Raw genomic sequence first — 144,179 nt, forward strand, 5'->3', positions numbered from 1 at the left:
ATATGCCATCATGTGCCAACAATGCCCAGATGCTTTGTATATTGGACAGACTTCAAACTCTCTTAGGCAAAGAGTTAATGGGCAAAAAACAGACATAAAAACACTCCTGATCCACAAACCAGTCAGCCGATATTTTAATGGAGTGGGCCATTCTTTTAGTGACTTAAGAGTCTGTGTCTTACTGAAGAAGAATTTTCACACTACTTTGGAAAGAGAGGCTTCTGAACTTTCTTTTATATTCAAATTTGACACATTAACATGTGGTTTGAACCCAGATGCGAATTTTCTGGGTCATTATAGGGGCTTTTTTGCATGCTTGGCTTAATCTAAGCCTTGACTTCCCCCCCGCAACCCCCTACTCTCTGATTTGCTCACCTTGATAATTTTTTTTCTGATTTGTCAATCTTGATTACTATTTTTGGTTCTCTATGCCTTAAATATTGAGTGTGTTCTGGTATGGCTATGGTCTGAAGAAGTGGGTCTGTCTCATGAAAGCTCACCTCATAAATTATTTTGTTAGTCTTTAAAGTGCTACTTGACTGCTTTTTTGTTTTTAACATTGAAAAAGGTTGATCAAATTTGGAATGATAAGAGCTGAATGTGAATAATCCAAAAGCCTTGTGTACAACAGTCTTTGAGTTCCAAAGCTCCCAGAAATGGTCCTCAGAAAATTTGCTACAGAGTTTAATGTATTTAAGTGAAATGTATGTATGTTTGGTGTGTTTAAGGAATGTCTGCAATAATAATGCTGCTCCTAGAACCAGATGCACTTGGCCTAGGGTGTGGAGAAGTAAATTGCATTTCCTTTGCATAAACTATATGTCCAATACTCAAAAAAAGTCATCTTAAAGAAGGGCAGAAGGCAGTACATATTAGATGACGCTTCTGAGATGCCGATTATTAACAGAAAGACCTTTGGTTTATTAGATACTCTTCAGACACATCCTCTATTTATGAATGACATTTTGGATTTCTAAGCCTGTTGTTACCATCTTAAGTTTCTTACAACTATCTTGTATGAAAACAATAATGAAATAACAGGAGAAAAAAAGAATGATACATTGAATTATGTTTTCAGTAGAAAGGGAATATTATATACATTGAGTTTTAAATTAAGTGCAATATGCATGTGTTGTGATGATAGGGTTGCCACTGCAAATAGATGGTCATTCTTTTCTGGATACATAATATAAATTGCTGTTTGAACAGAGCATGTCATCGTTCCATTTGACTCTGACCTTCTTTTTGCTTGTGCAACTCTTGAGTATAATATTAATAGGTTATTGCTTAAGTGTAGGGGGAAATAAAAACAGAGTTAATGGAGTCAAACTCTTTACGAGGAAAAATACAGAACATACCTTAAAACTCTTCTGATGATGCATATGAATGAGGTCAAATGAATTGATGTAGGGTTAGATAACAATTACTGTTATTCATTGGATGCACAGAAGTACTATAAAAAGTTCAATGCTAATAGCTTTTCATCTTTACAAGCAGTAGAGCACAAGAACCTATTTATCATTATGCATTATCTACAAGGACAAATTATGGCTGGCATTTTTATTTCTGTTAAACTGGGGGAAGAAATAAAATACAGAAAGAATTAATTTTCAAGTAGATAAAGAACGAGGACGTTTAGTAAGATAAGATAAAACAAAGCGGGAGAGCTCTTCAGTGATTAATTAGGCTTTATAAGTTTGGTTTAATTTTCAAATGCTGGAATAATTCTATACCAAAACTTATAAACAATGAGGATCTGCAATTTAAAATATTTTTTTAAAATTTACAAATAGTATAATAATGTGTAAAACATACATTTTGGACCTCATTTAACATACAGTGCTGTGCCTGCATGTATTACCACAAGGAAAAAAAGGTAACTGTAAATTGAAAAAATAAACATGTTCATATCTTTTAATAAAAATGTTTTAAGCTCTTTCTATAGACTTGACTCATCCATATATTAACTATTTCTAAAGTTTAGATGCCTTAATGCTTATAAAATTTCATATTTTTTGGAAGTACACAACCTTACCTTACATAAGTATATATTAATTTGGGAAACTAATAAAGGATAATTGTCACAACAGATGGTTTCTGTTGGGGTATCAGTAGGGAAGAATGTGTGGGGTAAAAGGGACCCACTGAAAGAGATTATCTTGAAGAACAGCTAGTTTTCCAAAATGTAAATAATCATATCTTTACATACAAACCAGGCAGGGGTGAAAGTAACATAGTGTTTTTACAGGTACTCTTATATTATCCCCCCATGGAGGTGGCTAAAAGTGGGGTGCAGGGGTGAATGAAAGGGGCTAAGAACATGACAAGTATGGGATTGTGTAGCATCCTGGGTTGTGATGTGAGAAGGAGCTCAGGCAGGGAGCTAGGGCTGTGTGGGGCCTCGGAACAGGGGCTAAATATGCAGGGGGTGCACACATCAGGGCAGGAGGCTGAGAATGGGAGGGGGTTGGATTCACGAGTCACAGCCTGGGGCTGTGCAGATAGGTTAAGGGCAGAGAGTTGGGGTGTGTGTGGAGGGGTGCAGGACTTATGGCAGGGTGCTGAGGTGTACGTGTGGAGTGAGGGAGGTGAAAGTGCCCTTAAAGCTAATCCCTGCCCCCACCACCACCTTGATTCATACTGATGCTGCTTGTTGTTGGTTGTTTCCCTTTCCATCACTGTCATGGAACAAGAGGAAAATGTAGGAGTAGGTCACTCATGCCTCTGTCCTCTGTGCACAGCCAGGAGGAAGAGGACGGCAGGTGAGCTGTGTACTTTTTTCTTGCTCCCTGACAATGATGGAAGGGAAAATGCAAGCAACAAACATCATGAGTAGGAATGGGGGAGCCTTTAACTCCCTCATCTTCCCTAATGGCACCCTGGGGTGGGAAAGCAGGCAGTCTCAGACCAGCGTGGGGCACACCCAAGGCCAGTCTTTTTCACCTGCCTGGTGGTTAGTGCAGGGCAGCCCCAGGAGACCATCTGGGAGCAGGTCCCAACTCCTTCTGCAGCAGATGAAAAAGTTTTGGTAAAATTGACTAAGGGCCTGATCATTAGTTTTGTTGTATCATTTCCTAAATACTCAACAAATTGGCTAAGGGTCAATAAGCAGAAATGAGAAATGCAAAATGCCACCAATGAGTGAGTTGCATCCTGACGATTCTCTTCTTGGTCCTGGAAAGTAAGGAAAATGCATTGGTCACCACAGACATGGACTTTTTCCAAGTCCCAGGAAGCTCAACCCCCAACTCTGCCCTTTGCCTTGCCTCTCCAAGACACACCCCAACCCACCTCTTCCTGCCCTGCTCTGCCCCAACCCCTGCTCTCAACTCTTCCTCCAAGCCCCACTCCACACCTACCTCTTCCAAAACACCACACTGTGAGAGATCTTGAAAAGAAAAGATGGAGTCATTGAAGAACAACTTGATCACCCCACCAGATAATCTCAGCATGTGTCAGGAACACTTGCTTGTCAGCCATATCAAAGGCAGATAATAGATCTAATCAAATCAATAGAAGCACCTGTTATTTGACCAAACATACTAAAGTTGTTTCTATAGCATACCCAGACAAGAGACCAGATTAATATAGATGCAGGATGCCAGTAGAATCTAGCATGTTTTTTTACAGTTACCAAAGCAAAGGCCTAACTTCTAATTGCTTAAAATTGCTGTGCATCCCTCTCTCCTTTACAGAAACATCAACATCCCTTTCAATAATGAATATAAAATGCCATCACTAGCTTTCACCTGCTATCAAGGGCCTGGGTCCATTTCATAGAACTGTAGCCCATCTCTTCCTCATCACATATGTGGCTTCTATACACAAACATATTCAGTGTAGTAACATGACTAACACATTACATTTGAGGGAAGGAGAGCTCTGTGCTTTAATAGTCCTGACTGCTGAGCGAGCACAGAGATATCTTGTTTAGGAGTTTACTTTGCTCTTGCCTGTTTGGAACTTTAGCTGTTTTGGTTGGTTTTTGACACCTAATAAAGAATTGATAATGGCACTGAAGATATTACTGAATGTTTACTTAAATTCAGTCAGCAATATGCATCTTGTGCCAAGATGATTTGAAATAACTGCAGACACCTTTGTTTGACTTCTGCCTCCATCTGCCTTCTTATGTTTCACTCTTGGAAATTTGATCTTAACTCTCAGGAGTTTATTTTTTCTGCAAATAACTAACATTAATGTGCTTCCCCTTATAACTGTATTGTCTGTGACAGCTCTAGCTGATGGTTTCTATTTAAAAAATTATGCATTACTGTGACAAAGAGCCCATTTGTACTTGACAGGAATTTTACACTCAGAACACAATGCCTGATATTGTCATTAGGGCAACGATAAATTGCCCTGCTTGAGGTGCAGTTTCCTTTACTGCCAGGCTTTTTGTCCTTCTTATGTTTGCACCCTAAAAGACTCCTGATGTCCTCTACCGTCTTTTTTTAACTTTTTATTCCTTTTCCATATTTCTTTTGTTTGTTTTAGGCATCTACCATCCATCTTGTTGCTGGGAGCTATCACTGTCCCTAGATTCAAACTGCTGGACTGCCTGTTCTTCCATTGTCTATAATATGTTGTTGCTGTCACTAGAGTTAGATGACTCATACCTTAAATCAGCAGGATATATTCTGGGCTCCATTTTTCTGTACCTTTCTGTACTTGACAGGAATGACTCGGAGCTGTCACTACGCAAGTATGAATGTGAATATTTTCCCATATGGGTGATATGTAAGTTACTGTCATTGATTTGTAAGTTCTCCTCTGTAATTTTTGCTTTCTGATTCATCTCCAGGTAGTTTGGGGCTACACTCCTTTTAATCCTGGCAGAGATTCTTTACTACTTTAATGCACTTTATGTGGAGGGGGCATTAAATCGTCATTCGGCTTCCATGAAGGATAGGTTGAGGCATTGAACACTAGTACTGTGCTTCTCTGTCTTATTAATTTCTTGTAGGGAACTATTTTTATCTTTACTTCTGCGTCATGACAATATTGTGCTTGCTTGCTATTTCAGCTAGATTGCTTCAAGCATCTATTATTCTCCTTCTCCTAATACTATGATGTTTAACCCCTTTATTGTCAGGGAGTAAGAGACACAAATTTTGCCACTAGTCACACACCCTAGGCGGAGTGCAATGTAAATAAAGTCTGCCATTGTGACCTTTTGCTCCCATATGAGACTGAAGGGTCTCTTAACTCCTATTATAGTGCCCCACCCTCCACCCAAAGTCTAGTTACCGACCTGCTCAGACTCTAATTTATGGCATTTTTGCTTTTAGTTAGAAATTTAAATCTCTCATTTCCCACCTGTTAGAATGGAGAGCTGTTCTTAGCCATCACATCATCTCAGTACCAGCACAGATACAAACACGGTCATTCTAAATCTGACTTTTGTTATATTTGTACTCAGGACATTTCCTTAAAGAAGCAAAGACATCCCAGCCCTAGGGAGGGGGATTAGATTTTATGGCCTTGTGTAAAATTTAAATCCAATAATCACTCTGTGTAGATGAAACAGAGCTGCATTTTTTTAATGTGTTCAGTGCAGCAGCCACACAAAGTGATCCTGTTATGTTGTTATTAAATCCAATACTGTAAAAATGCCGGGAAGGTTAATTTAGTTAAAGAAAAAAAATCCTTTATCAGAAGGTTGAACAAAAGATTTGAGAGCACATTTTTGGGGAAAGTGGGGCAAAATCATATTCCTCATGATGATAATGATGGTAATGGTGATTACTATTTTCTAAAACAAGAATAAGAAACAATAACTGAAAAAAGCTCTTATACCCTTGAGACAATTTAGTGCCGAAAGCTCTTAAACTTCCATTATAATTGGACAACAATTTACATTACAATAACTAAACAGGAATACAGTCTCTGAATTGTAATAGTAGGATGATTTATCCACATTAAAAACCTTGTGCAGTCCAAAATAAAAAAGTGGGATATTTCCATATGCTATGCCTACTTAGAAGCATCAAGATAAGAACCAGAAAATGGACCAAAAAGAATTAAAATCTAAGGCTGTTGCTACATGTGCTGCTTCTTCTGGAAGTGGCGTGGTAATGAGCTTTCCAGAAAATGCTAATGAAGCGTGGATGCAAATTTCCCACACCTCATTAGCATATTGGCATGTGGCTCTGCCAACACTGAACAATCGTGGGGGTGTGGTAATGAGCTTTGTGAGTGCGCAAATAGCATGCCTTTCGCAATCCTAAGAAGCTAATTTTGCATAGCTCTGCTGGCAGTGGTGCTGGATGGAGCACCGTGTAGACATAGCCATTAGCCATGGAGAAATGGTGTGAGGTAAACAGGATGAAGCTTAATAAGGACAAAGTCAAAGTACTCCACTTAGGAAGGAATAATCAGCTTCATACATACCAAATGGGAAGTGACTGTCTAGGAAGGAGTACTGAGGAAAGGGACTTAGGGGTCATAGTCAACCACAAGCTAAATATGGGTCAACAACGTGATGCTATTTCCAAAAAAGCAAACATGATTCTGTGATGCACTAACAGAAGTTTTGAGAGCAAGACTCAGAGTAAGTCATTCTTCTGCTCTACTCAGCATTCATTAGGCTTCAGTTGTAGTATTGTGTCCATTTCTGAGCACCACATTTCAAAAAAGACGGGGAGAAATTGTAGAAGGTCCACAGAAGAGCTACAAGAATGATTAAAGTTCTAGAGAACATGAGCTGTGAGGGAAGACTTAAAGATCTGGGCTTGTTTAGTTTAGAAAAGAGAAGATTTAGAGGAGAAATGATAGCAGTTTTCAGTTACCTAAAAGAGGGTTACAAGGAGGAAGGAGAAAAATTGTTCCCCTTGGCCTCTGAGGATATGACAGGGGTTGATGGACTAAAAGTACAAGAAGGGATCATAGAATCATAGGAGAGTAGGACTGGAAGGGACCTCAAGAAGCCATCTAGTCCAGCCCCCTGCCCTCATGGCAGGACCTTGCACTTTCTAAACCATCCCTGAAAGCCATCTATCTAACCTCTTCTTAAATATCTCCAGTGGTGGAGATTCTACCATCTCCCTTGGCAATTCGTTCCAATGTTTGATCACCCTGACAGTTAGGAACTTTTTCCTAATGTCCAACCTGAACCTCCCCTGCTGCAATTTCAGTCCATTGCCTCTTGTTCTATTCTCAGAGGCAAGGAAGAACAAGTTCCCTCCCTCTGCCTTATGACACCCTTTTAAATACCTGAAAACTGCTATCATGTCCCCCTCAATCTTCTCTTTTCCAAACTAAACAAGCCCAATTCTTTCAGCCTTTCTTCATAGGTCATGTTCTCTAGACCTTTGATCATTCTCGTTGCTCTCCTCTGGACCCTCTCCAATTTCTCCACATCCTTCCTGAACTGCGGTGCCCAGAACTGGACACAATACTCCAGCTGAGGCCTAACCAGCACAGAGTAGAGTGGGAGAATGACTCCTCATGTCTTGTTCACAACACACCTGTTAATGCATCCTAGAATCAAGTTTGCTTTTTTTGCAACAGCATCACACTGTTGACTCATACTTACCTTGTGGTCCACTATAACCCCTAGATCCCTTTCTGCTGTACTCATTCCTAGGCGGTTCTTTCCCATTCTGTATGTGTGACACTGATTGTTCCTTCCTAAGTGGAGCACTTCGCATTTGTCCTTATTAAACTTCATCCTGTTTACCTCAGCCCATTTCTCCAGTTTATCCAGATCCTTTTGAATTATGACCCTGTCCTCCAAAGAACTTGCAACCCCTCCCAGCTTGGTATCATCTGCAAACTTAATAAGTGTACTTTCTATGTCAATATCTAAATCGTGAATGAAGATATTGAACAGAACCAGTCCTAAAACAGACCCCTGCGGAACCCCACTAGTTATACTTTTCCAGCAGGATTGAAGACCATTAATAACTACTCTCTGGGTACGGTTATCCAGCCAGTTGTTCACCCACCTCATAGTAGCCCCATCTAAGTTGTATTTGCGTAGTTTATTGGTAAGGATATTATGTGAGACCGTGTCAAATGCTTTACCGAAGTCTAGGTATACCACATCCACCGCTTCTCCCTTATCCACAAGGCTCGTTATTCTATCAAAGAAAGCTATTAGATTGGTTTGACATGATCTGTTTTTAACAAAGCCATGCTGGCTGTTCCCTATCTCCTTACCACCTTCCAAATGCTTGCAGATGATTTCTTTAATTACCTGCTCCATTATCTTTCCTGGCACTGAAGTTAAGCTGACTGGCCTGTAGTTTCCCGGGTTATTCTTGTTCCCCTTTTTATGAATGGGTACTATATTTGCCCTTTTCCAGTATTCTGGAATCTCTCCCGTCTCCCACGGTTTTCCAAAAATGATTGCTAAAGGCTCAGATACCTCTTCTATCAGCTCCTTGAGGATTCTAGGATGCATTTCATCAGGGCCCCGGTGATTTGCAGACATCTAATTTTTCTAAGTAAATTTTAATTTGTTCTTTTCTTATTTCAACTTCTAAACCTACCCCTTTTTCACTAGCATTCTCTATGTCAGGCATTCCTTCAGATTTCTCAGTGAAGACCAAAACAAAGAAATCATTAAACATCTCTGCCATTTCCAAATTCCCTGTTACTGTTTCTCCCTCCTCACTGACCAATGGCCCTACCCTCTCCTTGGTCTTCCTCTTGTTACCAATGTATTTGTAAAAAGCCTTCTTGTTTCCCTTTATGCTTGTAGCTTGTTTGAGCTCATTTTGTGCCTTAGCCTTTCTAATCTTGCTCCTGCATGCTCGTGTTGTTTGCCTATATTCGTCCTTTGTAATTTGTCCTAGTTTCCATTTCTTATATGATTCCTTTTTTATTTTGAGATCATGCAAGATCTCCTGGTTAAGCCAAGGCAGTCTTTTGCCATGTTTTCTATCTTTCCTACGCAGCGGGATAGCTTGCTTTTCAGACCTTAATAATGTCCCTTTGAAAAACTGCCAACTCTCCTCAGCCGTTTTTCCCTTCAGTTTAGATTCCCATTGGACCTTACCTTCCAGCTGTCTGAGTTTACCAGAATCTGCCTTCCTGAAATCCACTATCTCTATTGTACTGTTTTCCCTTCTACCCTTCCTTAGAATAGTGAACTCTATGATTTCATGATCACTTTCAGCTAAGCATCCTTCCACTTTCAAATTCTGAATAATTTCCTCCGTATTTGTTAAAATTAAATCTAGAACAGCTTCCCCTCGTTAGCTTTTTCAACCTTTTGGAATAAAAAATTGCAATGCAATCCAAGAATTTATTGGACAGTCTGTCCCCTGCTGTATTAGTTTCCCAGCAAATACCTGGATAGTTGAAGTCCCCCATCACCACCAAATTTTGGGCCGTGGATGATTTTGTTAGCTGTTTAAAGAAAGCCTCATCCACCTCTTCCACCTGGCTAGGGGGCCTGTAGTAGACTCCTAGTAGTACCTCATCCTTGTTTCTTACTCCTCTGAGTCTAACCCAGAGACTTTCAACCCGTCCATCTCCTACGTCCATCTCCACCTCTGTCCAAGTGTGTACGTTTTTAATATACAAGGCAACACCTCCTCCCTTCTTTCCCTGTCTGTCCTTCCTAAGCAGGCTGTACCCTTCAATACCAACTTTCCAATCATGAGTATTATCCCACCAGGTTTCTGTGATGTCAACAATATCATAGTTGTATTGATTTATTAGTATTTATTAGTGTTTAGGTTTCATCAGAACCTTATTCTAATACTGCTTTCTGTATGATCTCTGTCTGGGTTTTCTGCTTTCTTGGTAATTGTAAATAAATAGAGAATAAAAGTATTACTGCATAAGGCTTTTTCAGTAGCACTGATCCTTCATACCTGCAGGGAATTACACTCTGAGCCCTAGGAATTGGGTAAGGGTGGGAGTTTAAATTAACAAAGTCATGCCTTGAGCCCTTGGGGTTGGGTAAAGGTGTGTATGTCTCTGAGGTGTGGCAAGGACAAAGAAATTTGTGCAGGTAACATGTAGCGAAAGAGAAAACAAAAGGCCATTCCACTACCCTGAGGATCAATCTTGGCACCAGGGAGGGCATATCATAGCTCCCTCAGAACGAAGTTCTAGAGCTATTGAGATTGCTCAGGAGAGCAATAACAGCCAAAAACTCACACTTGGAGATCCACCATCTATTCTGAAGATCCTGTAAATTCCCTGCAGGATTATTGCCTTGGGTTGAACATCTTGTGCATGGATGGCAGTGACAATAGCTGGCTAAGCCAGGCCACACCATTAAATATGAGTCACTCGAAAGATGAAGGAAGCCTTCAAGGTGTAGGAACATTTCCTGAGTCACTTTAAAGGGGTATTATTGTGGAGGGAGCAGTGGCTATTATAAGAAGATTTTAAAATCCATTCACACATTGCAGGGTATATACGTTCTGAGTTGTTGCATTAAGGGATGTGGTGGGCCAAAATGGCCTGTCACATGGACACAAAACAGGGTTGTGTATCACATGACTTTCTTGGCATTTTTTTCCCATTTTAATTGTGGTGGATATTTGGAAACTGGAGCTGCAAAATGAAAGGGTGTGTCTTTATTGTGACGTAGCAGAGGAACAGGTTATCAGTCGCCAAACCTCCAGATCACACAGGGTTATGAATTTGGTGAGGGTATTCTTTCTCCAATGTTTTAACTCCCAACATGTATTTTTCTTCCAAGCATCTGCTGGGCCTGGGTAATGGCGCAACAGATGCCTTCCAGATTAACAGATTTTTTGAGTAACAGAAGCTAATAACAAACCCAAGCAGATGCCACTGGCTCTATGGAACCTTGGCATATCAAATGCCCATTGAAAGTGGTGGGTGTTCGGCACCTTTGCAACCTCAAGTGTAGCCGTGTATCACAGATGCAGCTCCACACTGATGTGAGCGCAGGTCAGTGATTTAATGGCACAGTCTGTCCCTATATCGTCCTAAATACTACCATCCTAAAATCTATTTGTTCTTATCCCCAAGCCACTCCTGACTGCTGGCACACAAGAAGTTGTTTCTTTGTTTTAATGATTTTTTTCAAGGATCCAGAATGCTTGAAACCATTAATGATCGTCCTTGAGTGTGTTTTGTTGGTACCTGGTCAAGAACAACCCAGCTGCTGGTGCCCCTGGATGATATTGGCACTGTGAGATACTGTCATGCAAGGGACAATAGGTTCATTTGAGATAAAGGGAGGGTCACTTATCAGCCTAGCAAGTTTCTGGTACTGCTTTGTGAAGGACATCCAGGGCAGAGTCTCCATAGGGAACACATCCAGTGACCAGATAAATAGCCTGGCAAAGGACTGAAAAAGAGGTGCTGGATAAAGGAGCAGAATAGGGGAAGTTAGTGGGGACTCCTATAATGGATGTGGCAATGAACCACCCCCTCTTCCCCGTTCTCATGAACCATCTTAACTGTCTTACAAGGGAGGCAGATAGTAAGTTCCAAACTACAGTTTGGCTGCGGGGACTTGGATGGGAAATGATGGTGGCTGGTGGAAGTCTCAGATATTTATTTGGATAAACATGGTTCTGCCTGCCCTGTACATTTTATTTGCTGGGGAGTCCCAGACATCTATATCATAAAGTTGATTAAAATCCATATATAGTGTATCTTGTTCTTCTTTCAGTATAGCCAGACAAAACACATAATGCACTTACCTTTAAGAATTCGACGGTTCCTGCCACTTTAGGGAGGAAGATTTCCAGTGTTGGGAGGATAGGTTTCTAGTTGGCTCTATCAGGGGTTAGTATTTGTTCTCAAAGGATCATAGAATCATAGTACACAAGAAAAGAAGGGACCTTTAGAGGTCATCAAATCCAGTCCCCTGCCCTCATGGCAGGACCAAGCACCATCTAGAACATCCCTGATAGGTGTCCATCTAACCTGCTCTTAAATATCTCCAGTGATGGAAATTCCACAACTTCCCTAGGTAATTTATTCCAGTGTTTAACCACCCTGATAGTTAGGAAGTTTTTCTTAATATTCAACCTAAACATCCCCTGTTGTAGTTTTAGTCCATCAACCCCTGTTGTATCCTCAGAGGACAAGGAGAACAAATTTTTCTCCTTCCTCCTTGTAACCCTCTTTTAGGTAACTGAAAACTGCTATCATTTCTCCTCTAAATCTTCTCTTTTCTAAACTAAACAAGCCCAGATCTTTAAGTCTTCCCTCACAGCTCATGTTCTCTAGAACTTTAATCATTCTTGTAGCTCTTCTGTGGACCTTCTACAATTTCTCCCCGTCTTTTTTGAAATGTGGTGCTCAGAAATGGACACAATACTACAACTGAAGCCTAATGAATGCTGAGTAGAGCAGAAGAATGACTTACTCTGAGTCTTGCTCTCAAAACTTCTGTTAGTGCATCACAGAATCATGTTTGCTTTTTTGGAAATAGCATCACGTTGTTGACCCATATTTAGCTTGTGGTTGACTATGACCCCTAAGTCCCTTTCCTCAGTAGTCCTTCCTAGACAGTCACTTCCCATTTGGTATGTATGAAGCTGATTATTCCTTCCTAAGTGGAGTACTTTGACTTTGTCCTTATTAAGCTTCATCCAGTTTACCTCACACCATTTCTCCATGGCTAATGGCTATGTCTACACGGTGCTCCATCCAGCACCACTGCCAGCAGAGCTATGCAAAATTAGCTTCTTAGGATTGCAAACGGCATGCTATCTGCTCACTCACAAAGCTCATTACCACAGCCCCACGATTGTTCAGTGTTGGCAGAGCCACGTGCCAATATGTTAATAAGGTGTGGAAAATTTGCATCCATGCTTCATTAGCATTTTCTGGAAAGCTCATTACCATGCCACTTCCAGAAGAAGCAGCACATGTAGCAACAGCCTTAGATTTTAATTCTTTTTGGTCCATTTTCTGGTTCTTATCTTGATGCTTCTAAGTAGGCATAGCATATGGAAATATCCCACTTTTTATTTTGGACTGCACAAGGTTTTTAATGTGGATAAATCATCCTACTATTACAATTCAGAGACTGCATTCCTGTTTAGTTGTTGTAATGTAAATTGTTGTCCAATTATAATGGAAGTTTAAGAGCTTTCGGCACTAAATTGTCTCAAGGGTATAAGAGCTTTTTTCAGTTATTGTTTCTTATTCTTGTTTTAGAAAATAGTAATCACCATTTCCTTCTACCCAAAATTGGTCTCATGCTGGGACTACCCTGCCTTTCCATCCAGACCCCTCTTCTCTACATGCCTGAAGTTGCTGCAACAACTGCACCTTAACTTGCAGGTGCTATGTATTGCCACCAATGTCTCCACATGGAGGCAACCTCCATCCAGGTCTTCCCTGGCTTCTGGGAATCCTGCTTCTAGGCCTGTAGTATTTTCCCCACTCCTAGGTCAGGCCCAATCCTTCCTCCACAAGTAAACTCAGAAAGGGACCGGCTGAGCACAGACCCCATAACCTCTACCCATTGCCACCACGGCAAGTCATTACATTACATATGCCAAACTTCTCCCCTCTCCAACCTCTGCTGAATACCACACTCTCCCCTGGAATCAGCATAACCCCCATCCCCTGTGTTCATTAGATAAGGACATCTGGTTCTGTGTGACCTTGCGCACTTTGGAGGTCCTGCAGTGCTGTGGAAATAACCTTTGAAACAACCTCACTGACTGCTGGCGGCAGAGCACTGCTGACTCTCCCATTAACTCACAATGCCAGCCCACCCTTGTTCCTGGCTGCTTCACCTCAAGCAACCACCTTCCTCCATGAAGCTGCCAGTCCATGAAACTGCCTTGGATTATCCAACACACCAACCTGGGCATTCTCAACCCCTGTCCTGGTAACAACCTGATGCCCTTGATGTACAGCTCCTGCCTTTGGATCCTCTTCTAGTACTTGAACTCTGTTCAGTCTGTCCTATGATTCAACTGCTTGCCCACTTTCCAGTGAAGGTATAGTCTTGCCAGCAGTAACCTGCTCATGGTAGGAAAAAATTGCAGCACAATCACCCACAGTTCTGCTTGCAGCTCAGCCCTCCCTCCCTTTCTCTGCCCTCTCTGTAACAATGCCCAGTGACTGTATCAGATCCTGAACAATTTGCCTTGCCAACTGACTCTCCCTGACTGCTGCTTAAATGTGCCTCTGCCTGTTCCTTACAGGAAAGCTGATCTGTCCATAGGATGGTTTGTGGTGGCTGCCTCAGGCCACACATTTCAGGGGCCCCATGGAGGCAGCCCCAACTGTCCTATGTGTGGGATAGTCACCCATATTGAGGTTAGCTCCAGTATCACCTACCGGGCAGAGGGTGGCCTGGGAGATTATCTGTGGGGCCTGTGGTTGGCAGCATGGTTTGAGCACCCCCCCACCCATAGCTAACACAACACCTTATCTTTAGTACACGTGGTTTCCTTAACAAGTTACTGAAACAAAGCAGACATTTAATGATGCTATGTGTCTAACTGGAGTAATGATGCATCTATGGGAGTCATGATGGAGCCTTCACATGGGCATATCCATGGGTGCACTATCTAGAAGATTAAAGTAAAAGATGGTAAGAGCACATAGCACTTGCAGATTTGTTTTTAAGTACCATCCTGAGATAGGGGGTGAGAGAAAGCCATATCTCTGTTTTCACATACAGGACTTCTTCCTGGAAGGTGGTTGCCAGAGCAACTATCCCTCCCTCCAAACTCCAAGGCCCTATCCAAGTTAGGATGACCTTCCATGGGTCTCGTGGATGAGATGGAGGGGGCCCAAGTAGGGGTAACCTTCCACTCATGCTAACTAGGTGTTGTCAGAGTTGCCACCAACATGGTGCTCTGCTCTCTCCAATGTATCACTCAGCTGCGTGCGTGTGTTCCCGCTGTGTGCTAACCCAGCTCTGCAGATAGCTGACACAGCAGACCCAAGGAGAACCCCCAATGACCACAGAGTCTAGTAAGGTGCAAAGGCACGACGGCCAGGTTTATTGCCGTATTGGACACAATAGTAGTTCCCTGTAAACTCCTCAGTCTAAGTCACGGCATACTACAAATATGCACCCACGGTCAATGGACTCGGCTCAGTCAGTGGCGGGACTTTCCACTGCCCCCTCGGCCGGACCCAGACCTCATCCCAGGATTACATTCTTATATACAGGTACAAACAACTTACACATCACTCCTGACGTATTGAGGTACCACCCTTCTACGTAGTTAGGTGCCACCTCCCCTTTTGTACATGTTGGTTTCAACAAAACAACTCTATCCATCATATTACCCTTTTGCCCCTGTCATTGGGATGTATTGGCCTATTTTTTCTTATCTGTGGGATGTTCCAGGGTAGGGAGTTCTGGTACCATGTACCTGCCATACTACCCTTTTGCCCCTGTCATTGGGATGGATTGGCCTATTCTTTCTTATCTGTGCAATGTTTCAGGGTAGGGAGTTCTGGTACCATGTACCTACTTCAATATGCTAGGTAGATATGTTTATGCACCAGCAACCCTCTTCTTGCCAACTTCTGTGAGTAATGCATTCCTTTAGCTCACAGCTGCACTTTGCTTTCTGCTAGCAAAGTCTTGACCATTACTTTGGTTCAGGCCTAAGGCCTCATACTGGGCCTGTACTTACTACACTAGGTTTCTGAATTATAGGATTATAGGGCTAATCCAGATTTTAGAATGAATAGGGAGTCTTTAGCAGAATACCATGACCTGCTTCAGTGAATATGGAATTTCTATCCACAAAGATAAAATGTAAAGTTTGATTCATTTAGGTTTATTTTTTTAACTTTGATGCTTTCATTCACATACAATGCAACACCCCACAAACATGACTGACTGTCATTCCTATATATTTATATATTTGGTACCCTGGTATTACCATGTCCTAGTGATTAGCATTGTTACACTGAGTTTTGATGATACCTATTATAGCAATGTCCTCAGATAATTCCAGTAATTGAAATTCACAAATCTTAGTATTTAGTCTTTAGTTTTTACGTATAAGCATTCATAAAAAGGTGTCAATATGTAGTTGTCATCTTTCATCTGATGTTACTAAATGGAACTCTTTCCATCTGAGAGTTTTTCTTCAGCTTTTACCTGGATTGTATCAACTTGTAGTCTTTTCCCTTTGCTAATATATAAAAACTCTCCACTAAAGGATCGTTCCCCAAGGAATGTCTCCATCTGAACTGTGTGCTATTCCACCACTGTTGATTTTCCACCAGACCTTAATTTTAAATCCCCCCTATGTTCTTTATAATATTACTTGCAGGGACCTGGTTCACTTTTGACTTAGGTGGAGCCCATATTTCTTATACAGGCTCCTTCTTCCTCAAAAGTTTCTCCAGATCCCAATAAATTTAAATCCCTGCCCACTACATCATTGTATATACACACATTGAGACCCTGCAGTTCTGACTGTCCAATTGTCCTTGGATATGGAACTGGAAGTGTTTCAGAGAATTGTACCATGGGGCAATCCTGGATTTTAATCTTTTACTTAGCAACCTAAATGTAGCCTTCAGGACCTCTCTCCTACCTTTTTTATGTCACGGGTACCTACATGTAACACGAATACCAGTTCCTTCACAGCACTGCACAGAAATTAGTCTAAATGTCTCAAAAGATGCAAAACCTTTGAACTAAGTCTTCAGTAATTACAAATTCCACTATCTATATTTTTAGTAATCGTATCCATTGCTCCTATCCTATTATTAGGGTTGCCTCCTCAACAGGGGTATCTTCAGTATGAGAAGATACCTGCATCAATCACAGGATCATTGTTTTTTCCACTCCAGGTTGATATTCTCCTTTCCTGAGACTATCATTTTCCTCAACAGAACAGAGGATATGAAACTAGGGATAGGGCTACTCTACTCCATCCCGGAAAGCGTCGACCCTACTTCTTTTTGGTCTCCATTATCTCCTTCAGTTCAGCCTCTCAGGCCTCAGTCTATGCTCATGAGCTGCTTGCATCAAGTGTACACATATACCATCTGATCACAAATCTGGTAATTATACATGCTGCTTTCAGTCCCATAAACTCAATAGCCCCCATTTTGCTGCTTGATTTCTACCTTGAAGCATTGGATTAGGGCTTTTGGGTTTAGTTTTGTTTGTGTTCATCTGTAACAAAGTATATTTTTGGAAGTATAAGGCAGTTGTTATTCCAAACACCTTCCTGGAAGGTAAGTGAAGCACCCTACATAAACAGCCATTTATTTATTCCAAGTAAAATACATTCCATTTCTGTGTATCATATAGCATGCTGCTAATGTCAGGAAAAAAGTCAAATAAGCACATCTCCTCTTTTCAAAATTTGAAGGGTTCTGAATTACTAAATTCAAATTTCGAAAAAAAATCAACCAGCTCTTATTTGAACCTATCTCTTACAAAATTAGTGCCTTATAGTGAAAATCTGAAACAAGTCAAAACAAAGTTTTATCCCTAAGTGAGGTATGGAAATATTTCCCTATACTTCATATGTGATATTTGGTGCTATACCTCTGGGATGAACTAAGCAGAAATTACCATCAATAGGGATATGGGCTACAGTGGCTATGTCCACACTAGAGCAATCTGTTGCCAGAAGTTACTTTTGGAAGATATCTTCAGACAAAACTTCTCTTGACAGATTGTGGCCAGGCTACAAAGTGGATCAAAAGAGCGATCCACTTTGTTGACAAAGAGTGGCTGGACTGACTGGCCAGTGTATCAGCAAAATGACAAACCAAAAGCACAGCAGACAGGGCTGCCCAGTATCCCAGAAGCCCTATCTGTTGACAGAAGGCCTCCTGGAATGTCCAGACCTGCTTTCTTTCTACAGATCTCTGTTGATAGAGGTGTTCTGCCTCATAGGGGAGCAGCAGAACATGGTTGACCAAAGTGCTGCATTCTGTCAAGCTGCTGTCGACAGAATGCCTTGGGGATGTTTTTGTCACCACTTTTGTCAACAAAACTTTTTCTTGGACTGAACCATTGATCGATGGAGCTCATCTTCTGTCAAACCATTGGTGAGCAACTAAACCCGTTCTTGACTGGCAGAGCCAATTACAGATGTCACATGAAAAATGCCAACTTCAGGCATTGTATGTTCTTTTCAGATCTTATGCTTTTCCTGTAGTGCCTGAATAGATTGACTCTCAAAGCAGTTAAGAGCCTGCACAGTGATTTGCCACCAGAAAAATCTGTCCCGAAGTAGTTTTTCCAAATCACTGAGAGATATGCCACATGACTTCATGTTGAACTTTAAAATGTCTTCTATTGAGCTTATACTTACCACTAATTAGGGTGACCATCATGTTTTCACCAGAACAGTCCCACATTCTAGACAGGCTTTTTTAAACAAATCAAAAAAATAATTGTCCTGTATATTCACTCTGCCTGCTGAGCTGCCCTTCCTCCAAGTCAGTGTAGTTTCAGCTGCAGGTAAAATCCATCAGGAGTTGGCCAGACAGCACATGCATGACTGTCCAGTACAGGCAGCAGCAGGAGAGGGAGCCAGGGACCCTGCCATAGAGGTAAGACAAGGTATGTTGAGGTGGTTGGGTAGTGTGTTTTGTCCCCCTTTCTAAGATTTTAAGGGGGAGCTGGAGCTCCAGCAGTGATTGACAGCCCCTCCGTTGGGCAACTACCCCTGCAGATGGGGATACCACTGTGGGGAGGCAGCCCAATCTCTGCCACAGAACAGCCGCATGGGGCAGCTGCTTCCACAGTTAGGGAGCCTTAGCAGCCAGGGAGCTCTCCTGCTGGTTGGCAGTAACCTTGCCAGTGTCCTGAGATGTGTGGCAACCACCCACTGCAGCAGGGAAGACCCCCCTCCCAGCAGGGCGGCAGCCCCATTGCCAGTTCCCCAAGGCCTGGGGCAGCTGGGGAGATTCCCTGTGGATCAGCAGCCCCATTCCAGTGCCCCATGTCATGGAACAACCAGGGAGTTACACTTGCTTGGCAGCCACAGCTGGGAAGCCTTCACACACACCCCTGTGGATGTCCTGTATTTAATATAGGGAAATAGTGTCACCCTACCACCAACAGAGCACTTTTCACGAGCAAGCTGGCCACAGAAGACCATCTTTGTTATCATGCATCATCCATCCTCATAACATGACCAATCCAGCAAAACTGTTTCTTACTAAGCATTACTTCTGTGACCATGATACCACACAGCTTAAGAACCTTCATGTTAGGAGCTTTGTCACAATAATTCACATGGGCAATCTTCCTCAGACAGAGCATATGGAACTGATGAAGTTTCAATACATGGTGGCAATATGTTGTCCATGACTCTGAGCCATACAGCAGGATATTCAGGACAACTGCCTGATAAACTGGTATGGAGTTTAATACCATGGCCATTCCATAGGCATTTGGTCATTTATCCGAGGGCAGTGCTGGCTTTAGCTAATCGAGCTGATAATGAGCCAACAATGCACAGTCATCAGCAAACAGAAGGTCACTGACAGTTATTGTAACCACTTCAGTGTGAGCCTGAAGTCTCTGGCGATTGAAAATACTGCCATCTGTTTGGAACTGAAGAGGTATGCCAATGGGCAGCCCTTAAAAGCAACTAACAGCATAATTGAAAAGTAGATGTTGAACAGGAGAGGAGAAAGGACACATCCGTGCTTTGTACTGCTTGATTTTTCAAAAGGTGCTGATGTCTGTCCATTGTAAAGGACGTGATTGAGCATGCCAACATGAAAAGATCGAACAATGTTCATAAATTTTTCAGGACAGCCAATTCACCCAAGTCTTTTCCAGAGCCCATTTCTGTTGATTGTGTCAAATGTGTTGGTCAAGTCGATGAAAATCTCATACAGGTACTGATGTTGCTCTCTACATTTCTCTTGTATCAGTCTGCCTGTAAATATCATATCCACAGTTCCTTGACTGGCATGAAATCTGCACTGGCTTTCAGGAATAATGTCATTTCTGAACCCATGTAGTAAAAGCCCATTGTAAAGGATGCAGGCTAGGATTGTACCAGCTACTGAAAGCAGAGAGACACCCCCAGTGTTCATCACAACATACGGTCATCTTTTCTCTTGTATATGTATACAGTCAGGGCATATTTGAAGTCCTTGGTGACTACCTTCTTCTCCCAAACTAAGCTAAATAAATGGATAAGATGGTACATCAGCTGCCCATGAGCAGCTTTATAAATTTCTGATGCAATTGCGTCACTGCCAGGTGCATTGCCAGATTTCATCTGTTAAACAGCTTTTTGTACCTCATCAAGAGTTGGTGGTATGACTGGATGAAAATATTTAGCCCACTGAGTAATCTCTTCAGGAACACTGATGTCAAAAGTAGAGGTCTTGTTCAATATTTTGTGAAAAAGTTCAGCCCAGCAATGAAGGATTTTAGCACCATCAGTGATCAAAGTGAGGCCATCAGCAGTGCACACTGGTGTACAGCCAGCAATGTGTGGTCCATAGACTTCATTCAACACATCATAGAATGCTTTAAAATAGTGTTTATCAGCCACATTTTGATGTTTAACTTCTTGATATTTCCCACGGTCATATTGTTCAACTTCTTAATATTCCCCTCTTTCTTTTGCAGCAATTTGACTTGTGACTCCTGCTTAGCTTGAATACATGCCGATTTCCTGGAGACATTCTCTTTATCGTTGATCTAAGCCAGGTATTTCGAACACATCTTATCAAGAAAAGCTTGAGCATCTCTGTAGACAAAGGCTGAAGGAGGCAACACTGTATACCATGTAGTGGTCAGACCAGCAGCCAGTGCCACATATTGCATGAGTCACCACAACAAAAATATTTTTTTTTGTTTTGTGATGAAGTAGTCAATCATATGGCAGTGCTTAGATTGAGGGTGCATCCAAGTTGCTCTGTATTTATTCATCTGTTGGAAGAATGTGCTTGCAAGAGCAAGCTCATGCTGCACACAAGTTTGAAGAAGAGGAGTGCCATTTGAGTTCTCCCTTCCAATACCATGGTATCCAAGCACCTTTGGCCATGTCGTGCAGTCCTGACCAAATCGAGCATTAAAATCGGTGCGTATATATAGCCTGAATTTAAAAGGAACTGAAGAGATCACTGAATTCAGGGAAGCATAGAAACAAACTGGGGGAGTAGCGGTGTCCTGATAGCAAAGACAACTCCTGCTTGCCTTGGATGACCCTCAGGGTACCCCACACAGTAATATGAATGCCCTGCTCTAACCTCTGTGAACTGGCTGGTACCAGAAATACATTTTCACTTAAAACCGCAACAACAGTTTTATAACATACAAATTCTCTACCAATGATTGCTGTCCTGCATTCATGGTGATCACTGTGATCATGAAGTGTGTGCACGTTCTGGGATGCAAAGTGTAGTTTCCGTTTAGTTGTTAATTTTCCCTTGTGACCACAAAAATTGGATATCCACTCTGTCGCGGTTAACCAATGGGGAGCAATTGGAACAAGTTGTGTTTAGGAATTATTTTCTCTACTCCTCTTCTTTCGAAGAAAGCTGCACTGTCACTAAATAGGGCTGCGTTGACACCTAAGCAGGATATGGGAGCTGCTGTTGTTCCAGTTTAGCTGGCAGACAACTATCACACCTGGGCTGCATATGCGCAGATCTATTACTAAATACTTCTAGTGGTATCCTCCACCTGCATCTGATGTCAAACTTGCCCATCGCCATAGGACTTTCATCAACTGGTAAACTTTAGCATCAAGAGAGATACCTTCACGTATGATGGATTTAAATGAGGCTAGCTTGTGAGTTCCCACCCCCTCGCCCTTGTCGCACTGAGCACCTTGCACAGGCAGACGAATTGTGGCATGTACACTGGAGGGAGAGAGCGCAAGTGTGAGATCAGAGTTTACCTTCTCCTAGACTGATGTGCCTGAAAAGGCTTAATGAGCTCAGTCTGCCCTGGCTGGAATCATAGCTTCTCTTCCCTTAGTTACGGTTGGTCCATGGCACCTTATTCTATATTATTCAGTGCAACCCCTCAAGATCAGTCCATGGAGGGCTTCCAAAATCCACCACTATGAGGATGAGCCTCAATGCTGTAATATCGCAGTGCGAGGAAGTGTAGACATAGCCAGTGGTTGTCAACCTGTTTATTATTGTTGTCTGCATATGTAGCCCACAGTTTTTAAGTGGGCTGCAGCTTAAGAGGCATAGTGCCCTCCTTAAAACCACTCATAGGCCCATATGACCAGCATCATCCCACCCCACCCTCACCAGCAGACCACGGAACAGAGTTCAGGGAACAGGGGTGGGTTTTGTGGGTGGGGCCAAGCAGTAGCCACCTGGATGGACACTAGCTTCTGCTGCACCAGGCCAGTCAGCATCTGGCCTGGCAGACTCCTGACCCCACTGACTATACTCAGACCCCTCCTTGTAGAGCCAGGTAGCAGTTGGCAGCCCAACCTGGACTCTTCCATATGTACGGTGACAATTGCACAGGTGTTTAAATTAACATCAAGTTGACTGAGACTTTGTTAAAAAGATATACTGTATCATTGGATTCTTTTGTTTACTTTCTTATCTCTAAGGCTTTCAGGTTCACATGAAAGTTTCAGCTGTATTCCCCTGTAAATATGAGGAGAAGTAACACACATTCATTCCCATTCACCTCTCTCACAAAGGGTGGTATGACATGACCAATCAATCCAATCCCCTCTGCCTCTTGCTCTCCACCCTGCATACATAGATTGGCCACAGAATAGACCGAACTGTCCTGGTGCCTGGCAAATGCATCTTCCCAAAGTGACATGGGGAGCATGAAGAGTCACACCCGTATATTTCTGACAGTGTTCACACCAGAATGGGGGCAACAGCAGGAGGGTTCCTGGCTGGCAAGAAGGGATGTGGCTGGCTGTAGGAAGTGCCAGTAGTGGTGGGGAGGAGGCAGAAATTATGGGACATTTTTTTAAGAAAGAAAGACAGGATATTGTCAAGAGAACTTAATTATGGGACTGTCCCTTTTAAAATGGGATACCTTGTCACCATAGCCATGTGGGGTCTGGCAGCAGCCAGCAGCTTGACAAAGACTCTGCTATGTGGAGCCAAGCAGAAGCCAGCAACCCACAACATCTCCCAGACTATGCTGCATGGGACTATTCAGCTGGGGATTCACGTGTTGACGAATGTGATGGGCAGTGAAACTCCTGGCAGGGGATGGGAGCCAGGATGTGAGAAGGAGGTCCAGGAGAGGACTCCAACCTAAACCTCAGGGTGCTGCAGCACCTCAGGAAACCCCTAGTTCCCAGCATCCACCAGAACCCAAAGGCTCCTCCAAATGTACCCATCGACCCTCTCACCAGCCCCCAGATGGCAGGCTGTCTTAGCCAGCCCTGTCCGTCAGCCATTCCAGTACCTTGCCAGGTCAGAGCAGCAGTTTTACTTTTAATCACACAGCTGGGCTGCAGCAGTGTGCTAATTAGGCTTCATGCTGCCCATGCTGGGAACAACAGGGCTAATGTGACCTTAAGCAACCTTCCTTCCCTTTTGATGCTAAACTGTTCAGATAGCCCTCTCTTGTCTGCAGTCATAGTTCTCCTCTAGAATATGGCAGGACACTGTAGGGATCCTGTGATAGTGGGATGGGATTTTCCTCAAGCTAAAACCAGTGCTTTTATGGCCCCTTTTTCCTGCTCTGATCACCTTATCTGGGATAAAAGGGTCAGGAGCATATAAAAGTTGCACCCAGAATGGTCTGGTTTTATGTAGTTTAAAAAAAGAAAATAGACTTGTTTGTCAATGAAAAACATCTTAGAAAAGTGTAGAAAAAAGAACATTACACATTTATTATTTTGTCTTTGCTGTATCAGAACACACAGAAAAAAAGTAACTGCAAAAAGTTCATCAGACAAGCACTGTGTAAGGTACAAGCATTTATCGCAGCTTATTAAGAATCTTTACTTTTAAAGATAGTTGAAATGTGTCGAGCTATTGTTATTGTTGATGTTGAAAATTACTTTAAAAAGAAGAAAAAAAAGTTGGAAAAAATGATTTTTGAAAATTTCCTCTTCTGTATGAAATCATAAATTGAAAAATAGAAATAAAATGTGTTCCACTCTTCCCATCCCCAAATAGTTTAAATGAAACGTATGCTACAACATACCCTACTTTCATTGTTAGGACACATATCTGATAAAGAGGAAAAGATTTGGAGTCAGAAAAACCTAATGTCATATTAGAAATGTCACCACATGCAATAAATTTTAGGAGCAACACCATTGTGTGAATTTATCATCAAAATATCACCCTGTTTACGAGAAGCTTCAAACAAGATTTCTGGATAGATTTATCTTGCAATGATAAGGAGACATTGGCAAGTTGGTCCAGAAGGGTTTAAACACTTAAACTATGTAAACCCAAAAAAAGAAGTTAAAGGTTTTTCAGAATGTATATGGATGTGCAAGAAGTTCACAAGGTATTTTCAGGATCTTGATATTTTCAAGCTTATTTGACAAAAAAAAGAAAAAAACTGGGCATGTATGTTAGTAAACAAAGCTCTAGTTATCCCTTAGATGCCAGAAATTGCTTTAGTCCTTTGCAATAAAGATTCTACTGCTGTTTCAAACTTTGTCAGAACACTTACATCAGACCACAGCTTCAGGGTGATGAGATGGTAACTATCCTTAACAAAGATTGATCACCTGTGTCAGTTATACTATAGTTCTACAGTACTTGAAAGATGACAGTGAAAAAGGATATGTGAGATAATCTAGGGGGTTTGCAAATTTCATGGAGCAAATCCAGATGTCAGTGAGGTGACCAAGCATAGAACAGAAGATTAACTCCAGATGGATGCCTGTAAACCTTACAGAATAATCACAAAGTCACACCTCAAAGAATCTCATATCCTGAGCGTTAGCCAATAGATGTTGGGAAAGAAAAGGTTTTGTCTGTATGAAAATAAGTGCCATATACGGTAGTAGTTTTCCCTTTTTTCTTGTGGAAATCCCACCTCCCAATTATTTGCAAGAGAAAAGTTAAGAGAAAAATTAAGACACCTATTTTTGGTTTTGGTAGTCTTCAAAAATGCCCCCCAATGTTAATGACAACAGCTGTAGTTCCTGGCTCTCAATTCCAAGATTTGGATATACTATTTAATTCAAACATGTTTTCACCAGTTCCCCAAACTACAAGGGAATAGACTGGCAGGCTGTGTCTAGACTTGTGGGGAACTCTTCGCAAAAGATAGGTAAATTGTGCACCTCAGTTTGCATGTCTTTTGCCGATGGCTCTGTCGGGAGAGGCTTTTCCAACATTTGGCTAGTTCACATGAACCCAAAAGTCAGAAACACCCCCCAATGTCAAGACATCCCTTCTTCCTCATGGAACGAGGTGTAGAGGCATGTTAACAGAATGCTCTCGACTGGCAGATCTCTTCTGAGAAGTTTTGTCGACAGAATCCTTCAGTCTAGACATAGTTGCAGAGACAGCAGTATGTATTAGTCACAGAATTCTATCACAGGTTTGCCCCTCCCATGTTAGCTCTTTTGAGGTCCAATGCATTCCTACTTCAGGCAGCGTAATCCCAGCTCAACAGATCACAAGGACACCGCCAACATTAGAGATAAAATAATTTTAAGAAGTATTGTTTAGAGGATGTGAGCCTGAGAGAAGCTAAGTGTTCATCCTTAACCATCAGAATTCAGCTCAGATCATATCCATGTCTAAACCAGGGAATCCAGTCTTATTAAAATGAGATTTGGAAAAAATGTATTTATCCATCTAAAATTGGGCATAACTGAATGTAGTAATCCTACATGTTTAAAAATTCAGGATGATGAGGGTGAAACCAGATGAATGGACCTTACTAGCAGTAGTACTTCTATCTTGTCCTTAGTGACGGAAAAGGAACCATGGAGAACTGATTAGTGAGTATAGAACACAAATCCTTTCTCTCTTGAGATTTAATCATCAAAATGAATCGGCTGCACAAAACCTTTCTCAAGACCCTTAGTTTATCAAATCAGCAGGTGTGTTGATGACAATGCCTTATCTAGAACTACAATTTGTTATTTGTGATTAAAGTTTAAATTCACAAAAAAGATAATTTAGGGTCTGCAATATGGATATATGTGTACTCATAATCGGTAGCAGTAAGACCAACAAAAATGTCCTGGGGAAGATTTGAGGTTGTTACTCCACAGTGAAGCGGAGAGAGAAATAAAAGCATAATGCTCTTTTTTCCATGTCTGGAGAAAATGACTTTCTGTAATTCTTGTACCATGATCACATAGCAAACAACTTTACTTATCAGTTATATTCTGTACTATTATTTACGTAGTTGTCTTTCACATCCAAATGGAGGAGCAATTGTAGTTCTTGAGCCCAAGAAATACTCACCTACGTAGGCATGCTGTTTATAGGCATTGGAAATTTTATTCAAAGGGGAACATAACAAAAAGTTTGGAGTATGTTGAAATACAGTCCTGACACTGACACTGACACTGACACTGTTCTGTAACCTTAACCACAGGACACTCTCCCAAGGACCAGTTGTAACAAACCTACACACATCTCTTAAGAATACACTGTACACAGTGAACCTTTGTAATCTGCAACTCTCTCATCTGGCAACATCCATAATCCAGTATGAATATAGTTAACAGGAAGACCACTTACCATGGGAGTGGACAAATTTCCTGTGGTCCCACAAAGCTTTTTTTACAGCCATCAGTCATGGCTCTCAGTGTTCTGTGCTGTAATTTACCCTTAAATGTCTTCTAAGAGCCCATTAAACAGTGAAAGTGGTGGTAATATGCAAGACAATATTGACCTACTGTGATCTGGCAAATTCTCTCATTCACCACTGGTCATGTAACAAAAGTGCCAGATGAGAGAGATTTAAGATGTAGTATATATTATAACTACAAAAGCAGCCCTGATCCAAAGATTCCCTTCCATTCAGACTGAAGGATGATATAGTGTGTACATAATACCATTCCAAACAAGAAACTACAAATCATTGTCTCACTAATCCTTAAAAAAAGACAAAAACCCTACAAAACAGTTAGTTGGCTAGTACTGTGGCTTGTCATTTTCACACATGGTGAAGGAAAAGGACAACAAAACAACTATGGTATTTGATCAAACAATAATTCAAAGACAGGTAGAATAAGAGTGTAATTTTTAGAAGCCACCAAAAAGCATAGCACTATAATATCCTTTTACTTAATCTCTGTCCATCATAATACTGGAAAGATGTAGGAAATAAAAATGAATAATTAGTTCATTAACTTTAATAAAGTTCCATAAACATAATAAAAACTGACAAAAGTGAATAAAACCAAAAGAGTAAAAATAACTTTGTGTTGTAGGCCTTGGAAGCATTAGATACTTCAGGAGTTTCTAGAGAAAAAAATGTCTCATGTCTTCACATAAATCATTTTATATGTCTTTTGAAAGCTTCCTTCCTTGGCAGCAGTACAACGTCTCTATGTAATCACCTTCTGTTTAGAACTTCTACTTCCACCATCTCTTAAGGGCTTGATCTTACATATAACTTTGGAGTAAAGAAGAATATAAAAAGAGTTAGATTTAAAGAAGTTGGATGGAGTCTAATTTTTAGTATCCACAAGTTAACCTTCAGTATTGCTTATTCTTTTCTGACATTTTTCCCTTCTTCTCCCCCAAGAAATTGACAAAAGAGGTCTCTTTATATTTGATGAATCTTATTGGCCGCATCTACACGTGCCGGCTACTTTGAAGTAGTAGCGCCAACTTCGAAATAGCGCCCGTCATGGCTACACGTGTTGGGCACTATTTCGAAGTTAACATCGATATTAGGCAGCGAGACATCGAAGTCACTAACCCCATGAGGGGATGGGAATAGCGCCCTACTTCGACATTCAACGTCGAAGTAGGGAACGTGTAGTCGTTGCGCGTCCCGCAACATCAAAATAGCGGGGTCCTCCATGGCGGCCATCAGCTGAGGGGTTGAGAGACGCTCTGCCCAGCCCCTGAGCTCGATGGTGGCTGCATGCAGCGGCCCCTTAAAGCTTCCCGCCCCCTGCCTTCCTGTGCAGGAAGCTGAGAGAGCGTGCAGGCAACAGCATTGCCACGCAGCTAGCCTGCATGCTCCTCCGTGCCCACACACCCCCACCAGCCACAATGGCCACCCCCAGGCGCCCCCAGGGGACCCCCCCAAGGGGAGCCAGGGCTCCCAGCCCAGCAGCCAGGTGGGGAAGCGGCAGCGGGGCCCATCCTGGATGGAGGCCGAGCTTTGGGACCTGCTGGGGCTCTGGAGCAAGGAGGAGGTGCTCCAGGTAATGGGGAGCAAGAGGCAGAACACGGATGCGTTCACTCGGCTGGCCGAGGGCCTGGCTGCCCGGGGTCACCCTGCCCGCACGCCGGATCATGTGCAGAGTAAAGTAAAGGAGCTGTGGCAGGGTTATGCCTGGGCCCGGGATGTGGCCGGCCTATCTGGGGCCGCCCCCGTCACTTGCCCCTTTTACAGGGAGCTCAGGGCCATCCTGGGCCCCCGGCACACCTCCTCCCCTCTGGCCATGCTTGATACCTTGGCCGATGAGCCCCAGCAGGCCCCGGAGGCAGAGTCCGCCGCGGAGGCAAGCGCCGCACCCCGGGGGCCCCGCCAGGAGCCCACCCCCGGGGCACCGGAGGAGGAGGAGGAGGAGGGGGAGTCCTCCTCTAGTTATGCTGGCCTGCGGATCGCCATCCCATCACGGAGCTCCAGCTGGGCATCCACCCACCGAGTGTTCCCCGACCGTGGGAGTGGACCATCAGGTATGTACCCCCCCATTGCACACCCCCGGGGTTGAGGGGCGGGGTAATAGATATGACCAGGGCCCTCCACATGCCCAGATAACCATGGCCCCAAGGACAGCAGTGGCATGTCCCTCAGAAGACTGCATCAGCCCCTGCCCCCAGGCACAACAGTGCCATGCCCCATCCCTGGGAGTGGGGAGAGCGGAACCTCTAGGGTCCCCTGGGCTGAGGGGGTGGGACACCCATCATCATCATCAACAGCATCTCCCGGGGATGGGGATGGGGAACCAGCAGCAGAGGGGTGGGGGGACAAGGGCCACGGCTTGGGGCCCACACTAACGGCTGTCTCCACTCTTCTTCCCCCCACTCTGTGTTCCACAGCTGCACTATCGGAAGGACCGGAGAGCGCCGGCGAGGTGTCAGTGGTCCCGGACAGCCCACCGGAGCCATCACTCCAGGCTAGCCCCTCGGCAGAGGACCGACCAGCCCCACAGCGGGGAAGACGGCGGACCCAGCACCACCACCCGATGGCGATGGACCCCCAGCTGCTGGCCATCCATCATCGGCAGCTGGAAGTCGCCGAGCAGCAGCTGCGGGTGGAGGAGCGCTGCCTCCAGCTGCAGAAGCGGGCGCTTTCCTGGCGCCAGGAGGCATGGGGGGTCTTCATGCGGACCTTCGACCGTATCGCTGACTACCTGGCCCCCCATTCCACGCTGTCCGCCGCTGCGCCCGCCCTGCCTGCTCCATCTGCTGCTCCACCTGCTGCGCCTCCCGCTGCGCTGTCCTCCGTCGCACCGCCACCTGCCACCGAGGGCCCTTCCGCCGAGGGAGACCTGGGGCCAGCTGACACCCGCTGGCCATATCTACCTGTCCGCCCAGCCCCCAGCCAGCCCCGGCCAAGGCTGAGGCCAAGGCGTGGGTCGCGGCCGCCCACCCCCAGTGCTGGACGTTAGGGGGTGTGGGGCCCAGGACGTGCCCCCCCTCCCCCTTTGTATATATTCCCCCCAGTTTAATGTAATTTTGTAAATAGTTTTTGTATGAGACCCCTGTTGTTATGCTGATCCTTGCCCCCCCCATGTACCTTGTTCTCCCCTTCCTTGTCTTCCCCTTTCATCTTATTCTTATTTATAATACATATATATATAAGTTTGATTTTGCCTGTAAATAGTTAGAGTTCTACAGATATTTGATTTGACGAACAAATGTCTGCTTTTATTTACAAGAAAAGTGGGGGTGTGTGATCTTGGGTGCTCTGTGGTGTGGGCGTAGGGGCAGGGAGTGTTGTGGAAAATGGGGGGCGCAGTGGGGGCCCTCATCGAACTGGGCCCGCAGGGCCTCCCGGATCCGGGTCCCTTCGGGGTCCACCTGGCGACTGGGGGCAGTGTGTGGCTGCACATCGGCCCTGCCGGCCTCCACAGCCCAGCCCTGAAAGAAAGCTTCCCCCTTGCTCTCGATGAGGTTGTGGAGGGCGCTGCATGCACCCACAATCTGGGGGATGTTGGTGGGGTCCGCATCAAGGCAGGTGAGGAGACACCTCCAGAGCACTTTGAGGCGCCCAAATGTGCACTCTACCACCTGGCGCATGTGGTTCAGGCACAGGTTGAAGCACTCCTGGCTGGCTGACAGATGGCCTGTGTAAGGGTGCATGAGCCAGGGCCGGAGGGGATAAGCCGCATCTGCGATGAAGCAGAGGGGCATGGTGGTGTCCCCCACAGGGATCTCCCGCTGGGGGATGTAGGTCCCTGCCTCCAGCCGACGGCACAGGCCCGAGTTCTGGAATACCCGGGCGTCGTGGGTGCTGCCAGGCCAGCCCACATAAATGTCCTGGAAACGGCCCTGGCTGTCCACCAAGGCGTGGAGGACCACTGAGTGGTAGCCCTTCCTGTTTAAGTAGCGTCCTCCACTGTGCTCTGGGGCACGGATGGGGATGTGGGTTCCATCCAGAGCCCCGAAGCAACTGGGGAAGCCCAGGGTGGCAAAGCCTGTGATGGCGGCATCCAGGTCCCGAAGCCTCACGAGCCTGTGGGGGAGCAGGGCGTTGATGGCGTGGATGACCTGCAGGGGAAGCACATGGGAGAGCACCCATGAGGGGTGTGCAGGGTGTGTGTGATCCTCCCCTGCCAGGGCCCCCCTCCCCTGCCAGGGCTGCCTCCCCCTCCCCCTGTGGGTCCTCTTACCTCCATGAGGACAGCCCCAAAGGTGGCCTTGCCAACGCCAAACTGCTGCCCCATGGATCGGTAGCTGTCTGGGGTGGCCAGCTTCCAGACAGCGATGCCGACCCGTTTCTCCACAGGGAGGGCACGCCGCATGGCGGTGTCCTGGTGCCTCAGTGTGGGGGTGAGTCACTGGCATAGCTCCAGGAATGTCTGCCGGCTCATGCGAAAGTTCTGGAGCCAGCGGTTGTCGTCCCACTCTCCGAGCACCAGCCGCTCCCACCAGTCGGTGCTGGTGGGGTAGCTCCACATCCGGCAGCGTATGAGGCGGGGGGGGTGCTGCAGGATTGGGGGTTGCGTCCTTCTCCCCTGAGGGCAGCTCCTCCTCTGTGGCAAGGAGGTGCTCAGCTGCCTCCTGCATGGCGTGGAGCAGGGCGAGCACTGCTCCTACAGGGGTGGCTGGGTGGACCTCTGGCTGCTGCTGCTGCTGGGGGTCCATGCCTGAGTCGCTGCAGGCATGCGTGCCTATGGCTCTGCAGACTGCGTGCTGTGCAGGCAGCACGTGTCTGGGAGGGGCCCTTTAAGGGAGCGGCTAGCTGTTGCCCTGGAAGCGCTAGTCCTCCCTGTGACCCTGTCTGCAGCTGTTCCTGGCACCCTTATTTCGATGTGTGCTACTTTGGCGTGTAGACGTTCCCTCGCAGAGCCTACTTCGATGTGGTGCTGCCCAACGTCAATGTTGAATGTCGACTTTGCCAGCCCTGGAGGACGTGTAGACGTTATTCATCGAAATAACCTATTTTGATTTCGCTACATCAAAATAAGCTACTTTGATGTTGCGTGCACGTGTAGACGTAGCCATTTAGTTGTCAGAAATACACAAGACTTTCAGAGTATAGGGGCTGAGGAAGGCATTGAGAGAAAAAAAGAGGAAAAATAGCGTTTGTTTACTACTTCAAATGCTAAGTTAGTGCTTTAGTATTTTGTCATCTGAATTATTTATTTGAGTCTAACAGACTCATAAATTGTATGGCTACGGTTACACTGACCTGAACTGCCATCAGCAGTATGCAAATGAGAGGTCTTGAAAATGAAAATGGCTGCTCATTTGCATATTCACTTGCTGGCAGAGGCTGCTGCTGGCAGAAAAAAAGCAGTGTAAACGTGGTTTTGCTGGCGAAACTTCCCCTTTGTCGGAAGCCTCTTGTGCCTGGAAAAAATCACATTTAAACTTATTTTTTTGCCAGCAGCAGCCTCTGCCAGAGAGAAAATATGCAAATGAGTAGCTATTTGCATTTTTGAGACCACCTATTTGCATACTGCTGCCAGCAGTTCAGGTCAGTGTAACTGTCGTCTAGAAGTAACTTGGTTTAGTTTCCATATTTAGAACTTTAAAAAAATGAGAACATATTCTTGAAATTGTAGTTGATTTATATAGCCTAAAGTTGGTGTCCTACAAGTTGAACTTTTCTAATCTGGAACCCTCAGGTCCTGAACAGTGCCAGGCAAGAGAATTTGCTGGAACACAGGAGGTCAATATTGTCTAACAGCATTACCAACACTTTCACTGATTACTGGACTCTTAGGAGACATTGGGGGTAAATTACTTCTAAATAACAGCACAGAACACTGAGGGGTTGTGACTGTGAACAAAGTTTAGGAAACCACAGGAAACTTGGCCACATCCATGATAAATGGTCATCTGGTCAACTAAAATCATGCCAGATTTTGGATGTTGCTGTAAAAGAGAGCTCTGGAATAGAGAGATTCAACCTGTAGAAGCATATTTTGAATACATTTTTAATTTATTATTTTCTTCTGAAGAAAAATTTAATATGGGAGGTATATTTTGATACTAAATTTTCAGGGTAGTTGTTTGCTCTCATTCTCCTTAACAACACAGTGCCAGTCAAATGTATGAGTTTGGGTGAAGGCAGGGAATGCTAACCTAAGAAGGAGGAAAAGAGAAAACAAGATTCAGAGAACTAATAAGGGTACAAGGAGCTGTGTAGGTCACATAGACATTTACTTGTTGGTAACATGTGAACAGTTAGAACAATGCAACCTACAGGGGATTCAGAAAAAAAATGAAGGCTTAGAATTGGAAATATTATTGGAAGAAAATGTCAGTCTGGCTGCTGATCCTGTCTGGAGCTCTAGGATGGTGGATTTTTATTAATATTTATTGTTGCAGAAATAAGATTCCATATGGGGTTTCTCTAGAAGTAAAATAACATTTAGCAAGAAAGGAAATGTTTCTTTTACATGCCCCTTGATTGCAGTGTAAAAATTAGTCACCTCTTCTCAGTCACATGTTGTTCTTCTTACCAGAGGAAGATAAGAGGTGCTGGATAGCAGAGTGCATGGGGTCACTATGGCTATATCTAAATTTCAGGGCTCTGTCGACAGAAGTTTTGTCAGAAGATATCATCTGAGAAAATTGCTGTCAACAGATTGCAGCCAAACTGTCAAGCAGATTGCAAAAACGATCTGCTGTGTCATCAGAGAGCAGCTGGACTGCCTGGTCACTCCACAGGCAAAATGGCCAATCAGAAGCACAACAGACAGGTCTCCCCAGAGCCTGGAATCCCTGTCTCTTGACAGAGGGCCCCTTGAAATGTCCAGACCAGCTAGTAGGGAGTGGGGTACAGGTGTCAACAAATGAGCTGTATTCTTTCAACTTACTGTCAACAGAACATCTTGGGAATCTGGATGCTTCACAGGTTTGGTGGGTAAAACCCTCTAGTGTAGACATAGCTTATGTGCCATTGTCATTTACTAGATTCCATGCACACCTTTGTTCAACTAGGTGTCATCATGACACATTCAAGTCTCTATCATAGGTAATATCATCCCCAGTGCTAAAGGCCAGTTGGCACTTCCTTTAGCTTACCAAATTAATGAGCTCTTTTTGGACTGAAGAATGTAGCATAGATGTGAAAGGTAATTAGTGCACATTTAATTTAGGCCATTCACAAACAGTGTCAAGTTCCATATTTACTATGGTTATTCAATCCGGTAGAGACCTGGAAATACAAAGAGAAAAATAAACAGTTTTTGCTTAATAATAGAAAAATTAATGGATGTGTTATTGATTTGGTGTTTGTCAGTCCTGTCATCATACTACGTCTGCATGTGTGTGTGTGTATGCACGTGCAGAAAAGAGAAATTAATGAAAGACATGGAAATAAAAGCCTTGAAAGAATACTGAAGATTTTTTTTGAAAGTTGGAGTAGATTCATATTGTTGAGAAATTTCTATGAACAAAACTAAAAGCTTGTGAAGACAATCAATAACAGGGTATAATATCACAATAAATATTCACAATGGCTACGTCTGCACTACAGCAATCTGTTGACCTAAGTTACTGTCAGAAGAGATCTTCTTAAAAAGTGTCTGTTGATGGATCATGTCCACACACAAAAGCTGATAGAAAAAGCCATCTGCGCTGTTCACAGAGAGTGGCTAAGCTCCCCAGCCACTCTTTTGATAGAATGGCCAACTGAAAACTCAGCAAACGGGTCTGCCCAGTGAACTGGAAGCCCAGTCTGTCAACAGAGGGCCCCTGGAGTGTCCACATGGCTTTTTGTTAACAGAATATGTCCATTAAGGTGTTATACGTCGTGAGAGAGAGGCAGAAGGCTGTCGATCAATGTGCCAAGTTTGTCAACAGTATGTTGACAGAACACATTTAATGTGTGGATGCTTCATGAGTTTTGTTTGTGTAGATGTAGCCAGTAAGTAGAACTTAGTGGGAAACTATTTTCCAATCCTAGGAAAATTTAAGTTCTCAAACATATTTCAAATTCCAAGTTGGATTGAAAAGTCAAAATTCCCAAAATGTTGATGAAATAATGGGAAGAAGAAGAAGAGGGAGAAAAAGAAGAAGTCTGCAGTCATTTTTTTTAATTTTTGATACTAGCCTATTCCTTTTCTAATTTGAACTAAATGCATTTGCATGTCTTACATAAATGTAATTTTGAGTAATACAGAATTGAACTTCTTTCAAAAATGTCAAAACAGAGCTTTTAAACAATTTTTTAAAAAAAAACTCATTTAAGAAAAAGCAAGATTTTTTTTTCAAATCCAAGCTTTCACCAGAGTGTTTGTTTCAACAGATCATCATTTTTCCTCAGAAAAAACATGAAAATGTCCCCAGATATCTCTATTAAAAATAGCTTACCCAACTCTAACCACATTCTGCTTTGTTCACCTGCTGGAAACCAAGAAAGATTTGTTAAACATAATCTGTGTACATCACATGCAGAGGTACTTGAATCATGGTGCTACTTTTTTCCATGTACAAAAGAAAGACTTTAGATGGGTGTGCTGTCCAAAAAAAAAAAAGAAGAAGAAAGTAAAAAGTGTTTCAGAGAGCAAAAATAAGAGGCAAGTCATATGCTACTAAAGTTACCCAAGAAGTCAAGAACTGTCAAATCAGTATCAGCACTTGAAGTGACATATATTGAGGCAGTGTTAGTTCCTCCAAGCATTAAGTGATGCCACAAGGCATGTCAGAGGAGAAAACCACATTAATACTATGGCAGTTGCATATTCCACTGACCTTGACTAAATACACTAAGCTTGCACAACTGTCGGTCATACAATTGTCAACTTAAGGAAAATACAACAAATCATTTGAAAATTCAGTTTTAAAAAAGAAAGGGAATTCCCACTTGAAGGAACACTATAAAAATGCCTTGTCTCATCATATTAAGGTTTACAAACTGAAAATCATCAAATAGCAATTTGGTGGTATCTCATCAAAGCCAAACTATCTCTTTGTAATAGAGAATGGAAAGCAAATTCTAAATCATATGTTGCAACAGTGTCTTTGCCTACTGGACAGACAATAAATTCTGTACAAAATATTGAAAGTCAAAATCATTTTTTAAAATCTCCCATGTGGATCAGATAATTTCATGGATAAAATAGAAGCTCAACCATCAATATTTGTTTTGTTCCTTGGTTCACTTTTCACAAAGTCATTGCCAGGACATTCTTGTCTCACTCTGTACTATGTCAGATACTTTTTTTTTTAATTCAGATAAGAAATTCTCCCTTACTCAATGCATGAGTGAACAGGCCCATTTTAAATGTTAGGGAGAAAATATTATTAAAATATAGTATATCTAAATATGTTAGAAAGTACATTAGTGCACTGAATTAATTAGCTGTATAAACAAATCTCAGTCCAAACAAATCATAAAAAGGCAAACAAAAAGCAGGCAATAAATGGCATTTATTCATGCCCAAATCCTGTACCTCTTAGGCAAAATATAGGACCCGCATAGATTCATGTTGAAGTCAATAGGTGTCTGCCAACAAATATCTGGTTGCAGGATTGAATCTTCAGACACTTGGAAACTTTTGGCTCAATTCATTGAATTTTAAGGGATAACAGTAACAAAAGTGGTGCCCAGAGACTAAGTTTGTGGTACAGCAACGAAGGGTCCTGTGGCACCTTATAGACTAATGGAAAGGTTTTGAGCATGAGCTTTCATGAGCACAGACTCACTTCATCAGATGCTGGATGGTGGTACAGTAACTCCAGTAGTAATGGGGAAAATAGACGAAAGTTTTAAAGATATTTTTATTCACACTTCAAGGACGAAAGTAGTGTTACATTTCAAACTGATGTAAAACGAGTAACTCAAGTGGGTCACTAGAGATGAGAGTTTCCAGAATCATCATGGCTACTTTTTCAGTTACCTCTCCCATCCAAGTCCACAAACAGTCAGTAGAATTCTTATTAAAAGTTTGATATATTTGCTTGAAAACAGGGTCAGTACATACTTAGAATAAATAAATTTCCAGGTCAACCTTATTCTGGATTTGAGCCATTAATCTGAAATTTCCAAGTGTTACTATAAGGAAGATCATTTTATATGAAATGGTAGATTTTGTTTGTTTTAACTTAATCCACTGCAGCTTTGAAAAACCAAAATGTTAAAGGTGTGTAAAGGGAAGCTGTGAAAACATCAATGGTTTTTAATGACATGACATCCTACAGGCTTACTACATTTTTTTATGATTGCTGTTTTAAATTATAGAGATACACTTATGCAGATGTTTTATTATACACACGCACACTGGACTCTGTTTTCTAGATTTAGTTTTCTATCGATAATGAGAAAATGCTCAAGTTTTCAAAATGCTCTGTAGCACTCGAAAGCAACTGGGCTGTATTTACCCTGTTGAATCCTGCTATGGGAAAAGACTTTAGGAAATAATGTGGCTTTTGTAATTCATGATTCTTTTTTCAGGGACAATGCTTCTATAATGTACATCCAGATTAGCAAACAGGAAGGGAGACAAAAAGGAGGATAAAATTATGTGCTTGTCACCATTTATTGTTTGCGAATATTATTCTAGATGTTTGAATCTGGATGAGTTAGAATATATTAAAATTGCTTTGAATCCTGCCAGCATCATTTTGTAGCACAGGGAAGGTTACAGGGTGCAGATCTGATTAAGAAATTGACAATTACTTTAAAGTAGTAGGAGAGAGAATTGTGTTCATTGAAACCATGCATAGAGTAAGATTTTGAAATTTTTGATTCCATACAATCCCAGGATGCATGACTTTGTTGTGCAGGCAGTCTAGTCATTAATGCTAACATGGTAAGCATACATATAGGGGGTGTTCATGAACATGCTGTGAATCCTAGCTCTAAAGGGACATTCAGAGGCAGCAGGTGGTGTGTGAATCCCTGGAAGCATCATTCAGTATTAGTTCATCTACAAAATATATGTCTTTGGCAATCACTTCGCGATGCTGAACTATTACAGTGTTATTCTCAGAGGCCATTTCTACACATGCCACTTTCTCTGAGAGTGGCATGCTAATAAATGGTCCAAAATATGCTAATGAGGTGGAGATGTAAATTCCCCATGCATCATTAACATAAAGTCACATGATCTGGAATCCAGAAGATGCTCTGCCGGTCTCCAAAACAGCATGTAGAAGCGTGGCCCACTGGTGGGGGGGGGTGTCTTCTGGAAGGAAGTCCTCCTTCTGGAGGCCCCTTCTTCCCCAACATTTTCAGGAAGAAGGGGCCTCCAGAAGGATTTCCTTCCAGAAGACTCCCCATCCTGGGGCCATGCTTGTACATGCTGTTTTGGAGTCCAGAACAGCATCTTCTGGACTCCAAATCATGTGACCTTATGCTAATGAGGTGTGGGGAATTTACAGACACACCTCATTAGCATATTTCGGGGTGTTTATGTGTAGAAACAGCAAGAGAGTTTGGGAGGTTTCATTCTGATTATTTTACTGAAAAAAACACCTGAGTTTCTGTAAATAATGCCAGCTTCTTATTAGTAAGTCATCATGGAGACCTTGTTAGTGACTGTGTGGAAATTTATAGAACAATCTTCCAATGCTTTCTAAGCTATTCTAATTTTATGTTACAGGCAAATGATTGTGGCTATATTTTAGTCTTCAAACAAATTGCAAATGTTTAGTGAAGAAACATTTTCTATTCTGTTACCAAATGAGAAGAAAAATCTGAATAAAATAGAACTAGTGAGTGCTATCAGTGTATGTTTAGTAATGCAACAAGAAGGGAGAAGTTTGTTTTCAGATTTGTCTCAAACTAATTATTATTATACATCATTCCCCTTGAAAGAAATCACAGTGAACTTGCAATAAAATGAATCTGTTGTGGATCATACATATGACATTATAGGTTGAACCTTCCTAATCCAGACTTCCCTACTCTGACAACACATCTAGTCCAACATTTTTGGAGACCTACTAGGTGCTCTGGGCCTAGAGCACTCACTGGAAAAAAAAAATTGAGTTGGGGCCAACAGTGTTGTGGGACCAGGGAAGAGCAGAGCCTGGTGGGATGGTGGAGTGCAGGCCTGGTATCCTCGGGACTGACATCTAGCTGCCTGGCAGAAGGAATTGTTGGCTGGCCAGCAAAGCAGAGGAGAGCCCTGGTCTGCAGAGCAGAGGAGCACCCCAGGTGGCATATTCAAGTGGGCTACGTCTACATGTGCAGCCAACATCGAAATAGCTTATTTCGATGTTGCGACATCGAAATAGTCTATTTCGATGAATAACGTCTACACGTCCTCCAGGGCCGGCAACGTCGATGTTCAACTTCGACGTTGCTCAGCCCAACATCGAAATAGGCACAGCGAGGGAACGTCTACATGTCAAAGTAGCACACATCGAAATAGGGATGCCAGGCACAGCTGCAGACAGGGTCACAGGGCGGACTCAACAGCCAGCCGCTCCCTTAAAGGGCCCCTCCCAGACACAGTTGCACTAAACAACACAAGATACACAGAGCTGACAACTGGTTGCAGACCCTGTGCCTGCAGCATAGATCCCCAGCTGCCGCAGAAGCAGCCAGAAGCCCTGGGCTAAGGGCTGCTGCCCATGGTGACCATAGAGCCCCGCAGGGGCTGGAAAGAGAGCATCTCTCAACCCCCCAGCTGATGGCCGCCATGGAGGACCCAGCAATTTCGACGTTGCGGGACGCGGATCGTCTACACGGTCCCTACTTCGACGTTCAACGTCAAAGTAGGGCGCTATTCCTATCTCCTCATGAGGTTAGCGACTTCAAAGTCTCGCCGCCTAACGTCGAAGTTGGTGCCGCTACTTCGAAGTAGCGTGCACGTGTAGACGCAGCTGTGGAGTCCCAGCAGTTTGGTGAAGTGAAGGGGAGTCCTGGGTTTCAGTCAAAGGGGAACAACAGAACCTCTGGAGAGGGGAGGGGCTGGTATCAAGGGGCAGCAGTGGCCGGGAGTGGAGGGGATGGCATTGACCTTGTCTTTTTCGGCAAATTTTCTAGTTCAGGACCACTCAGGTCCTGAGGGTACTGGGCCAGGCTGGTTTAACTGGTATTATGCTATTTGGAGATGCTGAACCAGGGAGGTTCAACCTATATTACTCTGTCTGGAGATGCTGGTTTCATTTCTGTGCCATTAAAATGTCCCTCATTGTGAAGGTTAAAACATTTAGACTTAAAATTACTTATCTCCCCTGCCCCGCCTTACTACTACTGCTGAAAATGTCTGACTTTAGAAATAAAGACACTAAGGGCCATGTAGAATTGCCCATTTCGCAAAGGCCATGTCTACACTAGCCAAAAACTTCGAAATGGCCATGCAAATGGCCTACTTCGAAGTCCCCTTGTTCCCATCTGGTCATCTGCTCATGGCTATGTCTACATGGGCCCCAAACTTCGAAATGGCCACGCAAATGGCCATTTCGAAGTTTACTAATGAAGAGCTGAAATGAATATTCAGCACTTCATTAGCATGCGGGCGGCCACGGCACTTCGAAATTGACGTGGCTCGTCGTCGCACAGCTCCTTTTCAAAAGGACCCGCCTACTTCAAAGTCCCTTTATTCCCATGAGCAGATGGTAATAAGGGGACTTTGAAGTAGGCAGGGTCCTTTCAAAAAGAAGCCCTGTCAATTTCGAAGCGCCTTGGCTGCCCGCATGCTAATGAAGCGCTGAATATGCATTTCAGCACTTCATTAGTAAACTTCTAAATGGCCATTTGCGTGGCCATTTTGAAGTTTGGAGCTAGTGTAGATATGGCTCATGGGAATAAGGGGACTTCAAAGTAGGCGAAGTCCTTTCGAAAAGGAGCCCCTTCTGGTTGAGCTACACAGCGGTGAGCCGCATCAATTTCAAAGTTCCGTGGCCACCCGCATGCTAATGAGGTGCTGAATATGTATTTCAGCGCTTCATTAGTAAACTTCAAAATGGTCATTTGCATGGCCATTTCGAAGTTTTTGGCTAGTGTAGACATAGCCAATATGTAGCAACTTTCTCCATAAATAGTGTTGATTTACTTGTTTAAGGCCCTAATCAGTGTACGGGTATCAAAGGCTAGACTTGAGGTGATCAGAGTTAATTACACAAAAGGAATACCACAACATTAGGGAGTTTGCTCCACTAATATTTTATACAATATCTTAATTTTAGTGTTTGTCACACACTCCAGCTGCATTTGGCAGACAAGCTTCAGAGCAAGTGTAAACATTACAATTCAGCATGGGCTCACGCATGAATAATATCAAATCTGAGAGAGAGAGAGAGGGGGAGAGAGAGTGGGAGGCCACTGGACATAAATGAAAAGCTGAGGTAATAATCAGAATTCTCATAATTCACATAAAATAGAACAGTTTGCAAATTGATCTATAAACAAAACCAGCTGTCAGCACTTTATCTACTACATTTGCCAAAAGAAAAAAAATGTAATATTATGGTGTTTGGTTTCAAACTTTATTAAAAACACTTCCCTTCAACTGAGTTTCACCCAATTACAGTTTTGTGTATATTTTGCAATGTAAATATTTATCATTTTCAAGATGAATATATTGAAAAATATCCATGTAGTCTATAATAGATAATTTGGGATAACTCAGGAAATTGAGGCAACAAACAGAAAAAAACCTTCTAAATTCCTTGCTGCTAGCTCGAAATATAACTGCCATCCATTATACTAAAATGGTGAAGATTTCAAATATTAAATGGAAAAATTTGACTTTTGAAAGTATATGTATGAAAGGTAGGAAACTGGGCTCCTGGGTTCCCATAGGTAAGTTACTTTTGTTGTACTTGACTAACCAAAAGACTGCATGATTTCTCCTCAGATATTGAACTTCCCACTGTAATATGTCTTTCCCACATCTATTACAGACATTGTCATGCACTCTACGAGTACCTGTCACTGAAGATCATATGCATGCTTCAGCTAGTTCAGAATAAGAGTTGCTTTTCTTTGTACACAGGTATATTAACAAGAGCACTTTATCACCATTACTTTAAACAATTTACATTATATTAATGCTATTGTATACCTAAAGTGGTGGCTGTAGTGAAAAACAATTTTTTAGGTTCGTGGAGACCTATTTTTCCTATATTGTAGTGAAGATCTAAAAATATAAAGATATATATGAAAACTGAAATCATCAGATGATTGCATGGATCCAGAAGCTGGGAATTTTAAGGAAAGTATTAAATATCAAGAGATTTTTGAGAAAAAAATCAAAAGAAATGGCAATAATGATGATGTAACTTATGTAATGAAATGTTATCTAATTCTGCATCACCTAATGTTCATGTTTCATAATCAGCTATTAGCTCTCCTATTAATTGGTGAACTTCAGTGTTTTCAAAAGTAGCCACAAATGTTGGTGTCTCAGATGACTGGGTGTTCAGCTTGAGATATTAGTTGTCAAAGGCCTGGGAACTAGGAGTACATAGAAGGGCACTGCAGCACCCCCAGGATTGGAGCATTCGAGCCCCAGTCCCTCCTGCCCAGGGTCCAAGCCACTAGCTCCACACTTGCCATCTGAGATCTTGGCTGCCCAGAGACCCAGCTGTTGGGCTTATTGTTGCCTGAGGGTTCTGACACAGAACCCAGGTCCACTTGCTTTCTGGATCTGGTCCTACTTGACTGTTAGTCCCACTTTGCTGCCAGCCCCATGCCTAGGGGCTCTACTGCCAATCCTGGTTTCCACATGGCTCCTGGCCCAGGACACTCCACTTCCAGTTCCAGGTTCCTGCCCAGCTTCCAGCCCAAGAGCAACTAGACAATCCACTACCAGACATGCATCCAAGGTAACAGTCACCAACCCTAGCTCCTTAGGGCAGCGAAAGGCACAGACGGGTAAAGCGACAGTGCAACTCTCAGCTCCTCCACTCTAAATACTGTTTGAGCACCACCATTAGTGTCATGTAACATTGAAAATGTTAACTTAATTAGATGGTGTTTATACAGCATTTTGAACATCTAAAATGCTATAGAGGCACCATAAGTACCTCATTTTACCTCAGAAGTAATGAACAAGTTCTCTGCATTTATAGCCAGCTTCATGGTCAGACACTGCTGTACAATTGAGTGTGGGAAGACTTAGAGTGTTAGAAGGAGAAAACTGTTCAGTGTGGAACCAGTCTTCCTTATGTCACATGCAGAAACAGATAAATTAGGTATTTGGATGTCAGTGCTGGCAGACTGGCAACTAAGAAAAGGAAGCAACTGAGGTAACAAGGTCTATGACCATTTATGATTTTACCAAGACTATTCAGCACTTTCAATTGCACTCAGCTAGTGGAGAGTCTTGAACACAGGTTTTAATATGTTTTTGTTAATCTACTCTCGTACAAAGAAAGGCAACCGTAATTCTGAGCATGAGTGCGAACTTCAGTAGTGTTGCCAAATTTTGTTGGAAGTGTTCCTGGCGGTTTCATCGCATGATATAATCTTCAATTAAAAAGTGATCTTTAATTCCTGGAAACTCCAGAACAATCCTGAAGGTCTGTCAGCCTTAAAATCAATAATAGTTCCTAACAGACTGTATTACAACATCTGTCACAGAGGTGGTGGACACATTCATTATGGTGGAAACTTCAGCATCTGAGAAGGATGTATTCAGGGTCCTGGCTGATCAGGAATAACAGGGCCTTTCTGCATACTTGGCTAAATTTAAATCTTGACTCGCCCCCTCCTGCCTTCTGCCCCTCTGCTCTCTTGATTTGCTCACCTTGATAATATTTTTTCTGATTTGTCTACCTCGATTACTATTTTTGGTTTTCCGTGTCTTAAATATTGAGTCTGTTCTGGTATGGCTATGGTCTGAAGAAGTGGGTCTATCCCACGAAAGCTCATCACCTAATACATTATTTTGTTAGTCTTTAAAGTGCTACTGGACTGCTTTTTTGTTTTAAAAATCACTTAGTTACCCAGGTAGTTTGGGAGTCTAGTGTTCCCTTCTCTGCATACATATGCTTGCCAGAGTTAAAGTTTAAATATAATATTTCAAATCTTTATAATTTTAATATAACATATTTCCAATATAACACATCCTGAACTCTAATGAAACAACTACAGAAATACTATCAAGTAAGTAACTTAGTAATTACATCCCTCCTTTTTTATTCTTGATTAATTATTATCCAAGGATATTTTCCATACCTTTCTCCTGCCCCGCCCACAAAAAATCCTCCAATCAGAATAAAAACATATTGTATTTTGCCTTGGCTTTATAATTGAACACTTGAAGTCATTCACTAGCTAGTTTGTTTACATCTTTATATTATATAATACATACTTGTAGTATCTTTAATTATACAAATCAATAATGAGTTTTGGGATAAAGTTTAAATTAACATACAGTAATAAGAAAGTGACAGTCCTTCATGTGCATAGTTCCTTTCAGGATAAGGCCTAAAAATAGATTGTAAATACAATATGAAAAACATGTATATTCTGTTATATTGCATTGCATGCCAAGTTTTAAAAATAAGCACCTTTAAATTAGATATGCCTCTCATTATTAAATTAATTCTGCACAGAAAAAAATATGGAGAATAGAAAATATAAAAAGGATTGTGATCTTAGATTCACCTGTTGGGGATATTTTAGTTTAAGCTTAGTTTTGTTCTGTTTTGTTTTTTTTAAACTCACCTCTTACCCAATTATCCTCTCATGTTGTCTGTTCAAAGCAGCAAGCTTTGAAGTCCTGGCTTGTGTATAGCTGCAGCTAACCCACTGGTACTTCGAAGTGCCCAGGCTGCTTCAAAGTCCCTTTACCCCTCAAATTTTTGAAGTAGCCCGGGCACTTTAAAGTACTGGCAGGTTAGCCATGGCTATACGTAAGCCAGCACTTTGAAGGTTGCCGCTTCAAAGTTGCCGCGGGGGGAGAATTAACTTAATGAAGTGGTGCATATACACTGCAGCACTTCATTAATAATCTCCCAACACCCTGCTTACCATGCTCCCGTAGAAGTTTGGAGCTAGTGTAGACACAGCCTGAATGGGCAAAGCTCATGCCCAGATGTTGTCAGTCGGAAGTCGGTGGGGCATAAGAGTTCTTCTCTACACATATCCTTGATTAGGAGGTCAAATTGCATTATGTAGGGAATATAAATGAAGTCTATTCTCACAATTATAAGGGCACAGAAAAAATGTAATAAGATTAGAATTACAGTTAGTAATTCTCTCCCCTCCTGTCCACCTTTTGCCCCACCTTCTGTCTTATGTAACTGATGTGTCAGCTTTTATTTCATTTTTTTACTATCTCTGTGTTATAAAACCATCATGCCATTTCCAGTACAACACTATCTCCAGATTTTAAAAAGTGGGTTTGCCCCACACAAGCTCGTCACCTAATATTTGGTTAGTCTCTAAAGTGTTACAGGGCTGCTTTTTCGTTTTGTTAGGACACAGACAAATACAGCTACCTCTCTGTAACTACTTCCCAGGACATCTAATTCTGTCATCCATGTATGGTAGTACAATGAATTATGGCACAGAGAGACCTGAAGTAACTTTCACTGAACAATGCAGCTATAGAAAATAGCTAAAATTTAAATGTGTGATACCACAAATAGTAAGTACTAGGCTTTACATCCCACTCCAAATGCACCTACTGATGGCCTCAGAGGCAAATCAGATTTATTGGAGGCATCAGCCCAAAGAAATTTTGGGCCCTGTCTCCTGCTCCTCCTTTTTTCATTCCCCTTCCCTTACCTACATTCACCTTTCTTCTCCACTGCTTTTCTTTCACCTCTCATTCCTTTCTCCCATTCTCCCACCTTACTCCATCTACCATTAAACTCCCTCCCTGAGCCTTAAATCCTACATCCAGAACCCCCACCATGCCCCCTGCATGCAAACTTCCATGGTACCAAGCATCATCTTTGCATCTGGAGTCTCTCTGTCATCAGACCAATCTCCTCAGCATATACCCAGCTTGGAACCTCTGCCAAGTACCTACCTCAGCATCCAGATTCCCACCCCTGCACTCCAACCATTCTCTGCCCAGACCTCCACACTCAAATCCCCACCCTAGCAAGCTCCTTCTGCCTTGCACCTGGAGAACTGTAATGAGTTCCGCCCCATTAAGATTGGGCTAGCTGGACTTGGACCCCTATCTCACTAAGCCCTACTCCCCAAGCATCTCAAGTCCTTCCATATGCCTCCCAATACTGCAAGCCCACAGACAAGCCCTATCCCCATAACCCCAGGCCATCCTGCTCAATCTGCAACCATCTTGCACCCATCCCCTTCAGAGTTGCTTTCCTTCTGCATCTAGACCCCACAGCACCAAATCAGCCATCACTCCATAATGGGACCCACCATCACCTAGGCTCATTATAGTTCGATCACACCTGGATGAACCCACCTGACCCACACCTGGCTCAGGGGACAGACCTATGTATGTATGTGAAATTCTGCATGTCTCACTTGCTGGCTTGGTGCACCTGCTGTGGGTATACCTGGTTTTGAAAGCTTGTTTTGGAGAACATTTTCTGTGTAAGGTGGCCTATGCTATGAGAACTGTTTTCCAGAAGGCTTGGTAACATGGTAGCTCTTTCCTTTCTGTATTCTACTGCTTTGTCAGTAGACATTACATTCAGCTATATTTGGTTCATTGATCTCTTAAATATCATTAATAACTAGCTGTACATTCACTGAAGCACTAATGCGATAAGTGATGCACTGTGGGATGAAGGTGGACAGCCTTTGGTGGGGAAAGAACAGGTTAGAAGCTATCTAAAAAAGCTAAACATACATAAATCCATAGGCCCAGACCTAATTCATCCGAGGGTTCTGAGGGAGTTGGCATATGTTGTTGACGAGCCCTTGGCCATTATCTTTGAAAACTCATGGAGATCGGGAAAGATCCCGGATGACTTGAAAAAGGCAAATGTAGTGCCCATCTTTAAAAAAGGGAAGAAGGATGATTCAGGGAACTCTAGGCCGGTCAGTCTTACATCACTTCCTGGAAAAATCATGGAGGGGCTCCTCAAGGAAGTCATTTTGAGGCACTTGGAGGAGGAGAAAGTGATCAGGAATAGTCAACATGGATTAATGAAGGGCAAGTCATGCCTGATCAATCTGATTAGTTTCTATGGTGAGATAACTGGCTATGTGGATAGGCGAAAATCAATGGGCATGAGTTATCTTGACTTTAGCAAAGCTTTTGATATGGTCTCCCACAATATTCTTCTCAGCAAGTTAAAGGAATGTGGATTGGATAAATGGATGGAAAGATGGATAGAAAGCTGTCTAGAAGGTCGGCCCACCGGATAGTGATGAATGGATCGGTGTCGGAATGACAGTCGGTTTCTAGTGAAGTGCCCCAAGGTTTGGTTCTGGGTCCTGTTCTGTTCAACATATTTATCAGTGACCTGGATGAGGGGTTGGATTGCACCCTCAGCAAGTTTGTGGATGACACTAAGGTAGGGGGAGAGGTAGATATGCTGGAGGGTAGGGATAGGGTCCAGAGTGACTTGGACAAATTGGAAGACTGGGCTGCAAGAAATCTCATGAGGTTCAATAAGGACAAGTGCAGAGTCCTGCACTTGGGTGGAAGAATCCCAAGTATTGTTACAGGCTGGGGTCCGACTGGCTCGGTAGTAATTCTGCAGAAAAGGACCTGGGAGCTGTAGTGGATGAGAAGCTGGACATGAGTCAACGGCGTGCTGTTGTAGCCAAGAAGGCTAATGGCATATTAGGTAGCATCAAGAGGAGCATTGCTAGTAGATCCAGAGAAGTGATTGTTCCTCTTTATTAGGCTTTGGTGAGGCCACATATGAAGTACTGTGTCCAGTTCTGGGCCCCCAGTTAGAGGAAGGATGCGGATACACTGGAGAGGGTCCGGTGGAGGGCCACTAAAATAATTAGGGGGCTGGAGCATATGACTTGTGAAGAAAGGTTGAGGGAATTGGGACGGTTTAGTCTGCAGAAGAGAAGATCGAGGGCAGATTTGATAACAGCCTTCAATTTACTGAAGGGAGATTGCAAAGAGGCTGGAGAGAGGCTGTTCACAGTGGTCACGGATGGCAGAACACAGAAGAATGGCCTCAAGTTGAGGTTGGGAAGGTCCAGGTTGAACAATAGGAAAAACTTTTTCACTAGGAGGGTGGTAAAGCATTGGAACGGTCTACCCAGGGAAGTAGTGGAGTCTCCATCCCTGGAGGTGTTTAAGTTTCCCCTCAGCAAAGCCCTGGCAGGGCTTATCTGATGGGTGTAGTCCTGCCTAGGGCAGGGGGCTGGACTTGATGGCTTTTTTAGGTCTCTTCCAGCTCTATTGTTCTATGATTCTATGAAGCAGCTGATTATACAATAACCTCTTTCATATCCAGCAGTCCCAGGACTGGGTGGTTGCGAGATATTCAAATACTCTGGATACTAGAGAGTTAAAAGTAGCCATGAATAACAGAAAAGGAAAACAAGCTTAATTATTAAGAAGGAAAGAAAAATGTACACAAAGAACTTTATTTACCAATAACCCTAGTATTGTACATTTGAAACTTGGATTGTATTTGCTGTATTTATTTGTATTTACTCTTACGTATGGAAAATGTAACTAAAATGTACATATGGTTAAAATAACAGTTATTTGAGAGTTCTGGATAATAGAATGCTAAATATGAACCAGTTTCCTCTGCATGATATTGTGCAACCCTTACTCAAATAGGAGAGTGCTGAATCAAACAAATAGAAAAGATGCTTGTGATAGTTTGTGCCACCAACATGGGTAATGATTTTAAATTTAGATGTCAGACTTGCACACTGTACTTCAATTTGTTGTTTATTCTAATAAAACATATTTAAGGCTGATTTATGCAGCAATATTCTATCCCAGAGGGAAGAGTTTTTAGCTGAATTATTTCTATAAAAAAGGATGCATCTAAAGATACATCTTTATATAACGTTCATGAGCAGCATTATCTGATCAATTACTTATACAGAAAGTCATTTTCTAGTGAAAACAAAGCTTTTAAGACATCAAAGAGGGTCATGGTACTCCAGGTTCTGAGTACTATAAATAAGAACTGCTAGTATTAATTTTTGAAGCTGGAGCGATGGGATTGCTAGACATTTAAAGGACAACACTTTAAATGTCAAATGTCAAGGAAAAAAGATCCCTGTTTTCTTTTACCTTTGAAGTCAGCTATATTTCACATCTGATATCATCAGAACGCTCTCTTTTTATCAGCTCTGGTGAAATATAGCTCTACAGTGATTTGCAACTATAAAATGGCTACTTTTTTCACATTGCAAGCAGGATGTTTTATCTGTGTCTTATAAAGAGTGCATTTAAACAAATTTATGATCATGTCATTTTTATACCTTGACCAAACTATATTTTTTCAGAGCTTTGTTAACAGATAATGTTAAAATTGGATTAACAGTGTAAGTCAGGGTGATAATGAGTGATGAAGTTTTGTATTCAGCTGGATTTTTTTTAACTGAATTAAGATAAATAGGATTTTTTTTTCTTTTTTTTGGAAGATTAGCTGGGCTTTATGGCAATGACTCAATATTCAGGCCAAGATTTCTGAAAACAGGTTTCTAAATTGAGGACCCTAACTTTGTATTTCAACACCTAAGTAAGGGGGTTAGATTATCAATGAATGGGAACTGCTCTGTGTTTCACAATTTGAAATTAATGAAAAATCTTTAAAACAATTATTGAAAATGGGAGCCAAAACAGGACCCTACGTACATTTTTAAAGAATGCATGTAAACAGCATGGAATGCAGCTGTGATGACTGTGAACGGCAGCTGCAGCAGAGTGTCCGCAATCTTGGTGTTTAAAGCCAGGAGTTCGTGCTTGTCCTCCATTCTTATCCATGCTGGACTCTACTTGGCATAGAGAAGCTCTACAGGCCTGGGCTTGTGCAGGGTGGGAGAGTTAGGGAGGGGCCCTTTAAGAGAGTGGCTGGCTGCAGGCCGCGAAAGGGCTTTGCAGACATGTGACCCCATCCACGGTGTCTCCGTCTCCGTTCTTTCAAAAGCATGCATGTAGCCATGTGGACTCTCCCTTTCAAGAGAACAGAGTGTTCTTTCAAAAGGGCAGATCAAACCTTCAATCTGTTTTTGGTGTGTGGTCACGCTGTTTTGAAAGGCTAGATTTCAATTGTTGTCATTCTATTTTTAACCTTTTGAAAGAGAGCTCCTGTGTAGACACAGCTAAACACTAATAGATTTAATTGTGTATATGCATTTGTGGGTAAAAACACTTTATCTGAATCATCTTTATAATTTCACAGACTTCCTCATTTTTTCATATATTCTTAGGTATTCATGGCTATAAGAGTTTGAGGGTCACTGTAATTTTATATGAGCTTTCTGTTAATTAGCATACTATTTTAAATATTTTATCTTTAAAATAAAGAGAATACAAATACCATCAATGGCTATTTTCTGAGAGTAGGAACAATTGTAATTTAGAAATAGATCTTGCAGTGCTTCCTCATTTTGATTTTAACTTATTTGCTGAAGTAATCAAACTGGAGTAAATGGATCTATGATGTATTTAAGTGCTAACAGTCAAGAAAAGCCCCTTAGGATTGATTTTTACTATGATTCCAGAGCACCTTTTGATTACTGTGCTCATAGGTATTCATTAATATGCTCAATAAAATACAATGTGTTATCATATGCCATTTTATATCAACTAAAATATTCAAGTGCACAAATCAATCCACTGTTGTATGATGTGCTATTAAGTGCTAATAAAGTTAAAAATTAGCACTGTAATGACAAAACTCCGATAACCAAGAAAATAAAGTGAGGCTGATAACTACTCATGATGCTAGTTGGACAAAAAATAGCAATGAGTTAATGTTCAGCTAGTTCACTATTCTGAAGCTAATGATAAACCACGCTGAAACTTTCTTTCTCGTGTGGGGGGTGGGAGGGAGGTGGAGGTAGGGTGTGTGAAAAATTGCCCTCCACACACACCTGAGCTCAACAAATTTCATCACAGTAAATTGCCAGTGTAGCCAGGCTCCCATCACTGCTAACTATGTCCCTGAAGAAAGTAACTTCCTAAAGAACTGGAAGAGCTCTCTCCTGGCAGTGTGACTGCATTGCTGTGTTAGCAGCACTTTCATTCTGCAGGTATAGCCTAAATCACACCAGTGTTTATTTTCAATATACTGTCGTTTGAGTGAAACCCTTGTAATAACCTCTTTTCCAAAGTCTTTTTGAACAAATCAATTTCAGAAAAGGCAGGGCTAGTGGTTAAGTTTTCAACACAGCCTCCCATGACCTTGTGTAAGGTGAAGAACTGTCTCTTCATTGTCATTTATAGTCCCAGCCAGAATTGCAAGGCACTTAGAGAGTCACTCACAGAAAGCTACTTCAGAGTTACTTACAAGGATGCTATTTTACTCTTCTGAATTGCATAGTTCACACATTGTATTTTCAGTTTTTCTACTTCCTTTCTCAGCCTCCCATCACATTCACTTTATAACCCCATAGACTCAAGGTAACTTCTCTGTGTTTGATATGTCGTATTCTCCCTCCTTCCTCCCTCCTGCATGGCTTTGACACATTCCCACAGTATGAATCCAACTATGACTTATTCTGTTCCTTTCGATATCTTCCCGGGCAGAATCACCTGGATCTGGTAACCTAATAAGATCACCTACACATTGAAACTGCCTCACAGATACGGACCGGTAATAATTATAATGGCATGCTCTCCTTTTATTCCTGTGTTTGTTACTGGAGGATCGAAACCCAATTTTTCTATTTCATTAAAAACCCTTTATTTTAGAATTGCCTATTTTAGCAATAAAGGTTGTGGCCTGCCCCATGGATTTTCTAGTGAAAACCTACCTGGTTAAAGCTAGCTAGGGTTCCACTAGAAGGGTATGGATATAGCCCTCCAATCAAGCCTAGTTAGCAAGCAGTAAACTGCTCAAAAACAAACAAAAATAATATTTATTTAGAAGTGAGCTTACAAGAATGAGGAGAAATAGAGGTAAGATAAACTAAAATAATAAAATAAAACAGTAAATATTACATTTACTATTTAGAAAGAGTAGGCAGTGTAACATAAGAGGCTTTCTGGGGCACTGCTGAGATGGTCAAATCAGGGCAAATTGCTTACAGACAAGGCTACTTACAACCCAAGACTGGGGGTCACCCCACAGCATGCTAAAACAGTCACAAAAAGCACTTCTGTTTGCCACAGCGGCTACCAAGAAGTCACATAATCAATCTCCTCAGGAACTCCAACTTCTCCTATGCCACAACTGGCACCCTCCTTACACAAATAAGAATTTATGAAACCCAATCTTACCAAATCCAAATAACTTCTTCCAAACCCAACGGACCAACCACATTCCCAGGTTAATTTATACTTCAGATAAAGTCGAGACCAAAAATGTTAAATCAAGTTACATACACCAGTGTACAGTTCTTCGTGGCAGGCTAGAATCAGAGGTGAAATAAACTGCCATCTTAAAAGTCTCTGGAATACATCATACCTCAGTTCATAACAAAGATGTTCCGGAAGCGATGATCTGGAATGAAGGAAAATGGAGGAACCACTATGGTCCTTTTTTATAATCTTGTTCTTGTGGAGGGAATTTTATTGTTCTGCTTATCTGAAATTTTGCCTCAGGTGGAGTTTGTTACGTGAGCAAGTCACATGCCTGTGCATGACTCACTCCTTTTTTAGGCTGCAGTCATCGCCTACATGCTGGTCTGAACTTTCACAGCAACCACAAAGTCCTCAGATATGGATTGACACCAGTTAATGGCCACTGTCAGTTGAGCACTCACTTCACCTGTCTAGCAACACTTTAACAGTAGACTGGTGAAACCTGCTGACGAAGTCTCCTAGAAACAAAGATTTGAAATACAAGTACCGAGCCAATAATTTTAACTTTAAATACAAAAATGGCACATGCATATGAGTAGCATAAACAGAATCAGCAAACCATTAGCTTTCAATAGACACCTCACTTGGCTCACTTTGTATACGATTTGGCGTAATTGTATAATGATGGTTACAGCAATATTTTTTATGATCATATCAGAATCGCACGGGGTAAAAGGGACAATTGTCCTGGGGCTCAGTGATTTAAAGGAGCCTGGGGTTCCAACCACAATGAAACCCACAACCCCAAACCATTTACATTGCCTCCAGAGCACCACTGTGGCTTTCTGCTCAGCTCTTAAGGCTGCCTGGGGATGTGGGGATGCCATGTGGTGTGCTCCAGGAAGACTTGGAGGGGCACCATGGTCTAGGAGGTGCTGTCCTCGGCTTTGACCCTTCTGGTCTCAGTCCTGCCTCTTCTGGAAGTATGGAATTACCTTCCCCAACTTGCCCAGGGATTCAGTAAGGTGGTTGGCTCCCTTTGGTCAGGTGAATAAGGATGCAACACTATACCAACAACTCCTCTTAATTCTATGTCGTATAACTATTTAACAATATAATCATTCACTTCTTACTTTATGACCTATAACAACGTAACAATTAAGCACCTAACATCTCCTACATCTATTGCTATAACAGTTAAACATGTAACAATATGTCCACTGACACCCAACTACATAAAACTAGACATTTAGCACCTGCTGGCCTAACAAGTACCAAATGGGTAGAGAGAGCTCAATCGAACCATAGGCATCCCTCTTTATTGACAGGCAAAATGTATGCACTTCCGTTTATTAAAGAGAAAACAATTTTGACATACAGAAGCTTCTTTAAAAATCCCTCTGAATCCTCTTTAGAGTGGTCCCACTTCTCTGTCAAAGTTTTTGAAAGTGTTGTCTAGGGATTGTTGATCAAGGATAAGCTAGGTATCACCTGTGGCTGCTGCTGAGGTAAAAGTCTCTGTTTTAATGGGAAATTTGGAGGTTTACTGGGCCCTGCCACTGGGTTCTGGCAAAGGCATTCTCCTCTACGGGGCCTGGAGAAGTAGTTGCCAAGGAAGCCCTGTGGCTTTGAGGTGGGAGGAGTGAGGTGGGAGGAGCTTACAGGAGTTAGTTCTCAGGCATTACTTCTCATTTAGGATTTCCCAGAAGCTTCTCAGGTGGTTTCTCTTTAACAGGTATTTTCTCAAAGGTGTTCAGCAATGTTCTGTTTACTAGTCCTTGTCCCTACTGAGCTATAGCCTTCTGGACATGGCTCTTGTGTATAATTTGGCCAAAATAACAATACTAAGGAACCAAAAATAACTGATAAATGAAACAAAAAATGTTCATTTTGGGTTTTGAAAATTAAAAGTAATGGTGGCTGGAGGTATTATTCATGGAAAGATTTAGTGATTATCCAGGAGGAAAAGAATTCAGAAACAGACTGTGTTTTCATAGACACACCTACACTACCTAGATGTGTGGCAGATAAAGCAGCTCTGAGAAAATGATTATTCTTTTCCTGGCACTGGGTAATAAATCATTCTAGCGTTTGAATGCAATATCAATGTAGTGTTGTTATCCTTATTGTGCAGGTAAAGGGTAGCAAAAATGAATTAGCCAGCTCTGACTGAGGGGGTCATCCTAAACTGAACTTCACTTGCTAAGCAAGGAGTAGGGATGCCTGATCCCAGTGAAGATAAGAGGTGATATGCACTTTCTTTAAAGAATCCTAAACAATCTTAGTTCTTCCCCTCTTCCAGTGTTTGAAGAGAGACCTACTTAAACACAAGGTAGACTTCTCAGAGGCAATAGATGGTGGAGAGAGCAAAGGTTCACACACACACACACACACACACACACACACACACACACACACACACACACACACACCCCAAATCCCCTGGGGGGGTAGGCGCAAGGGGTCAACAGCCCTGATCTTATCTTTTGGGTGGCTTGGGGCACATGCCCTGAGCACCCTGCCTGGAGGGGTACCAGAGGATCCAGAGGATCCCATGAGACTAGCACAGGTGCTAGTGCCAGCAGCAGGGGCAAGCAAGTCCCCACACTCAAGAGAGGTGGCTGGGGGAAGGGGAGCAAACCATTTCCATCCCTTCTGCTGCTCTGGCTCCCTGCCACATTGCTTGGGAAAGAGGATGTAGAGAAAGGAGTGTAACCCTGCAATCATCAGAAACAGGAAGTAGAGCAATGTGGTTGGGAGCCAGGGGAACAGAGAGGGTTGAAGCCAGGTAAATTTGCTTTCACTATAAATGCAGGAAAGAGACCCCTGCTGCCAGCACCAGGACCCCCACTATTCCCTTTGACTGTGTCTCCTTGGGGAGGGAGCTTGGAGGAGGAGGTTCAGGAAGATTGGGGTGAGACAATGGAGGTATGGGAAGAGGTGGAGAGAGGGCTGAATGGAATGGAGTGAGGAAGTGAGGTAGGGAAGGGGTGGAGCAGGAACAGAGGCATGGGAGAGTGGGTGGAATGAGGCATGGCAGGGGATGAAAAAGGCAAGTCTGAGCATGTGGTCATAACCAGCCATCCAAGCACCTGTTTGGTGCCACCTCAGAACCCTGTCTCTACTCATCCAATGCTCCATATCCAGCCATGTACATCCTTGATACTTCACAGAAAGGAGATTTTAAAAAAAAAAAAATAATCCTCCAACTGAGCCAGGGGTGAGGAGAGAAATGCGTTTATACTCCCTGCTGGTGTCTGGTTCTGGCTTATGGCTGGTGGTACTGATCATTGGTGTCTTCAAGAAGGGAGACAAACTATACTATGGAAACTATCATGGCATCTCCTTCTTGTCAATGGCAGGGAAGATCTTAACTCAAATCCTTGAAAACCAACTCTACCATTCTAAGAAGAAATTCTCCAAGAATCCCGGTGTGGCTTCTGACCATTCTGAGAAACAGCAGACATAATCTTCACTGCCTGGCAACTTCAAAAAAAATGTCATGAAGAAAGGAAAACCTTGTGCATAAATTTCATCTGCCTGACCAAATCATTTAACTCAGTCAATCGTAGTGATCTCTGGACCATCCTATCAAAGACTGGCTGCACCAAAAAATTCATTAGCTTCTTGAGTCTGCTCCACAGCAACATGATTGCGACAATACTGAGCAACAATGGATCTCAAAGCAACCCCTTTGAGGTCAAAATTGGAGTAAAAAAAGGATGCTTCATCACTATTCAGCATCTTCATCATTGTGACCCTTCATCTCATTGATGTCAGGCTTCCAGATGGTGTGAAGATTGTCTATAGAATGAATGGGAAGCTTTTCAGTCTCAGGAGACTGAAGGCTAAAACCAAGACCTCCACGACCTCGATCATGGAGCTCTAGCATATAAATGTTAGTTGCTATTTCTTCTGCAGCCCTTTAGACCATCTTAAGTGGCTTCACTGAAGCATATGAGAATTTCTACCTCACACTGAACATCAAAAACACCACTGTGCTCCACCAACCCTTGCTGATAGGACAATCTCCTGTATCTTCTATTGAAGTCAATGCGGAACTGCTGGAAAATGTGGAATACTTCTCATATCTTGGAAGTCATCTAGCCACTTAAGAGTAAATTGATACAGAAATCCAGCTTCCTTTGAGCCATCTAAGTTCTGCTTTTGCCCGCTTGAGACAAACGGTCTTCGAGAACTGGGACATCTAACTGGGACACAAAGCTCCTTGTATACTGTGCAGTAGTTGTTCCAGTGCTACTGTACTCCTGTGAAACCTGGACAGCATACAAGTATCTTTTCAAGGCACCTGAACAATTTAATCAATGCTTCCTCAGGAGAATCCTAAATATCTCATGAGAGGATAGGTGCATGCACACTAGAACCCTGGAAAAGTCAAATATGACCAGCATTGAAGCCATTACCATTCATCAACAACTTCATTGGAATCGTCACATGGTTTGGATGTCTGATCAGCACCTCCCAAAACAGATTCTGTTTTCTAAGTTTCAGGAAGTACAGAGGAGCATTGGCAAAGAGCAGAAGTGATATAAGGACATGCTGAAGGCACATATGAAGAAGTGCAGCAACAGTGTTGATACTTGGGAGAACCTTGTCCAAGACCATCACCAGTGGAGAACAATCATCTGTAAGGGGGCAGGTGAAATTTGAGAGTTCCCACCACAGTGCAGATGAGGAGAGGCGGAGAAGAAGAAATGACCATTAAAAACTACCCCACACTCCACAACCAGCTACCAACACCTGTCCCTTCTGTGACAAGATCTGCAGCTCCAGAAGTGGGCTGATCAGCCATCAACAGACTCACAAATAGGAGGGTGACATGAAGACATCCTACTCATTATTGAGTGACAGCTAAGGGGTGGCTGACTGAAACTCTGAAGCATGAGCTCTGGGAACCTAAGATAAAAATGGGAAGGGAGCCCTTTCATCACAAGCAGCCTTGTCATGCAGATTTGTCCAGCTCTGTTTTAATATAATGTATGATATGGGTTTTTTAACTGTTATTGTTATCATTTATATTACAGCAGCCACTAAACTTCCCATTCAAGATAAGAACCCTTTGTGATATGTACTGTACACACACATACTAAAAGGTGGGCTTTATCTCAAAGAGTTTAAAATATATGAGCCTCACCCAGAACCCATTAATTTAATTAGGCTTAGAGTCAGGTTGTATATCTAGAATACATTTAAATACAGTCTCTGAACTAGTCTGGGGAAGTGACAGTGATGTAAATAAATAGAATTAAAAAAGCAATTATTTTTAATTTCCATGTATCCATAATAAGATTTCATTTTCATTTGTTGAGAATAGTGTCCTGGTAATCTCATGATAGCTTGAGGAAGAAAGGAAAAACAAAACAAAACATAAAGGCTGTCTATAAATTGCAAGTAGGGATGGACGTAAGAAAAAAAAGTTTTCAGAAGACTCATAAAGAATACAATTGTTTAGGAAAGAAATCCTACAGCTTTCATATATTTATTTTTGTTATATTTATATACTCAGTGAAATATTATAAGCATCAAATTATATACGTCATCTTATCTCTTCACAAGATCTGTCTATATACACTTCATGAGACTCTCCATGTTATATGACAGAAAAATCATCAGTCTTGGATTTAAATGATTTATCATTAAGGAAATTCTTAGAAACCAGCCAAGACTGGGCCCTACTCTGCTACACACTATACAAACAAAATAATAGCCAGTCCATTCTTCCGCCTTTGCCGTCTAAGCAAACCAATATACTTTTGGTAACAGGATCAGTCAAACAGCATAAAATAATATTTTGTGTGGATGATGCTCTTGTGTTTATATATAATCATGAAGGGATCTTTCCTAACCTACTAACCATTACTAATAAGTATGGACACTTCTCAAGAGATAAAATACATTGGGAGAAATCAGGATTTCTATACAGTAACAAATTCTCAGAGTGGGACTTCTAGTGGTGATCATCTTACATGAAATATTTAGGAATTCTGATTTCCAGTAACATTAAGGATATGCGACATAGGATAAATATAGAATCGATTATTGTCCAGGTGGCTAAGGATATGTGGAGAAGAGTTTGTTCACCTTACAACTGACCTGAGTAGTCTCCCTCTTTCTATTATTAAAACTTTTTTCAAGAAATTCAGTAATATTTACAGAACTTTCTTTTGTGGGCACAGGTAAGAAACCTGCATTTGTCTGAACAAATTAGAGCTCTGCCTATCAGTGGCCCCATCTTGGAGAGTTATCATATTGATTTTTTTGGGGGGCTGTGCAATATGACTCCACTTTGGATTCAGTTTGAATGAGAATACGTATTCTCTCTTCCCCTTATAAGCATTGTAGTATCGAACTATAAACTTGGTGGCTCAAGAACTCCTACAAAAATAGCTGTGAAACAAACTTGAACAAATTTAGTTAGAAAGCTCTGCTTCCATCTATTCTTTTGTGTAGAAGCAGTAATAAGGAGAAATTGTGTCCCTAAACCAGGTGACAATACCTAATGTCAGTAGAAAAGGGAATTATCACCCTGTCACAGCTAACTGAAAATGGTAAGTATACACCATTTGTAGAGCTTCAGCAACAAATGGGCTTGCTGTAATCTGGAATATGAAAATATCTTAGTTAAAGCATATGATTACACATATATTTGGACTGCATGAATTAAGCGATTCTTAATCTCTGCGATTTGTATTGCTTTGGAAGAAACTTCTGGGATTTACTCAGCCAGCAGTGCTCTTATATGATTTTCTAGCTCAAGAAACTCTGCCAATAATTAAAGTACTGAAAATTTGAGAGTTGCTTCAAATAGAAGTTAGATATATGACTATCTGTAACCCAACACTAAACAATTGTATCTAATGTTAAAAAAGAACAATAGACCTGAGAATACAGCATTCAAAAAAGACACTTTTTCTGATATAAGGGTCCCCACTTTCAACAATGGCAATGGATCTCATAAATGCTTGTATCCTTTGCAAAAGTAAAACCCTTGCTATGTTGCATGCTTGTATGTGTTGAATGCCTTGCTGTGAGGTGAATCAAGGGTACAACTTGATATTGGATGCTAAGCTGTAAAGCTCACATTTACATTTAATTCATGGACATATCCCAGATTCCTGGAGGTTGGTGGTAACAAGAAGGTAGGTTCCAATGTGCAGCTTTGGTTGCTAAAAATATAATCCTTCAAAGATGATCTTCACTATACTTTGACTCCTGGCTCAGTGATAAAAAGCTAAAGAATGATTGATATTCTACAGAAGAATACCTGAAAAATGTATAGCAAATTGGTATGCCCTCCATACACCCCTTTATGCTGATTCTTTTTACTTGCTTTGTGTATTATATTTGTTGTATTTGAAAAAGACAACAGACAATGTATATGTACATAAAAAGAATAATAGACAGATGCTGCCCCACAGAACTTATATTTAAAATAGACAAAGATAGAGCAGGAAGGAGAAGGGGAAAGAACATGGTGTGTTTCTGTGAGGGGAGAAGAGAGGATTTGGTGTTTCATTGTTGTTAATTTTCTTTTATATATAATACTGCCATATAAAAATTAGTTGTCAGTTTAATTAATGTAAAATCCAGAAGACTCAATTTTAGTAAATGGCATTAATTGATGTTTACAATGTGTAGCTAAGAGAAGAATTTATCCCATTTCTATAATGTTAATGTGTGTCCGAAGATAAACTAATACAGGCAAAGAATGGTATCTTTACAGTAGCAGAGATTAATGAACACACATAGAAAATAAATTAGTAAACTAATAGGACTTGTAATGCCAATTTTAGGGAAGGCCTCTTGGGATATACTGTACATCAGCAGGACACCCTGTACCCACATATTTACCACTTTTATATGATTATAATATGTTTCGGTGAGGTATCTTTGGAGAAATGATGATCAGTTAATACTACTATTCTGTTGAACTATATCTATTGCCATTATAAAGCTATGACATTTTCTATATGTGTGTTACTGACATGTTGAGAATCTGGGAGATGCCTCAATGCAGCGTCTGACTGGCAGTAAGGAACAACAAAGACCCTCAAGACAGATTTACAGCATGTGCTGACAGCCCATTAAGGTGAATCTACATTCGCAGAGGGCCCTTCTTGAAGACTCCTGAGAGATCACATATATGATGGGGACAACCTAAATCCCATAATCCAGCAAGTATCTTTCCAACACCTGGAAGAGAGAATAAATTGGAGATGGTGAAATTATCACTTTTCCTTTCTCCTATCCAACCTTTTCTGACAACAACGAGGCTATTTGAAGAAAAAACAGCTTTGAATTGCAAAGGTTTTGTCTCAGACTGAGAAGAAAATTCAGCCTAGGCATTGAGAACTGTGACCTTCATACAATATATAATGGGGTGAGAAAAACTGCTTGATTCAAATAGGGTTTCTTCTGCTCAAGTTTAGGACTTACACTGCAATTTATTTCCCATCTAATTAACACTGGATTCTCTGCCTACCACTTAAAATCTACCTTTCTGTAATTAACAAACCTATTTTATTGCTGTATCTTTGCCCATGAATTTGGATAAGTGCTTAGGCAATCTACTTAGATTGCAAATGGCAGTACATTGTACAAGATCCTTGGATGAGGTGATTAAGTAACGAACTTGCATTGTTCAAGAGAAGGTTTTCAGTGGAGTAAAATAGGAAATTTTTGTGGTGTAGGTGGTGTGGATTTGCTCGTGTCTTTCTGTGTACAGTTCATAAGTGCCAGTATGTAATTCTGAGTTCACTTTCACATACTAATAGCAGTTTTACAGCAAAGCCTGAAGAGGCAGCTTGTCACTAGCAAAGCAGGTGTGCGAGAAGTCCTGATCCTCAGAGTTAAAGAGGACACAGTGGTCCAACAGTTCAGTTTGTACCCTGGAGTCCATCATACCTGTCAAAGGATATAGATGGAGCATCAAAGAGAACACTAGTTCCTCAACTGAATCATATTCAATGCTCAATATCAATTAGAGCTCTGTTTCAGTGGTCTCTTGTATACCTGTTCTTGTCTCAGCTCTGGCCCAATAATTGCCTTCTACTAGCCTCGTACCAGTTTATGCTTACCTCTGTCATGACCTTTGTCTCCATATAAGGGGTTGTTATTGAGCACTTGGCTGTCATTACCAGCAAACGCCACAAGGATTGTGGTTCTGGGGTTTTCCACATGCATCACAGGACTTCCTATGTTCTTCACTGCCAGCATTTTAACAGGCAGACTCGATAAATCCTAAAAATAATTCCCTACGTTCTGATGGCTGAATATGCATGAAAGGCACTTGCACGAATGCTGCTTGGAGGATCTATAGTAGGCGTTAACAGCTCCTGGCATGGGTGCCAACAGTTGCACGTGAGCCAATTTTCATCAGCATGTGAGGAGGCAGATCAGCCACACCCCTCCTCCCCCATGCAGCTGGGAGCTTGCTCAGAGCCATGCCACCTGAAGATTAACAAATGACCAGCTAAAGCTACCAACCACCAGCCAAATCGTAAAGCTCTGCATCTTAATTTATTTATTAATGAAGCTGTTGTACACAGGATTATTAGTGAGATTACGAATTATCACTGGCAGTCAGACTGTACATAGAGGTCAAAAGGTCAAATTTCAGCACTCTGCTTTGGAAAGGTTGATGTCCCTGGATCTATATGTTTGATCAATATGTTCTTTGGTGATATTATGAGATGTTTTCAGGGATCCCTAAATTGCTTGTTTCTGAATGCTATAAATCCTAATGACTCAAGACATTTTCTAATCTGATTGGAATAAATCACCATAAAAAAATCCTTCTAGAATATCACATCACAAACACGAAGACTAGTGCTACATTTATCCCTCATGCCAGCAGCTTGATGCAAATGAGCAGTCTCAAAAATTCAAAATGACCACCATTTGCATATTCATGGCAGAAAACAAGCAGTGAAGATATGGTTTTGCTGACAAAAAGCCCAATTTGCCAACAGCCCCTTATCCCTGATTTTTTCAATGCATAAGGGACTGGTGACAGAGAGAGCTTTTTTCTGGCACAACCATTCCTTCATTGCTTGTTTTGGTCCATGAATATGCAACTGAGCATCTTAAATATGCAAATGAGCAGTCATTTTGAATTTTCAAGACTACTCATTTGTATCAGGCTTCCAGCACTAGGCATGAGCATAGCGCTAGCCAAAATGTTTTCTTTCCAACATATCCTGAATGTAGCGGCTTGGGATTTAGATTATTTGACCTCAAATGATTGGGCATATAACAGATTATGTCATGTAAAATGGAACAGTATTTAATATGGTGTCAATGTATTTAAAACAATACTCTGAAATGCTTTGTGTGTTCAATTCAGATGTGTCACACCAGGTACTTGCAGCATATAATCTCTGCTTCAATAAAAAATAAACCATTTGCTGTGCTCCCCAGAGCAGCAGGATGCTTTATATTTGCCTGGAGCAAGGTTCCTTCTGCAGCTTCTCCTGGGGCAATGTGGCCCTGCAAAGTGCTCAGTGCAGTGATTTATAAAATGATTTGCTATTTGTATAGTGCTTAGTAGAGAATTAACAGTCAACAGTAAGATGCATGAAATATATTTTCTTTCTTATGTAATTAAAACGTTCAGAAAATCCAACTGATAAAAAGTCATTATATAAGGAATCCTGGTTGACATGTGGTATGCACATAATTTAATGTCCTCACTGCCTTCAAAGAATGTCTACCACTTTTAATTTGGGCTTAAACAGATACAAACTAGCACTTGCTTTAAAGTTGCACTAAGTTTATAATGCACGGTGTCACATTAAGTGCTGTCACTCCAAACACAATGATGTAACCCACCATTTGCTTTCAATTTTCAAAGGCACAGTGATTGTCTTCATTTTTCATGAGTAATAAGTGTTTAAGACATGCTTTACAAATTCACATTTTAGACAATAAAAATGTGTACCAGTTTGACCCAAAGCTAATTGAAATTAATGGAAAGATTCTAAGTGATTGAAAACAAATACACGTTAGACCAGATTCTTTTGGGCACAAACCTTCAATTAATTTTATATATATGAGAGTTATACGTCACAGTGATCATCTCATTGATAGAAAGCTTCCTGATGGTGTGAAGATTGTTTATAGAATTAATGGGAAACTTTTCAATCTCAGGAGACTGAAGGCTAAAAGCAAGAACTCCATGACCTCAATCATGGAGCTCCAATATATAGATGACAATATGATTGCTGCTCCTTCTCCTGCAGCCCTTTAGACCACCTTAAGTTCCTTCACCAAAGCATATGAGAATTTCAGCTCCACACTGAGGCTACATCTACACTTGCACTCCTCTTTTGAAAGTGGAATGCAAATGAATGAAAATCAGAAATGCAAATGAGGCACTGATTTACATATCTTGTGCTTCCTTTGAATAAACTCTTTTTAAAAGAGATTCTTTTAAAAGAAAGAAAGCAGTGTGGATAGGGTTCTTTTGAAAATAAACCCAATCTTCGAAAGAATCCTTATTCCTGCAACAAAACACTGCTTTCTTTCTTTTGCAAGAATCTCTTCTGAAAAGAGAATAAGCACACAAAGCACAAGATATGTAAATCAGCTCCTCATTTGCATTGTTGATTTACCTCATTTGCATTCCTCTTTTGAAAGAGGAGTGCAAGTGTAGATGTAGCCTGAACATGAAAAAGGCCACGGTGCTCCACCAACCCTCACCAATGGGATAATCTCATGTACCTCATGTACCTTCTATGTACCTTCATGTATTGTCAATATAGAACTACTGGAAAATATGGAGCATTTCCCATATCTTGGAAATAATCTTTCCATTAAATTCAACATTGATGCAGAAATCCAGCATCATCTGAGCTGTGTAAGCTCTGTTTTTGTACCCCTGAGAAAAAGGGTCTTCAGAAACTGGGGCAGCTACGCCAAGACAAACTTCCTTGTGTATTGTGTAGTGATTATTCCAACACTAGTGAATGCATTTGAAACATGGACAACATGCAACTTGAACAATATCATCAATGCTGCCTCACGAGAGTCCCAAATATACCTTGGATGGACTGGTGCATGAACAATAGTATCCTGGAACACTCAAACATGAACAGCTCTGAAACCATTATCATTCATCGACAACTTTGTTGGACTGGACACTTGGTTTGGATGCCTAATTAGTGCCTCCCAAAACAGATTCTGTTTTCTGAATTGAAAAAGTGCAGCACTGGTGTCGACACTTGGGAGAACCTCACCCAGGGCCCTCCCCAGTGTAGACTGGTAATCAGTTATGGGGTGGCACAATTTAAGAGATCCTGCTGCAGTGCAGACAAGCAGAGGTGATAAGAAAAGAGCATCAAAAATTGCCCCATGCCCTCCAAACAGCTATCAGTACATGCTCCTTCTGTGATGAGACCTACGGGTCCAGAAATGGGCTCAGCGTGGCACAGCATATTCTCTGATTTGGCTTTGATCAGGGTTCCAAAGGCACCACAATACAGATGTTCAACCTCTAGAAGACATAGTTCCTAATCAGAACTGCCCACTTCAACAATTTACACAAAAAGAATGAATCACAAAACAACTGTAAACTTTCTTTAGTAAACTATCTCCTTTTAGCAAAGTTTGTATTGTTGAATTATTAGACCTCAAACTGTTTCACTGGGCTTTTGATCTGGCATTAAGAGGTAGATTCACAAGAGGGCCATATGGACATAACTGTTAGGTTAAGTGTCTACATTCAAAATTTAAACCATGCATCACTGCCTCTGTCTTGACACCACCAAGCAGATCACTGCTCAGTTCAAGCCTAAACCACAGTGAGATTAGCAAAATAGCAACTTTCCCACCTATTTTGCTTTCAGTAATCTGATATAATAAATATGTTATATTCAGCTATCTTAACGTCTCAAATGCCTGCAAAAACTTTCAGATAGAGTCTATCCAGAAACACATTGGGCTTGTCTACAGTACCACATTCCTTCAAAGGAAGGATGGTAATTAGGGTGTTGGGAGTTTCCTAATGAAGTGCTGCCGTGCGTAGGCAGCACTTCATTAAGCAAATTTCCTCCCGCCCCACCCGCAGCGGCTTTGAAGTTTTAAACTTCGAAGTACCAGCACACGTCTAGCCCCAGATCACCCGCCGGTACTTCGACGTGCTGGGGCAACTTCAAAGTCCCCTTGCTCCTCAAAACTCCCAACTCTCTAATTACCATCCTTCCTTCAAAGGAAGGTGGTAGTGTAGACAAGCCCAATGTGGCTTCAGGGCTGACAGGTCAACAATGGACATGATTTTCTCAGTTTGACAACTACAGGAAAAATACAGGGAACAAGGAAAGCCATTATTCATACCATTTGTGGACTTAACAAATGTGTTTGACACAGATAGGAGATCAGGACTGTACAGAATATTAACCAGCATTGGTTGCCCACTCACCCTGCTCAAGCTCAGAACATCCTTTCACAAAAACATTAAAGCAACAATGCAATATGATTGATCTACATCTGAACCGTTTGTGATGAACAGCGCAGTCAAACAAGGGTGTGTTCTTGCCCCTATCCTTTTTGTCATATTCTTTTCAGTTCTACTAAATTGCACATTTCAGAACTCACACAACGATGTATTTCTCCATACAAGTTTAGATGGCTCTTTCTATAAAATGGCAAGACAAAAGGCCAAAACTAAGGTCAAAAAAGTCCTCATTAGGGAACTCCTCTTTGCAGATGATACAGCTCTTCTTGCTCATTATGAAGACATGCTACCGTCTCTGATGGATTCTTTGTCCAGGGCCTGCAACTTGTTTTCCCTTGACATAAGCATGAAGAAAACTTTTGTATTCACTCAAGGTAGAACTCAGAAATATGTCATTCTGGGCAACAGCCCATTAGATGTGATTCGACAATTCTGTTACCTTGGGTCTACTGTAGCACCCACAAACATATCCACGGACAAAGAACTGAACATCAGAATTGGGAAGGCAGCTATGATTTTTGGCAGACTTACAAACAGAGCATGGAACAATACTAAGCTGACAGTGAAAACAAAGATACTAATCTACCACGCATGTGTATTGAGTATCCTGCTGTATGACTCTGAGGCACCGGCTGCCTACTCAAACCAGTTGAAAAAATTGAACAGCTTCCATCTTCACTGCCTCTGCAGAATTAACAATATCAACTAGCAAGACAAAGCTTCAAATGCAGATGTCCTGTCAGGAACTGGCATAGTCAGCCTCATAGCAATCCTCAACAGCAGAAGACTATGATCGCTTTCCAAAGAAATCCTCTTTTGTGAACTGTCACGTGGCTTGAGAACAAGACGAAGACCAAACCTAAGATTCAAGGATACATGCAGAAACATCATGAAAAAATTCAACATTGATCCAAAATCCTGGGAATCTACATCAGCAGATCAAAATAACTGGTGATGATTGCTTCGACAAGGCACATCATCCTTCAATAGTATATGTGCAAGCCGATGAAAAGTACTTCATCTTAGAAGGAAAAACTCTCAGGCTCATGAATTCAGAAATAGACTGGCATACAGTTCTTGCAATTGAATGTGGAAATCCAATATTGGATGGATAAGCCACAAGAGAACCTGCAGACTCAAACACTGCCCATAGATCCTAACTGCCACTGCTAACCACTGTCTCTTGAGATGAAAGGGGCCATGTACATATTCTTAGCATGAATACTAGATCAGGCCCTGCAGAAAACATAGCACTCTCTCCCTTCCATTCAATATCCAGGTGGTTAGAGCACTCACACGAAGTGCAGAAAACTGGGTTCAAACTCATGTCCACCAATAAGCAGCAGGGTCTTGATCCCACATTTCCTGCTTTCAAGGAGAGTGTCTCTACCAAGAGGTGATGGAGTTTTCTTTGACCAATGAATAAACAAGTATTTTACAAGTAGAATAGCTTCAATATGAGATATTTTTTTCCCTCCAATACTTCACTGTCCATGGACAGGGTACTCACCAAGGAGGCTGAAAACCTGGATTTTAGTCCTTGCTCCACATGAGGCAGAAGGAGTATGTGAAACTAGTCTGACACTCTGGTTGAGTGCTCTAAATGAACAGCTATTGGCCAAAGAGAGACCCCATGACTGCTTTTCTTGTGAAAAGACTATTTCAGTCGCTAGTTGTGATTTGCTGGCTATGAATCCTGAGGGCATGGGAGGTGCTTCCCAGAAGGCTGGACTAAGTCACCTGTCTTCCTTTGGCAGGATGGGGCCTGGGGAACACCCTTTTCCTTGACATCTTCGTCCAGGTCAAACGCAGAATAAATGCAACATGCTCAGATTCAGTCCATCCTTTAGTTCCATAACAGAAAGCTTTTTGGAGTGATTATTTTACTAGTTTCCAGTCTGTTTTACATAATGTTTCCTTAATATTTTTCATGTAGTTCCTAGAGAAAGCATATGCAAACATAGTTGAATCATATCACGGGGTGAATCTAGAGAATGTATCAATCAAATCAAATCAAATCACTCCAATTTTATCAAGAACCCAATATATAATATAGTACAAAGAATTTGTGTCACTGTAGTGTTTGTATTATTGTGAAAAAATGCAGTAAAGAGTGAGGAACAGTCAACCAAAAATATCGTTCTTCAAGCTTAGTCCATCTGTGACCCACACTAGTTAGGTGTGAAGGTTGCAAAGTTGTGTTTTCTGTTCAGCTATACACACACACAAACACACACACGGTCCCTTTTCATCTTGAGAAATGGTGGTTAGCAGTGGCTGTGAGGACCTATGGGCAGTGTTGGGTCCACTGCTTCTCTCATGTTTTATCTGTCCAATAGTATATTTGCACGGTCAACTGTAATAACCTCATGTCAGTCTATTTCCAAATTCTGGAGTCTGAGAATTTTTCTTTCTAAGATGAAGTTCTTTCCAGTGGCTTGCACATATACTATCAAAGGATGATGTGACCTCTCATAGGAATTGTCTCCAGGTATTTCAGTCTGATGATGTAGATTCCCAGGATTTTGGATCAATGTTGAACCTTTTCATGGTGTTTTTGCATGTATCCTTAAATCTTAGCTTTGGGCAGCTACAGAACACATACTTCATATGTCATACATCATAGACAGGTTAAATCACTACAGATCTCACTGGAAAAATATAAGTATGGAGCCACCATTCACAGTTCCACAAAATTCATATCACAGAAACCAGTCAACCACTAATATATCATTGCAATAACTTTTGGGAGAAGGAGCTAAAATTCATTCATAAGTCTCTTCCAAGCCAAAGCATGTATATAGGTATTCAGACATTTTTTTCCATAATTAATAAGCTACACGTATTGGGTGTAAACCCTTTAGGAATATTAATCTGAATGTATAGTGCAGGTTTAGTTAAAAACCAAACAAACAGAAGACAGATTTTTTTTATTATACATAATGAACTACTTAAGTAATAAATATTGGAATTTAGGTAATTCCTGAAGAACTGGTTTGCAAGAGCTCATGAGGATAGAACATTTTAATGTGAGTTATAATGACAAGTTTGAGTAATTCCACTATTAGACAAGTGAGTAAATCTCCTTTTAACAAATTGATCATTTAAATTGCAATATGTTACTAGGACATGAAGGTATTCCTATAAGAGCTCAGAAGGAGCTTACAAATGAGGTGGCTAAATTGCTAGCAAAAATCTTCAATCTCTGATAAAAATCATCCACTGTACAAAAGGACTGAAGAAGAACTAATACTATACCTCTTTCTAAATAGGCACTACCTATATTCTCAAGAATGTCTCAACAATACATCTCACTTTAAGGCCAGGTAAATAATTAAAGACAAACTATAATTTATGAAATACATAGATAAGTATGTTAAGATGGCAATAAATCACCAAACCGTTTGAAAATTCAGCCTTTAGAATCACGTTTTAGAAGCACATCACCAAAGAATGTGCCAAAATTCAATAAACGTAATGAATAAGATACCTTGTCTTATCTTAACGCAGTAAAATTTCCTCTCTCTTCTTTTCACTCTACCTATAAAATTTTGCCTTGATATTCAACAGAGATCTAATGGAGTGAATGGTGTCCACATACAATATGCACTCAGTATTTTGATACTAAGATGGTGAAATGCTGAAACCCACATATTACATTAGGGAAAGCCAATGCTTTGAAGCCAACACTAGGTAATAATTCAGTTAGAATATAATTTAGAAACATATGGGGAAAGGTAGGTCATCATTATCATCATCAGACATGAAAATTTTGTCTATTTTCTGTGTAAAGACTTTTTGAAGAAGGATACAGTTTTTGATGCACGAAAACTGGTCAACATAATTTAATTGGATTTGTAAAGTTTTGCTTCAGAAACTTTTAATGATCCTTTTTTTTTCAGACTTGGACATGTAAAATTAGGCAGCTAATGTGAAGATTTTTCAAAATGCATGACACTTAGATGTCTGTTTCTCTGAAAAATCTTTCGTTAAATTAACATTCTTAGTATGTAAATGTAGATTTAAGTGCCTAAGTCCACATTTATCTACAGACCCAAAATCAGTCAAGTTCCAGTTGCAGGAAGATTTAACAAAAAGTTTGTCTTGCTTAAACAGATATGGAAAAAAAGAAGATAAATATTTCTTCTTATGCCGTTGAAGACATGCACTAATGGCTGGTTTATACATGAAACTTTACAGCGCTGGTGCTGCAAAATTCTGGGCCCAGTGATGTTATAAAAACCCTTCTAGTTCATGTCAGTGGGAGGTATTATGTGTCTCTGTGTATATAAATAAAACTGCAGTCTTTTTTCCCCTCCAGAATCTTTAATCCAGGATCTGTCTGACAGATCAGTCTGACTAGTCTGTCAGACTAGTTAGCGGAATTTGCACTCACTTTTTTTTTTTAGTAATTCCAGTTGCTCGCACCAGTTCATTGTTCTTTAGATTTACAATGGACCACATTCTTCCCCTGGGATATAAATTGAAAATGAAGGCAGAATTTAGCCCACTATTTGAAGATACTAGGTATAGTGTCTTCTGTAGTCACTTTGAAGGTGTTTAAGTGTGAAAAGGAGGAAAATCTTTGAAAGAATATTTTCTTCAGATAAATTACAACTTGCTTCTAATTCATAGCTACCTGTCCAGAGACACTGTTCAGTCTGGGAATCATGATCTTCCTATGAAAAGTAACTTCAAGTATCAAATGAAGCACAAGAGTTGTGTACCAAGAAATTTGATTGGAAAAAACATATGCAAAGAAAATTTGGCTTGGTATTTCAAGAGTTTAGATACATGTGGAGTGGCCTGAGAATAACTTTACTTGAGCTTTTCCGTTTTTGCCCTACCTATTTCAGAGACATAGCCGAGGGTATGGTTTATTTTAAATATTATGTAGAGAGTATTTTCAAGCCATATTTTTTATTCTTGTTTTCTTTTCATTGGGAGTCTGTTTGATTGGCCATGTAATCTAGAGCTGTTCAGAGAGAATATAGCTTTCTCTTCTGCTGTCCATAGGATACACACTTTAAAATTCTATACAATAGGAGATCTGTGTAAACTATTTGAACCATCAGATAAGACAACCACATCATTTTAGGTTTTATTACAGACTTGAAATCAGGGCTCATTTACTGAAGGATTTGCTAAATTATACTAAACAGAGTTTGCAAAGATTCACGTATGGAATGAAAGAATGTTATGAATGAGATTCCATTTTGTCCAACTTTGTTAAACACATGGGTTCAAGTTTTGTTGATTCAGAGGAAAATCAGCATTAAGGCAGTTAATAAATTTAAGGGACGGTTAAATAAATAAAGCCATTAGAGTACTTGACCCCTTTCAGTATTTGCTATATCCATTTTCCCAATTCGATTTTATGTTTATTTTTCATTTTGCCTAATTAAATGTTTGTAATATAATGATCTTTCTTAAAAAGATTGTCATAATAGTAAATTTCCTAATATTTTTCTATAAAATTTATAAATAAGTATAGTATTTAGAAGTTAGACTCTCCAGCTGTCAGCAAGTGTTAAATGCTGTTACAGAAATTGTAAGAGTAGATAATTCTATCCTTAATCAACTCCATTGGGTCCACATTCATTCCAGGTGACAATTATGAAATACAGATTGTGCAAATCAGACGCTAAATTGCAAAATTAGTGCAGAGCTTTCTGCTTCTTTCATCCAGACAAATCCGTGCTCATTTGGTACACATGTTAAAGTTTAAGTAGACTAAAGGTAATTATAATTTATACCAGCTGTCAATTGCCACCAAAGGCTGACATACTCGACAAGGATCAATGGACTACTGGGTATTTTCATCAGACCCTGTGAGCTTTGGACACATTCCCTGAACTAGCACCAGGAAGAGAGAACTGCTACACTGTCATTGGTTAATGGAGGATCCCCATAGTTCCTAAACTAACTACACCTTTGACCCTCCTGGCTTCTTTCACCTCAGACTGTCATCTGTATTTTTGGGTGGAACCACATCATTATTCCATTGTTAACGTCCTTGGGTTTCAGTTCCCCGGGATCAACCACAATTACATGAGCTGGCATGACCTATTATCAGACACTGATGTTCTGTTCTTTTCAAGACAGCAGTAACCAATCATCAGGCAGACTCCTTGAAGTACAGAATTATTTGAAAGCCAAAGGATTTAAGAGAAAGAATAACTTAAAAAGAGTTCCTGTGGCACCTTATAGACTAACATATTCTGGAGCATAAGCTTTCGTGGGCAAAGACCCACACGAAAGCTTACGCTCCAAAATATTTGTTAGTCTACAAGGTGCCACAAGACTTTTTGTTATTCTTGAAGCTACAGACTAACTCAGCTACCTCTCTGATACTTAAAAAGAATTAACCACTTACTATTTGTCATGTCCTGGATCTGGGGATATCTAACTCCTTTCAGACTCCTCCAAAGAACCACATGGGCCCTGAAAGTATACCACAGTCCTCTGACTGTCTAAGCAAGCATTTGGTCAGACGCTGTTTATATGGAGAGCCGCTACTTTGGCTTCTTATTTGGTCTACCCATGGCCAATGTCAAAACATTCACACAGAAACGTTTAATTACCAAATATACAATAACCTCACCACTTTGAACATTGTCTTAATACAAATAACTACACCTCAGTATTTTTAGTTTACTATAAATCTCTTCATACATCATTTCCCACTTCATTATGCTGCCTGTTTGGGATGATTCTTCTGTAGCCTGAGGTCCAGTGTGCTTCAGGAGCAGCACTGGAAACTATAAGTTGAGGACTACAAATTGTGTCATGTTGGGAGAAAATCCTGATTCCTGCCAGGATGTAGCACTTAGGCTGTAATCAGAGACGAGGCTGCTGAACTATAATCTTCTTTGACATTATTTACAGAATAAAGCCAGTTCCAGGTAGTTTGTGTAGGTAGGTCTGGTCTGAGGCGCACACACTGGACACACAAGGAAGAACATGAACAGGAGCCTCAGTCTAGTCTCCCAAAGCTGTGTGAAAAGTCAGAAGGCTTTCACCTACATTGAATGACTTCATACTGGGCAAGCGAAAAGGAAGAACACACTCCCAAGATCATTGACACCAGACCTTTGATCCCACTGATGCAGTATAAAGCAGCCTTCCTGTGCATCCCTGATCCAAATGGTTCTAAGTCCCTAATCTTGTACTCATCTACCATTGGCTTCTTCTGTTCACCTTCGCACAGATTCACCAGAGAACTTTTTTTCCCCACAATCGTATGTAGTGACAATGTGGGTGCTTCTGGGGCTGGAGGACTCATGGGGAAAAAAAAGGACCAGGTGCCCAGCATCTACTAGTAGCCAGGCTCCCCCATTTATGCCCATCCATCTAGTGCCTCTTGCCCTCTGTTGGCCCTGTTTACCTACTCCTTCACCACCCTCCCAGCACCTCCAGGTGCTGTGAAATAGCTGTTACATAGCATTCAGAGGCTCCAGCAGGATGAGGATGTGATGAACTTGGAGGAAGAGGTGGAAGTAGGTGAGGTTAGGAAGTAATCTTCTGAGAAAGGGCCAGAGTTGAGATGGAATGGGGGCAATTGTTTGGAACATGGCTTGAGTGGGCACAGCACCTGGGTCTCAGGGGCAGCAAGCATCCCCCGGCTAGAGCAGAAGTCAATGCCTATGGCCGCAACACATGCAGGTGTAATAACTTTTTCTTCCTTATATGTTCCCACTTTTTCCAGAAATCAAGTGATATTTTTCTTTGTAATTTACAGTTCATTCCATAACTTCACTCATCCTCTGCTACTATCAGTTTTGTAACTATTACCACAGTAAAATGAACTAAGACAAAATCGGGAACTTGACTCCTTTTCAGTTACCCTGTGTCTATACGTGCCCCTTCCTTTCGAAAGGGGCATGTTAATGAGCGGGTTCGAAATATGCTAATGAGGTACTGCAATGAATATGCAGGGACTCATTAGCATAATGGCGGACATGGTGATTCAGAAGTGTGGATTTTTGAATCGCATGCTGCCTGTGGAGATGGGACCTTCTGAAAGGACCCCCCCAGTTTTCGAAAGCCCTTCTTCCTATCTGGTGATCGGAAGAAGGGCTTTTGAAAACTGGGGGGGTCCTTTTGGAAGGTCCTGTCTCCACAGGCAGTGTACAATTTGAAAAGCTGCACTTTCAAATTGCCGCGGCCACCATTATGCTACTGAGGCGCTGCATATTCATTGCAGCGCCTCTTTAGAATCTTTCAAAACCACTCATTAACTTGCCCCTTTCTAAAGGAAGGGGCACATGTAGACCCAGCCTTATTGGCAGAAAGGGGGATGCTAATGAGACACTTTGGGATATGATAATGAGGCACTGCAATGAATATGCAGCACCTCATTAGCATAATTGCAGCTGAGGCATTTTAAAAGTGCCACTTTTGATCATGTGCAGCTCATCTACATGGTGTTCTTTTTGAAAGGACCCTGCTCACTTTGAAATCCCCTTATTCATACACCCAAATTGTGTAGACATAGTGCTAGTGGAGACATAGCCATTGTAGTATAAATATGGAAAATGTCTACTGAAATCAATGGACTCACCATGAAGAAAATAAAACCCATCATATCTGATGTAGACATTGGCACAGACAAAAGTTCATGTACATTTGTACAAACTTAACTCTGGGTTTATCTACCTGGGGGCACTCAAGAAAATTAATCCTCATTAACTAAAGGTGAACATCTCAAGTGAATTATATAAACTGCATTAAGCCCTTGCATGGGCATTCAGATGCAGAACTGAAGTGGCCTTACTTCAGTCTGAGAGTGTCTCTACAAGGTTTTAATAGAGCTTAACTAACTTACCTTTAAAAACAAAAGAGCAGTAAAGTAGCACTTTAAAGACTAACAAAATAATTAATTAGGTGATGAGCTTTCATGGGACAGATGCGCTTCTTCACACCATAGCCACACCAAAACAGAGTCAATATATAAGGCACAGAAAACCAAAAATAGGAATCAAGGTTGACATATCAGAAAAAAATGATCAAGGCGAGCAAATCAGAGAGTAGAGGGGTGGGGGGGAGCCAAGAATTAGATTAAGCCACATATGCAAAAGAGCCCCTATGAGCCGTGTCTACACGTGCATGCTACTTCGAAGTAGCATCACTAACTTCGAAATAGCGCCCGTCACGGCTACACGCGTCGGGCGCTATTTCGAAGTTAACTTCGACGTTAGGCGGCGAGACGTCGAAGTCGCTAACCCCATGAGGGGATAGGAATAGCGCCCTACTTCGACGTTCAACGTCGATGTAGGGACCGTGTAGTCGTTGCGCATCCCGCAACGTCGAAATTGCGGGGTCCTCCATGGTGGCCATCAGCTGAGGGGTTGAGAGACGCTCTCTCCAGCCCCTCAGCTCAATGGTGGCTGCGTGGAGCAGCCCCTTAAAGGTCCCCTGCCCCTCCCTTCCTGTGCAGGAAGCTGAGGGAACGTGCAGGCGGCAGCCCAGACACGCGGCCGGCCTGCACGTCCCTCAGCCACCCGGAACAGGGCCAGCACCTGCCATGGCTGCCCGGCAGCCCCCCCAGCGCCCCCAGGGGACCCCCCCAAGGGGAGCCAGAGCAGCCAGCCCAGCCAGGTGGGCAGCCAGGCTGGCAAGTGGCAGTGGGACCCCTCCTGGACAGAGGCCAAGCTGCGGGACCTGCTGGGGCTCTGGAGCGAGGAGGAGGTGCTACAGGTAATGGGGAGCAAGAGGCAGAATGCGGATGCGTTCGCTCGGCTGGCCGACAGCCTGGCTGCCCAGGGTCACCCTGCCCACACTCCTGATCACGTCAGGAGTAAGGTGAAGGAGCTGCGGCAGGGCTACTCCCGGGCCCGGGATGCGGCCAGCCGATCTGGGGCTGCCCCTGTCACTTGCGCCTTTTACAGGGAGCTCAGGGACATCCTGGGCCCCCGGCACACCTCCTCCCCTTGATACTTCGGCCGACGAGCCCTAGCAGGCCCTGCAGCCGGAGTCCACCCCGGAGGTAAGCCCCGCACCCCAGGGGCCCCCCCCGGAGCCCACCCCCAGGACATCGTGGCACGAGGAGGAGGAGGAGGAAAAGGGGGGCTCTTCCTCCACAGAATCCGGGCTGCAGATCCTCCTTCTGCAATCCCGGAGCAGCAGCCGGGCCTCCGCCCCCCCGGGGATCTCCGGACCGTGGGAGTGGACCGACTGGTATGTACCCCACTCTGGTGTACATCTCTGGGCTTGAGGGGCGGGGGGTAACAGATATGTGTCCAGGGCCCCCCACATGCTCACATGGCCATGGCCCCAAGGACAGCAGGGCCATGGCCCTCACAGCAGTGCATCAGCCCCTGCCCCCCCCACCCCACACAACAGTGCCATGCCCCATCCCCGGGGCAGGGGGGAGCGGAACCTCGAGGGGCCCCCGGGAGGAGGGGGTGGGACACCCCGCAGCAGCAGCAGCAGCAGCAACAGCAGCAGCAGCAGCATGTGATGGAGTGGGGGGAGTGCAAAAGGGAGACTCAGGCTACATATGAGCAACAAGAGCCGAATAGCTCCCAGGGGCAAAGGATGATCCTGGGGCTACAGCTGGCAGGTGACACCTCTGCCCTGAACAAAGAGGAGGGAGGAGCCAAGCTGGCTTGGAACTGGGGGGGGAGGGCGGGGGCCACAGGTAGAGGCTAGCGGAAGGGAGAGCTGGAAGGCAGCCAGCCTGAGGAGGGGGAAAGCTACATCCCAGAGGGGCACCCCTTGGGGTCTTCTTCCCACGACGGGTTGGAAGGACTGTCTCTTCTGACAGCTGGTGCTGTCACTCCTGGGAGAAACTGGGCATCTGTGGCCTAAGAAACCTCTCCTGCTGTCAGACCCTGCGGAGTTAAATGAGAGTAGCTCCCACCAGGGGACGGGGTGCAGTGCAGGGCGACCCCTGAACCCCATCCATCACAGCAGCATTTCCTGGGGACGGGGATGGGGAACATGCAGCACAGGGCTGGGGGGACAAAGGCCATGGCTCGGGGCCCACACTAACGCCTGTCTCCATTCTTCTTCCCCCGGTCCTCTCCTGTGTCCCGCACCTGCACCATCAGAAGGACTGGAAGAGAGCGCCGGCAAGGCATCAGTGGTCCCGGAGAGCGCTCTGGGGCCATCACTCCAGGCAAGCCCCTCGGCCGAGGACTGACCGGCCCCACGGCGGGCTAGCCAGCGGACACTGCGCCACCAACAGCCAATGGCGACGGATCCCCAGCTGCTGGCCATCCACCGTCGGCAGCTGGAGGTCGCGGAGCAGCACCTGCAGCTGCAGGAGCGGGCACTGGCCTGGTGCCAAGAGGCATGGGGGGCCTACATGGAGACTTTCAACCGCCTGGTGGACTACCTGGCCCCCCATGCCGCGCCGGCCGCCGCTGCGTCCTACGTGCCTGCTCCACCCGCCGCACCACCAGCTGCTCCGCCCATCGCCATCCCGTCCGCCGTCGTCCCACCACCCACCACCGAGTGCCAGAGCGCTGAGGGACCCCTGGAGCCAGCTGAGACTCGCCGGGCATATCTTCCAGTCTGCCCCACCCCCAGCCAGCCCCGGACAGGGCTGTGGCCGCGGCGGGGCTCCCGGCCACCCACGCCCAGTGCCGGACTTTAGGGGCGAGGGGCCCGGGACATGGCCCCCCCCCCCCTTCTATATAGTTGGGACTTATTATTTTGTGCCCACCGTTTGCCCCGTCCCCCCCATGTAAATAGTTCTCCCCTTTATCCTCCCTGGTTTTCTTTTTATTACTGAGCACACTTTTTTATTACTATTGTTTTATTTGTACATATTACTTTGGTTCCACACATGTTGCATATAGTTTGTTCTTTTTTTATATTTATAGTTTAAAAAAAAAGTTCTAAAAGAAAACGCAGTTTAAGTTCAGCCACAAGTGCGTGCTGTCATTTGTCCAGGAAAAGTGGGAGGGGGGTGCGGTTGGGTGCTCCCTGGTGTGGGCGTTGGGGCAGGGAGTGTGGTGGAGGAAGGGGAGGGCAGTGGGGGGCCTGGCAGAGTTCACCCCGCCGCCTCATCATTTAAGTGGGCCCACAGGGCCTCCCGGACCCGGGTCCCTTCGGGGTCCACCTGCCGACTGGGGGCAGCGGGTGGCTGCACGTCGGCCCTGCCGGCCTCCACAGCCCAGCCCTGGAAAAAGGCCTCCCCCTTGCTCTCCACCAAATTGTGCAGGGCTCAGCAGGCACCCACAATCAGGGGGATGTTGTTGGGGCCCGCATCCAGGTGGGTCAGGAGACATCTCCAGCGTCCCTTCAGGCGACCAAATGAGCGCTCCACCACCTGGCGCATGTGGTTCAGGTGCTGGTTGAAGCGCTCCTGGCTAGCAGAGAGATGGCCTGTGTACGGGTGCATGAGCCAGGGCCGGAGGGGGTAGGCCGCATCTGCGATGACGTAGAGGGGCATGGTGGTGTCCCTCAGAGGGATCTCCCGCTGGGGGATGTAGGTCCCCGCCTCCAGCCGGCGGCACAGGCCCAAGTTCCAGAAAACCCAGGAGTCGTGGGTGCTGCCAGGCCAGCCCACATAAATGTCCTGGAAATGGCCCCAGCTGTCCACCAAGGCCTGGAGGACCACAGAATGGTAGCCCTTGCGATTGATGTAGCGTCCTCCACTGTGATGCGGGGCGCGGATGGGGATATGAGTCCCATCCAGAGCCCTGAAGCAATTGGGGAAGCCCAGGGTGGCAAAGGCCACGATGGTGGCATGTGGGTCCCCCAGCCTCACAAGCCTGTGCAGGAGCATGGCATTGATGGCATGCACAACCTTCAGGGAAAGCACATGGGACAGCACCAATGAGGGGTGAGCAGGGTGTGCGTGGCCCTGCCCTGCCCTCTCCTCCCCTCCCCTGCCCTGCCCTCCTCTGCCCTGCCCTGCCCTCCCCTCCTCTGCCCTGCCTTGGCCTCCCTTCCCCTCCCCTGCCCTCCTCTGCCCGGACCCCTCTCCCCTGCCCTGCCCTCCCCCCATGGGTTCTCTTACCTCCATGAGGACAGCCCCGATGGTGGCCTTGCCGACACAAAACTGCTGCCCCACGGGTCAGTAGCTGTCGGGAGTGGCCAGCTTCTGGACAGCGATGCCGACCCGTTTCTCCACTGTGAGGGCACGCTGCATGGCGGTGTCCTGGTGCCTGAGTGCGGGGGTGAGCCACTGGCACAGCTCCATAAATGTCTGCCGGCTCATCCTGAAGTTCCTGAGCCAGCGGTCATCGTCCCACTCCCCAAGCACCAGCCGCTCCCACCAGTCAGTGCTGGTGGGGTAGCTCCACAGCCGCCGGCGTGTGAAGCAGGGGGGGGCGGGGTGCTGCAGGATTGGGGGTTGAGCCCTGCTGCCCTGGGGGCAGCTCCTCCTCCGGTGTAGCAAGGAGGTGCTCAGCTGCCTCCCGCAGGACAAGCCCTGCTCCTGCTGGGAGGGCTGGGTGGACCTCTGGCTGCTGCTGCTGCTGCTGCTGCTGCTGCTGGGGGTCCATGACTGCGTCGCCCGGGGTCTGTGTGCCTATGGCTCCTCAGACCGTGTGCTGTTCAGGCTGAGTGTGTCTGGGAGGGGCCCTTTAAGGGAGCAGCTAGCTGTTGCCCCGGAAGCGCTAGTCCGCCCTGTGACCCTGTCTGCAGCTGTGCCTGGCATCCCTATTTCTATGTGTGCTACTTTGGCGCGTAGACATTCCCTCGGTGCGCCTATTTCGATGTGGTGCTGCCCAACGTCGAAGTTGAACATCGACGTTGCCAGCCCTGGAGGACGTGTAGACGTTATTCATCGAAATAGCCTATTTCGATGTAGGCTTCACGTGTAGACGTAGCTATAATGACCCAGAACATTTACATACCAGTTCAAACCACGTGTTAATGTGTCAAATTTGAATATGAAAGAGAGTTCAGCAGCCTCTCTTTCCAAAGTAGTGTGAAAGTTCCTTTTCAGTAAGACACAAACTCTTAAGTCATTAACAGAATGGCCCACTCCATTAAAATGTCGGCTAACCAGTTTGTGGATCAGGAGTGTTTTTATGTCTGTTTTGTGCCCATTAACTCTTTGTCTAAGAGAGTTTGAAGTCTGTCCAATATACAAAGCATCTGGGCATTGTTGGCACGTGATGGCATATATGATGTTAGTTGAGGAACTTGAGAATGTGCCTGTGATTCTGTGACTCACCTGGTTAGTTCCAGTGATGGTATCCCCAGAATAGATATGTGGACAGAGCTGGCAGCGGGCTTTGTTGCAAGGAAAAGTCCCAGGACTGGTGTTCCTGCGGTATAGACTGTGGCTGTTGGTGAGAATCCTCATAAGGTTGGGAGGTTGTTTGTAGGAGAGAACACCTAGGGCCTTCTGGAGTGGATCTAGTTATGTGTGCAGGATGGAAGCTAAAAGCGTGTAGGTAAGTGGGTAGATCAGTGGGTTTCCGGTAGAGTCTGGTACCAATCAGGCCATCCTTGATTTGTACTGTAGTGTCATACTTGATCAGTACCACACTCTACTGGAAACCCACTCATCGCTATAGTTACCTACAAGCTTCTAGATTCCATCCTGCACACATAACTAGGTCCATTGTTTACAGTCAAGCCCTAAGGTACAATCGCATTTGTTCTGATCCTACTGACAGAGACCAAAACTGCAAGATCTTTACCAAATATTCATAAACATGAATTATCCGCCAAGAGAAATAAAAAAAAAAAACAAATCAAAAGGGCCAGATGAATACCCAGAGACTAGCTAGTCCAACATAGGCCCAAAAAAGCCAAGAACAGAACACCACTGGTCATTACCTACAGCCCCCAGCTCAAACCACTGCAACGCATTATTAAAGACCTACAACTTATCTTTAATCAGGATGGCACACTCCAGAAGGTCCTAGGTGACAGGCCTTCACCGCCTCATTAGCATGCCGCCCACCAGAGCACTTCAAAAGTGTTGCTGTTTGCTTGCCTGTGGCTTATCTACAGGGGGGTCCTTTTCAAAAGGACCCCCCCAACATCAAAATCACCTTATTCATCAGCTGAGCTGTGGGCGAGCGAACAGCGGCTCTTTTGAAGTGCCGTGGCCGGCGGCATGCTAATGGGGTGCTGAATATGCATTTCAGCACCTCATTAGTATTCCTCAATTTGTCCTTTAGCACGGCCATTTGGAAGTTTTTCGTAAGTGTAGACACGTCCTTCCTGTTTTCTCCAAGTGCACAAATATACCAGTGCATATTCACAAAATCAGATTTCACAGGTACCAATAGCATAGCTGTATCTGTACAAAGATCTCCACCTATTGTCTCATATTTCAGTATCTGTATATCTGAACTATGTCCATCGGGGAAGGTGACACAAGCCCTGAGATAAGTGGGGAAGGAGGAGGGAACAATCAGGTGGGTTTCCTGTGTTAAGAGGAGAAAGTGGGCCAATTTCACCTTCTCTAAGATGCTTGTACACTAATGCCAGATGCCTAGGGAACAAACAGGAAGAATTACAGGCCCTGGCACAGTCAAACAAGTATAAGGTGGTTGGAATAATGGAGACTTGGTGGGATGATTTGCATAACTGGAGCATGGTCATGGAAGGTTATAAACTGTTTAGGAAGGACAGACAGGAGAAAACAAGGAGGAGCTGCACTCTATGTGAGGGAGCAGTATGCTTGCTCAGAGCTCCAGCATGAGGAAGGAAAAAATCCAGTTGAGTGTCTTTGGGTTAACCTTCGAGACGGAAGTAACAGAGGTGATGTTCTAGTTGGTGTCTGCTATAGACCGCCAGATCAGGGAGATGAGATAGATGAGGCTTTCTTCAGGCAGCTAAGCGAAACTTCCAAATCATAGGCCCTCATTCTCATGGGAGACTTTAATCATCCAGACATTTGTTGGGAGACCAATACAGCAGCATGAAGACAATCTAGGAAGCTTCTGGAGAATGTTGGGGATAACTTCCTGGTACAAGTGCTGAAGCAACTGACCAGGGGCCATGCACAACTTGACCTGAGGCTCACAAACAGGGAAGAACTAGTAGAAGAAATAGAAATGGGAGGAAACCTGGGATGTAGCGACCATGAGATTGTAGATTTCAGGATCTGGACAAAAGGAAGAAGAGGGAGCAATAACATACAGACCCTTGATTTCAAAAGAGCAGACTTCGACTCCCTGAGAGAACTGATGAGCAGGATCCCTTGGGAAATGAAGATGAAGGGGGAAAGAGTTCAAGAGAACAGGCAGTATTTTTAAAAAGTCTTGCTGAAGGCACAGGAACAAACCATCCAGCTGCATAGCAAGAAACACAAACATGATAGGCAACCAGTTTGGTTTAACAGGGAAATCCTTAGTCAGCTTAAACTCAAAAAGTATACGTGCAAGAAATGGAAACGTGGACAGTTGACTAAGGAGGAGTATAAACATACAGCTGGAGAATGATGGGGAATAATCAGGAAAGCAAAAGCACAATTGGAAATGCAGCTGGCAAGGGACGTGAAGAGTAACAAGAAGGGTTTCTACAGGCATGTTAACAAACAGGTTATCAGAGAAGGTGTGGGGCAATTACTGGATGAGAGAGGTAACCTAGTGACCGGTGATGTAGGAAAAGCTGAAGTACTCAATGCTGTTTTTGCCTCAGTCTTAATGGACAAAGTCAACTTCTACATTACGGTCCAAGACAATGCAGTATGGGAAGGTGGAGGGCATCCATAAGAGGGAAAGGAACAAGTTCTGAGCTATCTAAAAAAACTAGATGCACACAAATCCATGGGTCTGGATTTAATGCACCCAAGTGTACTGAGGGAATTGGTAGAGGTCATTGCTGAACATTTGGCCATTATCTTTGAAGACTCTTGGAGATTGGGGGAGATACTGGCTGACTGGAAAAAGGGAAACATAGTGCCCATCTTTAAAAAAGGAAAGAAGGACAATCCAGGGATCTATAGACCGGTCAGCCTCACCTCAATTCCTGGGGAAATAATAGAGGGAATCCTCAAGGTATCCATTTTCGAGCACTTGGAAGAGGGGAAAGTGATCAAAGGTAGCCAACATGACTAACCAGGGGAAATCCTGCCTGACCAATCTGGCTTTTATGACAAGGTAACAAGATCTGTGGACATGGGGATGTTAGTAGATGTGCTATATCTTGACTTCAGCAAGGCTTTTGATACAGTCTCCCACAACATTCTTGTCCATAAGTTAAGGAAATATGGATTGGATCTTTGAACTATAAGAAGGATAGAAAGCTGGCTTGAGGGTCGGGCCCAACAGGTAGCAGTCAATGGCTCAATATCTGGATGGCAGCTGGTATCAAGCAGTGTGCCGCAAGGCTCAGTTCTGGGGCCGGTGTTGTTCAACATCTTTATTAATGATCTGGATGAGGGACTGGATTTCACCCTCAGCAAGTTTGTGGATGACACAAAACTAGGGGGAGAGGTAGATACATTGGAGGGTAGAGAGAGAATCCAGAGTGACCTGGATAAATTGGAGGACTGAGCAAAAGAAATCTGATGTGGTTCAACAAGGAGAAGTGTAGAGTCCTGCACCTGGGGCGGAAGAATCCCAAGCATTGTTACACGCTAGGGACTGACTGACTCAGCAGCTGTACAATGGAAAGGGACCTAGAGGTTATGGTGGATGAAAGGCTGGATATGAGTAAAGAGTGTGCCCTTGTAGCCAAGGAGGCTAACGGCATGATAGGGTGCATTAGGAGGAGCATTTCGAGCTGATCTAGGCTACGTCTACACGTGAAGCCAACATCAAAATAGCTTATTTCGATGTAGCAACATCGAAATAGGCTATTTCGATGAATAACGTCTACACGTCCTCCAGGGCTGGCAACGTCGACGTTCAACTTCGACGTTGCGCGGCACCACATCGAAATAGGCGCTGCGAGGGTACGTCTACACGCCAAAGTAGCACACATCGAAATAAGGGTGCCAGGCACAGCTGCAGACAGGGTCACAGGGCGGACTCAACAGCAAGCCGCTCCCTTAAAGGGCCCCTCCCACACACAATTGCACTAAACAACACAAGATACACAGAGCCGACAACTGGTTGCAGACCCTGTGCCTGCAGCATGGATCCCCAGCTGCCGCAGAAGCAGCCAGAAGCCCTGGGCTAAGGGCTGCTGCCCGCGGTGAGCATAGAGCCCCGCAGGGGCTGGAGAGAGAGCATCTCTCAACCCCCCAGCTGATGGCCGCCATGGAGGACCCAGCAATTTCGACGTTGCGGGACGCAGATCGTCTACACGGTCCCTACTTCGACGTTGAACGTCGAAGTAGGGCGCTATTCCGATCCCCTCATGAGGTTAGCGACTTCGACGTCTCGCTGCCTAACGTCGAAGTTAACTTCGAAATAGCGCCCGACGCGTGTAGCCGCGACGGGCGCTATTTCGAAGTTAGTGCCGCTACTTCGAAGTAGCGTGCACGTGTAGACACAGCTCTAGAGAAGTAGTTATTCCCCTCTATTCAGTACTGGTGAGGCCACATCTTGAATATTGTGTCCAGTTTTGGGCCCCCAATATAAAAAGGAGGTGGATTTGCTGGAGCATGTTCAGCGTAGGGCAACAAAAATGATTAAGGGGCTGGAGCGCAAGACCTATGAGGAGAGGCTGAGGGATTTGGGCTTGTTTAGTTTACAGAAGAGAAGACTTAGGGGTGATTTAATATCAGCCTTCAACTTCCTGAAGGGGAGCTCTAAAGAGGAGGGTGAGAAACTGTTCTCAGTGGTGTCAGATGGCAGAACAAGGAGTAATGGTCTGAAGTTGAGGAGCGAGAGGTGTAGGTTAGCCATAAGGAAAAAAACTACTTCACCACGCGGGTGGTGAAGCATTGGAATGTGTTGCCTAGAGAGGTGGTGGATTCTCCATCCCTGGAGGTTTTTAAGTCCTGGCTTGACAAGGTCCTGCCTGGGATGACTTAGTGGGAGTGTCAGAGAGATTTTGCAGTGAAATAAGTGGCATTGCTATATTTGAAGTATACTGCATGTTGTGTTGGCACATTACTATTCAACTCTTTCATTGTAAGAGAGCATCTGTCTGCATTAAGGGCATTTCAGTGGTGAAAGTTTATAAACAGGAATCTCTTTCTTCAACTTTCAGTGACAACAAAAGTGGACACAAGCAGGAAGCTCCCCACCTCTTTGAAGACTTGTCTAGCTAAGAAACAAGTTATCCCTGTTAATCATGTCATCCTTTCCCATTTAAGCACTGGGGAGAAACATACTAGAGAATTTGACAAGATATACTGTGTTTGGTGAAGATATGTTGTATTTGGTCATTGGACAAAACATCTATTGGTTATTTAATTCTACTTGATTAGTTTGAGATTCCTATAAGGATACAACACTAGTAATATAACTACAGATTGAACCTTCTAATCCAGAACTCTCTCATCAGGCAAAGGACGTAATCCAGCATGAATTTAGTTAGCCAGATGACCACTTATTATGGTTGTGACCAAGTTTCCCATGATCTCATAAAGTTTGTTTTCAGCAACCAGTCCTGGCTCTCAGTGTTCTGTGCTGTTATTTAGCTTTAATTTACCCCTAAATGCCTTCTAAGAGCCCAGTAACCAGTGGAAGTGTTTGTAATGGTGCTAGAAAATATTTAACTTCTGTCGTCTGGCAAATTCTCTTGTCCAGGACTGGTCAGGTCCCAAGAATGCTAGATGAGAGAGATTCAACTTATAGTGGTTTTAAAATGTTTTCCAGATGCTAGTTATACACACTTCTCACTAGTGGTTAAAATATAGGAAGATAGATGGGAAGACAGGGGGCTGGGATGCAGAACTGACCAATGCTGTTGCTTTCACAAGTCCCAGGGCTTGTCTACACTATCACCCTTCTTCGAAGAAAGGATGGTAATTAGGGTGTGGGGAGTTTACTAATGAAATGCTGCACTGCATAGGCAGCACTTCATTAAGCAAATTCCCCCCAGCAGCAACTTCGAAGTTTGAAACTTCTAAGTACCAGCACTCGTCTAGCTGCAGCTCAAAATTTTGAGGAGTAAAGGGACTTTGAATTTGCCCTGGCACTTCAAAGTACAGGCTGGTGAGCTGCAGCTAGATGCAGTGTTACTGGATGAGATAGCTTTGCAGTTAAATGTGATGGTAGCATGGAGCAAGAGGTGAAGAATGGGGAATGGAGAAAAAACAAAGAAAAAGGTCCCCACACAGAGCAATAACAAAGAAATGAGGGAGTGTCTAGGTATACATGCACACTCCCTCTCTCCACCCCAAAATTACAACCTACATAACTGTGGTAAAGGACGGTATCACATTACCTTGTTGGATCAGGGACAGTTTAGCACAGCACCTTGGTTAGAACAATTAAATTTACTTTTCAGTCTCTTCTCCACTTCTGCATAATATAGTGCCTCCAATTTCTTTCTTCATTATCTCAGCTTGTGTAATCTTTTCCTTTTTTTTTAACCCACAGTTGCAGGTAGCCTCTTTCATTTATTAGTAAATATTTGTTATGAAAATAACCCAATGCGACGACTGGGAATGGAGCCCTATTGCACTGGGTTTTGTGAAAAAAAAGAAAAAATGAGACGTGGTGAGAAGAAAGAGATAGAACACGCATTTGTCTTGCCCCTCTAACTCTCATTTCCTTCCAATTCTTCCTTTCCTTAAATCTTGCTTTATAACAACCCTTTGATTTAGGATTCTTACGATCTCTATATAATATTATAAAGCTAAATATAAAGCTTTAATAATATATAATAATAAAGGACAAAATCTTTTGGAAGAAAGAAGAAATATGGAGCGTGGATCAGACGATGGTGTTGGGAAGAGGGGTTTAGATTTATTACGAACTGGGGACACTTTTGGGGTAGAGGGAGCCTATACAGGAATGATGGGCTCCACGTAAATCAAGGTGGATCCAGACTGCTGGCATTAAACATTAAAAAGGTCGTAGAGCAGTTTTTAAATTAAGAGGTGGGGGAAAGCCGATTGGTGCAGGGGAGCACCTGGATCGGATGGAGACTTGTCTTACACGAGGCTCCATAGATAGGGATTCCCTAGAAGTTAGTCAGAGAGGGAATGTGGGAAATAATATATGGGCAAGATCAGATGCGAAGCAATCGCATATAAAAAAATCCAAGGCATCTGTGAAAGGCGGACATATAAATAGTGGTAGTTTTTTAAAGTGCTTTTACACAAATGCTAGGAGTCTGTCTAATGAGATGGGTGAACTGGAGTACCTCATATCAGAGGAGGAAGTTGACATAATAGGCATCACAGAAACATGGTGGAATGAGGACAATCAGTGGGACACAATCATACTGGGATATAAATTATATCGGAAAGACAGAACAGGTCGTACGGGTGGTGGAGTGGTACTATATGTGAAGGATAATATAGAATCAAATGAAGCAAAAATCCTAAAGGAATCAAAATGTTCCACAGAATCATTATGGATAACAATTCATTCCTCTAATATGAATATGGCATTAAGAATATATTACCGACCACCTAACCAGGACAGTGATAGTGACGCCGAAATGTTAAGGGAGATTAGAGAGGCTATCAAAATAAAAAACACAGTAATAATAGGAGATTTCAATTATCCCCATATTGATTGGGTACATGTCACCTCAGGACGGGATTCAGAGATTAAATGTCTTGATGCCTTACATAACTGCTTCTTAGAGCAGCTAGTACAGGAACCCACAAGGGGAGAGTCAATTCTCGATCTAGTCCTGACTGGAACGCAGGATCTGGTCCAAGAGGTAACTGTTACTGGACTGCTTGGAAATAGTGACCACAATATAATAACTTTTAATATTCCTGTGTTGGGAAGAACACCGCAGTGGTCAAACACTCTGGCATTTAATTTCAAAAAGGGGAATTACACTAAAATGAGGAAGCTAGTTAAACAGAAACTAAAAGGTAGAGTAACTAAACTAAAATCCCTGGAAGCTGCATGGAAACTGTTTAAAGACACCATACTAGAGGCCCAACTTAAATGTATACCCCAAATAAGAAAACACAGTAAGGCTATGTCTACACATGAAGCCTACATTGAAGTAGCTTATTTTGATGTAGCGACATCGAAAAAGGCTATTTCGATGAATAACGTCTACACGTCCTCCAGGGCTGGCAACGTCGACATTCAACATCGATGTTGGGCAGCACCACATCGAAATAGGCGCTGCGAGGGAACGTCTACACGCCAAAGTAGCACACATCGAAATAAGGGTGCCAGGCACAGCTGCAGACAGAATCACAGGGCGGACACAACAGCAAGCTGCTCCCTTAAAGGGCCCCTCCCAGACACAGTTGCACTAAACAACACAAGATCCACAGAGCCGACAACTGGTTGCAGACCCTGTACATGCAGCGTGGATCCACAGCTGCCGCAGCAGCAGCCAGAAGCCCTGGGCTAAGGGCTGCTGCACATGGTGACCATAGAGCCCCGCTGGGGCTGGAGAGACAGTGTCTCTCAACCCCTCAGCTGATGGCCTCCATGGCGGACCCCGCTATTTCGATGTTGTGGGATGCGGATCGGCTACACGTGCCCTACTTCGATGTTCAACTTCGAAGTAGGGCGTTATTCCTATCCCCTCATGGGGTTAGCGGCTTCGACGTCTCGCCGCCTAACGTCGATGTTAACATCGAAATAGCGCCCAACATGTGTAGCCGTGATGGGCACTATTTCGAAGTTAGTGCTGCTACTTCGAAATAGCGTGCACGTGTAGACACGGCTTAAGAGACCTAACAAAGAACCACCATGGCTTAACAGCCATGTTAAAAAGGCAGAAGCTGCGTCTACACGTGCACTCTACTTCGAAGTAGCGGCAGTAACTTCGAAATAGCGCCCGTCACGTCTACACGTGTTGGGCGTTATTTCGAAGTTGAAATCGACGTTAGGCGGTGAGACGTCAAAGTCGCTAACCCCATGAGGGGATGGGAATAGCGCCCTACTTCGACGTTCAACATCGAAGTAGGGACGTGTAGACGATCCGCGTCCCGCAACATCGAAATAGCAGGGTCCTCCATGGCGGCCATCAGCTGGGGGGTTGAGAGATACTCTCTCTCCAGCCCTTGCGGGGCTCTGTGGTCACCGTGGGCAGCAGCCCTTAGCCCAGGGCTTCTGGCTGCTGCTGCTGCAGCTGGGGGTCCGTGCTGCATATACAGGGTCTGCAACTAGTTGTTGGCTCTGTGTATCTTGCACTGTTTAATGAAAGTGTGTCTGGGAGGGGCCCTTTAAGGGAGCGACTTGCTGTTGAGTCCGCCCCGTGACCCTGTCTGCAGCTGTGCCTGGCTCCCTTATTTCGATGTGTGCTACTTTGGCGTGTAGACGTTCCCTCGCTGTGCCTATTTCGATGTTGGGCTGAGCAACGTCGAAGTTGAACATCGACGTTGCCAGCCCTGGAGGACGTGTAGACGTTATTCATCGAAATAGCCTATTTCGATGTCGCAACATCGAAATAAGCTATTTCGAAGTTGGGTGCACGTGTAGACGTAGCCAGAGAGACAGAAAAGGGCAGCTTTTAAAAAGTGGAAGTCAAATCCTAGTGAGGAAAATAGAAAGGAACACAAACACTCCCAAATTAAGTGTCATAATGTAGTAAGAAAAGACAAAAAAGATTCTGAGGAACAGCTAGCCAAAAATTCAAAAAATGATAGTAAAATGTTTTTTAAATACATTAGAAGCAGGAAGCCCTCTAAAAAAGCAGTGGGGCCCTTGGAAGATAAAGATATAAAAGGAGCGATCAAGGAAGACAGTGCCATTGCGGAGCGATTAAATGATTTCTTTGCTTCAGTCTTCACAGCTGAGGATGTTACAGAGGTTCCTAAATCTGAGCCAGCCTTTTTAGGTGACAAATCTGAGAAACTCTCCCAGATTGAAGTGACATTAGAGGAGGTTTTGTAGTTAATTGATAAGCTGAATAGTAACAAGTCTCCAGGACCAGACGGTATTCACCCAAGGGTTCTGAAAGAACTCAAATGTGAAATTGCGGAGTTATTAACAGTGGTTTGTAACCTATCCTTTAAATCCGCTTCGGTACCCAATGACTGGAAGACGGCCAATATAACGCCAATATTTAAAAAAGGCTCTAGAGGAGGCCCTGGCAATTATAGACCGATAACTCTAACATCAGTACCAGGCAAATTAGTAGAAACAATAGTAAAGAATAAAATTGCAAGGCACGTAGAAGAGCACGAATTGATGGGTAAAAGTCACCATGGTTTCTGCAGAGGGAAGTTGTGTCTAACTAATCTATTAGAATTCTTTGAAGGGGTTAATAAACATGCGGACAAGGGGTACCCCGTGGACATAATATACCTAGATTTCCAGAAAGCCTTTGACACGGTCCCACACCAAAGGCTTTTATGTAAATTAGGTGGTCATGGGATAGGAGGAAAGATCCTTTCATGGATCGGGAGTTGGTTAAGACAGAAAACAAAGGGTTGGAATAAATGGTAAATTTTCACAATGGAGGGAGGTAACTAGTGGTGTTCTCCATGGGTCAGTCCTGGGACCGATCCTGTTCAACTTGTTCATCAATGATCTAGAAAATGAGGTAAGCAGTGAGGTGGCAAAGTTTGCAGATGACACCAAGTTGTTCAGGACAGTCAAAAGCAAAAGGGATTGTGAAGAACTACAAAAAGATCTCAGCAAACTGAGTGATTGGGCAGCAAAATGGCAAATGAAATTTAATGTGGGTAAGTGTAAGGTAATGCACACTGGAAAAAATAACCCAAATTACACGTACAACATGATGGGGTCAAATCTAGATACGACAGATCAGGAAAGGGATCTTGGAGTTATAGTGGATAGTTCTCTGAAGACATCCACACAGTGTGCAGAGGTAGTAAGTAAAGCAAATAGGATGTTAGGAATTATTAAAAAAGGGATAGATAATAAGACAAAAAATATCATACTTCCCCTATATAAAACTATGGTACGCCCACATCTTGAGTTCTGCGTGCAGATGTGGTCTCCTCACCTCAAAAAAGATCTATTGGCATTAGAAAAGGTTCAGAAAAGGGCGACTAAGATGATTAGGGGCTTGGAACGGGTCCCATATGGGGAGAGGCTAGAGAGACTGGGACTTTTCAGTCTGGAAAAGAGGCGATTGAGGGGCGATATGATAGAGGTATATAAAATCATGAATGGTGTGGAGAAAGTGAATATAGAGAAATTATTTACCTTTTCCCATAATACAAGAAGTAGGGGACACCAAATGAAATTGATGGGTAGTAGGTTCAAAACTAATAAAAGGAATTTTTTTTTCACACAGCGCACAGTCAACCTGTGGAACTCCTTGCCGGAGGAGGCTGTGAAGGCCAGGACTCTATTAGGGTTTAAAAAGAGAGCTCGATACATTTTTGCAGGTGAGGTCCATAAATGGCTATTAGCCAGGGGTAAAGTATGGTGCTCTAGCCTTCAGTGCAAGGGCAGGAGATGGATGGCAGGAGATGACTCACTTGATCATTGTCTTTTGTTCTCCTTCTCTGGGGCACCTGGCATTGGCCACTGTCGGCAGACGGGATACTGGGCTGGATGGACCTTTGGTCTGATCCAGTATGGCCATTCTTATGTTCTTATGAGTCCTCTTCCTTCCCCAGCCTCAGAATATCATTCAGAAACAAGGTAGGATTACGGTATACTGACCTGACATAATGAAGAAAAAATGCAGTAAAAGAAAAGATGAGTTCTTTCACTTATAAATTAGTAAACATGTAAGAATCATCTTTGGGTCTGCAATTTCGCCAAGAAGACATGCTAGTAGTTTCTTCATTATTTTAATACGTGCCCAGGACTTCCATGTAAACACAAGTTTAGGATCCTTAGAAAAGCTTGGTGAAACAGCTACTGCTGCTGATAGTAGAAGTCTGGAGATAATGATAGAAAACAAGGCACTGAAGTTAACAAATGTTGTTGCCCATGGGGAAAAAAAAATGTTCCTGTAAGTTTTGGGAAGCCTCATTATGTGTTTATATTTCTGCTTGGCAAGCAATCCAACATCATGAAAAGCAATTGCATTTGTCACATTATTCACAATGCAGTGAAGCATATATGGAAACATCTGTCCTATGATGTGAATACACATTTTTTAAGGTTTTTTAATGAATTTTCATCTTAAGCAAAAAATCCAGAAGGCATATTTTGAGTGGGTTTGTGAAGTAGTACAACATGCATCTCTTTCATATTTTGTTTCTAGAAAATGACTTTTCCCTCTTTTCACCATATTATTTTTTTAAATAAGCTTCCTTCTCATGTCAAGCAAAGGCTGTTATATTTAAAACTTTATCACACATTGCAGTGCAAACTGAAGATGATATATCACTTGTTTTTTTAACCATAGACTCTTCTTTATCACTGCCATCACTAGACCTATCTTATATGGCCCCTTTCCTCTCCAGAGACAGTGGTTAGCAGTGGGGTTGAGGATCTATGGGCAGTGTTTGAGTCTGCAGCTTCTCTCATGGCTTATCTGTCCAATATTGGATTTGCACAGTTGATTGCAATAACCACGTCATTTTGAGTCTGAGAGTTTTTCCTTCTAAGATGAAGTTCTTTTGTGTGGCTTGCATATATACTATGGAAGGATGACATGCCCTGTCATAGCAATCATCACTAGGTATTTCAGTCTGATGATGTCGATTCCCAGGATTTTGGATCAATGTTTAATTTTTTTCATGGTATTTTATATGTATTCTTAAATCTTAGGTTTGGTCTTCCTCTTGTTCTCAACCCACACGACAGTTCACCGAAGAGGATTACTTTGGGAAGACACTAATCATCCATTCTTCTCACATGACCAAGCCATCACAGGCTGTGTCTACACAAGCCCCTTCCTTTTGAAAGGGGCATGTTAATGAGAGGGTTTGAAAGATGCTAATGAGATTCTGCAATGAATATGCAGCACCTCATTAGGATAATGGCGGCAGCAGCGATTCAAAGGTGCGGCTTTTCAAATTGCGAGCCACCCATGGAGACGGCACCTTCTGAAAGGGACTCCCCCCAGTTTTCGAAAGCCCTTCTTCTTATCTGGTGTTAGGAAGAAGGACTTTTGAAAACTGGGGGGGTCGTTTTGGAAGTTCCCCTTGGCAGTGCGCGATTCGAAAAGCCACACTTTTGAATCACCGTGGCCGCCATTATGTTAATGAGGTGCCGCATATTCATTGCAGCGTGCCTCATTAGCATCTTTCCAACCCACTCATTAATGTGCTTCTTTCAAAAGGAAGGGGCTCATGAAGATACAGCCATAGTCTTCTGCTGTCGAGGATCGCTATGAGGCTGGGTAAGCCAGATCTTGACGGGACATCTGCATTTGAAATTTTATCTTGCCAGTTTTTAGTCATAATTTTGCAGAGGCAGTGAAGATGGAAGCTGTCCAGTATTTATTTCTGGTTCGAGCAGGTGGTCCATGCCTCAGAACCATATCGCGGGATATTCAATACATATGCCTGGTAGATTAGTATCTTTGTTTTCACTGTCGTTTTAGGATTGTTCCATGCTCATTTCATAAATTTGCCAAAAATTGTAGCTGCCTTCCCAATTCTGATGTTCAGGTCTTCATCCATGGATAGGTTTGTGATGACAGTAGATCCAAGGTAGCAGAAATGTTGAATCACATCTAATGGGCTGTTTCCCAGAATGACGTATTTCAGAGGTATACCTTGAGTGAATACAACAGTTTTCTTCATGCTTATGTCAAGGGAAAACAACTTGCAGGCTCTGGACAGAGAATCCATCAGAGACTGTAGAATGCCTTCATTATAAGCAACAAGAGCAGCAGCATCTGCAAAAAGGAATTCCCTAATGAGTCCTTTCTTGACCTTGGTTTTGGTCTAGAATCTTGCCAGGTTATAGAAAGAGCCACCTAATGCTGTGTGGAGAAATACATCACCGCACGAGTTCTGAAATGCACAATTTAGCGGAACTGAGAAGAATATGGCAAAGAGGGCAGGGGCAAGAGCACAATCTTGTTTGACTTGACTATTCATTGCAAATGGTTCGGATGTACATCCATCATACCGCATTGTTGCTTTCATGCTTTTGTGAAAGGATGTTCTGAGCTTGAGTACCGTCGTTGGGCAGCGAATCTTTATTAATACTCTCCATAGCCCTGATGTATTAACTGTGTTGGATGCCTTTGTTAAGTTCACAAGTGCTATGAATAACGGCTTTCCTTGTTCTCTGCATTTTTCCTGTAGTGGTCAAAGTGAGAAAATCATGTACATTGCTGACCTGCCAGCCCTGAAGCCACATTGTGTTTCTGGATAGACTCAATCTGTGAGTTTTTGCAGGCATTTGAGAATGACAGGGGCAAATGCTATGCCTGTGGTGCGCAGTAATGAGATGCCTCTGTAGTTGTTGCAGTCACCCTTAACGCCTTTGTTTTTAATAGAGAGTGACAATGTTTGTATCCTTCATGGCATGTGGAACATTTCCTCCTCTCCAACATTTTAGGAGTAAGTCATTAAGAAAAGGGAGGAGCACAGTCTTGTTTGCCTTCAGGACTTCAGCGGGAATTCTGTCATTTCCTGGTGCTTTTCCATTTCATAGATTACCAAGAGCTTGAGAAATTTCCTCCTCTGTAGGCTCTGCATCTAGCTCAGACATTTCAGGTAGAGTTGGGATGAGGTTGTCAAGTTCAGGTTATATTTTATGCTCATGGGAATAAAGACTTGAGTAGTGAAGGACTTCATCAGCACTCACATGTTCATTTGTTCTGATGGGGGCTCTCTTGTGGACTTGAGAGCTTCCCCATTGCTGGAGCCCATTATAGAAAGTAATGGATTTAAATAACATGGGGTGCTTCTACACTACCTGGCTACTTCGAAGTAGCCAGCACAACATCGAAATAGCACGTGTCACATCAATACGCACCGTGTGCTATTTTGATGTTGAAATCTACGTTAGGTGGCGAGATGTCAAAATTGCTATTCCCATCCGAAGATGGGAATAGCGCCCTACTTCGACGTTGAATGTCGAAGTAGGGCATGTGTAGGGGATCCACGTCCCGCAACATCGAAAGAGTGAGGTCCGCCATGGCGGCCATCAGCTGAGGGGTTGAGAGACGCTCTCTCCAGCCCCTGAGCTCTATGGTCACCGCATGCAGCAGCCCCTTAAAGTTCCCCACCCCCTGCATTCCTGTGCAGGAAGCTGAGAGCGTGTGCAGGCAGCAGCACAGCCATGCGGCCAGCCTGCACGTCCTCCCAGAGCCCTAACCCACCACCCCCTCAGCGAAGGCAGCCAGCCAGCCCCCCCAAGCGCCCCCAGGGCACCGCCTCCCCAAGGGGAGCCAGGGCTCCTCGCCAGCCAGCCAGCCCAGGAAGAAGCAGAGGGGCCCCTCCTGGATGGAGGCCAAGATCCGGGACCTGCTGGGGCTCAGGGGTGAGGAGGGGGTGCTCCAGGTAATGGGGAGCAAGAGGCAGAATGAAGATGCGTTCGCTCGGCTGGCTGAGGGCCTGGCTGCCCAGGGTCACCCTGCCTGCACTCCTGACCACATCAGGACTAAGGTTAAGGAGCTGCAGCAAGGTTACGCCCGAGCCCGGGATGCGGCCAGCCAATTTGGGGCAGCCCCCGCCACTTGCCCCTTTTACAGGGAGCTCAGGTCCATCCTGGGCCCCCGGTACACCTCCTTCCCACTGGCCACTCTTGACACCTCGGCCGATGAGCCCCAGCAGGCCCCGGAGATGGAGTCCGCCCCGGAGGCAAGCTCTGCATCCCAGGGCCCCCCCAGGAGCCCACCCCTGGGATGCCGGAGGAGGAGGAGGAGGAGGGGAACTCCTCCAGCAACGGGGGGCTCCGCATTGCCATCCCGTCCAGGAGCTACAGCAGGGCTTCCGCCCAGTGGGTTTCCCCCGACCATGGGAGTGGACCATCAGGTATGTACCCCCCGGTGCACACCCCCGGAGTTAAGGGGCAGGGACAAGAGACATGACCAGGGCCCTCCACATGCCCAGATGACCATGGCCCCAAGGACAGCAGTGGCATGTCCCTCAGAAGAGTGCATCAGCCCCTGCCCCCAACAGGACAGCGCCATGCCCCATCCCTGGGGATGGGGGGAGGGGAACCTAGCGTGCCCCCGGGCGGGTGGGACACCCATCAGCAGTAGCAGCATCTCCAGGGGACAGGGATGGGGAATCAGCAGCAGAGGGGTGGGGGGACAAGGGCCACAGACCAGGGCCCACACTAATGTCTGTCTCCACTCTTCTTCCCCCTTGTGTTCCGCAGCTGCACCATCGGAGGGCCTGGAGAGCGCCGGTGAGGTGTCCATGGTCCCGGAGAGCCCACTGGGGCCATCCCAGCAGGCCAGCCCCTCGGCAGAGCATCAACCAGCCCCAGGATGGGGCCGACAATGGAGCCACCAGCAGAGGACAGCCATGGACCCCCAGCTGCTCGCGACCCTCTGGCATCAGCTGGAGGTGTCAGAGCGGCGCCTGCGGGTGGAGGAGCAGAGGCTCAAGCTACAAGAGCGAGTGCTTGCCTGGCACCAGGAGGCATGGGGGGCCTTCATGCGCACATTCGAGCGCATAGCAGAACACCTGGCCCCCCATGCCGCGTTGCCCGCCGCTCTGCCCAGCACTCCACCCGCTGCTCTGACCGCCGCCCACCACCCTAGGGCCTGCCACCGAGGGGAGCCTGGGGCCTGCAGACACCCGCCGGCCGTATCTGCCGGTTTGCCCGGCCCCTACCCAACCTCGGCCAGGGCTCCGGCTGAGGCAAGGGTCACGCCCTTCAACCCCGGGTGCCAGACAGTAGGGGTGCGGGGCTGAGGACGTGGCCCCCCCTCCACCTTAGTACATACCCCCCATGATTTGTATATAGTTTGTGTTGTACCCCTGTTTTCTTATGGTACCTGACCCCCATGTAAATAGTCCCCCCCCCTTTTTTTCTCTCTCTCTATATTGTATTTAATAATAAGACATTTTACTGTTTTGGTTTTAAAAAACAGCTCCATTTATTTGCAAGAAAAGTGTGGGGGGGGGTGCTCTTGGGTGGTCTGTGGTGTGGGCGTGGGGGCAGGGAGTGTTGTGGAGGATGGGGAGGGGTGCAGTGGGTGGCCTGCCAGCGTTCACACTGCAGCCTCGTCAAAATGGGCCCGCAGGACCTCCCGGACCTGGATCCCCTTGGGGTCCACCTGGCGACTGGGGGCAGTGGGTGGCTGGACATTAGCCTGCCAGCCTCCACAGCCCAGCCCTGGAAGAAGGCCTCTCCCTTGCTCTCCACCATGTTGTGGAGTGTGCTGCATGCACCCACAACCTGGGGGATGCTGGGGAGGCCTGCATCCAAGCAGGTGAGGAGACACCTCCAGTGCCCTTTGAGATGTCTGAAAGTGCACTCGACCACCTGGCGTGCATGGTTCAAGCGCCTGTTGAACCGCTCCTGGCTGGCTGTGAGATGGCCCATGTAAGGGTGCATGAGCCAGTGCCGGAGAGGGTATGCCGCGTCTGCGATGACGCAGAGGGGCATGGTGGTGTCCCCCACAGGGATCTCCCGCTGGGGGGTGTAGGTTCCTGCTTCCAGCCAGCGGCACAAGCCTGAATTTCTGAAGATCCGGGCGTCATGGGTGCTGCCAGACCACCCAACATAAATGTCCAGGAAGCGGCCCCGGCTGTCCACCAAGGCCTGGAGGACCACCGAATGATAGCCCTTCCTGTTCAGGAAGCGTCCTCCACTGTGCTCTGGGGCACGGATGAGGATATGGGTCCCATCCAGAGCCCCAAAGCAATTTGGGAAGCCCATGCTGGCAAACCCCGCGATGATAGCATCCGGGTCCCCAAGCTGCACTAGCCTGTGGAGAAGCAGGGTGTTGATTGCGCGGATGACCTGCAGGGGAAGGACATGAGAGAGCACCAGTGAGGGGTGTACAGGGTGTGTCTGGCCCTCCACCCCAGGGCTCCCCCAGGGCTACACCCCAGGTCCTCTTACCTCCATGAGGACAGATCTGACGGTGGCTTTGCCCATGCCGAACTGCTGCCCTACGGATTGGTAGCTGTCTGGAGTGGCCAGCTTCCAGACAGCAATGTCGACCCACTTCTCGACCGTGAGGGCACGTCACATGGAGGTGTCCTTGTGCCGTAAGGCGGGGTGAGCCACTGGCAGAGCTCCAGGAATGTCTGCTGGCTCATGCGGAAATTCTGGAGCCAGCGCTCGTTGTCCCATTCGCCGAGCACCAGCCTCTCCAACCAGTCTGTGCTCATGGGGTAGCTCCACAGCCGGCGGTGTGTGTGGCGGGGGGTGGGGGGGCGGAGGGCAGCAAGGTCCGGGGCTGCTTCCTCCTCCCCTGGGGGCAGCTTCTCTTCCACGAATAAAAGGTGGTCAGCTGCCTCCTGCATAGCACTGAGCAGGGCAAGCACTGCTCCTGCAGGGGCGGGTGTGGGGACCTCTGGCTGCTGCTGCTGCTGCTGCTGCTGCTGGGGGTCCATAGTGCTTTGACGGGGTGTGCGTGCTTGTGGCTCTGCAGACCACGTGCTGTGCAGGCTGAGTGTGTCTGGGAGGGGCCCTTTACGGGAGCGGCTAACTGTTGTCCTGGAAGTGCTAGTCTGCCCTATGACCCTGTCTGCAGCTGTTCCTGGCACCCTTATTTCGATGTGGGCCGCTTTGGCTTGTAGACGTTCCCCTGCAGTGCCTACTTGGATGTAGTGCTGCCCAACATCGACGTTGAACGTCGACGGCACCAGCCCTGGAGGACGTGTAGACGCTAGTCATCAAAATAGCTTATTTCGGCTACGTCTACACGTGCAGCCAACATCGAAATAGCTTATTTAGATGTTGCGACATCGAAATAGTCTATTTCGATGAATAACGTCTACACATCCTCCAGGGCCGGCAACGTCGATGTTCAACTTCGACGTTGCTCAGCCCAACATCGAAATAGGCGCAGCGAGGGAACGTCTACACGTCAAAGTAGCACACATCGAAATAGGGATGCCAGGCACAGCTGCAGACAGGGTCACAGGGCGGACTCAACAGCAAGCCGCTCCCTTAAAGGGCCCCTCCCAGACACAGTTGCACTAAACAACACAAGATACACAGAGCTGACAACTGGTTGCAGACCCTGTGCCTGCAGCATAGATCCCCAGCTGCCGCAGAAGCAGCCAGAAGCCCTGGGCTAAGGGCTGCTGCCCACGGTGACCATAGAGCCCCGCAGGGGCTGGAGAGAGAGCATCTCTCAACCCCCCAGCTGATGGCCGCCATGGAGGACCCAGCAATTTCGACGTTGCGGGACGCGGATCGTCTACACGGTCCCTACTTCGACGTTGAACGTCAAAGTAGGGCGCTATTCCTATCTCCTCATGAGGTTAGCGACTTCGACGTCTCGCCGCCTAACGTCGAAGTTAACTTTGAAATAGCGCCCGACGCGTGTAGACGTGACGGGCGCTATTTCGAAGTTGGTGCCGCTACTTCGAAGTAGCGTGCACGTGTAGACGCAGCTGTAGTGTCCTAGTGTAGACATAGCCTTTGAGTGTTAGTCATGGGTACCAACAGGAACTATTTTCTCACAAAACTGAGAAAGAGTTAGTGAACAAGACCTTATGTCTTCATACAAACATCTCTAAGCCTTTGTGCACCAATATAAATTTCATGAAGTTCCTAAATTATATGCACAGATGTGTATTAACAGTCTTAATTGGCTCTGTTTTGAAGTGGTGGTTGTGATATTGTTATGGTGCAGGTTGGACCTCCCAGTCCAGCACCACTGGGACCTGAGATGTCCCAAGTGAGGGAGTTTGTGGACCAGGGAAGGTCAATGCACCTCAGCTGTCTGCTGGACTTTGGCCTCTGTTCCTGGACTCCCATTCAGACCATTGTCCCTCTCCTAGCTGCCAGTCCCAGCCACTGGGCTCTGTTCCTGGCCTGTCAGAGTTCCCAGACAATTGGTCCCCTGCCACTTGCTTGGCTGTGGCTTCCAGCAATGGACAGGGCTTTCACTCAAACCTCCCTGACTAGTGCCAGCTTTCCTGCTATCAGCTCCACTCTGGTAAGGGATGCCAGCAGTAGCTCCACAGTCACCAGCAGCCCCTGATGCCAATGCTTCCTGCTGTTGGCCTGCCTGTGGCTTCCCAACACTGGCTGGGTCTCCCAGCTGTGTCTCCCTAGCCACCACCAGCTTCCTAAACCACGGCTGCCCTCTTTGTCACTGGTCCAGATGGGACTCTGGCTTCTGACTCCCAGATTGCCCCAGTTCCCAGGGCTCTCTGCTTCAGCGACTTTCATGGACCTGATGTACGTTGCTGGACCAGAGTGTCATGGACTTCAAAGGTTCAACCTGCAATTGTAAACATGAGACTAAACAAATCTTGACCCTTATTCTTTAGAAAGGAGTCTGAGTTCTCAGATGTCTTTCACTTTTACTATATACGAATACTTCACTAGCTGTAACTCCTCTTCCCTTTTTCTTACCACTGGGACACTTTTGGATTGTTGAGGTATTTTTTGACTGCAATAATGCTGCTTATGACTGATAGCTGCATTGAAAAAAGCATACGATAGATTATTCCACTCTGCAAAACAATGTATAGCAACTTCAGCTCCAGCTGGAATCTTTCCCCTTATTTCATGAATGCTTTCTTCCTTGTTACGAAATAAGCTGCAGGGAGTGTGGGGAACCCAGCTGAAAAACCCTCCATTACAGATAAGTATTGTCATATAAGTGTTGGCAATTGGCACTTAATATCACCATGGCTAGCACTTAAGGGCTGCGTCTACACGTGCACGCTACTTCGAAGTAGCGGCAGTAACTTCGAAATAGCGCCCGTCACGTCTACACGTGTTGGGCGCTATTTCAAAGTTGAAATCAACGTTAGGCGGCGAGATGTCGAAGTCGCTAACCCCATGAGCGGATGGGAATAGCGCCCTACTTCGACGTTCAACATCGAAGTAGGGGCATGTAGACGATCCGCGTCCCGCAACATCGAAATAGCGGGGTCCTCCATGGCGGCCATCAGCTGGGGGGTTGAGAGATACTCTCTCTCCAGCCCTTGCGGGGCTCTGTGGTCACCGTGGGCAGCAGCCCTTAGCCCAGGGCTTCTGGCTGCTGCTGCTGCAGCTGGGGGTCCGTGCTGCATATACAGGGTCTGCAACTAGTTGTTGGCTCTGTGTATCTTGCACTGTTTAATGAAAGTGTGTCTGGGAGGGGCCCTTTAAGGGAGCGACTTGCTGTTGAGTCCGCCCCGTGACCCTGTCTGCAGCTGTGCCTGGCTCCCTTATTTCGATGTGTGCTACTTTGGCGTGTAGACGTTCCCTCGCTGTGCCTATTTCGATGTTGGGCTGAGCAACGTCGAAGTTGAACATCGACGTTGCCGGCCCTGGGGAGCTGCGTCTACACGTGCACGCTACTTCGAAGTAGCGGCACCAACTTCGAAATAGCGCCCGTCACGTCTACACGCATCGGGCGCTATTTCAAAGTTAACTTCGACGTTAGGCGGCGAGACGTCGAAGTCGCTAACCTCATGAGGAGATAGGAATAGCGCCCTACTTTGACGTTCAACGTCGAAGTAGGGACCGTGTAGACGATCCGCGTCCCGCAACGTCGAAATTGCTGGGTCCTCCATGGCGGCCATCAGCTGGGGGGTTGAGAGATGCTCTCTCTCCAGCCCCTGCGGGGCTCTATGGTCACCGTGGGCAGCAGCCCTTAGCCCAGGGCTTCTGGCTGCTTCTGCGGCAGCTGGGGATCTATGCTGCAGGCACAGGGTCTGCAACCAGTTGTCAGCTCTGTGTATCTTGTGTTGTTTAGTGCAACTGTGTCTGGGAGGGGCCCTTTAAGGGAGCGGCTTGCTGTTGAGTCCGCCCTGTGACCCTGTCTGCAGCTGTGCCTGGCATCCCTATTTCGATGTGTGCTACTTTGACGTGTAGACGTTCCCTCGCTGCGCCTATTTCGATGTTGGGCTGAGCAACGTCGAAGTTGAACATCGACGTTGCCGGCCCTGGAGGATGTGTAGACGTTATTCATCGAAATAGACTATTTCGATGTCGCAACATCTAAATAAGCTATTTCGATGTTGGCTGCACGTGTAGACGTAGCCTACGTTGAAGTAGTCTTTTCGAAGTAAGAGCATCAAAATAGGCTACTTGGACGATTATCATCCACATGTGCTCCAGGGCTGGCAAGATCGACGTTCAACGTCGAAGTAGCGCTGGGGAACATCGAAAAGAGCCGCCCCAGAAGGAAACGTGGAGCGTCCACATACACAAGTCCCCTCTTTTGAAATAAGGGGACAGGAAAGCCCGCTGACTGGGTCACAGAGCACACTAGCCACTCCCTTAAAGGGCCCCTCCCAGACACACTTGGCCTGCACCACACGAGCAGCCCTGCATTGGTGATACAAGCCTTGCAGACCTCGAGCCTGCAGACATGGACATCCAGCAGCAGCTGGAAGCCCTACAAGCCACCTTCCGCGGAGCAGGCACCCTTCTAGATGCTGCCTGGGCAGCCGCCCAGCAGCTTGTGGAATGGGAACCCTCCCCAGGAGCACCAGGAGATGCCCCTGACCATCAGGCCCTCTTCCTCCCCCCGCTGGGTGCCCCACTGACTCTGGAGCTACTCCTCCAGCACCGAGTGGTGGGAGAACCTGGTTATGGGGGAATGGAATGATGACCAGTGGCTGTGGAACTTACGCATGAGCCGGCAGACCTTCATGGAGCTCTGCCAGTGGCTCACCCCCGCACTCAGGCACCATGACACCCGGATGCAGTGCGCCCTCCCCATCGAGAAGAGGGTTGCAATAGCTGTCTGGAAGCTGGCCACTCCATACAGCTACCGCTCCGTGGGACAGCAGTTTGGAGTGGGAAAGGCCACAGTTGGGGCTGTCTTCATGGAGGTAAGGAGGCCTGGGGCTGAACCCTCTGGGGAGGGGGACCTAGGTATGGGGGGCCTGGGGAGGGGGGCCTGGGTGAGGGGGTCATGCTCTGCAAACCCTCACAGGCACCCATGTTCCCTCCCCACAGGTGCTGCGTGCACTCAATGCCCTGCTGCTGAAGGGGGTTGTCCGAGTTGGGGACCTGGACGCGGCCATCAAGGGATTCGCCGCCATGGGATTCCCCAACTGCTTTGGAGCCCTTGATGGGACCCACATCCCCATCTGCACCCAAGACCACAGTGGTGGCTGCTACATCAACAGGAAGGGCTACCACTCTGTGGTCCTGTAGGCCATGGTCGACAGCTGTGGCTGCTTCCAGGACATCTACGTGGGCTGGCCTGGCTCCACCCACAGTGCCAGCGTTTTCCGGAATTCGGGACTATGCTGCCAACTGCAGGTGGGGACCTACGTCCCCCAGAGGGAGATCCCTCTGGTGTTTACCACCACTGTACCCCTCTGCCTTGTGGGGGATGCGGCATACCCCCTCCAGCCCTGGCTTATGCGGCCCTATACAGTCCACCTTACTGACAGCCAGGAGCGCTACAATGCCTGACTCAACCATGCCCGACAAGTGGTCGAGCGAGCCTTTGGGTGCCTGAAAGTCCGCTGGCGTTGCCTCCTGACATGCCTAGACCTGGGCCTCCCAAACATCCTCCAGGTTGTGGGGGCCTGCTGCACACTCCACAACCTGGTGGAAAGCAAGAGGGAAGCCTTCATGCAGGGCTGGGCACAGGAGGCCGCAACAGCCTACCCTCAGCCAGCCACTGTCCTGAGCTGCCAGGCCCACCAGGAAGGGGTCTGGGTCCGGGAAGCCCTAAGGGAGTACTTTGACCAGGGGGCCCAGTCAGCGACCCCCCAAGGCCATCCCTGAGCCCCGCCCCAGCATCCACACTCCTCCCTCACCAAAAGCAGATGGGACACAGGTTTTTGGAAAAATAAAACTATCATTATTTACAGGAACAAAAATGTCGCCTCTTTTTGTCACATAATATTAGCAAATAAAACAGATTCAAGGAAAATAATAACTATATACAAGTGGGGGCATCTCTAATAAACTATGTACAGGGGAGTCAACTATAAATAACTATATACAGGGTGGGGACAACTATGTACAGGGGGAGACATGGGCAGGCCACACATCGGCCCATTATTCTTGGGCGGGGGTGGAAGGGTGCGAGCCCCGCCGCTTTTGGCTGGCCAGTCCCCCTCTCAGCAGGGGTCCCTAGCGAGGCCCGCTGGGGGCTGGGAGGACAGGGACGTATGGCCGAGGTGGGTCCTTGGCCCTGGGTGGCTCCTGCCCTAAGGAGCTGGTGGGTGAGACATCAGGCAGGGCAGCAGGCAGGACATCAGCAGGCGGGGTGGCAGGGAGGGCAGCACGGAGGACATTGGTGGGGGGGCAGACGGGCCACCACTCCTCAAAGGTGTCGGCCACCCAGTTGAAGGTGGCCATAAACTGCCATCAGGCCTCCTGGCGCCGGGCGGCCTCCCGCTTCTCGAATTGGAGCCTCCGCTCCATGAGGTCCGCCTGGCGCTGGAGGGCCGCAGCCATCTCGGGGTCATATGTGGTGCAGCAGTGGCCCTGGCAGGGGTGAGCCCATCCCGGGGCAGGCAGTGACCCCGGGTGTTGGTGTTCCGGTGGTCTCAGAGGGCTGTCTGGGACCACAGATGGTGCGGCTGCAGAAATAGAGGGAAAGGGGGAAGGGAGGCCAGAGTAACCAGCCTTGACCTGTGGCCCACCCCGCATCTCCCCAAGGGCCTGTGTCCCGCCCCCCGCATCCATCCCCCATTGGTGCGTGCAGTGATCCTGTTGGTGGCCCCTTCCAGTGGTCTGCCCCTCCCACCAGGGGTGGGGCACGGTACTGTCCATGGGTGGAAGTCCTGCTGGGCACTAGTGGCTGTGGCACCATCCTTGTGCTGTGGTGTGCCCAGGCCATGGCAGGCTGGGGTGCTGTGGGGATGTGTGGGGCCCCCGGTCAAGTGGTGCCCCCGCCCCATGCTCAGGTGTCTGTGCCCTGTGAGGTACTTACCTGATGGTGCACTGCCAGGATCAGGAGATGCCCATCTAGCAAACACCTGGACGGAGCTGCAGGATGGGATGTCCAGCACAAGCTCCCCCTCCTCGCTGGACCACTCGGTGGCTGGGGTGGAGGTTCCAAGCTCTAGCCCTGGTGGGGGCAAGGCTGGCCTCTGGACCTGACCCTGGCTCCGAGGCCGGCTGGGGCTTGTCAGCTGTGGTGTCAAGGGTGGCTGGGGGGGAAGAGGTGCCCCGGGGGCCCAGGATAGCCCTGAGCTCCTGGCAATAGGGGCAAGTGGCAGGGGCAGCCCCAGACCGGCTGGCTGAGTCCCAGGCCCAGGCGTAACCCTGCCGCAACTCCTTGACCTTACTGCTGACATGATCAGGAGTGCGCGCAGGGTGACCCCAGGCAGCCAGGCCCTCGGACAGCTGGGTGAATGCCTCCGCATTCTGCCGCTTGCTCCCCATGAGATGCAGCACCTCCTACTCACCCCAGAGCCCCAGAAGGTCATGGAGCTCAGGGTCAGTCCAGGAGGGGCCCTGCTTCCTGCCCCGCTGGCTGGAGGACTGGGGTCCCTGGGATGGCCTGGAGGGGGAGCTCTGGGGGTGCTCAGGAGGCTGGCTGGCTGCCTTGGTGTCCCTCTGTGCTGTGCAGGGACACCTCGTGGCACGGCTGCTGCATGCACGCTGTCAGCTTCCTGTTACAGGGTTTCCGGGTCCATGCGTCTTTAAGAACCGCTGGGCGCAGAGATCATAGAGCCATGCAGGGGCTGGCCAGCACGTCTCAACCCCTCAGCTGATTGCAGCCATGGCGGACCCCGCTGTTTCAAAGTAGCGGGACGCGGATCATCTACACATGCCCTACTTCGACGTTCAATGTCGAAGTAGGGCGGTATTCTCATCTTCTTATGGGAATAGCGATTTCGACGTCTCGCCGCTTAACGTCGATTTGAATGTCGAAATAGCATACGGAGCATGTAGACACGATGGGTGCTATTTCAACGTTGTGCTGGCTACTTAGAAGTAACCGGCTAGTGTAGACGCAGCCAAAATGTCAAATAGGAACAGTGTTTGTCTGTACTCCAAAAAAACAAAGCAGCAGCAATGTAGCACTTTAAAGACTAACAAAACGATTTATTTGGTGATAAGCTTTCATGGGGCAGACCCACTTCTTCAGATCAATTTAATTTCCAATATATATAACAATATTGGAAATTAAATTGATCTGAAGAAGTGGGTCTGTCCCATGAAAGCTCATCACTGAATAAATCATTGTGTTAGTCTTTAAAGTGCTACATTGCTGCTGCTTTGTTTTTTTGGAGTACAGACAAACACTGTTCCTATTTGACATTTTGGCTGCGTCTACACTAGCCGGTTACTTCTAAGTAGCCAGCACAACGTTGAAATAGCACCCATCGTGTCTACATGCTCCGTATGCTATTTCGACATTCAAATCGACGTTAAGCGGCGAGACGTCGAAATCGCTATTCCCATAAGAAGATGAGAATACCGCCACTCAAAATGTCATTTTAACTTCCGTGAATAGGTTTTGGAGGAATTTAGGAAAACCATTTTCAAAACATATTAAAATGCTTCTATTTTAATTGTAGATTCTGCAGTATAAGGCTTCTCATAATTTATCAGAATGTTTGTGATAAATGAAAATTACTAGCAGATTTACACAATTTTGTTAGAATCCTTAACTTAGTTTTTAAATAAAAGGTAAATGTACATGTGTATCTTTTCCATCTTTTCCATTTTATCTTTTTTCTGTAAGGTTTCAGGAGACGTACTCCTAGTCCAGATTCATCCTACTTTTTCTGGATAATCTTGTTTCACTCTCTTTCAACATTTGCTGAGTTATATCACTTTGGAAGACTATATTGGATGTGGTATTTCTGTCGCTTTTTCTATTTGATATTACGAGAAGCAATCCCATTCCAGGCACATCCAGTTTTCTAGACACAACGAAAGCTTTTCCTTGCTTTCTGTTTTGCAAGCCATATTCTGACTTTCTTAGTCCTAGCTTTTACCAATTAAGAGGCATTCTTCATCAAAAAGACAAAATGTCAAACAGATAAATACTCCAGATTTGAAATCTTATGTATTCCTCTAGGAAGAAAATATGCAAAAAGAATGTCAAGGCAGGGTTGATAACAGTAGGGCTAGCTGGTATTTTGTTATTGTTTTATTTTTTTCAGTTTGTTTCCATACAAGTTCTACTGGTGGGCTGAAAATTGTCATTGAAAAGGAAGTTTTGGTAAAACTTTACAACACCATGCCCCATTTTTCAACCACTGCTAGTTATAACAGAATAATGTCAGGAAATGGAGTAACTGAAGTTCCCATAGTAACGTTAACTCACCCATAAACGGCAATAAAAACTTTATAGCTCCTCATAATACTGTATGTTTTATTTACCCCAGGCACTGTGTTCCTCATTTTAGTGTTTCTAGTTTCTTTCCACTCTTTTCACTTTGAGTTACACTGGTTGCTATGAAACTACTGACACCCACAAGGGCAGTGTAAAACCCATGTATATAACATTCTGAAGTGTATGCTGTGGTGAATGTGTCAGTGATTAATACCGTGCACTCAGCAATAAAGCATTTTAAGAAGGAATGCATACTTCAGGAGTATCCATGTGTAAAATGCTGCTTGAGGGGTCCTATGTTTCCCCAGCCAATGATTGTAGAGATCTGATATGGCTGCAGTTTTCATGTTCCTTGTCTGGAACAGCTGGAACTTGACAAGTCCTAGACAAGAGAATTTGCTGAACCAGGAAGGTTCCCTGGCAGGGCTCCCAAGCTACCAACCCCTACCCCTGGCTGCTCCCCTAAGCATTGCTGTTGCCTGTGGTGCCAGCCTGTGCTGCTGCCAGGGTTCTGCCCATGGTCCATGGCTGACAGGGGAAACCAGCTCCAGCCCACAATCTTCAGACTTATTTTCCATCCTAGCTACGTCTACACGTGAAGCTTACATCGAAGTAGCTTATTTCGATGTAGCAACATCAAAATAGGCTATTTTGATGAATAACGTCTACACGTCCTCCAGGGCTGGCAACGTCGCTGTTCAACTTCGACGTTGCGCAGCACCACATCGAAATAGGCGCTGCGAGGGAACGTCTACATGCCAAAGTAGCACACATCGAAATAAGGGTGCCAGGAACAGCTGCAGACAGGGTCACAGGGCGGACTAGCGCTTCCGGGGCAACAGCTAGCTGCTCCCTTAAAGGGCCCCTCCCAGACACACTCAGCCTTCACAGCACGCGGTCTGCAGAGCCATAGGCATGCACACCTCGGGCGACGCAGTCATGATGGACCCCCAGCAGCAGCAGCAGCCAGAAGTCCACCCAGCTGCCCCTGCAGGAGCAGTGCTCGCCCTGCTTCATGCCATGCAGGAGGCAGCTGAGCACCTCCTTGCCACAGAGGAGGAGCTGCCCGCAGGGGAGGAGGACGCAACCCCCAACCATGCAGCACCCTGACCCCCCCGCTGCCTCATACGCCACCGGCTGTGGAGCTACCCCACCAGCACCGACTGGTGGGAGCGGCTGGTGCTTGGGGAGTGGGATGACAACCGCTGGCTCCAGAACTTTCGGATGAGCCGGCAGACATTTCTGGAGCTATGCCAGTGGCTCACCCCTGCACTCCGGCACCAGGACACCGCCATGCGGCGTGCCCTCCCTGTGGAGAAACGGGTCGGCATCGCTGTCTGGAAGCTGGCCACTCCAGACAGCTACCGATCCGTGGGCCAGCAGTTTGGTGTCGGGAAGGCCACTGTCGGAGCTGTCCTCATGGAGGTAAGAGAACCCACAGGGAGAGCCGGGGGAAGGCAGCCCTGGCAGGGGAGGGCCACACACACCCTGCTCACCCCTCATTGGTGCTGTCCCATGTGCTTCCCCTGCAGGTCGTCCGCGCCATCAACGCCATGCTCCTCCACAGGCTCGTGAGGTTTGGGGACCCAGATGCCACCATCGCGGGCTTTGCCACCCTGGGCTTCCCCAATTGCTTTGGGGCTCTGGATGGGACTCACATCCCCATCCGTGCCCCAGAGCACAGTGGAGGACGTTACATCAACTGGAAGGGCTACCATTCAGTGGTCGTCCAGGCCATGGTGGACAGCCGGGGTCGTTTCCAGGGCATTTATGTGGGCTGGCCTGGCAGCACCCACGACACCCGGGTATTCCGGAACTCGGGCCTGTGCCGCCGGCTGGAGTCAGGGACCTACATCCCCCAGCGGGAGATCCCTCTGGGGGACACCACCATGCCCCTCTGCGTCATCGCAGATGCGGCATACCCCCTCCGGCCCTGGATCATGCACCTGTGCACGGGCCATCTGTCTGCCAGTCAGGAGTGCTTCAACCAGCGCCTGAACCACGCGCACCAGGTGATGGAGCGCACATTTGGCTGCCTCAAAGGGCGCTGGAGGTGTCTCCTCACCCGCCTTGATGCGGGACCCACCAACATCCCCCAGATTGTGGGTGCGTGCAGCACCCTACGCAATCTGGTGGAGAGCAAGGGGGAGGCCTTCTTTCAGGGCTGGGCTGTGGAGGCTGGCAGGGCCGCTGTGCAGCCACCCACTGCCCCCAGTCACCAGGTGGACCCCGAAGGGACCCGGGTCCGGGAGGCCCTGCGGGCCCACTTCGATGAGGCCGCGGGGTGAACTCTGGCAGGCCCCCCACTGCGCCCCCCATCCTCCACATCACTCCCTGCCCCTATGCCCACACCATGGAGCACCCAACAGCACATCCCCCCCCACTTTTCTTGTACAAATAAAAGCAGACACTTGTTTGTGAAATCAAACATGTTTACTTGAACTCTTCTTAATAATAACTATAGAACTTCTAACTAACTTATATATTATATGTATGTATATTAATATAAAAACAGGGATAACAAGGAAGGGGAGAACTATTTACATGGGGAGGGGAAGGATCAGACTGTGAAAACGGGGGTCACAAATAAATAAATACAAACTATGATCAGGGCAAAAAAACAAAATTGGGGGGAATATATACAAAGGGGGGGCAAATCCTGGGCCCCATGCCCCTACAGTCCAGCACTGGGGGTGGGCGGCCGGGATCCCCGCCTCGGCCGCAGCCCTGGCCGGGGCTGGCTGGGGGCCAGGCAGACCGGAAGATACAGCCGGCAAGTGTCAGCTGGCCCCAGGTCCCCCTCGGCGGAATGGCCCTCAGTGGCGGGTGGCGGGGTGACGGCGGACGGCGTGGTGACTGGAGCAGTGGGTGGCGCAGCAGGTGGAGCACGCAGGGTGGGTGCAGCAGCGGCCGGTGCAGCATGGGGGACCAGGTAATCCGCTATGCGGTTGAATGTCTGCATGTAGGCCCCCCCATGCCTCTTGGCGCCAGGCCAGCGCCAGCTCCTATAGGTGGAGGCGGCGTTGCTCCACCTACAGCTGCTGCTCTGCGACCTCCACCTGCCGGCAGTGGAGGACCAGCAGCTGGGGGTCCGTTGCTGGTGGCTGCTGCTGCTGTGTCCGCCGTCTTGCCTGCCGTGGGGCCAGTCGTTGCTCTGCCAAGGGGCTGGCCTGGAGCAGTGGCCCTGGAGGAGATTCCGGGACCACTGAAGCCTCGCCGGCGCTCTCCTGTCCTTCCGATGGTGCAGCTGCGGAACACAGGAGGGGGGGAAGAAGAGTGGAGACAGGCGTTAGTGTGGGCCCCAAGCTGTGGCCCTTGTCCCCCCACCCCTGTGCTGCAGGTTCCCCATCCCCGTCCCCTGGAGATGCTGCTGTGATGGGGTTCAAGGGTCCCCCTGCAATGCACCCCATCCCCTGGCGCGAGGGACTCTCACTTCACTCAGCAGGTATGACAGGAGAGGTTTCTTAAGCAACAGATGCCCAGTTTCTCCCAGAAGCGACAGTACAGCAGTCAGAGACAGTCCTTCCAACCCGTCCTGGGGAGAAGACCCCAAGGGGTGCCCCTCTGGGGTGTAGCTTTCCCTCTCCTCAGGCAGGCAGCCTTCTTGCTCTCCCTTCCCCTAGCCTCTAACTGCGGTCCCCCGATTCAAACCCAGCTCGGCTCCTCCCTCCTCTTCGTCCAGGGCAGAGGTGTAACCTGCCAGTTGTAGCCCCAGGATCATTCTTAGCCACTGGGAGCTATTCAGCTTGTTGCTCATATCTAGCCTGAGACTCGCATTTGCACTCCCCCCACTCCATCACATGCTGCTGCTGCTGCTGCTGCTGCTGCTGCTGCTGCTGGGTGTCCCCCCCCCGCCCCGGGAGACCCTAGAGGTTCCGCTCCCCGCTGCCCCGGGGATGTGGCATGGCACTGTCTTGCTGGGGGGGGCAGGGGCTGATGCACTCCTTTGAGGGACATGCCACTGCTGTCCTTGGGGCCATGGTCATCTGGGCAGGTGGAGGTCCCTGGCCATATCTATCACCCCCGCCCCTCAACCCGGGGGGTGTGCACCGGGGGGGTACATACCTGACGGTCCACTCCCACGGTTGGGGGACACCCGGGGGGCGGACTCCCAGCTGCTGCTCTGGGATGGCAGAAGGAGGATCTGGAGGCCGGTGTCGGTGAGGAGTCCCCCTCCTCCTCCTCCTCCTGCTCCGGTGCCCCGGGGATGGGCTCCTGGGGGGGCCCCCGGGGTGCGGGGCTTGCCTCCAGGGCGGACTCCACCTCTGGGGCCTGCTGGGGCTCCTCAGCCAAGGTGTCAAGCATTGCCGGAGGGGAGGAGGTGTGCCGAGGGCCCAGGATGTCCCTGAGCTCCCTGTAAAGGGGGCAAGTGATGGAGGCGGCCCCAGATTGGCCGGCCATATCCCGGGCCCGGGCATAACCCTGCCGCAGCTCCTTCACTTTACTCCGGACATGGTACGGAGTGCAGGCAGGGTGACCCCGGGCGGCCAGGCCCTCGGCCAGCCGAGCGAACGTATCTGCGTTCCGCCTCTTGCTCCCCATTACCTGGAGCACCTCCTCCTCGCTCCAGAGCCCCAGCAGGTCCCGAAGCTCGGCCTCCATCCAGGAGGGGCCCCGCTGCCGCTTCCTGGCCTGGCTCCTGCCCTGGTAACCCTGGCTCCCCTTCGGGGGGGTTCCCTGAGGGCGCTGGGGGGGCTGCCGGGCAGCCATCAGGTCGGTTGGGGGTGTGGGTGGCTGAAGAAGAGTGTCCAGGCGAGCCGCGTGTTATTGCTGCTGCCTGCACGCTCTGTCAGCTTCCTGCACAGAAAGCGAGGGGGTGGGGACCTTTAAGGGGCCACTCCACGCGGCCACCATTGAGCTGAGGGGCTGGAGAGAGCGTCTCTCAACCCCTCAGTTGATGGCCGCCATGGAGGACCCCGCAATTTTGAAGTTGCGGGACGCGCAACGACTACACGTTCCCTACTTCGACGTTGAACATTGAAGTAGGGCACTATTCCCATCCCCTCATGGGGTTAGCGACTTCGACGTCTCACCACCTAACATTGATGTTAACATCGAAATAGCGCCCAACACGTGTGGCCGTGATGGGCGCTATTTCGAGGTTAGTGCCGCTACTTCAAAGTAGCGTGCACGTGTAGACACGGCTCCTGAGTCCAGCTTATCACTTCAGGACTAAGTCTGTTATTAACTGTGCCTGGGAGAATTGCTGACCCATCTTGACAATGAATGCACCCCAGAGACTTTTGAGATAGCAGCCTAGTCCATTTTCTACATCTTGCTTCAAGACCCATGTGGGTCCTCTGGCTTCCAATCCTCAAGCCACAGCCTGAGGTCAGACAGCCACACTGCATAGGACCATTCCAGGACCATCAGCTTAACCAGGTCCTCTGTGATCTGGGCCCCATGTGAGTTCATATTATCACCGTACACTGATGCTGCCTAGTGAAGCTTGGGGAACTTCAGGGAACTACATTGCATCAGAAAATGCATGCCATCTAACCAGGGGAATAAAATTGCCATACACACCACTTCATCACAGCACCTACTTTCCACGCCTTGGGATATGTGATGTGCAGGGTACTCACTGGAGGGACCCTTGCCCAGCTCCAAAGATTCCCTATAGATGGCCTGGCTGCCAGGGACCAGCTCCAGGCTTATGACCAGGGTGCTGCTGCTGACCTCTGAGGCTGTGCCTGCCTCCAGCTCCATTGGGTGTTGGGACTCAGAGGCTGGCTCCTCCTCCTCTGGGGCTCCAGTGCGAGGGGAAGGAGGGCTCAAGTACTATGCCAATAGTGTGTGTTGGAGGTGATGTGTCCTTACCCAGGATGCTTGTGACAGTCCCTGCCCCAAGCATTGGCCAGTGACTTGGGCCCATACAGATCCCTGCCAGAGCTCTTTAACTTTTGCCCTTCTATGCTCCATGCTATGGGACGGGATGGGCACCTGTTCCACCAGAGCAGTGGCCACCCAGGCATAGGTGGAGGCCTTATGATGCTTAGCCTTGGAGTCTTGGAGTAGTTCCTGCTTGCCTCACAGGTCCAGGAGAACCTGAACCTTGACTACGATCCAGGAGAAAGACCACTTCTTGGTGCCCCAGGATGGCTCCTGGGACCCCTCAATCTTCTTCCTTAACAACCCAGTGGGGTTTCAGGGTGGCTGGATATCTGCCATCTGGGACAGTTCTGGCAAAAGTAGTGGGTGCTAGGGCATGGGAGACTGCAGATGGTACCTTTGCTACTTCCATGCTCTCAGCTTCCTGCCACAGGGTTTCCCTGGTTCCCTGTATCTTTAAGAAAGGCCAGAGGCAGGCACCATAGAGTGCTGATTGCTGTGGACAGGGTGTCCCCTGGGATAGCTGTGTGGCATCTTGGAGGGCTCTTCTGTCATCAGAAGTCCTCCCCACGGGACATCCAAACCAACATTTTGTCAACTGATCTCTGTCAACAGGGACGTTATTCCTTGTGGGGAGTGGGATGTGACTGTCAACAGAAGTGCTGCATTCTGTCGATTTACTGTTGACAGAACTCCTTGGTTATCTGAATGGTCTCTGGATTTTGTTGACAAATGCCAGTTTTGTCAACAAAACCTCTAATGCAGACATAGCTGTAGATTTTCAATTCTAAAAGACTAGCATAATGTGCTGTTTTGGCTGAGATCTAAGTTTTTATTGACCTCAGTAATTTGGCTGGCCTTTTGGGGCTGGGAAAATTTGTGTGGATTTGGTGAGATTGTTTTTCATAAGCTCTCATCTCTGTAAGGAGGGCTACTGCTTGTTGTACAAGGGAAACAAGGGGTTGTATGGAGCCTGTGTTAATTCTTTTCTATAGGAAGACCAATTACTTAGAATCAGGCACATTCCATTTTCTTGCCCAACAAAACATTTACATTTCTTCAAATTATGATAAGAGGAAGCTCTATACTGAATTTGTTGGTCCTAGCTTTCACTGTTTCAGATGAGTTCTTGAGCAAACAGACAAACTTCCTAAAATATATAATAGATTTTAAAAGTCAAACCCTATCCAAAAATTTTACAACCTAACTAAAATTAGATTAGGAGAAAGTCAGAGTTAGTTCTGGTTTAGAGATGGGGGGCTGTGTCTACACTAGCAAATTCTTTTGAAAGATATTTTGAAAGAAGGGGACACTTTCGAAAGATCGCACAGAACGTCTACACGTAAAAAGTGTTCTTTCAAAAGTAAATCAAAAGACTGCGGTGCTCCTTCCAAAATCACTCTTCCTTTCCTGTTTCAGGAAGAGAGCCCACTTTTGAAAGCATCTCTCATAAGCAAATGTGTAGACGCTCTGCAAGCTTTTTTTCTCAAAAGAGCAGTCCTCATGACACCTGATTTTGAAATCCCTGGCCCGTTCTTGTGAAACAGCAGAGGCTGTGTGGATGCTCTCTTTAGAAAGAGCAGATCAATCTTTTGATCTGCTTTTTTGTGTGTAGACATGATCTTTTGAAAGAAGTTTTTTTCAGAAAAGATCTTCTGGAAGGTTTTCTTTTGAAAGATTGCTGTAGTGTAAAAGTAGCCAGGATGCCTGTGGCATATCTGGTATTTAAATTCAGATTTCCTGAGTTCAGGTCGAATGCCATAATCACAAGAATATACTTTCTCTCCTATTTATATTCCTTCAGAACAATATTTTAAGCAGTTAATAAACTTCATACATGCTATGATTCATTTCATATAATTATATTACTACATCATATATTTTCATTTTACTTATGAGTAGAAATTAAATTTTCTTACAGGTTAAAATATTACTTGCCTTGTTTCCATAATTAGTTCCTTTAATTACAAGATTACCCTTTGAATACACAATTTGAATGATAATATAACATTTTTAAACACTTGCAATGTATTCTTCAGCGTCTGACTCCTTATAAAGTCCTCCAAAACCTTCTCAGATTTCTTGCTTTTCCTCCCTTGCAGCTGTTACTAGATATTGAAACTGTGCATCATCATGTTCAGAAGTAGTCATTGTAAATCTATCATATCCCAGCCTGCTACAGACAGAATAAGATTAGTGTTTCTTCCTTTCTCCCCAACTCTACTGCCCAAAATACCCAGCTGTATTTTTGCATACAACATCAGAACACCATTTGTGCACTGCATTTTGATGCCTTGCTCTTGATTAGGTAGTAAAGTTGCGCTTTTGCTTTTTTCCCACTTCCTGGGTCACAAGCACTACTTTGCATGTTGTTTCCTTTTGCCTCTTTGTCTTGATCTTTTGTGTTGTTATACTGCCATGAAATTGCCTTAACTCAAAGCAACAGCAACCTGTGTGCTCATGTTGCATACAGTCTGATACTCCATAAGCTCTCAGTGGGGATACCCAGGCATCTGCTTTAATATTTCTACTCTACAAGTTCCTTTCCTTCTGTATAGAAGGATCTGTTTTTTTAATAGAGCTGTCGGTAGATGTGATTGACAGGAACAAGATGTGGTACTACTGTGAGTTTACCATCATAAAGAAGAAATCACCTATGGAACAGATAGGGCATGCAGTGTTATGCAGATTGGCCACCTGCTGTGATAATTATTTTGAAAATAGGTAGCTGCTTTGGCCAACTTCAAACAAACTATGATATTTAGATGTTTAAGTATGAATCATATTTTCAGCCAGGAGAGCAAATACTTATGACCTTCTAATGTGCATAATAAAAACATGTACTGTTCTGACACACCGTACCCTCACTGATTCTGATTTTAGAGACAGCAATTTAAATAAATACAAAATTGCTTATACAGGTGTATACAGAAAAATTGACATGCTTGGTGCCAACCTGAACATTGAGAATCCTGGGGGACTAAAGTGAGAGCCCTGAAAGCAGAGCAGCCAACAGATTTGCTTGCACCCTGGGCAAGATGGGGACTTGGTTCTGCAGAAGGGGCAGGGCCTTGGGGAAAAGGGGAGGTTCTTGGCTAGCCTCCTCCAGGCAGTACTCCAGCATCACTGGGAGCATGACATTTAGGGCTCTGGGGGCAATTTAAAGTGCCTGGTCTCCTGCTGCACTAGCAGAGGCAGTGGCTGGGAGACCCAGGCCCTTTTGAATTGCCAGGCCTCAGGCCAGTTTGTCCTCTCCTCACTGCCTGTGTAAGAGGGCTTGCGTATTGGTACATTTTCAAAGTGCTAAATGAATATTTTCCTTTTTTTGTTCACATTTGCCTGAAAAACAGGACTTACCTCGCAAAAATAACCTGTTTTGATTTTTAAGAGTGTATCACCACAGCCTCCATTCTTCAATGCACCATTTTGTATGTAACTACATCCACAAATTTCTGTATGGCATTTATTGTAGAAATAAGTGCATATTAGCAAAATGTCTGTCCAACTGATTTATGGGTACAGTCAAGTATTTGGTTATCTAAACCATATATTTTAACTCATAATTTATATTACTTTGGGGCTATATATACACAAGAGGCTTTTCCTGGCAAAACTGGGCTTTTGTTGTGAAAAACCGCTGAGCATCTACACACAAAATGCACGTTGTCAACAGTTTGTTGACAATACCCAGCACATCTGCCCGCAGTTATACCTCTCCCTGTTCAGGTATAACACCTCTCTCTACAGTGTTTTGTTGACAAAATAGCCATGTAGGTGCTCCAGGGCCATTTTGTTGGTAGACAGGGCTTCCAGTTCACCAGGCAACGCTGTTTGCAGAGCTTCTGGTCAACTGTTCTGTCGAGATAGGGTCAGGCAGTCTGGCTGCTCTCTGTTGACAGAGTTGATTGTTTTTTCAATCTTCTTTTTTCTCATTGAAGAAGGCTATGCAGTACTGAGGCTGTGTCTACGCCATGAAACAAAGTCAACTTTTTGCCACTAAAGAAGTTGTAACTTCTGTTCTGCAGAGATCGATTTATTCTTAGCCTTAAGAAGCCAAAAGTGGCCTTGTAAAACAGAAATTGAGGTGATCGTCAGACAGACAACCTTTCATCATATGGCTCTGTGCATTGTGTCATGTTTAAAAATGGTATCTGAATTTTGACCTTGACTGTCTTCAACAGGCAGCACGAGTGGGAGAGATAGGCTTGCTGTTACGTTCCACAAGAAAAGAGCAAAGCAAGACCTCATCCTGTAACAGCTGCCAGAGGGCCAGAAGGAGTGAGTGTAAGCTACTGATGACAGAAAGTAGACACAGCAATGGTGGCAAAGCATGCTCCAACATAGGGAGCAGGAGTTAGCAGAACTCCTGTAAGGTGTCAAGAAACAGGCTGACATACTCTGGTTCCTGCACTCCACAGAATGCACAATTATACAGCCTCCTCACCAGGTTCCCTGGCCTCCCCTCACTGGGGACCCAGAATGAATGCATGTGGGAGGAGGGCAAGGACAGCCTTACAGTCCACCCCCAAGGCCTTCCCACACTACAAAAGGCTCACATTCCCCCACACATGAAGCAGGATTCCATTACTTTTCCTCACCACTTAAATCTCATTCCCTAAATAAACACAATGCCATTATGAAAACCATAGTGTCTTTCATTGTTTAACATGGGGCGGGGTGCAGTTGGAAGTGCTTCATGTGGATATCTGCTCATTCATAAAGATATCTGATATTCATGTGGATATCTGATATTCATGTGGATATCTGCTCATTCATAAAGCTCTTTTTTCAAAGCATAATTTATTTGTATTGCATTTGACTGTGCTCTGCTGATTGTCCTTATGTCCGTCTGTTCATAAACACTGCCCAGGACATCTGCTTCTATAACCCAGGCTGACAAAAAAATTTCTCCCTTTGCCTCACAAATGTTATGAAGAATATGGCAAGCCCCAAACACGGTGAGGATGTTGGCTTTGCTGAGGTCCCAATGGCCACAAGATGCCTAAATCTGGCTTGTAAATGGCTAAAGGGACATTATACCACCATTCTGCATTTGCTCAGCACTCTGGGATGATAACATCAGACACCCACGACCACTTCCAGTGCATTTTTCCCACAACACACAGGCACAAAAACCCAGAATGCAAAGGGGCTGCAGGAACTGTGGGATAATCCCATGCAGGGAAAATGCCTTTTAAAGCCCTGAAACCCTGCACTGCACATGCTGGTGTCCAGAAGCAGGGTCAGCACAGCCTGGCAGTTACATGGTGGTGGGGATGAGAAGCGAGCTTGCCAGCCATGTGGCGGGTTGGGGGCAACATCCTCATAAAAGGTAAAGCACAGGAAATCACTTTCTTGGCATCTCCTCATAAATTCTTTAAAGCCCCATGGTTGCAGAGGGGAACTGAACAGCCCGCCAGCAGCATGGTGGGAGGGGAGGGGTCCAGGAGAACATGACAACTACATGAAGGAGGTGGGAGATGGAGATTCTGCCAGCCAAGTAGTGTGGTAGGGTAGTCCCCAGGAAATTTAAATGGACAGCATAATGTGATAATGTTAAAGGGTCAAACTTTCATGAAACTTTCCTTGCTTTTTCTAGGTTGCAAAGAGACATCCTCCTCCTAAGAATAACAGACAGGCTGTGTCTACACTTGCATTCCTCTTTCAAAAGAGGTATACAAATAAGGTAAATTAACAATGCAAGTGAGGTACAAATTTGCATCTCTGATGCCTCATTTGCATGTTCTTATTTCGAAACAGCTTCTTTCAAAAGAAGAAAACCAGTGTAGACACTGCTCTTTCGAAAGTAAACCCCATCTTCGAAAGAATCCTTCTTTCCATTAAAAAAGGGAAGAAGCATTCTTTCAAAGATGAGGTTTACTTTTGAAAGAGCACTGTCTACACTGGTTTTCTTCTTTCAAAAGAAGCTATTTCAAAATGTGATTATGCAAATATGGTGTCAGTTATGCAAATTTGCTTCTTATTTGCATTTTTGATTTACCTCATTTGTATGCCTTTCAAAAAAGCACGCTAATACACGGAGAGAAAGATGTTAATGAGGTATGGATACATATTCCCTGTACCTCATTAGCATAATGGCATGTGATTTGGAGTCCAGAAGACCGTTCTGGATTCCAAAATGCCGTGTAGAAGCATGGCCCCGGGGAGGACTTCCAGAACGAAGTCCTCCTTCCGGAGACCCCTTCTTCCCAAAAATTTTTGGCTTTTTTAGGGCCTTTTTTTTTAAAATACACCTGGGACCAATGCGGTTATGCCGGTCTGTAGACCAAGCCGTGGATGCTATGAGATTCTGGCCAAAAAAGTGGAACACACACACGCTTTCACTGTTGAAACTGAGGTTTAGGCAGAGCCTGTATATGAGGCGATGGTTAACTTTGACAGAAATCTTCTTGGCTACCACTCATGCTTTTTGATGTTTTAATAGTGTCATATGCACTGTATGTATTTGTACTTTTTAGAGGACACTGGTTACCATTTAGAATAAATTAGTTATAAAACCACTTGCCATGTTTTACTGACATATAGTCAAGGGAATTCTTGATAGGCTAAAAATGCCTCTCAAATGCCTAGTTAAGATACAGGAAATCTATGAAGTATTTCTGAAGTCTTCCATTTGCAGCAGATTTCTCTATGTTTTCAGTTTGGGCATTCAAGTGAGGTGGATTAATCTGTTAAATGGTGTGAAAAATTAGGCTCTCTTGCTAGGTGAGAACTACAAAGCAAAACTAAAATGTCAAATAACTATTTCTTCAAAAATCCAGAAAAGAGACAACTCTCTGTATTTGAATATTTTTCTCAAATCATACAAGGGAAATCAGAATTACCTGTGACTGAATTTGGGACAAATAAATCTACCCATTCCCTAATGTTACCAGAAATATCTTCTGTTCAAACCGGCAAATCTTATATAACCACGCAAAAACAATTGGCTTGTGCAAGTGACCCAGTAAAGACCAAGTAGCAACCACTAGCCAAAAAGGAACATCTGTATTCAAAATCATGTAGATAAAGCATTTTGCAGTCATTTCTTTCAAAATATACAGTTTTATTCTGACTGTTGATTAACATCTTTTAAGGCAGAAATTGTTTTCCTGTACAACTAACCAAAGAACACACTGAAACTTGGGAATGCATTGCAAAGAGATATCCCATTGATAAATGCTGACTGATGATAATCGGTTTTTGTTTGAAGATATCTGATATATGTATGAGGTAGGGGGTTATTAATAAGATAACTCCTGAACTAAGTGGCAGCAGACGTCAGTGCTCTGATAAATTGTAATCCAATTTTTTTTCACACACTGCATTATCTGTAATCCATTTTGTTAAACTGAGAGCATTAAGCATATTGATTAGTATACTTGGCAGCTGCTTGATTTATGCTGCCACATCTGTATCGCTCCAAGAATAAGATGTATATTATATATTTTATTATACGTTACTTATAATACACTTGAATATGTTCCTTATATAGAGAATGTATGGTTAAGTCCTTATGAGTTTAGAGAAAAAAGAAAATCAGAGTCATTTAATTTGTGCAGTCTTCATGTTCCTCCTAGCAGCTAAATTTAATTCACATTTATGAATTTATGTTCAACTACAGGATCCTTAAGTTTTTGACAGGAGAGTTTTTTTAAAAATAAACCTTTGAATTACCAACTAACACTGATTTTTAGAATCCTGTTGAAACAACTTTTGGTTTTTTAAAGTAAAATACACAAGCTTTGGTTGATACTCATGTCTGGATAAGCTCATAAGGGCTACGTCTACACGTGCACCCAACTTCGAAATAGCTTATTTCGATGTTGCGACATCGAAATAGGCTATTTCGATGAATAACGTCTACACGTCCTCCAGGGCTGGCAACGTCGATGTTCAACTTCGACGTTGCTCAGCCCAACATCGAAATAAGCGCAGCGAGGGAACGTCTACACGGCAAAGTAGCACACATCGAAATAAGGGAGCCAGGCACAGCTGCAGACAGGGTCACGGGGCGGACTCAACAGCAAGTCGCTCCCTTAAAGGGCCCCTCCCAGACACACTTTCATTAAACAGTGCAAGATACACAGAGCCAACAACTAGTTGCAGACCCTGTATATGCAGCACGGACCCCCAGCTGCAGCAGCAGCAGCCAGAAGCCCTGGGCTAAGGGCTGCTGCCCACGGTGACCACAGAGCCCCGCAAGGGCTGGAGAGAGAGTATCTCTCAACCCCCCAGCTGATGGCCGCCATGGAGGACCCCGCTATTTCGATGTTGCGGGACGCGGATCGTCTACACGTCCCTACTTCGATGTTGAACGTCGAAGTAGGGCGCTATTCCCATCCGCTCATGGGGTTAGCGACTTCGACGTCTCACCGCCTAACGTCGATTTCAACTTCGAAATAGCGCCCAACACGTGTAGACGTGACGGGCGCTATTTCGAAGTTACTGCCGCTACTTCGAAGTAGCGTGCACGTGTAGACGCAGCCAAGATGTATAAAGGCAGAGATAAGGAAGGTTTCTGTGTTGTGGAATTTGTATCCCTATTTCAGAGAAAATCATTTGGCACAGTTTATAAACTGCACCGGTTCCCTGGATAACTAATTCTTGTTTATTACGCACCTAAGGGCTCCAGGCAGTTCCCCAATGGACCTTCCAGATTTATCACACAGATCTAATAGTCCAAATGTTCTTGTTGTAACAGTATAAACATCTATTTATAGGAGAACAGTCATTTAAGATCACGGGATGGACTAGAGCAGCTGGTACTGAAGTACTCTAGATCATTATGGTGAAGAACAATGTAAATTTGGTCATCCTTATGCCATCAAATTTTTATCCCAATGGAACTGATCCAAAGTCCATTGAAATCAAAGGAAAGCCTCTCCCTCTCCCTCACTTCAGGAGGTTTTGAATTAGGACTTGGATATATGTAACAGAAGTAACTATGTTTGTAGCTTGCATTTGTTTTCTTCTGTCTTCTCTAAGCTCAAAACAGAAAAGGAGTCCTCCTACCTGATGTAGAGCCAAGGTGCAACTTGGTACAGTCAACTTGCTCTCTGACAGAAACTAACCTGTTTTCTTGCTTGTTTTTTGGTTTCCCTTATAAAGATAAGTGTTATCCTGACCTAAGTGTATATAACTACACTCTGTCTGGAAATGGTCCTGAAACTCAGCTCCATGCCACTCTTTTGCTGACAGAGCTAATAAGTCCTCCCACTCTTGCCAGCAGAGCATATCAAGTCCCTGTTGTGGAACCAGAGCACATTTGTAACTCCATAATCCCTAAAGCTTGGTCTATACTACAAAGTTCTGTCTCCAGAACTCTCTGTCGACAGTTTTGCCACAGAAACTCTGTCTACTGAACACTTCTACAGCTGGTATGGGCTCCTCCGCTGATGACCTCTGTCGACAGAGAGCCGCTACACTGCCCAGACTTCTGTCAATATAACATCCAACCAGAAGATCTGCAAATAAAGCTACCAGGTGAACTGGAAGCCCTCTCTGTTGAAAAAGGGCCCCCCAGAGTGTCTGCACTATTTTTCTCCCAGCAGAATCTGTCTACAGAGGCGTTATGCATCAAACTTTCAAGACAGAACTCTTCCGGGAAACAGGTTGTGTTCTGTCGACAGATTCTAGACAGAACACATTTGTATCATGGACACTCTGGTTTTGTAGACATAATGCCTCTTCTGTCGACAAAACTTTGTAGTGTAGACACAACTTAACTTCTTTATTTCAGAACTAATCAGTTCATTGAGGCTACAGCTACACGTAATTTATTTTGTGTTATCTTATTTCAAACTTGGTGCCATCCACCAAGTTTCCTTTACCCCTTATATGACAAGAGATACAGGAACCAGAATACCAGGCCTGAAGTAGCAGCTGCTATTTCAAACGTGATGTTTAGATGCAGAGTTGCCATTTTGCGATATTTTCATGGGTTTGACTTTTTACATTGCTGAAGTTAAATCGCTGCACAGCTAATTACCCTTTCCTGTATATACACAATCTCTCAGCCCTAAGGGGTAATTCCTGCTCCCACTCAAATCAATGGAGAACACTATTGACTGAAGTGGAACTGGTTGGAATTTAAATGCACAATATTACAATTTAAGTTCAGTTCTGATAGATATATGCACTTGCACAAAGATAGAGTATTAAAACTTACAAGAGCACATGTTTTTTAAAGAACACATATTTGAAATGCAAAATTTAAAGTTCCATAACTCAGTGGAAGTATTTTTAGGTCTGGGTTTCTTTTATGGTAATTCGCTGAAGAACAAAAACAAATAAATGACATGGTAAATATCATAATAGTTAAATTTCTATTTTTTTAAACCTCTTTCAGATATTAAACAAAACTGAGAAATTTTAGCTCAAATGTGTTGGATGAAAGAATACAGGAAATATTTTGTACACTTGTGATTGTAATAAGCATTTTATAATTTTCCAAGCTATTTCTCCAAAACACAAATACATACTACATATTTTACAGCCTTATTCCCCTATTACATTTCAGATGTATATTGTTTTACCTGCCCATGTCAATTACACAGCATTTTTTGTCAACTCTTGCTCTTTCAAACCCATACAGTGAAGGAAAATTGAAGGCATGATTCAGGAAAGGTAGGCCAGTTTGCAAAGCAGAGATTCCCAAGAGGAATCAGTTCTAGATTCTTGTTGACATGTTGATTTAGATATTCATAGAGAAGCTTGCTCAAAAGAAGAAACTTCTGAGAGACTAGATCAGTGAAGATATGCTTCTTAGACTTTGTGCAGATTTATATCAACCATCATCTTGATCTCTTTATCAAACCAAGTCTTTTTCACACTCAAATCCAAGTAACAGATGCAGTTTAACTTTGTTTCATGACATTTTTTCCTTTTAAAAAACATAAATCTTGGAAGTTTCACTGTAACTGCCTCAGGCCTGGTGTACATTATAAAGTTTGGTCAACTAACGTTGACGTATTTTGACCTATTGAGGCAAAAGTCTACATGGAAATTTGTCTCCTACCAATGCAAGCTCCCTTTTCAAAGTGGGTAGGGAATATCAAGGGTGTGGGTCTCACACAATTCATCATGGTTAGTGGCTGTCAGGCTTACACATGTTTTGTTTACCTGAGCATCAACAGGCACAGAGCCCTGCAGCTCCCAGTGGCTTCGGTTCACTGTTCCTGGACAATGGGAGCTGTGGGAAGTGGTGTGGGCCAGGCCACTATTTCCCACAGCTCTCATTGGCTGAGAACAGTGAACTGTGGCCGCTGAGAACTTTGGGTCTCTGTATCTGTGGATGCTCTGCAAACAAAATGTCTGGGTTAATCATAAGTAAGTAACCTTAATTAGCCTCATCTGGCTCGCAGACTGGAGAGTCTCCCCTGTGTTTTGAAAAGATGCAATATGACCATATCCCCAGGGGAAGGAATACCTATTTCTTTTGAGGCTGTGATAGTGTAGACAGTGTATTGCCTGGCTCAAGCTTAATAGTACTCTGGCAGCTCTTCCACAATGACACCAGCCACTCCAACCATGTTAAAATTCCTAGATATTAGAATTCAAAGACACCAGAAGTCTACCTTGGTTTTAAACCCCCTGGCAGGTTTTTGAAGTGTTTTTAACCCACTTGTCCACCATCATGAGCACTACTACTCAACCCCATTTGTCAGCATCCAGCCACGTTTGGCCAATGTACACACAGAAAGCTTCTAGACGTGCTTCTACATGAAAATGAAACTGATGTGTTGACCTCCTCACACTGTGGGGATCAGAGACTTCCAGCACAGACTCTGAATGCCTTTCACAATATTCACATCTGTATGTGGATGGCAGAGAAAACAGTGCAATCGGGGTATGATAGCAGGTGCTGCATGAATACCAAGTCAGTTTGGCAGACCTACCAGAAGGTAAGGAATGCAAGCAACATATCTGGTACCATTCCATGCACCTGCCACGTCTTAAGGAATTGCATGACATACTTGCACCTCAAAAGCCCCATGTTGTGCTGTGGGCATATCAAGGTAGCCTAATGCTGAATCTATACAGTGCACAGCTAGGAAAGGAAAATATAAGGCAAGCAGAAGCCAGCAGCTATTTGAAACTCCTCTGTGCTAGGTTTCCAACAATGGAATTCAGGACCAATATCAGAGTTGGGAAACTGAGGCTGAGAGAAGCAGAGAATTTCATGGGTTCCAAACCAGGGTAAAGACTAAGGCCAGAATCAGTTTTGCATCCAAGGTCAAAGACAGGAGTTCTGGACCAGTAAGCAGGAATGTTGCAAGGAAAAGTTACAGGATTAGTATTATTGTGGTAGTATTATTGTGGTATTGTGGTTCCTAGTGAGAATCCTCATAAGTTTGGGATTTTGTCTACAGGAAAGAACAGGTCTGTCACTTAGGGACTTCTGAGCTGCGTCTACACTTGCACGCTACTTCGAAGTAGCGGCACCAACTTCGAAATAGCGCCCGTCGCGTCTACACGCGTCGGGCGCTATTTCGAAGTTAACTTCGACGTTAGGCGGCGAGACGTCGAAGTCGCTAACCTCATGAGGAGATAGGAATAGCACCCTACTTCGACGTTGAATGTCGAAGTAGGGACCGTGTAGACGATCCGCGTCCCGCAACGTCGAAATTGCTGGGTCCTCCATGGCGGCCATCAGCTGGGGGGTTGAGAGATGCTCTCTCTCCAGCCCCTGCGGGGCTCTATGGTCACCGTGGGCAGCAGCCCTTCGCCCAGGGCTTCTGGCTGCTGCTGCGGCAGCTGGGGATCTATGCTGCAGGCACAGGGTCTGCAACCAGTTGTCAGTTCTGTGTATCTTGTGTTGTTTAGTGCAACTGTGTCTGGGAGGGGCCCTTTAAGGGAGCGGCTTGCTGTTGAGTCCGCCCTGTGACCCTGTCTGCAGCTGTGCCTGGCATCCCTATTTCGATGTGTGCTACTTTGACGTGTAGACGTTCCCTCGCTGCGCCTATTTCGATGTTGGGCTGAGCAACGTCGAAGTTGAACATCGACGTTGCTGGCCCTGGAGGACGTGTAGACGTTATTCATCGAAATAGACTATTTCGATGTCGCAACATCGAAATAAGCTATTTCGATGTTGGCTGCACGTGTAGACGTAGCCCTGGAGTGTGGCATCATGATTAAGGATACTGATCCTGCAACTTTTCTTTGCAACAAGCCCCATTGCCAGGTTTGTCCACATATTTATTCTGGTGACACCATCACTGGACCTAACCACGTTAATTACAGAATCACAGGCACATTCTCCTGTTCCTCAACTAACATCATATATGCCATCATGTGCCAACAGTGCCCACACACCAGCTGTGTCTACACGTAAGCGCCCTTTCGAAAGGGCAAAAATCGAAGTTTGGCTTTTGAAAAAGCAGCCATCAAAAGATAGCACCCGCTGCCATTTTTCAGATCAGCATTTCAATCTGCTCTTTCGAAGTGCCATTGAGGTCTTTTGAAAGAGAGTGTCCACACAGCCCCAAGCTCTCTTTCAAAAGAAGGGAGGCAGAAGATGCCGTGGACAGGGTCCCATGACTGATAAGCCCTTCCAGGGCCGCAGCCAGCCGCCTTCTTTAAAGGACCCTCCCTCCGCCCTCCCCTCCGCATGAGCCGAGTGCTGTCCAGCCTGTCCCAGCCCAGCAAAGCCCACTCGTGCCCACCATGGAGACCAAGTGACAGCTCCTGCAGGAGGATGCCATCATCATGGATGCCCTGCTGGCAGTGTTGTGCACTCTCGCCGCAGCTGCACCCGAGCTCATCGGGTGATGGCAAGGTCCCCCCGGGGCCTCGCCGGGCACCCCACCGGATGCCCTGACGCCTCTGGATCCACCCCAGCAGCACCGACTGGTGGGAGTGCATGCTGCTGGGGGAGTGGGGTGAAGAAAGGTGGCTGCGGAACTTCCGCATGTTGAGGTAGACCTTTCAGGAGATCTGCCACTGGCTCACCCCTGCACTCCAACACCACAACACCTGCACGCGACCAGCCCTCACCCTGGAGAAAAGGGTTGTGATTGTCATCTGGAAGCTGGCCACCCTGGACTCCTATCGCTCCATGGGACAGCAGTTTGGGGTGGGCTAGGCCACCGTTGGGGCTATACTTATGGAGGTAAGGTGGGGCCAGGTGGGATGGGGGGACTGGGGCAAGGGGAACCCTCCCCTGCAAGGGGCTGGATGGGGCAGAGGCTGGATGGGAGGGGGCGGGGGCTGGACGGGCCAGGGGACAGATGGGAAGGAGGCAGAATGGGCCCGAGGCAGGGGGCAACGGCCGCCACACCCGCACTAGAACACGTGTCCCCCTTGCCCCTCTGCAGGTCATCAGGGCCATCAACACGATGCTGCTCCATAGGGTCATCCTCCTGGGGGATGTGGACAACACCATCGCCAGCTTCCAGAACATGGGCTTCCTGAACTGCATTGGCACTTTGGATGGCACACACATCCCCATGCACACCCCTCCACACAGCACCAGCCAGTACGTGAACAGGAATGGCTACCATTCGGTGGTGCTGCAGGACCTGGTGGATGCGAGGGGCCGGTTCACCAACCTCTATGTGGGTTGGGCCGACCGCACCCATGATGCCTGGGTCTTCCAGAACTCTGGCCTCTGCCGTCGCATGGGGACCGGCACCTTCGTCCCCCAGAGGGAGATTCCCATGGCAGAGGGCATCACCATGCCACTCTGCACGGTGGCAGATGTGGCATACCCCCTGCAGCCATGGCTTATGAGTCCCTACACAGGACACCTCGACCCCACCCAGGAGGCGTTCAATGAGCGCCTCAACCATGCCTGCAACATGGTGGAGTGGACCTTCAGGCACCTAAAGGGGCGATGGAGGTGTCTCCTCACCTGGCTGGAGGTCAGGGTCCCCAGCATGCCCCAGGTGGTGGGTGCCTGTTGTGTCCTCCACACGTTTGTGGAGGGAAAGGGAGATGCCTATGTCCTCGGGGGAGGGGGTTCCCTCTGGATGGTGCTGTCTATGAACAGCTGGGTGCCACCCCTATCCGCCAGGCCTACCGGGACGGCCACCACATTCGAGAGGCCCTCAGGCACGCCTTTGCCCATGGCCAACTCTGACCCGCACGCACGCCCACATCCCATGCACATCTGTCACCCACCATCTCTGCCACTGCCACCCCCAACAGCACCACATCCACACATCTACCACCCACCAGCCACCGAGGAGCACAGTACAGAGTGGTGAATAATAAAGAAATGTTTATATAACTTGGGTGTTTGGAATAATATGTACAGGGGGAAACCTAATTTGGAGGGGGGAACCTAACTTGGAGGGAGATGGGGGGAGCCTAACTTGGAGTGGGGCAAGGTGCTCATTCCAGGGCAGGGGTGGTGGGCCGTGAACCCCGTCGGCCCCTGGAGACCCTGCCCCCCCAGGTGCGGGGTCCCTGGCAGTGGGGGAGGGTGCTGGTACCACCAGCAATTATTGCCAGCGGGTGGGCCTGGTGGGGGCAGAGGGGGCAGAGCCAGCAGGGGGAGATGCCGGGGGGCCAGGAGGCAGGCCATAGTGGCCATGTGCTCCCACACAGCGTGGCCAATGCCCTCAAGGGTGTCCAGCTGTCTATCCCAGGATGCCCTCCGCTACTCCATGTCGGCCCAGGTGAGCTGGAGGTGCTCCTTGGCCACCTCAGCCTGGTGCTGGGTGGCTGGGTCCTGCTTGGCCCTCCAGGGGTCCCTCCAGCCACAGCCCCGATGGTGCGCTGCCTGGAGTGGAGTCCGGACACCTCTGATGGCTGCAGGAGGGCTCTCCAGGATGAGGGATGGCGCAGGGCTCTCCTGGCCCACAGATAGTGCGGCTGTGTGGAGAGGAGGAGAGCATATCAGTAAGTGTGCTCTGGACAGAGGGGACCTGGCTGTGGCCTACCCACCTGAGCCTACCCGATGGGGCCCCTGCCCCTGCCCCTGCTCCCCCCAGGGATACTGACCCCTCTGGGGAGCACCAACCGCCCCGCCCCCAGGACCAGGCCTCCCAGCCTGGATGTGATTCCAGGGGTCTCTCCCACAGGTGGCCGCTCCCAGCCAGCGGTGTGCAGGCCCCGGGCACCCTCCAGCACCAATTGACTGCCAAACCTGTGCGGCTTATGGTGCTGTCCACTGCGGGTGGGTTCTGGGCCTCGCTGGTGTGGCACCGCAGGGTGCTGCATCCCATATGGTTGCTGGCCTGTGTGCAGCCCTGGACCACCAGTTCCTTGTGCAGGCACCTAGCTGTTGCATTGCCCCCACCCTATGAAGTAGGTGTGCGTCCCTCCCTGGACATACCTGAGGGTCCCCCAGCGACATCCGGAGATGTCCAGCCCTCGGTCACCCAGCTGGAGGAGCAGGAGGAGATCACAATGATCATCTCCTGCTCCTCACTCAACCAGACCGTGGTCTCCTCGCCCTCCTGGGTCCCTGATCTGGGCTGTTCCTCCTCCTCCTCTGGCTGCGGCTCCTCCCCAGAGGTGTCCAGGAAAGCGACAGGGGGTGAACTCAACTGGGGCCCCAGGATGCTCCGTAGCTCCCTGTAGAAGGGGCACGTGGATGGTCCTTCCCCGTAGCGTCCGGCCTGGTCCCTGGTCCGGGCATATCCCTGGCGCAGATCTTTTACTTTGGAGCATACCTGCTCCACGGTACACTTCAAGTGGCCCCTTGTGTGGAGGCCTATTGCCAGGCAGCCAAAGGCTACGGCATTGCGCCACTTCATGCCCATGTGGTGCAGGACCTCCCAGTCCTGCCAGAGGCCAAGGAGGTCCCGGAGCTCCCTCTCCGTCCAGGAGGGAGCCCTTTTTTTTTCTCCCCCTGGGAGCCCTGGGATCCTTGGGAGGGCCTGGAGGGGGAGCCATGGGGCTCGCCGGGGGGGCTGGCTGCTTGCCATGTGGGTGCTGGAGCGTCAGGCTGGAGCGCGTGTGCAGGCTGCTCTTAGCTTGGTCTCAGTTTCCTGCCAAGTGTTTCCTGCATGCTTGTGGCTTTAAGGCAGCTGAATGCAGGGACCATAGAGCCCCTCTGCTGGTGGCTGGAGCAGCCCCATGCTCCAGCTGATCGGCACCATGGTGAACCTGTATTTCAAGAGAATTGACTGTGGAGTGTCTACACGTGTACCCTTTCCATTTATTATTTCAAAAGGGAGCCATCTTCCTGATATGGGATCAGGGTTCGCATTTCAAAGTGTGCTCTCCATTCTTTCGATTTTCTTTCAAAAGGCGGGTTTACACGTGTGGACGCTACATCCACTCTTTTGAAAAAGGGCCATTTATTTTGAAGTTTTTTTGCACGTGTAGACACAGCTCTACAGATTAGTACAGCACATACAGAATACAGAAAAAAATAGATATGCTACCACATTATGATGTGATTGAGAAGCTGGCTCTGTGTCTCTTCGTCTCTGTTATGAGGATGGAGATGTGAAGTGTCATTTGCATTTCATTTCCATTACCAATATCCTTATGAAGGGCTTTCAAAAAAGGATTGTGCTGAACTCTGCAAAGTAACTTGCTTATTTACTAGATAACTTGAGAGTTATGTGTTGGTATAAATCTCTACACGTCTCCCAGCGAAATCACAGAGAGTAGAAAGCAGCATGGAGAAACTGTGAGAGTTTTAAAAACATTTCGAAAATCTAGGTACAGTACAAGCCACCTAGAATGAATGGCCCTGTTTGCAATTGAACCCTATTTCCAGGAACTTCCTAGGCAAAATTCTGGTATCCTTCAAAGCAATGCAAAAATGTCCCCCACAGTACTGCGGCAATGCAATGCTTGGATATCTCCTCTTGGTGCTCTGGATTTTCTGTAGGTTCCCAGTGGCAATGCAGTGAACCAAGCATGTACCCACCTTACTGATAAAAGATGGCAGCTGTACATTAATGTAGTTTACATCAACTGAACTATAGGGCAAACATGGCCTCGGTGTGTAGAGTACCTGCTGATGGTGACAGCGATGATAATTTGTCAAAAGCTACCCTTTCATACTCTATAGGCTTGGGATACAGGAGACCTAAAGCTTAAGCAACTGTGGTTTGAGGGGTTACTTTTTCCTCTTGCTCCTCTTGGCATTGGGAGTGAGAATTGGACTCAGTCCTGTAAATATTCACAAGTTTAGCATCACTTTTGTGAACAAACAAAACAGCAGTCATGCAGCACTTTAAAGACTAACAAAATGATCACTTTTGTGAGGAAACAAAGTAGTTATTCATGATAACAAAGGTAATCAGATATTTACGCATTTGAAGGACTGGGGCCACAGCATGTTATGCAGCGGCAGGAATGAATCTAACAAAGCAAATAAGGAAAGGGACTACATTAATTTATAAGAAAAAATATGTCCTATAGAACCTACAATAATCAAGAGTATCCGTTTTTAAGATGGTACAGAGAGATTTCTGAGGCATTAGAGAAAAAGGCAAGGAAGCATCATAAAAATCAAAATACGCTGGTAAGTCTTAAACTACATTTTATTCACTTCAGTGTTCACCAGTTTAACATTTTTTTTAGTGTATATAATGAAGGAATAGAGAGAAATGAATAGGGACTAGCACCATCTTAGATACATCCATTGTATGGATCAAGTTTTTAATATGTGGATTTAAAAGTGTGATTCTGTGAAGTTAAAAATTTTGTTCCATAAAAAAGTATCTTGTTTATCCTCCAGTAGTAATTCCTTGTAGGTGAACTCGGGGGAAGGATTTGGGCCATTAGGAAAACACTGTGGAGACAAACAGATATGTAGGACACAAATAAACAGCAGCATGTTGCTCAAGCAGGTCGCTGTCTCTTATCTGACATTCTAATGATCTGTTACCATCACTTAGTGTACAGATAGTTATCACTGTGTTTTCAAAGGCCAACCGTGTTCAGGGTACACACATGGATATAACAAGTTAAAAGGGTCAGTTCACCGTGAGAAGAGAAATTATCAGAATCCTCAGTAACTTCCAGACTGAGCAAAATCATACACTACAAAGAACAGAGGTCAGATTACAACACTTTTATTACCATCGCTAATCACTGAAGCTGCATCTACACTGTGAGATAAAATCAATTGTAAGTCAGTTAGCTGGATTTTTCCAAGTGCCTGTCCTCAATGTAAATTCCATTAGCTTGTTTATGGACCACTAAAATCAACATAATATTGAAAACTGAAAATTGTAGTAATCTGACGGGTGTAGCATTCAGTTCTAATTTAAAATTCCGGATGGAGGGTAGCGAGGATGGGCCTGGTCTTTAAATCGAATTCATTAGCCTCCACAGACGTCCTGTATGTGCCCCACAATGTCCCACAGTTTTCCACTCTGGCCTCTTACATCTCCACTGCTCTCAGGTGTGGAGGAATTAGGCAACAGGAAAACAGTTACAATTCGGCATCTGGCAACCAGTGGCTGTAGGGTCATGAGAGGCTGAAAAATCTTCTTTCTTTTTCTTTGCTAAGAGCGCAGCTGTGGGTCTATGGTTCTGTGTATACCCCTGATACCCGCCTTTTTTTCTGCGCTGCCTGGTGCCAGCTGCTGCCCCCCCCCCGTATCATGTGTCAGTTAGGCAGTGGGTGGGGGTTGTGCTTGTTTGGTGGGATGAGAAACTTCTTTTCAGTCATTTACATATTTCCCTGACCCCCAAATCCCCTCCCTGCTCTGCCCCCGGAGGCACCACACAGTCTGGAACATTCTTGTGCCCAGCCACATCATGTGACCCCAAACCAATAAAAGGATGTGCTGCGGAAGGTGCCAGGCACCTTGTGCACAGTTTTCAGGGGTTAGCTGTAGCCAGGGGTATTTTAGCCACCCGAAGGAAGTCTCCCTTGGTGGTCATGATTTTCAGGGCTGGCTGTAACTGGGGTTCTTTTAGCCACCCCGGGGATATCTCCCTCAGTGGTCATGATTTTGGGGGCTGGCTATAGCCCAGGGTCTTTTAGCTGTCCGGAGGACTTCTCCCTCAGAAGTCATGATTTTCAGAGCTGACTGTAGCCGGGGGTCTTTAGCCACCCCAGGCCATAGATGTGTCAATGAAGGCAATGTATTAGCTATACAATTACCACAGATGTGGAAATAAGGCTTTCTCTGGGGAATATTATTGTCCTAAGGGTCTTCTTTTCCAGGTCCAAACCTGGTTGTTGTCTGGGGTCTTTTAGCCTGATGAATCATTTGAGCATCACTGTAGCAAACACGTCTACTTAAATATAAAGGACTTCTTTCATAGGAGGCCTAAATAGATTCAAGGTCCTGAAAGAGTTTCCAAGGGGGGGACACAATTTTCATTGCTGACCAAAGTCTATTGTCTTTTAGCCACCCCGAGCCATTACTGGTGATTCATTCAAGTTTCATTGTAGTATCTGCCTCTACCTAGGGTCCTCTTTCCCTGGAGGCCTAAATCAATATCCAAGCCAAAAATAAAGTCTAAGCATGCTGTTTATCGGGGCAGATGATGGGTCTCCCTGGGTAGTCACAGTTTTCAGGGATGTCAAATGTCACAGTTTTCAGTTGCTGGCTGCAGCTGGGGGTCTTTTAGCCGCACTGAGTCATGCGTGTTTCAGTGAAGGCAATGTATTAGCTGTACAATTAACACAGTTGTAGAAGTAAGGCTTGCAATGGAGAATACTCTTGTCCTAAGGGATTTCTTTTCCAGGTCCAAACCTGGCTGTAGTCTTTTAGCCATTTCGGAACTGTAACCGTGAATGATTCATTCAAGTTTCAGTGTAGCACCTATGTCTATTTAAACATTTAACATGGGAGGGAGAGAGGGGAATGAAACATGGGAAGATATTGTCATATACCCACATCTACTTATGGGGCCAGAATGCAACGGGCTCAGGGAACTGTGGGATAGGGTCCCACAATACACTGTTTCAGCACTTGATTTAAGCTCAATTTAAGCTACTTGTATGTGGCAGCAGTAATTCGATTTTGTGGGGAACAAGTGGGAAGGTGAAGATTCTCAGAATAGAATGGATAAAACCCAGAGCTAAGAAATTGATTTCAATAAAATCAATTTTATCTCATAGTGTAGACACAGCCAGAGAGTTTGATCTCTAAGTGTTAAATAGACTCCATTCTCATTAAGCCAATTAATAGCTTCACTGGATTAACTCCTTAGTTTAACCCAGATGTAAAAATTAAAGACTTTTTGTGGGGGGAAAAAGTCTGTTCCAGATTTGTACTGAGATGATACATATTACATATATGTGGGTATGTTCTGTGTCACAACTTCTGCCCAGGGCTATCTCTTTTCTTAACAAATAATCAAAATGAAAACATTATTTTTACTGTTCAATCCCTTGGAAATACCTGACCTTTCTAAGTAAAGATAATCTCATTAGATGTATTAGTTTTATCTCTGTTTCAGACATAGTAAATTTCACACCCATTTTGCTAGATATTTCAACCTGACAGAATTCAGATAGCATCAATATGCTTACCCATATGCAGTGCAGGTTGAACCTGTCTAGCCTAGAACTCTTTTATCTGGCAACACCCATAATCCAGCATGATTTTAGTTAGCTGGATGACGACATCATGGGTGCGGTCAAGCGTCCTATTATCCCATAAAGTTTGTTTACAGCCACCAGTCCTGGCTCTCGGTGTTCTATGTTGTTTTTTAGCTGTAATTTATACTTCAATGTCTTCTAGGAGCCCAGTAAGCAGGGGAAATGTAGGTAACGCCGCTCGACAATGTTGATGTCCCATGGTCCAGCAATTTCTCTCATCTGGCACCAGTCAGGTCCCAAGAGTGTCACACTAGAGAGGTTCAATCTGTGCAAGAATCCTCCATTAATTGAAAAATACATCCTCACATTGTAGGGCACAGTAAAATACAATACAATTTTGAACATAAAATTCTCTTTAAATTTCTGTTCTAAAACAAGCTTCTTCCCATACTGCATTTTTATCTTACCAGCAAATTCACATGTAATACAAATTATACATATATGTATAAATTATACATTTGATCCCATTTTACTCATAGAGGATTATAGAGTTATCCTTCTAAACCAGCAATGGGCAACCTAGTCTAGGAAGTGAGTGGCGTTGCATACGTCTCCCTCCATCATGTCAGTGGGCTACAAGATTGTTATAACCAAGACAGTGTCCAACAATAAGGTAGTTTTGCTAACTGTGCTTGTGTATCTAGAATTTGAGAGGTCTGCTGATTGAATGGTAGCAGCACTTTGATTGGATGCAGAGGGAGCATAAAGGTTTTACAGTTGATGTCGTGTCCAATCAGCACAAACCTCACTTCAGTGCCCTTGCACTTTAGTAATACCTGTAGGGTAAAACTAACTACATGGCTGGAAACCAAGGCTGCATCTCCGCATGCTGCTTCTTCCGGAAGTGGCACACTAATGAGTTAACTGGAAGGTGCTAATGAGGCGCAGATGCCAATTTTCCATGATTTCTTAGCACATCCCTTGGCTTGACAGTCTACTCTTTGGTTTGAAAGCTTATCTCACTGGCCAACATAATTTGGAGCAATAAATATATTACCTCACCCATCTTGTTTCTGTTATATCCTCAGAGTGACATGACTACAACTACACTGCAAAATCCCATGTCTTGATATTTAGTAGTTCCTACACCACTGTCAAAGACTGTCAGTCCATCTGTCCATCTTTTGGGGTTATTTTTCTTTGTTTTCTGTATTTTAAGTCTTCATAGTTCTCAGGAAATGTATCTTAGTGCTTCTTAAAAACTATGAGGGATAGAAAGTTACTTTAAAAACCCTTAAGGAATACATCAGTTGTGATATCCTGGTCACCCTGAAGTCTGTGGAATTTTTCTAAACAACATCACTGGAGCCAGGACTTCACCCAGACTATCGTGGACTTCTGAAAACACAGAGACTAGGCAATCAGTTTGAGTGATTGTTGCCTATTGTGAGCACCAGCAAGAACCCTTGTTCCTGCTTCACATAGTACACCAGCAGCTATAGTTCTCATATTCCATGTTGCATCTCTACTGAAGAAGCTTGTGTATTGTCCACAAAACTGACATGCAAATCTGCCACAATAAGTGAGGTTCAAATGATTGTTATAAAATCTATATTTCCTGCCTACATGTGGAATATGCAGAATTCCTCAAGCAATATGAAGAGTGAGAATCCAGCCATCTCCACTTTGCTTAAATATTTATAAAATAGCAATTTTGGGATTGGGTTACTGCAGAATTACATACACCAATATTCAATTGTAAAGCCTAGACACTAATCACAAAATGGGGAGCTGTACAGCACTGTTGTCCAGTGTCAACCAACAGAATTTCTAGCTACCTGAGAAACATCAGAAAAGTGGATAAGGACAGAAATTTTGAGGGACCAGGGAAGAAGAAATGGTGAAATGCAAACAAAGCATATTTGAAACTGAAGACAACTTCATCTTTTCATTGCAGATGAAAGAAACCAATAGGTGATCAAAACAATTAGAATTTATAAAGCATCTGGGCTTCACAACATCACCCCTGAATTCCTGCAGAACCCAGGAAAAAAACTAGCAGACAATGGACTAGGCAACATTTTAGCTAGAATTGTTCTTGAAGAATAAAATACCTATGATATGATGTAGAGCAAAATTAGTTCCTTTGCCAAAACCTGAGCTAGAACACAAAATTACACCACATCTCTTTGATAATCTGCATATACAAGTTACTTGAAAGGTTTTTCCTTCCACAAATTACCCCTTGATCAATGATAACCTGAGTGCAAACCAACTTCAGTACATGTAATTACATGGACACCTCCATAAAGAATGGCCTCCAGATCACACAAAAAGCAAATGCAGTTTGCCTAGATTTTACAGCTTCATATCTGACATACACCCTGGCTGCACAAATTGTCATTGGTCCTGCCAAAATGAGCCACCATAACTGTGGGACTATTTGAGAGACTGATGGTTCTAGTTTTCACTTGGACATAAAGTGAAATGTACAGCTCCTGGAAGTATAAAACCAGTCCACCTCAGTCCTAGCATCCTTTTTTTCCAAACCGTCTCGCAAATGACTTTCCGAACACCATTGTTAGGCTTTTTATTTATGCAGACAACATCATTTTGACAGTTGAGAGTAGTATGGAATTCCTGAACACAGACATGAAAAAATGGTCCAAAATGGAAAATATTGAGACGTAAATCTAGCCTGAAAGACAGTTTCCACCTGCTTCCCTTTGTGTCATATGAATATCAAGAGATGGCTTAACATGTTCTTAAAGACAAAGCCTGTGTATCTATATGTCACACCTTGACTTTCAAGAAAGACATTACCAAGACCTTGCTGAAAATAAAAGCCAAATAACTTGATTAGTAAACTACCTGATTCTGCTTATTGGGGAGCCAGTAAGCAGAAAATAAGCAATTGCCATCTTGCCTTGTACTATTCTGTAGCAGAGTTGCTCCCTCTTGTGGCTCAGCACCTTTTCACAGGATTAGTAGACACTCATTTGAATGAAACCATGCATTTAGCATGGACCATGAGCAACCTGACCTGTCTGCCAGTTTTGTCCAACATGTCCCTTCCTGGCATCAGAAAAGAAGTCACTGTGCAGAATTTGCTTATGAAGTTGTGAGCTTAAAACAAAGTCATAATGATTTTCTTACATCAGATCCAATAGTCCAGCCTCCTGGTTTTGACCTCTTATTTTATCTTGGGTGCAGCTCACTCACTTTAGGTGTAGAGTGGTCAGATAGGTTACTCATGAATATAAATAAGGATTTGTGCCCCCTTCACCCTACAGCTGACTAGAGTATTTAGGCAATATACCCGCAGCCTGTTCCCATTGGCAAAGGTTACGTGGTTTCCTCATGGTCTTGCATAATTTTGTTCCCTCAGTGTTCAAACAGTTAAGCAACTCTTAAGCAAATATGACTGAATTGACCATCCATGAAAATTCAGCCCCAAGAAAGATATAAATATTCACTGAAATTTTTCCTGGGACCATCTTTTTGGCTTGTGGCCCATATCTGGCAGATTCAGACAGATGCTCAGAATTCCCATGTCTCTGAACTGCAAATAGCAACACAGGCACCCACTGATGAGTCTGTTTCTCTAACTGTTGCTAAGTAACAGGGTGAGTAGAGCTTCAGTTCTACTGTCTTAAATTACACCACCTAATAAGTGATTAAAAACCCATATACTATCCATTTTGGTGTTCAGGAAGCACATTTTGTTAAAACTACTAGCACTGGGTTCTCTAACACACAATGGTGCATGAAATAAAGTCAGACTAAATAGTACTACTGAAAACAGTTTAAGAAGACTGCAATTTCTCCAGTTCTCTGGATATACTTATATACAAATGGTAAGTTATTACTGCAATTATTATGATAGAAAATTCAATACAAAACATTTAAAACATTGCCAGACACACAAGGTTCAGGCCTTTTTTCATCTAGCCATTACAGAAAACTTATAACATCATATCTAAGCCCCATTACTCTAAGAGATAGAATCTTTGTTGCTCACATTTGTAATTATTTTAATACATTAGGTTTTGTCATTTATCATTAGCATTATTTATATTTCATTAGTTCCAAAAGCCCAAGGCATGGTTCCCATTACAGTAATCTTTGTGAAAAGGTGCAGAAAAATTGTTTCTGTCCATTACAGCTCACTCTAGGAATACGAAAACATGGAACAGATGCTTACACTGATATATGAGGATATGGAGTGGATGGCTGGATCTTGGGGGAAGAAAAACAGCAAAGTTGGTTTGCGTACATAATTAACTAGACTCAGAGTTTGTAGTAGTCAAAAGTAGTCATAACATAATATAAAAATACTCAGTTATGATTTCTACATTTCATAGCAAGAGGTCTGAAAGAGATATTTAAAATAGGGTATAAAGGTTACAGGAATCACGACAGGGAAAATCACCCTACACTGTCTATATCTATGCAGCAGTGCTATTCTGAAATAAGACATTTCAAAATAGCTATTTTGAAATATCTTATTTTCAAATAACGCATCCACACACAAAATACACTTCAAAATAGCCTTTCTGGGTCCATAGCACTATTTTAAAATGATGACATTGGAGCCCATTATAGCTTATTTTGAAATAGCACTATTCCATCCCTTAATAGTGCCTATTGGCTACGTCTACACTAACAAGTTCTTTCAAAAGAGTTTTTGAAAGAAGGGGGCTCATTTGAAAGATCTCACAGAGCGTCTACACGCGAAATATGTTTTTTCAAAAGTAAACTCAAAAAATGTAGTGATCCTTTTGAAATTGTTCTTCCTTTCCTGTTTCAGGAAGAATGCCCCCCTTTTGAAAGCTTATTTCAAAAGAAAACATGTGTAGATGCTCTACAGGACCTATTTTTCAAAAGAGCAGTCCTCATGGGGCCTGATTTTTCAATCTCTGGCCTGTTCTTTCAAAAGAGCAGGTACTGTATGGATTCTCTCTTTCAAAAGGACAGATCACTCTTTTCATCCGCTTTTTTGAGCATGGGTGCACTCTTTTGCAAGAAGTACGTTCAGAAAAGATCTTCTGGAAGGGCTTCTTTTGAAAGATCTCTGTAGTATAGATGTAGCCATTATGAATTATGTGTAATGCCTCATGGAATGAGGTGTACTGGAATAAGAACAATGCACCTGCTATATCAATTTTATTTCAGAATACAGTGTGCATTGTTTGAACGCTGCCAAAGTTATTTGAAAATAACTGCTGTTATTTTGCGATAACTTTGCCATGTACGCACAGACTCAGAGAGCAGTATTTTGCTTCATATATTCCATATATAGCTCCCTACCTGTTCAATTGCCCAGGAAGAGGTTGTTCAAAATAGGGAAAGCTGCCTTGTAATTTTTCACACAGCTTTGGGAGACCGGGCCTGAGTTTCCTTTGTGTGCTCTGTGTTGTGTGTCAGTGTGGATCACCTCAGGCCAGACCCACTCAGACAAACCACTAGGAGAAGGGTTTATTGTGCAAAAAACACAGAATAGGATTACAGTTCAGCAGCTTGCTCACTACATGATTCCAGCTAAGTTAGTACTGAGACCTCGTGCTGGGAGAACAGAGGGTCCATCCTGGCTGGAACCAGGAAGTTCTTCCAACATCACACAGTTTGTAGTGCACAACTTGTGCTTCCCACGGCTTCTGTTGAGTCATACTGTAACTTGGGCTGCACATGAATAAAAGTGAGGACACATCATTCCTCAGGCCTCTTGAATCATAGAATCATAGAATACTAGAACTGAAATGGAACTCTAGAGGCCACAAAGTCCAGCCCCCTGCCCCAAAGGCAGTACCAAGTACTGTCTAAACCACCCCTGATAGACATCTATCTAACCTGTTCTTAAATATCTCCAGAGATGGAGATTCCACAACCTCCCTTGGCAATTTATTCCACTGTTTGCCCACCCTGACAGTTAGGAACTTTTTCCTAATGTCCAACCTAAACCTCCCTTGCTGCAGTTTAAGTCCATTGCCTCTTGTTCTGTCCTCAGAGGCCAAAAAGAACAAGTTTTCTCCCTCCTTCTTATGACACCCTTATAGATAGCTGAAAACTGCTATCATGTCTCCCCTCAATCTTCTCTTTTCCAAGCTAAACAAGCCCAATTCTTTCAGCCTTTTTTCATAGGTCACATTCTCTAGACCTTTAATCTTTCTTGTTGCTCTTTTCAGGACCCTCTCTAGTTTCTCCACATCTTTTTTGAACTGCCTGGATATCAGTGAGTGGGAACTGCAAGCCACAGTCCCTGCAAAGCCACACCAGGATCCGGGTAGAGGCATCCATGGTTAAGCAGTCTGCCTGGCTACAGGCACAGGTGGAGGAGACAATAGTAGTGCTGGCACAGGTGTTGCAGGTCTTCCTAACCATCATAAGCCTCCCTCTGTCAAACTCCCTCTTAAACTCCCCTGTCTGCAGTTCCTGTCTGCTTCGCTCCCCTGGTCACCCTTGCCTTCTCTCTTTTAAAGCCTGATGGCCTGTGAGTCACACAGGGGAAGGCTAATCAAAGGAACAAAGGTCAAGCACGCAGTCCCAACTGCCGCAGAAACTGAAACTGAAACTCACCCACCTGAAATCAAAATGGCAGTTCAAATTCAAATGGTTAAGCACTCTCACTCACCCCAAAAGCCAGTGCTCTCATCTGGTAGCTTCTGCAGTGTCAGGATCACTTGCTCTCCCTTTTAAACTCCCCTGTCTGCGGCTCCCTGTCCACTTCACTATGCTCTGCTTCGCTTGAGCATACATAGTCTAGTGTATGATGTTATATAGTATTCCTTCATATTGCAATAATGGCTGATTTTATTTGTAGAAGTTTGGAGCTAAGTTGGACTGCTCGGCTTCTGCATATGGCAATACTCTTGAGTGTCAGTCTGGAAATTATGCAGAAGCAGCCTCATTTACATTTGGCGAAAGGAGAATTTTAATACATGATTCAATTAGTCTAGGAGTCCTAAAATTATTATTCTGATATTAATTCCAGCCATTCTCCGCTCAAATTTTCTATATATCAGATTTCTATATAGGCAATGCATGGCTACTTTTCAAAAGATTTTGAGAGGAGTTGGAGGCTTTGGTAGCTATGTGTGGGGCAGGGATGAGGTCAGTAAGATGGAGTTAGCTGTCTAAGGAGGAATGGGAGGCAATTCGAAACTGTGACATCATTCCTCTGGGGCAACAGAACTTTCTACCATAAGCTTAAAGCTGATCTGTGTGGGAAATTGAACTTTTTCTGTCGCCATCCAAAAGAGTGGAATAAATGGTCTTGGGAACTAAGGACCATCACAAAAATCACCACCTTTCACTTCAAACGCAAGACCTATTTTTCCCTTCTCTAACATAAAACATTCATGTAGAAAACCCTATCAAAAGACACTCCATTGCTTGCAGTTCTCCCCCTTGGTTCAAGACTGAGCAAAAACACCATGTGGGAGCTGCAAGACACATTGCTCTATGCACAATTGGACAGTACTGAGATATTAATATGATGAGCAAGATATAAATACCTATGCAGAACAGAAGATAAGAACATTTGCTAAATGGTTTTCGGATGATCAGAAGTAAGATATCTAATTTTATCCTTTAAAAGTCACATTTGGATGTCATTGTTCACATTGATATATAGAAGCGGGTTCATACCTCTGAAAACTATGCTTTTTCAAGTTTTCTGTGGACTCAGCAAAATTGTGCACTGATATACTCTCAGGCTATGGCTACACTGGGGTTGCAATTTTGGGATACCTCTGTCTCCCAAAATAGTAACCCTGCAGCTAAACACTATGCGCAAAATAGTAGGGCTATTTTGAGCGTCACATTCCATTTCTTCTTCCCCTCGTCTTGAGAGAGGAAGCAGAAATTTCGAAATCGTCACTTATTTTGAAATAGTCACTTATTTCAAACTTCAGGGCCATTTGGACAGCACCAAGTTTGAAATAATTTCCCTCGAAATAAAATCATGTACACAATTTGCATTGTCCTGCATTGTGCAAATTGTGCAACTCATTCTGAGTTGCCGCTACAGTGTAGCTGTCACCTCAGTTATTATTCACATAGGCATATGTGTTAAAAATGTTTCTTAATTTGCTCTTGCCCTCTACATTGTGCAATACTTTACACCCATGCATGCAAACTGAATGTAAAATTCTGCTACTAACGTAGTTATTTACATTTGTTCAAGGACTTCACCAGGTATTAGGCATCAGAATCATATTATTTTTTTAAGAAAAATATAGAAAATACTTTTGCCACATGTTGCCAATCACAGGATCACACAATATGTACCTGCAGTATGGCTGAATTAATTGATCAGAGCTTTGAAATTCCTGGTTTAGGATCATGAGGGGAACTGCAGCCTCTGCCATTTGTGGATCTTAAGAAATCTGCCTGACATTTGAGCCATCTGGGCAGCAGCCTAGGGTTTTGATATTGCCTTTTGGTCTCTTCTCCCAAAACACTGCATGGTTCTCGCAGCCTCTTTTCCAGTGGCCAAGACCAGATCAGCATTTTTAAACCATTCATCTTCCATTACACATGGCAAGCTGGAGCAATCATTCTAGGTCTCCCAGGGACCTTCCCTACTCTGGCACTCCAAGTGCAAAAAGTGAGGTCTTGCAAAATCTTTAAAACACCTGGGCTATATGCCAGCTTTGCTTTAAAACATCTCCAGGGACACAGATCCCCTGGACCCTGGAAGGTAGCTGCCACAACCCAAGTGGGAAAAAAACCCTATAGCCCAGGAAGACACACTCAGGAAGTCTTCCTGTGGGGTACCCCAAGCTCCTAATGTTCCCCCACCCCAACCCCAGGAGAGAATTTAGACATAAGAACTGTAATTTAGTAGATGACCTTACAGTCTAAGACATGCATGTACACAAAACCTTCTTATGACACAGGATCAGATTAATTGCTTAAAAAACAGTGATTTATTCACAAAATAAAAGAATAGTAAATCATGGGTTGCACGCAGAGAAAATATTTTCCTGGGATTCAGCATAAAAGTTACAGAGGAAAACTCTTTAGTTCAACAACTGCAGAAAGCAGAAAAACAAAGCAGTCAGTCCAACCAAATTCAAAATATCCATAACTTGATCGCCTCTAACTATACATTTCCCTTTTACTTACACCTTGAGTGCTGCTTTCATAGCGGTCAGGATAGATCTGATTTCATTCCAAATTGCCTGGGACACAACTTCTTAACCAGACAAAAAGCCCCCAAAGCTGCAATTGTTCTCAGTTTAAGAAAAGTTACTTCCTTCCCATTGGCTCACCTTGGACTCAAGTTACCTCAGGAATATTAACCCCTTCCCTGCACTCATTCATAACAAGGTCTAGATAAAATACTGTTCCACAACCGAAAGGGGAGCTTGGCAGTTTTACCTCAGTGACTTTTAATGGGTTGCTGGAGGACTTGTAAAATATTTTTCCAGTCTACACATTGACTCTCTCTAGTCTGGCACCGTTGGACCTGACCAGTGATGACCCAGAGAATTTGGAGAGCCACAGGAGGTCAGTATTGTCTAGCAACACTTCCACTGAATACCGGGCTCTTAGAAGACATTCTAAAAGAGCAGTCTTTGACTCCTTGAGAGAACTGAAGGGCAGGATCCCATGGGAAATGAAGATGAATGGGAAAGGAGTTCAAGAGAACTGACAGTATTTTAAAGAAGTCTTACTGAAGGCACAGGAGCAAACCATCCCGCTGCACAGTAAGAAATGCATATATGGTAGGCAACCAGTTTGGCTTAACAGAGAAATCCTTGGTCAGCTTAAAATCAAAAACGATGTGTATAAGAAATGGAAATGTGGAAAGATGACCAAGGAGTAGTATAAATACACTGCTGGAGAATGCCCGGCAGGAATCAGAAAAGCTTTAGTACAATTGGAACTGCAGGGATGTGAAGGGTAACAAGAAGAGTTTCTATAGGCGTTTTAACAATAAGCAGGTTATCAGTGAAGGTGTGGGGCCATTGCTGGATGAAAAAGGTAACCTAGTGATGGATGATGCAAGAAAAGCTAAAGTACTCTATGCGTTTTTTGCCTCAGTCTTTATGGACAAGGAGAGATCTGACACCATGGTGCTAGACAATGCAGTATGGGAAAATGGAGGGCAGACACCAGTGGGTAAGGAGTGAGTTAAGAGCTACATAGAAAAACTAGATATACACAAATCCATGTGTCTGGATTTAATGCACCCAAGGGTACTGAGGGAATTGGCAGATGTCATTGCTGAGCCTTTGGCCGTTATCTTCAAACACTCTTGGAGATTGTAAGAGATCCCAGGTGACTGGAAAAAGGCAAATGTAGTGCCCATCTTTGAAAAAGGAAAGAAAGACAATCCGGAGAACTATAGACAAGTCAGCCTTATCTTAATCATTGGGAAAATAATGGAGGGGATCCTCAAGGA

The 144,179-nt window shown here is 45.1% G+C and overlaps 1 long non-coding RNA gene across 1 annotated transcript; it reads right to left on the reverse strand.

The window, feature by feature from the left end:
- Positions 1-2,719: 2,719 nt before the first annotated feature.
- On the reverse strand, positions 2,720-52,153 carry LOC142005705 (uncharacterized). Its single transcript, XR_012643111.1, has 3 exons — positions 52,066-52,153; positions 3,360-3,500; positions 2,720-3,174 (listed from the first exon to the last, which is right to left on the reverse strand). It is a non-coding gene; the product is annotated as an uncharacterized LOC142005705 (long non-coding RNA).
- Between the last annotated feature and the right edge of the window lie 92,026 nt (positions 52,154-144,179).

The sequence above is a fragment of the Carettochelys insculpta genome, chromosome 1 (genome assembly GCF_033958435.1).
Source record: "Carettochelys insculpta isolate YL-2023 chromosome 1, ASM3395843v1, whole genome shotgun sequence".
Taxonomy (NCBI): domain Eukaryota; kingdom Metazoa; phylum Chordata; order Testudines; family Carettochelyidae; genus Carettochelys; species Carettochelys insculpta.